This window comes from Bombina bombina, chromosome 4 (assembly GCF_027579735.1).
Source record: "Bombina bombina isolate aBomBom1 chromosome 4, aBomBom1.pri, whole genome shotgun sequence".
Taxonomy (NCBI): Eukaryota; Metazoa; Chordata; class Amphibia; order Anura; family Bombinatoridae; genus Bombina; species Bombina bombina.
Window position 1 is genome coordinate 823,980,753 of NC_069502.1, and position 124,316 is coordinate 824,105,068.

The 124,316-nt window shown below is 38.0% G+C and overlaps 1 protein-coding gene across 1 annotated transcript; it reads left to right on the forward strand.

The window, feature by feature from the left end:
- The first annotated feature begins 43,032 nt into the window (after nucleotides 1-43,032).
- LOC128657916 (oocyte zinc finger protein XlCOF7.1-like) lies at nucleotides 43,033-115,877 on the forward strand. Its single transcript, XM_053712343.1, has 8 exons — nucleotides 43,033-43,067; nucleotides 46,833-46,938; nucleotides 52,866-52,970; nucleotides 98,829-98,976; nucleotides 99,210-99,290; nucleotides 108,620-108,843; nucleotides 109,671-109,839; nucleotides 115,861-115,877. The coding sequence occupies exons 2-8, from the start codon at nucleotides 46,870-46,872 to the stop codon at nucleotides 115,875-115,877; spliced, it is 813 nt and encodes a 270-aa protein (XP_053568318.1). The 5' UTR covers nucleotides 43,033-43,067; nucleotides 46,833-46,869.
- The last annotated feature ends 8,439 nt before the right edge of the window (nucleotides 115,878-124,316 follow it).

A 124,316-nucleotide genomic window follows, 5' to 3' on the forward strand; every position in this document is an offset into this window, starting at 1 on the left:
ACGGGCACTCATTTCTCAAACTTTACATTCACTTTAAGTGGAAATGTTGGAAAATTACTATTTTTGGAATTTGAGTAATATTAGAAACTCAAAATGTAAAATATTCTACAGTAAAATGTCTACATAATGTGTGATACTATACGGGGCCAGAGTGTGAGATATGTGCAGTGTAAATATATGCTGTATTAGTAGAATGATAAAAATAATTTTATCTTTATGCAGAATTATATTAAAATGTCAATTCATTGGTACTGAGATTTTACTAATTTATTACAAAAATGCTTACGCTTTGTTCAGTATTTTTTTAATGTAAAAAATAAATGCAACACAGTTAAAACATTTCTTATTAGCACAAATGTATGGTACAGCTGTCTTAATAAAGTGCAGAAAACTCCAGTCACCTACAGATATTTATAGAGGTTCCCTCTGCCTCACACACACACACTTTCTCTGTGTTTTTTTTATTGGTTTTTATTTTCTTTTTGGCCTGTATGACCCCTAGCACCCTCCCTTAACTTTTTTTGCAGACCAATATAACACTAATTTATCTTTCCCCCCAGCTGACTTAAAGTATACTCACAATAAGTCTAAGGAACATTCACAGACCCACATTTGCAGCTGAAACTGCTCTCTGCATCAGGTAGTTACAGGTAGGTAGCATCTGGTAATGACTCAACTTGTTAATTGCTGACATGATACAAGCCCCAGTGATGATCTGAGCAGCTACATTATTTAAAATGTGGGTGCAGTGACAATATCTAGCTATGCTTTACATGCACGTGCAGAGAGAAATGTTAACACAAACACAGTGATAACTTTTACTAGAAGCATTTTTGCTAATACATGTATATTGCTAATATCTTTCTATTCAAAGATATAATTAATCGATGTGCATTTAAATTTTGACTGGAATGTCCCTTTAAGTGTATATCCTGTTATAATATTCTCCATCTCATCATGGTCACATTCTGAGCACTTGTGTAAAACTTAGCTGGTGAGTTTAGCATGACAGTAAACTACACAATGTGACTGTTAAACACCATCCTAGTTAAAGGAACATTACACATTCATGATTCAGATAGAACATGCAGTTTTAAACAAACTATCTAATTTGCTTCATTCCCTTGGTAACCATTGCTGAAATGCAGTATAGTGAACTAGGTGCTGATTGGTGGCTGCACATATGCTTCTTGTCATAGGCTCAACTGATGTGTTAAGCTACCTGGGTATAGAAAGAATGAAGCAAATATAATACTAAAAGTAAATTGAAAAGTTATTTAAATGTGTCTGCTTTATCTGAATCACAAAATAAAAATTTTGGGTTTCGTGTCCTTTTAAAGGGTCAGGAAACCCCAACATTTTCTTTCATGATTCTAATAGAACATACAATTTGCTTCATTATCTTGTTAAAGGAATAGCATTGCACTACTAGAAGCTTGCTGAACACATCTAGCTAACCAATCACAGGAGTTAAATGTGTGCAAACATTAATCAGCCGTTACCGCCCTCTAGTGTAGGATAAGTGCATAGCTTCACCAATAATAAATTATATGATCTAATTAGTTAGAGAATGTAATCTTTTTCAATTGTATATCTGTATAGTATATCACAGCAATTAAGCCCTTTGTGGGTGTTAAACACAGACTTAAATATCACTAATAATAATTAATATGATCTAATTAGTTAGAGAATGTCATTTCATTAGAAAGGCCCTTTAAAAGGGACTTTAAACACTTTTAGATGGCAATACAAAATGATCAATTGTAAATATAAAAAAAGTCTGCAATATATCTTCATTATTTATTTTGTCCCCCTTTCCTGTAGTACTATTCTGAATTTGTGAGCTTTCAAGTTCCCTTTAGAAATGGAAGTGCAGAACACTGTTATATTCCACACAGCCATTGGCTGAAACTCGTGACCTATTTATGACTGTCTCTAATTGGCTATAGTAGAGAAGGTAACCTAAGTTACAATATGGCAGCTCCCATTGTTTTATGGACACTAGAACTTTTCACTTATTTTTTTCAATATTTAAACAACAAATTACACTTTAAAAAATAGGGGGGGGGCGGAGCCAGCCACAGAAGAGACAAGACATACAGTTCATGAGCTCCTGATAAATTAATTGATTTAGGGTTATATTTCCCAGATCTAAGCAAAGCTCCTGATCTACACTTACAAATAGGGAAAGCAGCCTGTTTAAAGACCCAGTTGGCAAATCTTTGGATAGTTGCTAAGGCAATTTCCTAGACCTTAATCGATTGGATTGACCACGAGGTAGCAGTGACTGTAGGCCTCAGAGACGCAGACTGATGTGAATGGAACTCTCTTTCATATAACCAAACATGGAAAAATTTTACTTACAGGTACAAACACTGCTTAATGATTTCAAGGAGAAGATGTATCACAGTTTAGATAACCTACTGCCTACAACTAAGGTTCACTCTATAAAAGAGGTCCACCTAATCTCTGGAATGGTGGAGGGTGCAGAACTGATAGCATACCGCAAGAGTTCTCAGCTAAATGTGAGGGGATCCACGTCGGAGCAGGAGCCTGACCACTTCAAGCAAGTCCCCTATGAGAGCAAGATATACAGCCCGCAAACTTTCTGCCTAGATGAGGGAGATATGGATATTTCTATGGGCTGGAGTATGAGCACCTTACAGTATCCTATGGAGCCTCCCTTACACGATATACATGTGAGAACATCCAAGCGACTCACAACAGAGAGGGACTTAGCTTCTCCGGATCTGCTAGGGGACAGTCTGGGCGCCGGTGGTGATCCTCGGCAGTCCGCTGGTGTCCTGACAATCCCTGATGGATTGCACTCTAGCACAAGTATTCCGGCGATTAATTCTGGCATAATTCCCGCAGGTGATAAACAAGCATGGCTGCACTTGCAGTGTGCTCAGTGCTCATACTACTGTTTCCTTAACGCAGTCAGTGTTGGCTAAAGCAGCAGGGCTTCCTACAGTAAGAGAAGATAAGTTCTCTGTATACTTAAGACTCTCTTCTACTGACTGCTAATCTATAAGACACTCATTGATATTAAAACATTTATTTTGGCACAGAAGGTCAATGTTGTTGTCAGATGGACTTGCTATGGTTTATCCTCTTACTCTTTGCATATTTTTTTTTTTTGTGCCTTCAATATGTTAAAACAGCCTACACACTGAGAGACACTGACGAAATTTTGTGATGTGTTTAGTTTGTGCAGACCTTGATATTTGTTTTATTACAGGTTTTTGGTTTGCTTACTTGTCATTTTTTTTTCTCTCACTGTTTCCTTTCCACAGGAATTACGTGCTATATAATGACTGTAGTGCCGGATCCACCAGAAGAGCTTAGTAATATGGATAGATATATATCCCCATAGTTTGCTGAATAGGTCAGCTGTCATCTAATAGCAATACATTGTTGGGGTAATTAGCGAATCTTTTAGCTTAGATCATCTTCCCAGCATAATAGGCATTAAAACTTTGTATGTTGCATCATGTAATGGGGGCACTGTGCTCTGTGGGCTAGATGTCTATATGTCAGATATTTATTAAGCTATTTAGACCTATATCTCGTGAGCTCTTTACATAAAAACAAGGCACACAGCAGAATGTGGCTTTAAAATAATATTCACGGAAGGAAGATGCAATTGCCACTTTGCGCCACTAGAGAGGAGTCATGGTTTGTGTATAACTTGTATATATCGCAAATTACTGTGCTCAATTACTTTATTACTTTTGCCTCCCCTAAGACTCCTAGCCCTGTATTTATAGAGATGTTAACCCCAGGCTTACTACATATCTTTATACATATATACATGAGCTATGATCAGGTAGTAATATGTGTTCTCCAATGTGTCTCACTTTCTAAGGATTCTGGTCGATTCACTACCAAGTGGTGGAAAGTTTCTGCTCCCCCAGGGGACTGCAATGTTCCTTCACTTGAATTATTTGTTTCACAGATGGGGCATAGCATAGCTAATATTCACTTATCTACTTGTATGCATTACTTTGCAATATAATGTAAGGGGATACATAAGTATCTGCTGCGTTTGCTTACAATACAGTGCAAATAGCCTAATTTGAGTGTTAAAGGTTATTTGTTAAAAAATATTTTTTGGTTAAGATGTAGGGCTGGGGACCCTAGACACATATTGAGCTATTTTAATCGTTAACCTGGATATTGGTTGACATCTTCATTGATAAGGGAAGGATTTCGATTCACCTTCTCTGTACCTCACATAAAGTAAGTTATAGGACGGCATTCCTATGTTTATCCCACTAATGTTGAGCCACATATCATAGTAATATATTTATGAAGCGCTCCTCAATTTTATTATGCTCAATTACTCCCTAGATTGGATCAAGTTAGTTAGCCCAGGGAACTATTGTTATTGCTATTGCAGAAAATACTCTCTACTCCGCAAGTGATACCTACAACCACGAATCCCCTTCCTGATTTTAATATCCTATGCAATTCTAGTATTTTTATTTTTCAAGCACCTTTAACACTGCGGTTTCAATGAAGCATTTTTCATAAATATTATAACCTTGGTATTTGGAACTCTACTATTGGTCCCTAGCAGTACATGAGTGTGAGCATGCCATCAGAGTTTCCATTAAGTGAGTGGAGCTACTTTCCCATTATATGTTGAGAAATATGGTGATTTTGGGGTACTCCCCTCACTAGTACACGTTGTGGGGGTTGTGGGCTCCGCTGCCAGCGGCCAAGGCGGTGTGGGCCTCTATAATTATGAGTAGATTGTAGTATAACCCTGTTCCTTTCTCTTTTTTTTTTTGTTAGACGTGGAACTAAGACCTCAAGGTAAAAGCTTTAACATTAGTATGTCGCCCCCACCCTACACCTCTATAGCTAATAATTGTATATTCCAAATATACCATAAGGCTTCCAAGATTTAAAAAAAAGGTCCAAAGGAGACCAACATCCAACATCTTTCAGTAAATAGCTTTATAGCTAATCATCGCAATTTTTAACGTTTCAGAGCATAAAACCTCTTTTGTTTTCTAGTACCTGTTACCCATCGCACCTTAACCACCACCTCCCTCCCCCCACGCATAATGTGCCTCCTAGTTTAGGAGGACTACAACTGCGGCTTCTCTTGCCTATGCCGCAACTGTCACTATAGTGTTGACTCTACCTATCACCCCTAGCCCAGTAGGACTGACTAATATAACTTAACAGTTGAGTCTGCAATTTTAAAGTATTTTTAAATTGCCTTCTTCGAAGCTATTAAGTCCATGATAGGGCCCAAAAGTGACCCATTGTATCAGTTTGAAGGCTTCACTACTAATTCTATATTAAAATTAAAATTTGAGGTCTTGATATAGAGACCCGTAAGTGGTCTACTATAATTGGTTTAACCTTCAGTTGTTGTACTATATTTTTGTTGATTTTGGGCCCGAATGTGACCTCTTAAAAAGATCTGAAGGTTTAAAATGTTTGCCTTGGCATGTTGCTGAATTGTTTTTCTTTTTGCAGCAATTGTTAGCACTAATTGTTTGTGCCATATAGATCGCAACTACTGTTTATTACTAGTGCAACCATTATAAGTAACCCATAAGATGTAACTTGCAACAAGCAATTTCAAAATGTTATTGTATAATGCTGCAATTCCTTGTCTGTATGCTGAATCAATACCTCAATAAAAATATATAAAAAAACTTTAAAAAATACATCTACATGTTACTCTCAGATTGAGCTTTTCTTTGAATGAATCAATCTATCTAGCATTTATTTAGTGTTTAATGTCCCTTTAAAGTGTCAGTAAACCTCAAAAATAATGTTATAGAATTCTGCACATAGTGCAGAATTATATAACATTATATTAGCCTTATCTTTATAAAACATAATATTCCCTTTTGATTTTTTTAAAACAATGACATTTTTTCAGACCCGCTCTCTGTACTCTTCTGAGCGGGTCTGTTTTTTTCACACAGCGCATCGGGCCAGCTGTATAGTCACAGCCTGGCCCGACCGTGCCATTATACACAGTGCAGCTCGCTCCTGCTGTCTGAAAAACTCTCATTGTTTTAAAAAAATCAAAAGGAATATTATGTTTTATAAAGATAAGGCTAATATGTTATATAATTCTGCACTATGTGCAGAATTATATAATATTATTTTTGAGGTTTACTGTCCCTTTAAGTGCAGCATTACAAAAGGTCTGCACAAATAATACATGTTTTATAAATGCTAAAGGCAACCTAAAGAGCTACATATTGCTGGTCTGTGTATGGGGTTGATGGAACAAATAACAAAAGGCTGCTGTAAAATAACGGTCTCCTCTGGTAAATTTCTACAACAGAATATTCCCAGAACAAATTTACACTTTTGTATTTGCACAAACACCTTAAACACTGGATCTTTCTTTTCCTCTGAGCATCTGTCACCTCTTGTTGCTAAGCAACTAATACACATATTCACTGCAGAAGGTTACCGTGGTGTCGTTATGATGTTTTCTCACCTCTCCTGTCAGCAGGTAGAGAATCTCCAGGATGTGATTCAGGATCTGCTCAGGCAGCTTCTTCTTCATCTTGTTCGTGGTCAGTGATTTTGTGTAACACTGAGACCTGCAACAGTGGCACGTACATGACAGAAATTACAGATATGGGTATAATGGCCATACATACACCAACAAATATACATATGCATCTATCTAATCTATACACACATCTAAACTCTGCCTGTGAAATATATACGTAAATGTGAATATATATATATAATATAAATATATACAGGTAGCCCTCAGTTTACGCTGAGGTTAGGTTCCAGAAGGAATGGTTGTAAATCAAAACCCAGTTTATAATGTAAGTCAATGGGAAGTGAGGGAATTAGATTCCAGGCCCCTCTCAAAATTGACATAAGTAACACCTAATACATTATTTTTAAACCTTTGAAATGAAGACTTTAAATGCTAAACAACATTATAAACCTAATTAAATAATCACATAACAGACTGTATCATCAAACTAAGTTTAATGAACAAAACCATTTTTTTACTTGCACTACTTGCATTTTTCTGCAAACAGTTCTCTGCATTGTTAGCATGTTAGATAATATTGGGTCTGCACCTATTCTATGCATTTCAATCTGGACTGATTAAGCAGTTAGGCACCCTCACCTCAAGCAGCTGGACAGGAAGATAATAGGGAAGTGGCTGCTAAATCTTGCTGCTTTGAAAGCTGCTCTATAGCTAATGTCTGTTCTGTGTACACAGATTAACTTCAGTCTGCTAAGCTTGCTTAACTTTGCTGCAACACAAGCGGACAGCTCCACCTACTTGCTATTTTAATTAGTGCACTGCTTTTCAATAGCAGTCACATGACTGGGGAAAAAAGGTTGTTATTCTGAAACGGCGCAAATTGAACCGGCATAAACCGAGGGCCACCTGTATGTGTATATATATATATATATATATCATAAACATATACAAACATACCTACTTATAAATCAGACACACATTCACTAAACTGATGAAAATCCCTATTTTGGTTTAATCCATAAGCAATGGAATAGGAGGTTAAGAGGGGAGCCTGAGGTTGTGTTTGAGTGAAGGAGAGGGAGTTCAGAGAGTGAGCATGGGCTGTGTGTGAAAAGGAGACTTACAGGGGAACAGTCATAGACATAAAGATATAAAAATGACTATGTTTGCAATTTGAATGACACTTTTTTTTTTTTAAATCCACAGTAAAAAGTACCCATACTTTGCTCTATTGTAGAGGGGTCATTGTGTGAGATAGCTGCAGTAAAAATGTATTGACACAATATGATTTTTTGGTTTTTAACCCTTAGTGAAGTGGTGGAAAATCACTACTTTTGCAATTTGTGTGACATTTGGGGCCCAATATTTTTAAAATTCCACAGTAAAAAGCATGCAAACTTTTTGATATTTTAGAGGGGTGATTGTGTCAGATAGTTGCAGTGAAAACTTACTCGCACAATGGGAGATTTTGTTTTTACCTTAACGTGAATGTAAAGTTTGAGGAATGAGTGCCCGGTTTTTAATAATCCTATTAAAAACAGGGGCACTTTCATTCATCAAACTTTAAATTACACTGCTTTTGTTAAAATACTTACCTTTTCTTTCTGCAAGCCAATCCAGCGCTTCCTCCGCAAGCCTCTGACGACGTCAGAAATGATGATTCCGGCCTTCCACCAATCACGGCGTTGCTTTGGGCAATGATTCCCTGGGGGGGAAGCCGTGATTGGAGGATGCCGGAATCGTCATTCCTGACGTAAGAAGAGGCTTGCGACGGGGTGGAGAAGTGCTGGAGCGGCTTGCAGAAAGAAAAGGTAAGTATTTTAACAAAAGCAGTGTAATTTAAAGTTTGATGAATGAAAGTGCCCAGGGATAGGCAAGGTGTCCGTACACGGACACTGGTGTCCATGACTAGCCCTTGCAGTGTCCGCCACAACCTTAGTATATCTTTTCTTTCTGATTAAATAATAGGAATAAAAAAAATATGTAGTGTGAATAAAGTTAGTGGCTTGTCAAGAGACTGCTAGTGATATTGGGTGATAAGTTATGGAATAAATAAAGCCTGAGTGAAATACTGGATGTGTATCTGTATAATAACACCCAGTAGTGACACAGGCACATGGGTATAGCCAGAGGAGGGCTGGTTATAGAATCAGTGGTATCTGCATCAGTATAATAACACCCAGCACTAAATAATGACATAGTAGTGACACTGGCACATGGGTATAGCAAGAGGAAGGCTGGTTATAGGATCAGTGGTATATGCATCAGTATAATAACACTCAGCGCTATATAATGACACAGTAGTGACACTGGCACATGGGTATAGCAAGAGGAAGGCTGGTTATAGGATCAGTGGTATCTGCATCAGTATAATAACACCCAGCACTATATAATGACACAGTAGTGACACTGGCACATGGGTATAGCCAGAGGAGGGCTGGTTATAGGATCAGTGGTATCTGCATTAGTATAATAACTCTGAGCACTATATAATGACACAGTAGTGACACTGGCTCATGGGTATAGCCAGAGGAGGGCTGGTTATAGTTTCAGTGGTATCTGCATCAGTATAATAACACCCAGCACTATACAAAGACACAGTAGTGACACTGGCTCATGGGTATAGCCAGAGGAGGGCTGGTTATAGGATCAGTGGTATTTGCATCTGTATAATAACACCAAGCACTATACAAAGACACAGTAGTGACACTGGCTCATGGGTATAGCCAGAGGAGGGCTGGTTATAGGATCAGTGGTATCTGCATCAGTATAATAACACCCAGCACTAAATAATGACACAGTAGTGACACTGGCACATGGGTATAGCAAGAGGAAGGCTGGTTATAGGATCAGTGGTATCTGCATCAGTATAATAACACCCAGCACTATAAAATAATGTTTTTAATTTCAAAATGTGCCTTGGTGTCCTTCACTAAGGTCTGTACTTTGGAAAAGGTCCTCCATAGCCTTTGTCTGTGCCTATCCCTGAAAGTGTCCCTGTTTTTAATAGGATTTAAAAAAAAACGGGCACTCATTTCTCAAACTTTACATTCACTTTAAGTGGAAATGTTGGAAAATTACTATTTTTGGAATTTGAGTAATATTAGAAACTCAAAATGTAAAATATTCTACAGTAAAACGTCTACATAATGTGTGATACTATACGGGGCCAGAGTGTGAGATATGTGCAGTGTAAATATATGCTGTATTAGTAGAATGATAAAAATAATTTTATCTTTATGCAGAATTATATTAAAATGTCAATTCATTGGTACTGAGATTTTACTAATTTATTACAAAAATGCTTACGCTTTGTTCAGTATTTTTTTAATGTAAAAAATAAATGCAACACAGTTAAAACATTTCTTATTAGCACAAATGTATGGTACAGCTGTCTTAATAAAGTGCAGAAAACTCCAGTCACCTACAGATATTTATAGAGGTTCCCTCTGCCTCACACACACACACTTTCTCTGTGTTTTTTTTATTGGTTTTTATTTTCTTTTTGGCCTGTATGACCCCTAGCACCCTCCCTTAACTTTTTTTGCAGACCAATATAACACTAATTTATCTTTCCCCCCAGCTGACTTAAAGTATACTCACAACAAGTCTAAGGAACATTCACAGACCCACATTTGCAGCTGAAACTGCTCTCTGCATCAGGTAGTTACAGGTAGGTAGCATCTGGTAATGACTCAACTTGTTAATTGCTGACATGATACAAGCCCCAGTGATGATCTGAGCAGCTACATTATTTAAAATGTGGGTGCAGTGACAATATCTAGCTATGCTTTACATGCACGTGCAGAGAGAAATGTTAACACAAACACAGTGATAACTTTTACTAGAAGCATTTTTGCTAATACATGTATATTGCTAATATCTTTCTATTCAAAGATATAATTAATCGATGTGCATTTAAATTTTGACTGGAATGTCCCTTTAAGTGTATATCCTGTTATAATATTCTCCATCTCATCATGGTCACATTCTGAGCACTTGTGTAAAACTTAGCTGGTGAGTTTAGCATGACAGTAAACTACACAATGTGACTGTTAAACACCATCCTAGTTAAAGGAACATTAAACATTCATGACTCAGATAGAACATGCAGTTTTAAACAAACTATCTAATTTGCTTCATTCCCTTGGTAACCATTGCTGAAATGCAGTATAGTGAACTAGGTGCTGATTGGTGGCTGCACATATGCTTCTTGTCATAGGCTCAACTGATGTGTTAAGCTACCTGGGTATAGAAAGAATGAAGCAAATATAATACTAAAAGTAAATTGAAAAGTTATTTAAATGTGTCTGCTTTATCTGAATCACAAAATAAAAATTTTGGGTTTCGTGTCCTTTTAAAGGGTCAGGAAACCCCAACATTTTCTTTCATGATTCTAATAGAACATACAATTTGCTTCATTATCTTGTTAAAGGAATAGCATTGCACTACTAGAAGCTTGCTGAACACATCTAGCTAACCAATCACAGGAGTTAAATGTGTGCAAACATTAATCAGCCGTTACCGCCCTCTAGTGTAGGATAAGTGCATAGCTTCACCAATAATAAATTATATGATCTAATTAGTTAGAGAATGTAATCTTTTTCAATTGTATATCTGTATAGTATATCACAGCAATTAAGCCCTTTGTGGGTGTTAAACACAGACTTAAATATCACTAATAATAATTAATATGATCTAATTAGTTAGAGAATGTCATTTCATTAGAAAGGCCCTTTAAAAGGGACTTTAAACACTTTTAGATGGCAATACAAAATGATCAATTGTAAATATAAAAAAAGTCTGCAATATATCTTCATTATTTATTTTGTCCCCCTTTCCTGTAGTACTATTCTGAATTTGTGAGCTTTCAAGTTCCCTTTAGAAATGGAAGTGCAGAACACTGTTATATTCCACACAGCCATTGGCTGAAACTCGTGACCTATTTATGACTGTCTCTAATTGGCTATAGTAGAGAAGGTAACCTAAGTTACAATATGGCAGCTCCCATTGTTTTATGGACACTAGAACTTTTCACTTATTTTTTTCAATATTTAAACAACAAATTACACTTTAAAAAATAGGGGGGGGGCGGAGCCAGCCACAGAAGAGACAAGACATACAGTTCATGAGCTCCTGATAAATTAATTGATTTAGGGTTATATTTCCCAGATCTAAGCAAAGCTCCTGATCTACACTTACAAATAGGGAAAGCAGCCTGTTTAAAGACCCAGTTGGCAAATCTTTGGATAGTTGCTAAGGCAATTTCCTAGACCTTAATCGATTGGATTGACCACGAGGTAGCAGTGACTGTAGGCCTCAGAGACGCAGACTGATGTGAATGGAACTCTCTTTCATATAACCAAACATGGAAAAATTTTACTTACAGGTACAAACACTGCTTAATGATTTCAAGGAGAAGATGTATCACAGTTTAGATAACCTACTGCCTACAACTAAGGTTCACTCTATAAAAGAGGTCCACCTAATCTCTGGAATGGTGGAGGGTGCAGAACTGATAGCATACCGCAAGAGTTCTCAGCTAAATGTGAGGGGATCCACGTCGGAGCAGGAGCCTGACCACTTCAAGCAAGTCCCCTATGAGAGCAAGATATACAGCCCGCAAACTTTCTGCCTAGATGAGGGAGATATGGATATTTCTATGGGCTGGAGTATGAGCACCTTACAGTATCCTATGGAGCCTCCCTTACACGATATACATGTGAGAACATCCAAGCGACTCACAACAGAGAGGGACTTAGCTTCTCCGGATCTGCTAGGGGACAGTCTGGGCGCCGGTGGTGATCCTCGGCAGTCCGCTGGTGTCCTGACAATCCCTGATGGATTGCACTCTAGCACAAGTATTCCGGCGATTAATTCTGGCATAATTCCCGCAGGTGATAAACAAGCATGGCTGCACTTGCAGTGTGCTCAGTGCTCATACTACTGTTTCCTTAACGCAGTCAGTGTTGGCTAAAGCAGCAGGGCTTCCTACAGTAAGAGAAGATAAGTTCTCTGTATACTTAAGACTCTCTTCTACTGACTGCTAATCTATAAGACACTCATTGATATTAAAACATTTATTTTGGCACAGAAGGTCAATGTTGTTGTCAGATGGACTTGCTATGGTTTATCCTCTTACTCTTTGCATATTTTTTTTTTTTGTGCCTTCAATATGTTAAAACAGCCTACACACTGAGAGACACTGACGAAATTTTGTGATGTGTTTAGTTTGTGCAGACCTTGATATTTGTTTTATTACAGGTTTTTGGTTTGCTTACTTGTCATTTTTTTTTCTCTCACTGTTTCCTTTCCACAGGAATTACGTGCTATATAATGACTGTAGTGCCGAATCCACCAGAAGAGCTTAGTAATATGGATAGATATATATCCCCATAGTTTGCTGAATAGGTCAGCTGTCATCTAATAGCAATACATTGTTGGGGTAATTAGCGAATCTTTTAGCTTAGATCATCTTCCCAGCATAATAGGCATTAAAACTTTGTATGTTGCATCATGTAATGGGGGCACTGTGCTCTGTGGGCTAGATGTCTATATGTCAGATATTTATTAAGCTATTTAGACCTATATCTCGTGAGCTCTTTACATAAAAACAAGGCACACAGCAGAATGTGGCTTTAAAATAATATTCACGGAAGGAAGATGCAATTGCCACTTTGCGCCACTAGAGAGGAGTCATGGTTTGTGTATAACTTGTATATATCGCAAATTACTGTGCTCAATTACTTTATTACTTTTGCCTCCCCTAAGACTCCTAGCCCTGTATTTATAGAGATGTTAACCCCAGGCTTACTACATATCTTTATACATATATACATGAGCTATGATCAGGTAGTAATATGTGTTCTCCAATGTGTCTCACTTTCTAAGGATTCTGGTCGATTCACTACCAAGTGGTGGAAAGTTTCTGCTCCCCCAGGGGACTGCAATGTTCCTTCACTTGAATTATTTGTTTCACAGATGGGGCATAGCATAGCTAATATTCACTTATCTACTTGTATGCATTACTTTGCAATATAATGTAAGGGGATACATAAGTATCTGCTGCGTTTGCTTACAATACAGTGCAAATAGCCTAATTTGAGTGTTAAAGGTTATTTGTTAAAAAATATTTTTTGGTTAAGATGTAGGGCTGGGGACCCTAGACACATATTGAGCTATTTTAATCGTTAACCTGGATATTGGTTGACATCTTCATTGATAAGGGAAGGATTTCGATTCACCTTCTCTGTACCTCACATAAAGTAAGTTATAGGACGGCATTCCTATGTTTATCCCACTAATGTTGAGCCACATATCATAGTAATATATTTATGAAGCGCTCCTCAATTTTATTATGCTCAATTACTCCCTAGATTGGATCAAGTTAGTTAGCCCAGGGAACTATTGTTATTGCTATTGCAGAAAATACTCTCTACTCCGCAAGTGATACCTACAACCACGAATCCCCTTCCTGATTTTAATATCCTATGCAATTCTAGTATTTTTATTTTTCAAGCACCTTTAACACTGCGGTTTCAATGAAGCATTTTTCATAAATATTATAACCTTGGTATTTGGAACTCTACTATTGGTCCCTAGCAGTACATGAGTGTGAGCATGCCATCAGAGTTTCCATTAAGTGAGTGGAGCTACTTTCCCATTATATGTTGAGAAATATGGTGATTTTGGGGTACTCCCCTCACTAGTACACGTTGTGGGGGTTGTGGGCTCCGCTGCCAGCGGCCAAGGCGGTGTGGGCCTCTATAATTATGAGTAGATTGTAGTATAACCCTGTTCCTTTCTCTTTTTTTTTTTGTTAGACGTGGAACTAAGACCTCAAGGTAAAAGCTTTAACATTAGTATGTCGCCCCCACCCTACACCTCTATAGCTAATAATTGTATATTCCAAATATACCATAAGGCTTCCAAGATTTAAAAAAAAGGTCCAAAGGAGACCAACATCCAACATCTTTCAGTAAATAGCTTTATAGCTAATCATCGCAATTTTTAACGTTTCAGAGCATAAAACCTCTTTTGTTTTCTAGTACCTGTTACCCATCGCACCTTAACCACCACCTCCCTCCCCCCACGCATAATGTGCCTCCTAGTTTAGGAGGACTACAACTGCGGCTTCTCTTGCCTATGCCGCAACTGTCACTATAGTGTTGACTCTACCTATCACCCCTAGCCCAGTAGGACTGACTAATATAACTTAACAGTTGAGTCTGCAATTTTAAAGTATTTTTAAATTGCCTTCTTCGAAGCTATTAAGTCCATGATAGGGCCCAAAAGTGACCCATTGTATCAGTTTGAAGGCTTCACTACTAATTCTATATTAAAATTAAAATTTGAGGTCTTGATATAGAGACCCGTAAGTGGTCTACTATAATTGGTTTAACCTTCAGTTGTTGTACTATATTTTTGTTGATTTTGGGCCCGAATGTGACCTCTTAAAAAGATCTGAAGGTTTAAAATGTTTGCCTTGGCATGTTGCTGAATTGTTTTTCTTTTTGCAGCAATTGTTAGCACTAATTGTTTGTGCCATATAGATCGCAACTACTGTTTATTACTAGTGCAACCATTATAAGTAACCCATAAGATGTAACTTGCAACAAGCAATTTCAAAATGTTATTGTATAATGCTGCAATTCCTTGTCTGTATGCTGAATCAATACCTCAATAAAAATATATAAAAAAACTTTAAAAAATACATCTACATGTTACTCTCAGATTGAGCTTTTCTTTGAATGAATCAATCTATCTAGCATTTATTTAGTGTTTAATGTCCCTTTAAAGTGTCAGTAAACCTCAAAAATAATGTTATAGAATTCTGCACATAGTGCAGAATTATATAACATTATATTAGCCTTATCTTTATAAAACATAATATTCCCTTTTGATTTTTTTAAAACAATGACATTTTTTCAGACCCGCTCTCTGTACTCTTCTGAGCGGGTCTGTTTTTTTCACACAGCGCATCGGGCCAGCTGTATAGTCACAGCCTGGCCCGACCGTGCCATTATACACAGTGCAGCTCGCTCCTGCTGTCTGAAAAACTCTCATTGTTTTAAAAAAATCAAAAGGAATATTATGTTTTATAAAGATAAGGCTAATATGTTATATAATTCTGCACTATGTGCAGAATTATATAATATTATTTTTGAGGTTTACTGTCCCTTTAAGTGCAGCATTACAAAAGGTCTGCACAAATAATACATGTTTTATAAATGCTAAAGGCAACCTAAAGAGCTACATATTGCTGGTCTGTGTATGGGGTTGATGGAACAAATAACAAAAGGCTGCTGTAAAATAACGGTCTCCTCTGGTAAATTTCTACAACAGAATATTCCCAGAACAAATTTACACTTTTGTATTTGCACAAACACCTTAAACACTGGATCTTTCTTTTCCTCTGAGCATCTGTCACCTCTTGTTGCTAAGCAACTAATACACATATTCACTGCAGAAGGTTACCGTGGTGTCGTTATGATGTTTTCTCACCTCTCCTGTCAGCAGGTAGAGAATCTCCAGGATGTGATTCAGGATCTGCTCAGGCAGCTTCTTCTTCATCTTGTTCGTGGTCAGTGATTTTGTGTAACACTGAGACCTGCAACAGTGGCACGTACATGACAGAAATTACAGATATGGGTATAATGGCCATACATACACCAACAAATATACATATGCATCTATCTAATCTATACACACATCTAAACTCTGCCTGTGAAATATATACGTAAATGTGAATATATATATATAATATAAATATATACAGGTAGCCCTCAGTTTACGCTGAGGTTAGGTTCCAGAAGGAATGGTTGTAAATCAAAACCCAGTTTATAATGTAAGTCAATGGGAAGTGAGGGAATTAGATTCCAGGCCCCTCTCAAAATTGACATAAGTAACACCTAATACATTATTTTTAAACCTTTGAAATGAAGACTTTAAATGCTAAACAACATTATAAACCTAATTAAATAATCACATAACAGACTGTATCATCAAACTAAGTTTAATGAACAAAACCATTTTTTTACTTGCACTACTTGCATTTTTCTGCAAACAGTTCTCTGCATTGTTAGCATGTTAGATAATATTGGGTCTGCACCTATTCTATGCATTTCAATCTGGACTGATTAAGCAGTTAGGCACCCTCACCTCAAGCAGCTGGACAGGAAGATAATAGGGAAGTGGCTGCTAAATCTTGCTGCTTTGAAAGCTGCTCTATAGCTAATGTCTGTTCTGTGTACACAGATTAACTTCAGTCTGCTAAGCTTGCTTAACTTTGCTGCAACACAAGCGGACAGCTCCACCTACTTGCTATTTTAATTAGTGCACTGCTTTTCAATAGCAGTCACATGACTGGGGAAAAAAGGTTGTTATTCTGAAACGGCGCAAATTGAACCGGCATAAACCGAGGGCCACCTGTATGTGTATATATATATATATATATATCATAAACATATACAAACATACCTACTTATAAATCAGACACACATTCACTAAACTGATGAAAATCCCTATTTTGGTTTAATCCATAAGCAATGGAATAGGAGGTTAAGAGGGGAGCCTGAGGTTGTGTTTGAGTGAAGGAGAGGGAGTTCAGAGAGTGAGCATGGGCTGTGTGTGAAAAGGAGACTTACAGGGGAACAGTCATAGACATAAAGATATAAAAATGACTATGTTTGCAATTTGAATGACACTTTTTTTTTTTTAAATCCACAGTAAAAAGTACCCATACTTTGCTCTATTGTAGAGGGGTCATTGTGTGAGATAGCTGCAGTAAAAATGTATTGACACAATATGATTTTTTGGTTTTTAACCCTTAGTGAAGTGGTGGAAAATCACTACTTTTGCAATTTGTGTGACATTTGGGGCCCAATATTTTTAAAATTCCACAGTAAAAAGCATGCAAACTTTTTGATATTTTAGAGGGGTGATTGTGTCAGATAGTTGCAGTGAAAACTTACTCGCACAATGGGAGATTTTGTTTTTACCTTAACGTGAATGTAAAGTTTGAGGAATGAGTGCCCGGTTTTTAATAATCCTATTAAAAACAGGGGCACTTTCATTCATCAAACTTTAAATTACACTGCTTTTGTTAAAATACTTACCTTTTCTTTCTGCAAGCCAATCCAGCGCTTCCTCCGCAAGCCTCTGACGACGTCAGAAATGATGATTCCGGCCTTCCACCAATCACGGCGTTGCTTTGGGCAATGATTCCCTGGGGGGGAAGCCGTGATTGGAGGATGCCGGAATCGTCATTCCTGACGTAAGAAGAGGCTTGCGACGGGGTGGAGAAGTGCTGGAGCGGCTTGCAGAAAGAAAAGGTAAGTATTTTAACAAAAGCAGTGTAATTTAAAGTTTGATGAATGAAAGTGCCCAGGGATAGGCAAGGTGTCCGTACACGGACACTGGTGTCCATGACTAGCCCTTGCAGTGTCCGCCACAACCTTAGTATATCTTTTCTTTCTGATTAAATAATAGGAATAAAAAAAATATGTAGTGTGAATAAAGTTAGTGGCTTGTCAAGAGACTGCTAGTGATATTGGGTGATAAGTTATGGAATAAATAAAGCCTGAGTGAAATACTGGATGTGTATCTGTATAATAACACCCAGTAGTGACACAGGCACATGGGTATAGCCAGAGGAGGGCTGGTTATAGAATCAGTGGTATCTGCATCAGTATAATAACACCCAGCACTAAATAATGACATAGTAGTGACACTGGCACATGGGTATAGCAAGAGGAAGGCTGGTTATAGGATCAGTGGTATATGCATCAGTATAATAACACTCAGCGCTATATAATGACACAGTAGTGACACTGGCACATGGGTATAGCAAGAGGAAGGCTGGTTATAGGATCAGTGGTATCTGCATCAGTATAATAACACCCAGCACTATATAATGACACAGTAGTGACACTGGCACATGGGTATAGCCAGAGGAGGGCTGGTTATAGGATCAGTGGTATCTGCATTAGTATAATAACTCTGAGCACTATATAATGACACAGTAGTGACACTGGCTCATGGGTATAGCCAGAGGAGGGCTGGTTATAGTTTCAGTGGTATCTGCATCAGTATAATAACACCCAGCACTATACAAAGACACAGTAGTGACACTGGCTCATGGGTATAGCCAGAGGAGGGCTGGTTATAGGATCAGTGGTATTTGCATCTGTATAATAACACCAAGCACTATACAAAGACACAGTAGTGACACTGGCTCATGGGTATAGCCAGAGGAGGGCTGGTTATAGGATCAGTGGTATCTGCATCAGTATAATAACACCCAGCACTAAATAATGACACAGTAGTGACACTGGCACATGGGTATAGCAAGAGGAAGGCTGGTTATAGGATCAGTGGTATCTGCATCAGTATAATAACACCCAGCACTATAAAATAATGTTTTTAATTTCAAAATGTGCCTTGGTGTCCTTCACTAAGGTCTGTACTTTGGAAAAGGTCCTCCATAGCCTTTGTCTGTGCCTATCCCTGAAAGTGTCCCTGTTTTTAATAGGATTTAAAAAAAAACGGGCACTCATTTCTCAAACTTTACATTCACTTTAAGTGGAAATGTTGGAAAATTACTATTTTTGGAATTTGAGTAATATTAGAAACTCAAAATGTAAAATATTCTACAGTAAAACGTCTACATAATGTGTGATACTATACGGGGCCAGAGTGTGAGATATGTGCAGTGTAAATATATGCTGTATTAGTAGAATGATAAAAATAATTTTATCTTTATGCAGAATTATATTAAAATGTCAATTCATTGGTACTGAGATTTTACTAATTTATTACAAAAATGCTTACGCTTTGTTCAGTATTTTTTTAATGTAAAAAATAAATGCAACACAGTTAAAACATTTCTTATTAGCACAAATGTATGGTACAGCTGTCTTAATAAAGTGCAGAAAACTCCAGTCACCTACAGATATTTATAGAGGTTCCCTCTGCCTCACACACACACACTTTCTCTGTGTTTTTTTTATTGGTTTTTATTTTCTTTTTGGCCTGTATGACCCCTAGCACCCTCCCTTAACTTTTTTTGCAGACCAATATAACACTAATTTATCTTTCCCCCCAGCTGACTTAAAGTATACTCACAACAAGTCTAAGGAACATTCACAGACCCACATTTGCAGCTGAAACTGCTCTCTGCATCAGGTAGTTACAGGTAGGTAGCATCTGGTAATGACTCAACTTGTTAATTGCTGACATGATACAAGCCCCAGTGATGATCTGAGCAGCTACATTATTTAAAATGTGGGTGCAGTGACAATATCTAGCTATGCTTTACATGCACGTGCAGAGAGAAATGTTAACACAAACACAGTGATAACTTTTACTAGAAGCATTTTTGCTAATACATGTATATTGCTAATATCTTTCTATTCAAAGATATAATTAATCGATGTGCATTTAAATTTTGACTGGAATGTCCCTTTAAGTGTATATCCTGTTATAATATTCTCCATCTCATCATGGTCACATTCTGAGCACTTGTGTAAAACTTAGCTGGTGAGTTTAGCATGACAGTAAACTACACAATGTGACTGTTAAACACCATCCTAGTTAAAGGAACATTAAACATTCATGACTCAGATAGAACATGCAGTTTTAAACAAACTATCTAATTTGCTTCATTCCCTTGGTAACCATTGCTGAAATGCAGTATAGTGAACTAGGTGCTGATTGGTGGCTGCACATATGCTTCTTGTCATAGGCTCAACTGATGTGTTAAGCTACCTGGGTATAGAAAGAATGAAGCAAATATAATACTAAAAGTAAATTGAAAAGTTATTTAAATGTGTCTGCTTTATCTGAATCACAAAATAAAAATTTTGGGTTTCGTGTCCTTTTAAAGGGTCAGGAAACCCCAACATTTTCTTTCATGATTCTAATAGAACATACAATTTGCTTCATTATCTTGTTAAAGGAATAGCATTGCACTACTAGAAGCTTGCTGAACACATCTAGCTAACCAATCACAGGAGTTAAATGTGTGCAAACATTAATCAGCCGTTACCGCCCTCTAGTGTAGGATAAGTGCATAGCTTCACCAATAATAAATTATATGATCTAATTAGTTAGAGAATGTAATCTTTTTCAATTGTATATCTGTATAGTATATCACAGCAATTAAGCCCTTTGTGGGTGTTAAACACAGACTTAAATATCACTAATAATAATTAATATGATCTAATTAGTTAGAGAATGTCATTTCATTAGAAAGGCCCTTTAAAAGGGACTTTAAACACTTTTAGATGGCAATACAAAATGATCAATTGTAAATATAAAAAAAGTCTGCAATATATCTTCATTATTTATTTTGTCCCCCTTTCCTGTAGTACTATTCTGAATTTGTGAGCTTTCAAGTTCCCTTTAGAAATGGAAGTGCAGAACACTGTTATATTCCACACAGCCATTGGCTGAAACTCGTGACCTATTTATGACTGTCTCTAATTGGCTATAGTAGAGAAGGTAACCTAAGTTACAATATGGCAGCTCCCATTGTTTTATGGACACTAGAACTTTTCACTTATTTTTTTCAATATTTAAACAACAAATTACACTTTAAAAAATAGGGGGGGGGCGGAGCCAGCCACAGAAGAGACAAGACATACAGTTCATGAGCTCCTGATAAATTAATTGATTTAGGGTTATATTTCCCAGATCTAAGCAAAGCTCCTGATCTACACTTACAAATAGGGAAAGCAGCCTGTTTAAAGACCCAGTTGGCAAATCTTTGGATAGTTGCTAAGGCAATTTCCTAGACCTTAATCGATTGGATTGACCACGAGGTAGCAGTGACTGTAGGCCTCAGAGACGCAGACTGATGTGAATGGAACTCTCTTTCATATAACCAAACATGGAAAAATTTTACTTACAGGTACAAACACTGCTTAATGATTTCAAGGAGAAGATGTATCACAGTTTAGATAACCTACTGCCTACAACTAAGGTTCACTCTATAAAAGAGGTCCACCTAATCTCTGGAATGGTGGAGGGTGCAGAACTGATAGCATACCGCAAGAGTTCTCAGCTAAATGTGAGGGGATCCACGTCGGAGCAGGAGCCTGACCACTTCAAGCAAGTCCCCTATGAGAGCAAGATATACAGCCCGCAAACTTTCTGCCTAGATGAGGGAGATATGGATATTTCTATGGGCTGGAGTATGAGCACCTTACAGTATCCTATGGAGCCTCCCTTACACGATATACATGTGAGAACATCCAAGCGACTCACAACAGAGAGGGACTTAGCTTCTCCGGATCTGCTAGGGGACAGTCTGGGCGCCGGTGGTGATCCTCGGCAGTCCGCTGGTGTCCTGACAATCCCTGATGGATTGCACTCTAGCACAAGTATTCCGGCGATTAATTCTGGCATAATTCCCGCAGGTGATAAACAAGCATGGCTGCACTTGCAGTGTGCTCAGTGCTCATACTACTGTTTCCTTAACGCAGTCAGTGTTGGCTAAAGCAGCAGGGCTTCCTACAGTAAGAGAAGATAAGTTCTCTGTATACTTAAGACTCTCTTCTACTGACTGCTAATCTATAAGACACTCATTGATATTAAAACATTTATTTTGGCACAGAAGGTCAATGTTGTTGTCAGATGGACTTGCTATGGTTTATCCTCTTACTCTTTGCATATTTTTTTTTTTTGTGCCTTCAATATGTTAAAACAGCCTACACACTGAGAGACACTGACGAAATTTTGTGATGTGTTTAGTTTGTGCAGACCTTGATATTTGTTTTATTACAGGTTTTTGGTTTGCTTACTTGTCATTTTTTTTTCTCTCACTGTTTCCTTTCCACAGGAATTACGTGCTATATAATGACTGTAGTGCCGAATCCACCAGAAGAGCTTAGTAATATGGATAGATATATATCCCCATAGTTTGCTGAATAGGTCAGCTGTCATCTAATAGCAATACATTGTTGGGGTAATTAGCGAATCTTTTAGCTTAGATCATCTTCCCAGCATAATAGGCATTAAAACTTTGTATGTTGCATCATGTAATGGGGGCACTGTGCTCTGTGGGCTAGATGTCTATATGTCAGATATTTATTAAGCTATTTAGACCTATATCTCGTGAGCTCTTTACATAAAAACAAGGCACACAGCAGAATGTGGCTTTAAAATAATATTCACGGAAGGAAGATGCAATTGCCACTTTGCGCCACTAGAGAGGAGTCATGGTTTGTGTATAACTTGTATATATCGCAAATTACTGTGCTCAATTACTTTATTACTTTTGCCTCCCCTAAGACTCCTAGCCCTGTATTTATAGAGATGTTAACCCCAGGCTTACTACATATCTTTATACATATATACATGAGCTATGATCAGGTAGTAATATGTGTTCTCCAATGTGTCTCACTTTCTAAGGATTCTGGTCGATTCACTACCAAGTGGTGGAAAGTTTCTGCTCCCCCAGGGGACTGCAATGTTCCTTCACTTGAATTATTTGTTTCACAGATGGGGCATAGCATAGCTAATATTCACTTATCTACTTGTATGCATTACTTTGCAATATAATGTAAGGGGATACATAAGTATCTGCTGCGTTTGCTTACAATACAGTGCAAATAGCCTAATTTGAGTGTTAAAGGTTATTTGTTAAAAAATATTTTTTGGTTAAGATGTAGGGCTGGGGACCCTAGACACATATTGAGCTATTTTAATCGTTAACCTGGATATTGGTTGACATCTTCATTGATAAGGGAAGGATTTCGATTCACCTTCTCTGTACCTCACATAAAGTAAGTTATAGGACGGCATTCCTATGTTTATCCCACTAATGTTGAGCCACATATCATAGTAATATATTTATGAAGCGCTCCTCAATTTTATTATGCTCAATTACTCCCTAGATTGGATCAAGTTAGTTAGCCCAGGGAACTATTGTTATTGCTATTGCAGAAAATACTCTCTACTCCGCAAGTGATACCTACAACCACGAATCCCCTTCCTGATTTTAATATCCTATGCAATTCTAGTATTTTTATTTTTCAAGCACCTTTAACACTGCGGTTTCAATGAAGCATTTTTCATAAATATTATAACCTTGGTATTTGGAACTCTACTATTGGTCCCTAGCAGTACATGAGTGTGAGCATGCCATCAGAGTTTCCATTAAGTGAGTGGAGCTACTTTCCCATTATATGTTGAGAAATATGGTGATTTTGGGGTACTCCCCTCACTAGTACACGTTGTGGGGGTTGTGGGCTCCGCTGCCAGCGGCCAAGGCGGTGTGGGCCTCTATAATTATGAGTAGATTGTAGTATAACCCTGTTCCTTTCTCTTTTTTTTTTTGTTAGACGTGGAACTAAGACCTCAAGGTAAAAGCTTTAACATTAGTATGTCGCCCCCACCCTACACCTCTATAGCTAATAATTGTATATTCCAAATATACCATAAGGCTTCCAAGATTTAAAAAAAAGGTCCAAAGGAGACCAACATCCAACATCTTTCAGTAAATAGCTTTATAGCTAATCATCGCAATTTTTAACGTTTCAGAGCATAAAACCTCTTTTGTTTTCTAGTACCTGTTACCCATCGCACCTTAACCACCACCTCCCTCCCCCCACGCATAATGTGCCTCCTAGTTTAGGAGGACTACAACTGCGGCTTCTCTTGCCTATGCCGCAACTGTCACTATAGTGTTGACTCTACCTATCACCCCTAGCCCAGTAGGACTGACTAATATAACTTAACAGTTGAGTCTGCAATTTTAAAGTATTTTTAAATTGCCTTCTTCGAAGCTATTAAGTCCATGATAGGGCCCAAAAGTGACCCATTGTATCAGTTTGAAGGCTTCACTACTAATTCTATATTAAAATTAAAATTTGAGGTCTTGATATAGAGACCCGTAAGTGGTCTACTATAATTGGTTTAACCTTCAGTTGTTGTACTATATTTTTGTTGATTTTGGGCCCGAATGTGACCTCTTAAAAAGATCTGAAGGTTTAAAATGTTTGCCTTGGCATGTTGCTGAATTGTTTTTCTTTTTGCAGCAATTGTTAGCACTAATTGTTTGTGCCATATAGATCGCAACTACTGTTTATTACTAGTGCAACCATTATAAGTAACCCATAAGATGTAACTTGCAACAAGCAATTTCAAAATGTTATTGTATAATGCTGCAATTCCTTGTCTGTATGCTGAATCAATACCTCAATAAAAATATATAAAAAAACTTTAAAAAATACATCTACATGTTACTCTCAGATTGAGCTTTTCTTTGAATGAATCAATCTATCTAGCATTTATTTAGTGTTTAATGTCCCTTTAAAGTGTCAGTAAACCTCAAAAATAATGTTATAGAATTCTGCACATAGTGCAGAATTATATAACATTATATTAGCCTTATCTTTATAAAACATAATATTCCCTTTTGATTTTTTTAAAACAATGACATTTTTTCAGACCCGCTCTCTGTACTCTTCTGAGCGGGTCTGTTTTTTTCACACAGCGCATCGGGCCAGCTGTATAGTCACAGCCTGGCCCGACCGTGCCATTATACACAGTGCAGCTCGCTCCTGCTGTCTGAAAAACTCTCATTGTTTTAAAAAAATCAAAAGGAATATTATGTTTTATAAAGATAAGGCTAATATGTTATATAATTCTGCACTATGTGCAGAATTATATAATATTATTTTTGAGGTTTACTGTCCCTTTAAGTGCAGCATTACAAAAGGTCTGCACAAATAATACATGTTTTATAAATGCTAAAGGCAACCTAAAGAGCTACATATTGCTGGTCTGTGTATGGGATTGATGGAACAAATAACAAAAGGCTGCTGTAAAATAACGGTCTCCTCTGGTAAATTTCTACAACAGAATATTCCCAGAACAAATTTACACTTTTGTATTTGCACAAACACCTTAAACACTGGATCTTTCTTTTCCTCTGAGCATCTGTCACCTCTTGTTGCTAAGCAACTAATACACATATTCACTGCAGAAGGTTACCGTGGTGTCGTTATGATGTTTTCTCACCTCTCCTGTCAGCAGGTAGAGAATCTCCAGGATGTGATTCAGGATCTGCTCAGGCAGCTTCTTCTTCATCTTGTTCGTGGTCAGTGATTTTGTGTAACACTGAGACCTGCAACAGTGGCACGTACATGACAGAAATTACAGATATGGGTATAATGGCCATACATACACCAACAAATATACATATGCATCTATCTAATCTATACACACATCTAAACTCTGCCTGTGAAATATATACGTAAATGTGAATATATATATATAATATAAATATATACAGGTAGCCCTCAGTTTACGCTGAGGTTAGGTTCCAGAAGGAATGGTTGTAAATCAAAACCCAGTTTATAATGTAAGTCAATGGGAAGTGAGGGAATTAGATTCCAGGCCCCTCTCAAAATTGACATAAGTAACACCTAATACATTATTTTTAAACCTTTGAAATGAAGACTTTAAATGCTAAACAACATTATAAACCTAATTAAATAATCACATAACAGACTGTATCATCAAACTAAGTTTAATGAACAAAACCATTTTTTTACTTGCACTACTTGCATTTTTCTGCAAACAGTTCTCTGCATTGTTAGCATGTTAGATAATATTGGGTCTGCACCTATTCTATGCATTTCAATCTGGACTGATTAAGCAGTTAGGCACCCTCACCTCAAGCAGCTGGACAGGAAGATAATAGGGAAGTGGCTGCTAAATCTTGCTGCTTTGAAAGCTGCTCTATAGCTAATGTCTGTTCTGTGTACACAGATTAACTTCAGTCTGCTAAGCTTGCTTAACTTTGCTGCAACACAAGCGGACAGCTCCACCTACTTGCTATTTTAATTAGTGCACTGCTTTTCAATAGCAGTCACATGACTGGGGAAAAAAGGTTGTTATTCTGAAACGGCGCAAATTGAACCGGCATAAACCGAGGGCCACCTGTATGTGTATATATATATATATATATATCATAAACATATACAAACATACCTACTTATAAATCAGACACACATTCACTAAACTGATGAAAATCCCTATTTTGGTTTAATCCATAAGCAATGGAATAGGAGGTTAAGAGGGGAGCCTGAGGTTGTGTTTGAGTGAAGGAGAGGGAGTTCAGAGAGTGAGCATGGGCTGTGTGTGAAAAGGAGACTTACAGGGGAACAGTCATAGACATAAAGATATAAAAATGACTATGTTTGCAATTTGAATGACACTTTTTTTTTTTTAAAATCCACAGTAAAAAGTACCCATACTTTGCTCTATTGTAGAGGGGTCATTGTGTGAGATAGCTGCAGTAAAAATGTATTGACACAATATGATTTTTTGGTTTTTAACCCTTAGTGAAGTGGTGGAAAATCACTACTTTTGCAATTTGTGTGACATTTGGGGCCCAATATTTTTAAAATTCCACAGTAAAAAGCATGCAAACTTTTTGATATTTTAGAGGGGTGATTGTGTCAGATAGTTGCAGTGAAAACTTACTCGCACAATGGGAGATTTTGTTTTTACCTTAACGTGAATGTAAAGTTTGAGGAATGAGTGCCCGGTTTTTAATAATCCTATTAAAAACAGGGGCACTTTCATTCATCAAACTTTAAATTACACTGCTTTTGTTAAAATACTTACCTTTTCTTTCTGCAAGCCAATCCAGCGCTTCCTCCGCAAGCCTCTGACGACGTCAGAAATGATGATTCCGGCCTTCCACCAATCACGGCGTTGCTTTGGGCAATGATTCCCTGGGGGGGAAGCCGTGATTGGAGGATGCCGGAATCGTCATTCCTGACGTAAGAAGAGGCTTGCGACGGGGTGGAGAAGTGCTGGAGCGGCTTGCAGAAAGAAAAGGTAAGTATTTTAACAAAAGCAGTGTAATTTAAAGTTTGATGAATGAAAGTGCCCAGGGATAGGCAAGGTGTCCGTACACGGACACTGGTGTCCATGACTAGCCCTTGCAGTGTCCGCCACAACCTTAGTATATCTTTTCTTTCTGATTAAATAATAGGAATAAAAAAAATATGTAGTGTGAATAAAGTTAGTGGCTTGTCAAGAGACTGCTAGTGATATTGGGTGATAAGTTATGGAATAAATAAAGCCTGAGTGAAATACTGGATGTGTATCTGTATAATAACACCCAGTAGTGACACAGGCACATGGGTATAGCCAGAGGAGGGCTGGTTATAGAATCAGTGGTATCTGCATCAGTATAATAACACCCAGCACTAAATAATGACATAGTAGTGACACTGGCACATGGGTATAGCAAGAGGAAGGCTGGTTATAGGATCAGTGGTATATGCATCAGTATAATAACACTCAGCGCTATATAATGACACAGTAGTGACACTGGCACATGGGTATAGCAAGAGGAAGGCTGGTTATAGGATCAGTGGTATCTGCATCAGTATAATAACACCCAGCACTATATAATGACACAGTAGTGACACTGGCACATGGGTATAGCCAGAGGAGGGCTGGTTATAGGATCAGTGGTATCTGCATTAGTATAATAACTCTGAGCACTATATAATGACACAGTAGTGACACTGGCTCATGGGTATAGCCAGAGGAGGGCTGGTTATAGTTTCAGTGGTATCTGCATCAGTATAATAACACCCAGCACTATACAAAGACACAGTAGTGACACTGGCTCATGGGTATAGCCAGAGGAGGGCTGGTTATAGGATCAGTGGTATTTGCATCTGTATAATAACACCAAGCACTATACAAAGACACAGTAGTGACACTGGCTCATGGGTATAGCCAGAGGAGGGCTGGTTATAGGATCAGTGGTATCTGCATCAGTATAATAACACCCAGCACTAAATAATGACACAGTAGTGACACTGGCACATGGGTATAGCAAGAGGAAGGCTGGTTATAGGATCAGTGGTATCTGCATCAGTATAATAACACCCAGCACTATAAAATAATGTTTTTAATTTCAAAATGTGCCTTGGTGTCCTTCACTAAGGTCTGTACTTTGGAAAAGGTCCTCCATAGCCTTTGTCTGTGCCTATCCCTGAAAGTGTCCCTGTTTTTAATAGGATTTAAAAAAAAACGGGCACTCATTTCTCAAACTTTACATTCACTTTAAGTGGAAATGTTGGAAAATTACTATTTTTGGAATTTGAGTAATATTAGAAACTCAAAATGTAAAATATTCTACAGTAAAACGTCTACATAATGTGTGATACTATACGGGGCCAGAGTGTGAGATATGTGCAGTGTAAATATATGCTGTATTAGTAGAATGATAAAAATAATTTTATCTTTATGCAGAATTATATTAAAATGTCAATTCATTGGTACTGAGATTTTACTAATTTATTACAAAAATGCTTACGCTTTGTTCAGTATTTTTTTAATGTAAAAAATAAATGCAACACAGTTAAAACATTTCTTATTAGCACAAATGTATGGTACAGCTGTCTTAATAAAGTGCAGAAAACTCCAGTCACCTACAGATATTTATAGAGGTTCCCTCTGCCTCACACACACACACTTTCTCTGTGTTTTTTTTATTGGTTTTTATTTTCTTTTTGGCCTGTATGACCCCTAGCACCCTCCCTTAACTTTTTTTGCAGACCAATATAACACTAATTTATCTTTCCCCCCAGCTGACTTAAAGTATACTCACAACAAGTCTAAGGAACATTCACAGACCCACATTTGCAGCTGAAACTGCTCTCTGCATCAGGTAGTTACAGGTAGGTAGCATCTGGTAATGACTCAACTTGTTAATTGCTGACATGATACAAGCCCCAGTGATGATCTGAGCAGCTACATTATTTAAAATGTGGGTGCAGTGACAATATCTAGCTATGCTTTACATGCACGTGCAGAGAGAAATGTTAACACAAACACAGTGATAACTTTTACTAGAAGCATTTTTGCTAATACATGTATATTGCTAATATCTTTCTATTCAAAGATATAATTAATCGATGTGCATTTAAATTTTGACTGGAATGTCCCTTTAAGTGTATATCCTGTTATAATATTCTCCATCTCATCATGGTCACATTCTGAGCACTTGTGTAAAACTTAGCTGGTGAGTTTAGCATGACAGTAAACTACACAATGTGACTGTTAAACACCATCCTAGTTAAAGGAACATTAAACATTCATGACTCAGATAGAACATGCAGTTTTAAACAAACTATCTAATTTGCTTCATTCCCTTGGTAACCATTGCTGAAATGCAGTATAGTGAACTAGGTGCTGATTGGTGGCTGCACATATGCTTCTTGTCATAGGCTCAACTGATGTGTTAAGCTACCTGGGTATAGAAAGAATGAAGCAAATATAATACTAAAAGTAAATTGAAAAGTTATTTAAATGTGTCTGCTTTATCTGAATCACAAAATAAAAATTTTGGGTTTCGTGTCCTTTTAAAGGGTCAGGAAACCCCAACATTTTCTTTCATGATTCTAATAGAACATACAATTTGCTTCATTATCTTGTTAAAGGAATAGCATTGCACTACTAGAAGCTTGCTGAACACATCTAGCTAACCAATCACAGGAGTTAAATGTGTGCAAACATTAATCAGCCGTTACCGCCCTCTAGTGTAGGATAAGTGCATAGCTTCACCAATAATAAATTATATGATCTAATTAGTTAGAGAATGTAATCTTTTTCAATTGTATATCTGTATAGTATATCACAGCAATTAAGCCCTTTGTGGGTGTTAAACACAGACTTAAATATCACTAATAATAATTAATATGATCTAATTAGTTAGAGAATGTCATTTCATTAGAAAGGCCCTTTAAAAGGGACTTTAAACACTTTTAGATGGCAATACAAAATGATCAATTGTAAATATAAAAAAAGTCTGCAATATATCTTCATTATTTATTTTGTCCCCCTTTCCTGTAGTACTATTCTGAATTTGTGAGCTTTCAAGTTCCCTTTAGAAATGGAAGTGCAGAACACTGTTATATTCCACACAGCCATTGGCTGAAACTCGTGACCTATTTATGACTGTCTCTAATTGGCTATAGTAGAGAAGGTAACCTAAGTTACAATATGGCAGCTCCCATTGTTTTATGGACACTAGAACTTTTCACTTATTTTTTTCAATATTTAAACAACAAATTACACTTTAAAAAATAGGGGGGGGGCGGAGCCAGCCACAGAAGAGACAAGACATACAGTTCATGAGCTCCTGATAAATTAATTGATTTAGGGTTATATTTCCCAGATCTAAGCAAAGCTCCTGATCTACACTTACAAATAGGGAAAGCAGCCTGTTTAAAGACCCAGTTGGCAAATCTTTGGATAGTTGCTAAGGCAATTTCCTAGACCTTAATCGATTGGATTGACCACGAGGTAGCAGTGACTGTAGGCCTCAGAGACGCAGACTGATGTGAATGGAACTCTCTTTCATATAACCAAACATGGAAAAATTTTACTTACAGGTACAAACACTGCTTAATGATTTCAAGGAGAAGATGTATCACAGTTTAGATAACCTACTGCCTACAACTAAGGTTCACTCTATAAAAGAGGTCCACCTAATCTCTGGAATGGTGGAGGGTGCAGAACTGATAGCATACCGCAAGAGTTCTCAGCTAAATGTGAGGGGATCCACGTCGGAGCAGGAGCCTGACCACTTCAAGCAAGTCCCCTATGAGAGCAAGATATACAGCCCGCAAACTTTCTGCCTAGATGAGGGAGATATGGATATTTCTATGGGCTGGAGTATGAGCACCTTACAGTATCCTATGGAGCCTCCCTTACACGATATACATGTGAGAACATCCAAGCGACTCACAACAGAGAGGGACTTAGCTTCTCCGGATCTGCTAGGGGACAGTCTGGGCGCCGGTGGTGATCCTCGGCAGTCCGCTGGTGTCCTGACAATCCCTGATGGATTGCACTCTAGCACAAGTATTCCGGCGATTAATTCTGGCATAATTCCCGCAGGTGATAAACAAGCATGGCTGCACTTGCAGTGTGCTCAGTGCTCATACTACTGTTTCCTTAACGCAGTCAGTGTTGGCTAAAGCAGCAGGGCTTCCTACAGTAAGAGAAGATAAGTTCTCTGTATACTTAAGACTCTCTTCTACTGACTGCTAATCTATAAGACACTCATTGATATTAAAACATTTATTTTGGCACAGAAGGTCAATGTTGTTGTCAGATGGACTTGCTATGGTTTATCCTCTTACTCTTTGCATATTTTTTTTTTTTGTGCCTTCAATATGTTAAAACAGCCTACACACTGAGAGACACTGACGAAATTTTGTGATGTGTTTAGTTTGTGCAGACCTTGATATTTGTTTTATTACAGGTTTTTGGTTTGCTTACTTGTCATTTTTTTTTCTCTCACTGTTTCCTTTCCACAGGAATTACGTGCTATATAATGACTGTAGTGCCGGATCCACCAGAAGAGCTTAGTAATATGGATAGATATATATCCCCATAGTTTGCTGAATAGGTCAGCTGTCATCTAATAGCAATACATTGTTGGGGTAATTAGCGAATCTTTTAGCTTAGATCATCTTCCCAGCATAATAGGCATTAAAACTTTGTATGTTGCATCATGTAATGGGGGCACTGTGCTCTGTGGGCTAGATGTCTATATGTCAGATATTTATTAAGCTATTTAGACCTATATCTCGTGAGCTCTTTACATAAAAACAAGGCACACAGCAGAATGTGGCTTTAAAATAATATTCACGGAAGGAAGATGCAATTGCCACTTTGCGCCACTAGAGAGGAGTCATGGTTTGTGTATAACTTGTATATATCGCAAATTACTGTGCTCAATTACTTTATTACTTTTGCCTCCCCTAAGACTCCTAGCCCTGTATTTATAGAGATGTTAACCCCAGGCTTACTACATATCTTTATACATATATACATGAGCTATGATCAGGTAGTAATATGTGTTCTCCAATGTGTCTCACTTTCTAAGGATTCTGGTCGATTCACTACCAAGTGGTGGAAAGTTTCTGCTCCCCCAGGGGACTGCAATGTTCCTTCACTTGAATTATTTGTTTCACAGATGGGGCATAGCATAGCTAATATTCACTTATCTACTTGTATGCATTACTTTGCAATATAATGTAAGGGGATACATAAGTATCTGCTGCGTTTGCTTACAATACAGTGCAAATAGCCTAATTTGAGTGTTAAAGGTTATTTGTTAAAAAATATTTTTTGGTTAAGATGTAGGGCTGGGGACCCTAGACACATATTGAGCTATTTTAATCGTTAACCTGGATATTGGTTGACATCTTCATTGATAAGGGAAGGATTTCGATTCACCTTCTCTGTACCTCACATAAAGTAAGTTATAGGACGGCATTCCTATGTTTATCCCACTAATGTTGAGCCACATATCATAGTAATATATTTATGAAGCGCTCCTCAATTTTATTATGCTCAATTACTCCCTAGATTGGATCAAGTTAGTTAGCCCAGGGAACTATTGTTATTGCTATTGCAGAAAATACTCTCTACTCCGCAAGTGATACCTACAACCACGAATCCCCTTCCTGATTTTAATATCCTATGCAATTCTAGTATTTTTATTTTTCAAGCACCTTTAACACTGCGGTTTCAATGAAGCATTTTTCATAAATATTATAACCTTGGTATTTGGAACTCTACTATTGGTCCCTAGCAGTACATGAGTGTGAGCATGCCATCAGAGTTTCCATTAAGTGAGTGGAGCTACTTTCCCATTATATGTTGAGAAATATGGTGATTTTGGGGTACTCCCCTCACTAGTACACGTTGTGGGGGTTGTGGGCTCCGCTGCCAGCGGCCAAGGCGGTGTGGGCCTCTATAATTATGAGTAGATTGTAGTATAACCCTGTTCCTTTCTCTTTTTTTTTTTGTTAGACGTGGAACTAAGACCTCAAGGTAAAAGCTTTAACATTAGTATGTCGCCCCCACCCTACACCTCTATAGCTAATAATTGTATATTCCAAATATACCATAAGGCTTCCAAGATTTAAAAAAAAGGTCCAAAGGAGACCAACATCCAACATCTTTCAGTAAATAGCTTTATAGCTAATCATCGCAATTTTTAACGTTTCAGAGCATAAAACCTCTTTTGTTTTCTAGTACCTGTTACCCATCGCACCTTAACCACCACCTCCCTCCCCCCACGCATAATGTGCCTCCTAGTTTAGGAGGACTACAACTGCGGCTTCTCTTGCCTATGCCGCAACTGTCACTATAGTGTTGACTCTACCTATCACCCCTAGCCCAGTAGGACTGACTAATATAACTTAACAGTTGAGTCTGCAATTTTAAAGTATTTTTAAATTGCCTTCTTCGAAGCTATTAAGTCCATGATAGGGCCCAAAAGTGACCCATTGTATCAGTTTGAAGGCTTCACTACTAATTCTATATTAAAATTAAAATTTGAGGTCTTGATATAGAGACCCGTAAGTGGTCTACTATAATTGGTTTAACCTTCAGTTGTTGTACTATATTTTTGTTGATTTTGGGCCCGAATGTGACCTCTTAAAAAGATCTGAAGGTTTAAAATGTTTGCCTTGGCATGTTGCTGAATTGTTTTTCTTTTTGCAGCAATTGTTAGCACTAATTGTTTGTGCCATATAGATCGCAACTACTGTTTATTACTAGTGCAACCATTATAAGTAACCCATAAGATGTAACTTGCAACAAGCAATTTCAAAATGTTATTGTATAATGCTGCAATTCCTTGTCTGTATGCTGAATCAATACCTCAATAAAAATATATAAAAAAACTTTAAAAAATACATCTACATGTTACTCTCAGATTGAGCTTTTCTTTGAATGAATCAATCTATCTAGCATTTATTTAGTGTTTAATGTCCCTTTAAAGTGTCAGTAAACCTCAAAAATAATGTTATAGAATTCTGCACATAGTGCAGAATTATATAACATTATATTAGCCTTATCTTTATAAAACATAATATTCCCTTTTGATTTTTTTAAAACAATGACATTTTTTCAGACCCGCTCTCTGTACTCTTCTGAGCGGGTCTGTTTTTTTCACACAGCGCATCGGGCCAGCTGTATAGTCACAGCCTGGCCCGACCGTGCCATTATACACAGTGCAGCTCGCTCCTGCTGTCTGAAAAACTCTCATTGTTTTAAAAAAATCAAAAGGAATATTATGTTTTATAAAGATAAGGCTAATATGTTATATAATTCTGCACTATGTGCAGAATTATATAATATTATTTTTGAGGTTTACTGTCCCTTTAAGTGCAGCATTACAAAAGGTCTGCACAAATAATACATGTTTTATAAATGCTAAAGGCAACCTAAAGAGCTACATATTGCTGGTCTGTGTATGGGGTTGATGGAACAAATAACAAAAGGCTGCTGTAAAATAACGGTCTCCTCTGGTAAATTTCTACAACAGAATATTCCCAGAACAAATTTACACTTTTGTATTTGCACAAACACCTTAAACACTGGATCTTTCTTTTCCTCTGAGCATCTGTCACCTCTTGTTGCTAAGCAACTAATACACATATTCACTGCAGAAGGTTACCGTGGTGTCGTTATGATGTTTTCTCACCTCTCCTGTCAGCAGGTAGAGAATCTCCAGGATGTGATTCAGGATCTGCTCAGGCAGCTTCTTCTTCATCTTGTTCGTGGTCAGTGATTTTGTGTAACACTGAGACCTGCAACAGTGGCACGTACATGACAGAAATTACAGATATGGGTATAATGGCCATACATACACCAACAAATATACATATGCATCTATCTAATCTATACACACATCTAAACTCTGCCTGTGAAATATATACGTAAATGTGAATATATATATATAATATAAATATATACAGGTAGCCCTCAGTTTACGCTGAGGTTAGGTTCCAGAAGGAATGGTTGTAAATCAAAACCCAGTTTATAATGTAAGTCAATGGGAAGTGAGGGAATTAGATTCAAGGCCCCTCTCAAAATTGACATAAGTAACACCTAATACATTATTTTTAAACCTTTGAAATGAAGACTTTAAATGCTAAACAACATTATAAACCTAATTAAATAATCACATAACAGACTGTATCATCAAACTAAGTTTAATGAACAAAACCATTTTTTTACTTGCACTACTTGCATTTTTCTGCAAACAGTTCTCTGCATTGTTAGCATGTTAGATAATATTGGGTCTGCACCTATTCTATGCATTTCAATCTGGACTGATTAAGCAGTTAGGCACCCTCACCTCAAGCAGCTGGACAGGAAGATAATAGGGAAGTGGCTGCTAAATCTTGCTGCTTTGAAAGCTGCTCTATAGCTAATGTCTGTTCTGTGTACACAGATTAACTTCAGTCTGCTAAGCTTGCTTAACTTTGCTGCAACACAAGCGGACAGCTCCACCTACTTGCTATTTTAATTAGTGCACTGCTTTTCAATAGCAGTCACATGACTGGGGAAAAAAGGTTGTTATTCTGAAACGGCGCAAATTGAACCGGCATAAACCGAGGGCCACCTGTATGTGTATATATATATATATATATATCATAAACATATACAAACATACCTACTTATAAATCAGACACACATTCACTAAACTGATGAAAATCCCTATTTTGGTTTAATCCATAAGCAATGGAATAGGAGGTTAAGAGGGGAGCCTGAGGTTGTGTTTGAGTGAAGGAGAGGGAGTTCAGAGAGTGAGCATGGGCTGTGTGTGAAAAGGAGACTTACAGGGGAACAGTCATAGACATAAAGATATAAAAATGACTATGTTTGCAATTTGAATGACACTTTTTTTTTTTTAAAATCCACAGTAAAAAGTACCCATACTTTGCTCTATTGTAGAGGGGTCATTGTGTGAGATAGCTGCAGTAAAAATGTATTGACACAATATGATTTTTTGGTTTTTAACCCTTAGTGAAGTGGTGGAAAATCACTACTTTTGCAATTTGTGTGACATTTGGGGCCCAATATTTTTAAAATTCCACAGTAAAAAGCATGCAAACTTTTTGATATTTTAGAGGGGTGATTGTGTCAGATAGTTGCAGTGAAAACTTACTCGCACAATGGGAGATTTTGTTTTTACCTTAACGTGAATGTAAAGTTTGAGGAATGAGTGCCCGGTTTTTAATAATCCTATTAAAAACAGGGGCACTTTCATTCATCAAACTTTAAATTACACTGCTTTTGTTAAAATACTTACCTTTTCTTTCTGCAAGCCAATCCAGCGCTTCCTCCGCAAGCCTCTGACGACGTCAGAAATGATGATTCCGGCCTTCCACCAATCACGGCGTTGCTTTGGGCAATGATTCCCTGGGGGGGAAGCCGTGATTGGAGGATGCCGGAATCGTCATTCCTGACGTAAGAAGAGGCTTGCGACGGGGTGGAGAAGTGCTGGAGCGGCTTGCAGAAAGAAAAGGTAAGTATTTTAACAAAAGCAGTGTAATTTAAAGTTTGATGAATGAAAGTGCCCAGGGATAGGCAAGGTGTCCGTACACGGACACTGGTGTCCATGACTAGCCCTTGCAGTGTCCGCCACAACCTTAGTATATCTTTTCTTTCTGATTAAATAATAGGAATAAAAAAAATATGTAGTGTGAATAAAGTTAGTGGCTTGTCAAGAGACTGCTAGTGATATTGGGTGATAAGTTATGGAATAAATAAAGCCTGAGTGAAATACTGGATGTGTATCTGTATAATAACACCCAGTAGTGACACAGGCACATGGGTATAGCCAGAGGAGGGCTGGTTATAGAATCAGTGGTATCTGCATCAGTATAATAACACCCAGCACTAAATAATGACATAGTAGTGACACTGGCACATGGGTATAGCAAGAGGAAGGCTGGTTATAGGATCAGTGGTATATGCATCAGTATAATAACACTCAGCGCTATATAATGACACAGTAGTGACACTGGCACATGGGTATAGCAAGAGGAAGGCTGGTTATAGGATCAGTGGTATCTGCATCAGTATAATAACACCCAGCACTATATAATGACACAGTAGTGACACTGGCACATGGGTATAGCCAGAGGAGGGCTGGTTATAGGATCAGTGGTATCTGCATTAGTATAATAACTCTGAGCGCTATATAATGACACAGTAGTGACACTGGCTCATGGGTATAGCCAGAGGAGGGCTGGTTATAGTTTCAGTGGTATCTGCATCAGTATAATAACACCCAGCACTATACAAAGACACAGTAGTGACACTGGCTCATGGGTATAGCCAGAGGAGGGCTGGTTATAGGATCAGTGGTATTTGCATCTGTATAATAACACCAAGCACTATACAAAGACACAGTAGTGACACTGGCACATGGGTATAGCCAGAGGAGGGCTGGTTATAGGATCAGTGGTATCTGCATCAGTATAATAACACCCAGCACTAAATAATGACACAGTAGTGACACTGGCACATGGGTATAGCAAGAGGAAGGCTGGTTATAGGATCAGTGGTATCTGCATCAGTATAATAACACCCAGCACTATAAAATAATGTTTTTAATTTCAAAATGTGCCTTGGTGTCCTTCACTAAGGTCTGTACTTTGGAAAAGGTCCTCCATAGCCTTTGTCTGTGCCTATCCCTGAAAGTGTCCCTGTTTTTAATAGGATTTAAAAAAAAACGGGCACTCATTTCTCAAACTTTACATTCACTTTAAGTGGAAATGTTGGAAAATTACTATTTTTGGAATTTGAGTAATATTAGAAACTCAAAATGTAAAATATTCTACAGTAAAACGTCTACATAATGTGTGATACTATACGGGGCCAGAGTGTGAGATATGTGCAGTGTAAATATATGCTGTATTAGTAGAATGATAAAAATAATTTTATCTTTATGCAGAATTATATTAAAATGTCAATTCATTGGTACTGAGATTTTACTAATTTATTACAAAAATGCTTACGCTTTGTTCAGTATTTTTTTAATGTAAAAAATAAATGCAACACAGTTAAAACATTTCTTATTAGCACAAATGTATGGTACAGCTGTCTTAATAAAGTGCAGAAAACTCCAGTCACCTACAGATATTTATAGAGGTTCCCTCTGCCTCACACACACACACTTTCTCTGTGTTTTTTTTATTGGTTTTTATTTTCTTTTTGGCCTGTATGACCCCTAGCACCCTCCCTTAACTTTTTTTGCAGACCAATATAACACTAATTTATCTTTCCCCCCAGCTGACTTAAAGTATACTCACAACAAGTCTAAGGAACATTCACAGACCCACATTTGCAGCTGAAACTGCTCTCTGCATCAGGTAGTTACAGGAAGATAGTTACCCTCCCACCCTACCCCTCACCCCACCCACCCCAGGTTCATTCCCCAATTTATAGATAGTCTCCCACACACCTTTCATTCTCCCAAACTGACAGCTGCAAACACTAATCAGCTCATCCTTCCATTCACTTAACCCTTTAGAATACATACCCTCTCTCCCTACAAATAGCTATATATCCCACACCAATAGTGTGTGAATATATATGTGTATGTGTGTGTATGTATACATATATCTATTTATTTTTTATATTGTACTATTCTTGATTTATTTTCACCTACACATCTCATAGCACTAACATGTATAAAAATATGACCATACTGATATTCGTGACAACTATTTTCTCACTCCAATTTTGTTCACTTCATTACCGCCATAATCACCCACCTCAAACTGGAAAACAAATTATCATACACCATGGCCTGCTCTGTTGCTTTAACTTATCTGCTGAGTGCTGGTGGAGAGTTATAAAAAATAGCCCTCCTACTCCCACCACACAAAATTATAAAGTATGCCATTCACTATATAGCCAAACAAAAACTATGTCCAAATTCCTATTCCTTATGCTACTTGCCCTTGCAAATGATGTAGAGTCTAACCCTGGTCCCCCAGCAAATTCCATTCCTAGCCTTCCAGCTAAAAAAGGCCTCTCCTTTGTGCACTGTAATATACGCAGCTTATTTCCAAAAATCGATGCACTGCAAGCTTGGTGTTTACAATACAAGCCAAAAATCATTGTTATCTCTGAATCATGGCTAACTGCAAAAATACCTGACTCTGCCATTGCAATACCTGGGTATTCATGCCATAGAATTGACAGAGCAAAGAGAGGAGGCGGCATTGTAATTTATGTTGACAACTCCACAAAGTTCACCCCCATACAAAAATCTAGCTCTCCTGCCACCTTTGATTTCCTTTCTGGCAAAATTGAGATCCCGTGCAGTAAATTAATCATTGTTGCAGGAATCTACCGCCCACCAAGCTCCCCTGTGCATTCCATTTCGGACATAGCACAGCTCCTTAGTGAATCCATAACTCAAAACCCAAAAAGTGAAATTTTGGTTTTTGGAGATTTTAACATCGATTGGCTGAATCCAAAAAATAACAGTTGTCGCTCGCTGTTTAAATCTTTGCAGCTAACACAATTAATCTCCTCCCCAACTCGCATAAACATCAAAAGCCATAATCATACCCTGCTCGACTGGATTCTCTCCACTTCTCCCGACCGAATCCAGGAGGCAGGTGTTCTCCCTAACAATTTCAGTGACCACTGCTTAGTGTACTGCGTGCGCAAAATAAAGGCAACTAAATCCTCTCCCAAGGTTAAAATCACCAGGTCCTTCAAAAAATTTAATCTTCAATCATTTCTAAATGACATCAAGAACCTCCCCTGGCACAGATTAAACCTAATCCCAGATCTAGACTCTGCAGTTGAATTCTTTCAGTCTGAACTCCTACAAGTTTGGAATTTACATGCGCCGCTGCGTAAGGTGAGAGTAAAAGGAGCACACTTGAATTGGATCACAGCTGACCTCATTCAAATGTACCAATTTCGGGATTCATTGTGGTCAAAGTTCAAGCATACTGGCTCTATGAATGATCACTGTGTATATAGAAATTGGCGAAATATATGTACTAAACAAACAAAATTGGCTAAGGCGCAATATTTCTGTGAAAATCTGAACAATAATATATGTAACCCTAGAAAGTTTTGGAAACTCATAAATAACTTACAAAATCCACCAATCCACTCCCAACCCTCCACTGTCAATGTGGATAACCAAAACCTGCAACTCCCCTTAGAAGTAGCAAATGCCTTTAACAATTATTTTGTAGGATGCTCCACCACCCTGATTGACAAACTAATAAATGGCACACATCCTGAAGCTACAAATGTGGATCAGGCCCCACTAAAACAGCAAAGACCCAATATAGAAAAGTTCAATTTTAGACCTGTACCCTTCAATGTCATTAAGAAACACCTCGATAATCTAAAAATGAAAAACCAGTCAGGACCTGATCAAATCCCAGCAATGCTGTTGAAGCTCAGTGCGCCGGCAATTGCTAAGCCTGTTGCAACCCTAATTAACGAATCCTTGGTGTCTGGATACATACCCAAACTCTGGAAAACTGCAAGAGTAGTGCCTATTCATAAAAGTGGGGAGTTAACCTTGGTTTCTAACTATCGTCCTATATCACTGCTCCCTGTATTGTCAAAAATCCTAGAAAAATGCGTCCATACGCAATTATGCGAGTATTATCAACTTTCTAACTATCTGACCCCTGATCAATCAGGTTTCAGACCAAATCACTCCACTACAACTGCCCTCCTAAAAGTTTGCAACGACATCCAAACTGCCATGGAACAAGGAGACCTAACTGGAGCAATTTTCCTTGATTTTGCAAAGGCTTTTGACACAGTGGACCATGACCTACTACTTCTCAAACTAAAAAACTCTGGTATTGCTGATCACCCATTAACCTGGTTTAAATCATATGTATCGGATCGATCACAATATGTCTCTGTCTCTAACAGTGACTCCCTCCCTCTCCCAGTCACGTGTGGTGTTCCCCAAGGTTCCATTCTCGGCCCCCTACTATTCACATTATTTATAAATGATTTGCCTAATGTCTGCAAATCCTCAACTGTACACATGTACGCAGACGACACGGTAATCTATGCAAACAAATCTGATCTGCTGCAGCTTGAAACAGTGCTCCAAGACCAGTTCACAGAGGTAGAAAAGTGGATCTCAAAAAACAAACTCTTCCTAAACACTGACAAAACGGTCACAATGATCTTTGGAACGGGACCTAAAATACATAAATTACAAAATTCCCATCTTCGCATCAAAACAAAATCGAATTGCACGCTGACCGCAGTCCACTCTTTTAAATACTTAGGTATGTTGTTAGACCCCAATCTATCTTTTGGACTCCACATAGAAAAAATTGCCTCTAAACTTTACCCAAAACTAGGTGCCCTGTACAGAAACAAATCTTGCCTCAGCCCTACAGTAAAGGAAAAGATTGTACAGCAAATGCTGATGCCTATCTTGGATTATGGGGACATAGTATATGCACCTGCTCCGCAAACTCACCTTAATAAACTAAATACGTTATATAACTCGCTCTGCCGCTTTGTGCTACAATGTAACTACAGGACCCACCATTGTGACATGCTAAAAGAACTAAACTGGCTGTCGCTGGAATCCAGACGCACCCTCCATCTTTCCTGCCTTGTCTTTAAGAGCCTTTCTGGGAAGCTCCCACCCTACCTGAGCAGAATGCTCTCCCCTGCTATTCCCACCTGCTATAACCTCCAATCCAATAACAGCACATTATTTAGCTTGCCTCAATACAAAAAAAAAGCAGCTCGATCCTCCTTTTCCTACAGAGCGCCACAATTATGGAATGACCTCCCTCACACTTTAAAAACTTCCCCAAGCCTAAAATCCTTTAAGAGATCCCTCTATACATATCTCAAAACAGAATGCTCCTGTCATGGTTAAATATTTCATACCTGCTCTATGTTAAATGTTTGCATATAATGTGTATTTTTATTATTGTTTTTGTATTTTATTGTACCCTATTGTATCAATGCAATGTTTTGTGATCCCAGGACATACTTGAAAACGAGAGAAATCTCAATGTATCCTTCCTGGTAAAATATTTTATAAATAAATAAATATCCCCCATCCCAGTACCTTATATACAGATATATATTTTAAAGAGAGGTTCCCTCTGCCTCACACACACATATCCCCCATCCCAGTACCTTATATACAGATATATATTTTAAAGAGAGGTTCCCTCTGCCTCACACCCACATACCCCCCATCCCAGTACCTTATATACAGATATATACTTTAAAGAGAGGTTCCCTCTGCCTCACACACACATATCCCCCATCCCAGTACCTTATATACAGATATATATTTTAAAGAGAGGTTCCCTCTGCCTCACACACACATATCCCCCATCCCAGTACCTTATACAGAGATCGTTACTATTAAAGAGAGGCTCATTGTGACACACACATCTCCTAGTACTTTATACACCAACAAGAAAGTTACTTACATGAAACCATCGTATTGAGTATCCCGAACAACAATAACTAGTAACTACATAACCGCAGCGATTAAACAGCAACAAAAAACAGCTACAGGAAGCTGCATTATTCTTTCCTGTCCAATTACTTACACTGTAGTTCTAGCTACCTTGTGGTCCCATCAGCCATGTGACTTGTGACGTCACAGGTCCTTCTGCTGGAAGGGAACTAGCGTCTACACTGTGCACACAACAAGGTAGATTCACAGGTAAATGACCAGATTACCATACAAAGACCCCGCTGTATATACCCGCATATGACATACTAAAGAAAGTGTGTGTGTCTATGACTTAATTGTGTATTTGTGAGGTAGAGGGAGCCTATTTGTAGTAGTATATATCGTGTATAAGGTAAGGCAGAGTGTACCTTTATATAATATCATATATCTATGTATAATGTGCTAGGATGGAGTTGATTGTGTATTTGTGAGGCAGTGGGAATCTCTCTATAATTATATATATCTTTATATAAGTTGCTGGGAGGGAGCTGATTGTGTGTGAGGCAGAGGAAACCTCTGTAATATTATATATCTCCATATAGAGTACTGGGAGGGAGCTGATAGTGTGTTTGTGAGGCAGAGGGAACCTCTATAATATATATCTGTGTATATAATACTAGGGGGTGTATGTGTGAGGCAAAGGGAATCTCTCTATAATTTTATATATCTTTATATATGTGAGGTTGAGGGAACCTCTCTATAGTGTTATACATCTTTGTATAAGGTACTGGGTTGGGGGCTGTATGTGTGTTACATATCACTGGAGTCAAGCTATCAGACAGTTGACAAATCCAAGTCAAGCTATCAGTTATAAAACAGTAGTCAAGCTATCAGCTATCAGACACTTATTTGTTAGCACTTTCTTAAACAACAAGGAAGTTGGTTTCTTATTCAAGCTGTTTCTTATTCGTGAAATTCTGTTTCTTATTCATGGAAGTTGGTTTCACAGCACCAATTTTAGTGTTGGCATCAATTTCTGTGCCCAAAACACCATTGGGCCAGGCTAAAAACAATTGCATGTCATGGAGGGGGGTCTACCCTGTTTATATTCATAGTGAAATCAGTGGCCCAATAATTATTAACCCTTTGAAAATATCTGTTACTTATTCAAAAATGAGAATTAGAGCAACTATGCCAGTGTTGGCATCGATTTCTGTGCCCAAAACACCATTGGGCCAGACTAAAAACAATTGCATGTCATGGAGGGAGATCTAACCTGTATATATTTATAGTGAAATCAGTGGCCCAATGGTTATTAACCCTTTGAAAATATCTGTTACTTATTCAAAAATGAGAATTATGTCACCTATGCCTGGGTTGGCATCAATTTCTGTGTCCAAAACACCATTGGGTCAGGCTAAAAACAATTGCATGGCATGGAGGGGGATCTACCCTGTATATATTTATAGTGAATTCAGTGGCCCAATGGTTATTAACCCTTTGAAAATATCTGTTACTTATTCAAAAATGAGAATTATGTCACCTATGCCAGGGTTGGCATCAATTTCTGTGCCCAAAACACCATTGGGTCAGGCTAAAAACAATTGCATGGCATGGAGGGGGATCTAACCTGTATATATTTATAGTGAAATCAGTGGCCCAATGGTTATTAACCCTTTGAAAATATCTGTTACTTATTCAAAAATGAGAATTATGTCACCTATGCCAGGGTTGGCATCAATTTCTGTGCCCAAAACACCATTGGGTCAGGCTAAAAACAATTGCATGGCATGGAGGGGGATCTACCCTGTATATATTCATAGTGAGATCAGTGGCCCAATGATTATTAACCCTTTGAAAATATCTGTTACTTATTAAAAAATGAGGATTAGAGCACCTATGCCAGTGTTGGCATCAATTTCTGTGTCCAAAACACCATTGGGCCAGGCTAAAAACAATTGCATGGTATGGAGGGGGATCTACCCTGTATATATTTATAGTGAAATCAGTGGCCCAATGGTTATTAACCCTTTGAAAATATCTGTTACTTATTCAAAAATGAGAATTATGTGACCTATGCCAGGGTTGGCATCAATTTCTGTGCCCAAAAAACAATTGGGCCAGGCTAAAAACAATTGCATGGCATGGAGGGGGTTCTACCCTGTATATATTCATAGTGAAATCAGTGGCCCAATAGTTATTAACCCTTTAAAAATATCTGTTACTTATTCAAAATACTAATATTTGTATTGGTGCCAACGTATGCCCTTTTTTCCAGTTTGTATATCCAATTGTTGTATAAAAGGTTTCACCTCTGTGTAACTACATTATATGAATCATATTATTATTTAAATAAAACCTATATTTTTATTTTAAAGTCAATCTAAAGCAGTCTGACAAAAAAAAAAATGAATAAGAAACCAACTTCCATGAATAAGAAACAGAATTTCACGAATAAGAAACCAACTTCCTTGTCGTCTTAAGTACAGTATATAGAAGTATATACCACTATAGAATTATGTATTGCTCATATTTACCTTTATGAAACCGCCATATTGATACTTTTCATTATAGCAACTCGGTCCCTTCGAGCTGAAGGACCTGTGACGTCACAAGACTGCTGTGACCACATAGGAGAGAGGACTGCAGGAAGTTTAAATGCAGCTTCCGGTAGCTCTTAGTGCATTTAGATCGCTGCACACATCACATGTAGTTATTGTTGTATGGAAAAAGCTGTTACCGTCTCAGCACTCAGTTTCATGTAGGTAACTGTGTATGTCAGAATGAAGACCTTTTCTATCTCTTTAAAATGTACTGCCAGCGATTTTGTATGTGAAGCAGAGATAACTTCCATATACAATTATATATCTGTATTTAAGGTACTGCGTGTGTGTGTGGAAGAGGGAACATGTGTATAATATTGTATAACTGTATATAAGGTACTGGGGAGGGGACTGTGTGTGTGTGAAACAGGGATAACCTCCTACACAATTGTATATCTGTATATAATGTATAGAGAGGAGGGGCCTGTGTGTGTGCGCGAAACAGAGATAACTTCCTACACAACTGTATATCTGTATATAATGTACAGAGATGAGGGGGCTGTGTGTGTGTGGGGAACCTCTCTATAATATTTTATAACTGTATATAAGTTGCTGGGGATGGGGCTGTGTGTGTGAAGAAAAGGGAACCTCTATAATATTGTAAAACAGTATACAAGGTACTGGGGAGGTGGCTTGTGAGAGACAGAGGAAACTTATGTAATATTATATGTTTGTATATAATGTACTGGGGAGGGGTCTCTCTATAACATTATACATCTTTATGGGGGCTCTGTGTGTGAGGTAGATCGAACCTTTCAATAATATTATATATTTTTATATGACATACTGGGGGGGCTGTGTGTGAGACAGAGGGAACCTTTCTAGAAATATTTTATATCTGTATATAAGATACTGATGAGGTGGCTTTGTTTAAAGCAGAGGAAACCTTTATATAATAATTTGTATCTGTATATAAGGTACTATTGAGGTGTATGTGTGTGAAAGAGAATCAGGGAGCCTCACTATATTATTATAGCTTTGTAAAAAGGTATAGTGGTGGGATATGTTTGTGTGTGTGCGTCAGAGGGATCCTCTCTAATATTTTATATCTGTATATAAAATACTGGGGAGGGGATTAAGTGAATGTGTGAACTACAGAGGTAGACTCTTTATAATATGAACTAGCTCTGTATAAGGCACTTGTGGTTTACTATTACATATGTATTGTATAGTACACCCTTTAAGCTCCCTTCTCTTTTACTCAAACACAAAACAACCTTTATTAACAGTTATGAGTGTGTGTATATGCATGTATACATTAATGTGATGCATATATATGTAGGTATAAGTAACCTGGGTATTTGTGAGTTGGTGTATATATATTTGGGATATACATGTAAACAGATATATTTCAGGTGTGTGTCTATAGTATGTGTGTATGGCCAGTAATCCCTTATCTGTAATTTCTGTAATGTACGTGCCACTGTTGCAGGTCTTAGTGCTACACAATATCACTGACCACAAACAAGATGAAGATGAAGCTGCCTGAGCGGATCCTGAATCACATCCTGGAGATTCTCTACCTGCTGACGGGAGAGGTGAGAAAATATCATAACAACACCACGTTAACCTCCTGCAGTGAATATGTGTATTAGTTGCTTAGCAACAAGAGGTGACAGATGCTCAGAGATAAAGAAAGAGCCAGTGTTTTAAAGTGTCAGTAAACCTCAAAAATAATGTTATATAATTCTGCACATAGTGCAGAATTATATAACATTATATTAGCGCAAACTTTTTAAAACATAATATTCCCTTTAAATTTTTTAAAACAACGGCTGTTTTTCAGACCCGCTCTCTGTGCTCTTCTGAGCGGGTCTGTTTTTTTCACACAGCGCATCGGGCCAGCTGTATAGTCACAGCCCGGCCCGACCGCGCCATAACACTAAGTGCAGCTCGCTCCTGCTGTCAGACAGAGAAGGAGCAAGCTGCACTTAGTATTATGGCGCGGTCGGGCCGGGCTGTGACTATACAGCTGGCCCGATGCGCTGTGTGAAAAAAACAGACCCGCTCAGAAGAGCACAGAGAGCGGGTCTGAAAAACAGCCGTTGTTTTAAAAAATTTAAAGGGAATATTATGTTTTAAAAAGTTTGCGCTAATATAATGTTATATAATTCTGCACTATGTGCAGAATTATATAACATTATTTTTGAGGTTTACTGTCCCTTTAAGGTGTTTATGCAAATACAAAAGTGTAAATTCACCTGAGGAGACCGTTACTACCCAGCAGCCTTTTGTTATTTGTTCTATCATACCCATACACAGGTCAGCAATAGGCAGCTTATGAAGCAATGACAGGTTTAGGTTAAAAATAATAAACTGGTCTTTATATAGTATAGACCATTGTTTCTCAAACACAGTCCTCAAGTACCCCCAACATGCGAGGTTTTCATTATAGCTGAACTAGTGCACAGGTGAAATAATCAGCTGATTGGTAAGAGAAGGTTAGTAACAATAGTGTTACTGATCAGCGGATTACTTCACTTGTGCACTGCTTCAGCTAATGAAAACCTGGCCTGTTGAGGGTACTTGAGTACTGCCGTTGAGAAACACGGGTATAGACAAGTAGTAATTTGTGCAGAAGAGGAAGTGCTATTGTATAGAGTGGGCATACACATGCGTACATTTGCCATATATAGATAATAAGACGAAAAAGGCAGCACACATAGTATCCAAATAAAAAAACAGAACTTTATTACGGCATTGCAAAAAATACAAACACGAGGAAAAGGCTATGACTAAGTGCTGCATGGCTATGACTAAGTGCCGCATGGCACGAAACGCGTAAGGACACGTCCCCCTTTTCCTTGTGTTTGTGTGTTTGTATTTTTTGCAATGCCGGAATAAAGTTCTGTTTTTTATTTGGATACCGTGTGTGCTGCCTTTCTCGTCTTGTTGCATATATTCGGGACACGCTCTGTCCTCCATTTGGCCTGCACCTCGAGTCTTCAATTGTGAAGATTACGGAACTGCTGTTCTATGCCGTCTGTGACCAAAGGCTGTTGCTGATCTACAGAGGTATTCCTGGAGCCACGCTACCCCCCCTTCCCATATATAAATAATACCTGCACGTACATTTGCTAGCTGGTTAGTCTGCTCACATCCTGGTAATTTCATTGTGCATGTTACCTGGATTTCCCGTAATTTATCTATATATGTTGTTTTTTTTGTTTTTTTTAAACTGCATGCAAAGATACTGGAATGTATCTTACAGGAGCCAGAAATTGACCTTGCAATATATAACACAGTGATTGCTTGATCAGTGAATGAGCTTAGTTATATTTTTCCTTAATTGCCCATTCCAAAGGGGATATTCAAAAAGATTCTTAAGGCTTTTGCCCCTGGACTGCAAATAAATGTGAATGTTGCAAACAAAATGACCATTTAAATGCTTATAAAATGTATTTTGCATGCAGACCTTTTTCCAATGCAGCTCTTAATTGCTGAGACATACTGTGCATATGTAAAACCTTTATTGTGTAGACAGATATTTTGCAAGGAATGTTAACGCCTTAAGGAACAAACAGTAAATACTTGCTAGACATCATGATGTATTTAAAGCAAAGATTGGTCTTGTAAATAATATGTAGATTGTATTTTTACAATTATATTATTTGTTTAAATATTGAAAATATATGTCCAAAGTTTTCATTTCTATAAATTACTTTAGTTTCTATAAAGTGATGTTGAACTAGTTTTCTATTTATCTCTGTTTATGTGATTAAAGTCAGTGTTCTCCCCAGGACCTTTTTAGTGGGTGCACAACCCTGCTGAGTTTAGTGACCACCCTGCTAAAATGTTAGCCAATATTACGTTAAATTATTGCACAAATTATCATGAAATACATTTATGTTAAATTATGCAGAAAATTATATAATATTAGAAAATATTACACTGCCCCCACACTGCTTCATAATAACACCCGGCTGTGAAATTCCTTCTTTTATAACCTGTTTTATATCTGTATCTAATTGTCTTCAGCAGGGGAAACAGATAAGGGGCAACTTAAGCCCAAACTTGGCAGCACCCATACGTTATAGAAACTTAGTGGAATTTAAAAAAACCAAAAAATGTCAGCGTTAAATTACAGGAAAAGGAAACAAAATAAATAATGAAATTATACTGTAGTCTTTTTATCTACATATATTTAAACATCTTATATTATAATTTCACACTGTTGTTGTACCTGTTAATATCCTTTTAATTCCTGATATATACTATATGTATGTGTGTGTGTGTGTGTGTGTGTATATATATATATATATATATATATATATATATATATATAATGGTAGCAAAAACTTGCACTCACTGGTCTTTTCAAACACCAAACATTTATTGTAAACGTTTATTGTAACGTTTCGGAGACAGAGGGGATACTCTGTCTCCGAAACGTTACAATAAATGTTTGGTGTTTGAAAAAACCAGTGAGTGCAAGTTTTTGCTACCATTATCTACTATCCACTAGCACCCTGGCAGCTGAATTTGGAAGTGAGAGTGCTTTACTGGACTTGATACAGGTGAAATAAAAAGTGATTTATTCCATATAAACAAGTGACGTTTTGGGGTGTTCACCCCTCATAAGACCAACAATTGTACAGAGGGAATCGAACATTTTTATACCTATTGAAACTCCACCCACTGTGCAAAAAACACCAAACTGTTGTCATGACAACCATAGAAAAACCAAATACATTGTGAATGGTCATAGTTACTAATCCTGTGTTAATATTATACAGTGCAATAATAAACATATAGTGGGACCATTTGCAGAACATCACTGAGTATAGTCAATCCTTTTTAGTGATAAAAATAAATTCTCTATTTAATATTATCACAAACCTCAGTTGTTATTCCTTCACTGAGAAAATGACATCATAAGCCCCGCCCTCAAACTTTGTGTAACAACAATACGGGGATGTATCAATGTATACTATCCAAATCAGTGTTTGAATGTGTATAAAGATACAAATGCCTAGTGTAATCACTTTCAACTCCTATAGGCGTGTCTATAGTTCTATATTGGACTTAGCAATAGAGATAACAAATCTATATACCAGCTATTGTCTAAGATATCGCTCCAAATGTATCCTCAGAATTACCTACATGTAGACAAACTGATCAAAATATTTTCAAAAAATAAAACATATCCTTATATAACTGCTTAGTTTATTTTCCTCATGATGTAAATGAAATGAGACTTTGACATTTAAAAATATATATATATATGGACCATACACATAGTGAAAATTTACGTATGCTCCCTGATGCTAACTTTATCTATGTGTTTAATTCTATATGTTTAACTTGACTTTTTGATTGCATTTTTATGTTTTGAAATATTTTGATCAGTTTGTCTACATGTAGGTAATTCTGAGGATACATTTGGAGTGATATCTTAGACAATAGCTGGTTTATAGATTTGTTATCTCTATTGCTAGGTCCAATATAGTTGTATGTGGTATAGAGGCGCAGGTATTCCCTTATTCGATGTTCCAGAATTGCCTGAGAATGAAAGGACTTTATTTCTATGTGTGTAGATCAACACCACATAATTGATGCAGTATACTTACTCTGAAAAAGTTCAGAGTCCGGCTCCCTCTTGTTAGTTAATCTGTGTGATGTGTTGAGAATAAGAATTTCTCAAATCCTGTGTAGTTCGATAAAATCGGAATCCGGCTCCTTATGCAGCGCACCCGCTGATATGGTGAAAAGAGTCCAAAGGACAGCAAGCAAAAGTTTGTATATAAAATACAAATTTATTTTAAAACATGTCACTATGGACAAGAAGATAAAAGCTCAAATAAAAAGCTCTACGCGTTTCAACAATATTTCGTCTTTCTCAAGAGCAGTAAAAAATTATGAGATGCTGCCTTTGGGTTTACATAGGTGCTTTTGCTGAGAAATGAAAATTTTGTACTCTGAACTTTTTCAGAGTAAGTATACTGCATCAATTATGTGGTGTTGATCTACACACATAGAAATAAAGTCCTTTCATTCTCAGGCAATTCTGGAACATCGAATAAGGGAATACCTGCGCCTCTATACCACATACAACTACAATTTTAAGCAGTCTCATTTGGCAGAGACTGATAGAAGGCTGCGGTACACACAGAGGGGAGTATTTTAACCATTTGTGCATGAATATTGTTGGTAACATCTAGCATATTGTGTATAATTGTTTTGTGTTAAAATTGTTAGGTCCAATATAGGACTATAGATACATAAATAAAAAGAGAGAAGCGCTCAACCTGGGAATGAACAAAAGCATAATAGCTTGTTCTATGGCTAGTTACCACCCAAGAAGCAGCCTCTTTTTGCTCAACATGTGCCTTTCACAGAGAATAACTTCCCTGAAGCATATCAGTCTGATCCTGACTTCACAGTACAGTCCAGCCCCAAATACCAGGCAATCCCTCTCTGAACAAGAGAAACAGCAAAACCCCAGACGTACGTTTCGGCCTATTGTGGGCCTTGTCAGTGAGGTGCAGCCATATCCCTCTAGGCACACTGAGCAACGGGTCCACATCTGGATTCCCGCATCACACTTAGGGAGACTTCCCTAAGTGTCATAATTTGCATAAATAAAAAGAGAGAAGCGCTCAACCTGGGAACGAACAAAAGCATAAAAGTTTGTTCTATGGCTAGTTACCACCCAAGAAGCAGTCTCTTTTTGCTCAACATGTGCCTTTCACAGATAATAACTTTCCTGAGGCATATCAGTCTGATCCTGACTTCACAGTACAGTCCAGCCCCGAAATACCAGGCAATCCCTCTCTGAACGAGAGAAACGGCAAAACTCCAGACGTACGTAGAGCGATATGGCTGCACCTCACTGACGAGACTCACAATAGGCCAAAACGTACGTCTGAAGTTTTATTGTTTCTCTCGTTTAGAAAGGGATTGCCTGGTATTTCAGGGCTGGACTGTACTGTTAAGTCAGGATCAGACTGATATGCTTCAGGAGAGTTCTTCTCTGTGAAGGCACATGTTGAGCAGAAAGAGGCTGCTTCCTGGGTGGTAACTAGCCATAGAACAAGCTATTATGCTATTGTTCGTTCCGGTTGAGCGCTTCTCTCTTTTTTTTTTGTATCTTTAAACACATTCATACACTGATTTGGATACCGTTGCACCAGCTGGAACGATCTCTGTTTCTTTGGATACCGTTATGTCAAATAGTTTTTGATTTATGTTATACATTCATCCATCTCTGTGTTGTTGTTGCACAAAGTTTGAGGGCGGGGCTTATTATGTCATTTTCTCAGTGCAGGAATAACAACTGAGGGTTGTCCTATATTTTGCAATGCAACACTTAATTCCTGATATTTACTGTGCATATACTGTGCATATATGCAATATTTATTGTGTGTGCAGATATTTTGCAATGCCTAGCCTTGTGACCGTGATGAGATGGGGAATATGATAACAGGATACATACATGTGATGTTTTTATGTTTTACTCTTGCAGCGTGTGACTAACTCACTGACAGCGAGTCACATGACTGGGGACAAGACGACAACAGAGAGGATACTGACCCACACCCTGCAGATCATGTACCTGCTGACAGGAGAGGTGATGGAATATGTCATAATAACAGCTGCATGTCCCTGTCTGTATTTGTTTATTTACACATAATAACATGGTTTGTAATGATTACGATATGCTGATTGCAGCCTGACATGCCCTCGCTTATTCTGTACTTGGGGTATATAACCTTTTCACACTAAGGGCCAAATATATGTATTTTTTTTTTGTATATACTTTAAAAAGCAGGTTTAACCTGAAAAACAAAACATCTACAAATATATTATTATATTATAATAGACCACAAATATTCAAACATTTACAGAACATGTTTATCATTTCTTATTACTGAGGATGGCCACAAAGCTGCCACATTTCAAAGATATTTGTTTATGCAAAGAAAAGTTACCAGAACCTGTAAAACAGAGTTAAATGGTTTAGGGGTTAATGCCTGTTAGGGGTTTAGTGATTTTGGGGAACTATTATAGTGGGGGCCTGTCAATTTATAGGTTAAATGCTTTGAGGGCAGTTTATGTGTTTATTGTGGACGATCAAGGAGCCTATAATGCCTGTGGGTACTGCCCACTGTAACAGTTTACAGCTTTTAAAAAGTGGTATTAAAAGTTTATATTTGTATGCATTGTGTACGTGATAATCATCTGGTAATATCATGATAACTTTGGCTCTCATTATAAGCATGTGATTTACTAATTACGTTTTGTTAAATATTTTAACTGGTGACTTCAAATACCAACAATTATGGGAAGTCTGGTAAGCACCTAGTAATTGTATATTAACTAGTATGCAAAGCTCACAGGTAGAAGACACAAAGCCATACATATTAATATCCACCAGGATCGTCCTGTCTGTTATGCCCCACAACAGAGTTTGTCAGTTCTAGTAAACTAATATGTCACATCTATTTACTCACCCTTGTGTGGCTTCTAGTATCAATGTAGACAAACAATCCCAATGCATGCGGGCACGCTATCAATCTAACAGCGCATGGAGCTTTCCTCTTCTAACTCCAACTAGTCAGCGGGTAAATCACATGACTGTTTAATCCAATGCCGCTCAACATGGACAACGTAGCTGCAGAATCAAGCTCAAACCAGAAAATTTGTACAAAAAACAATGAATCGAACTTGTGCTATATAATGAAAACTCTAAACTTTATTTAGCGAACTTATCCATCTTAAAAACGAACATCAAATAATTAAAGACATCATGCAAATCCAAGACTGGCATTTATTTGCTACCATGCCGTATTTATAGCCCTAAAAACACACTAATAAAATTACTCTGATATAAGACTATCGTGTGTCTCATTGATGAAAAGATTTCATGATGTCACTACTTAATTTAAAGCAATATCCAAATACATAAATACGTAATATCCAAATATTCAATCCACAAAGTGGGGTACCAAATCCGATGGACCATCCCATATCAAAATCAGATCATCAATAAATCATTTACTTTGGACAAATTAACCTCTTTAGGTAATTCAATTTTATAAACAATTTATTGTTCATCTGATTTTGATATGGGATGGTACCTGACTTTGTGGATTAATTAAACACTAATGTAGTGGGATTCACACTTTACCTATCAGTATCAGAAACATCAAATTGAATATTTGGATATTACTTTGAAAGTTACAAAAAAACAGCCTTATTCAAACTGTATAGAAAACCCATATCAGGCAACTCCTTAGTACATGGTAATGGTTGCCATCCCAAACAAGTTCTTTATGGGGTTTCAAAAGGCCAATTTATTAGATTGAAATGGATTTGCATTAATCAAGACTATTTTGAACGACAAGCAGAAGCTCTTTCTGAACGATTGCTAGAGAGGGGATGTATGTGATTAATAAGTCCTACAATGAGGTAGCTAATATGGATAGACGATCTTTATTGGGTGGTAAATAAAATATCTGTATGATACATTAAGTAACATTCATTAAATATTATTTAGAACAATATTATAAAGTGTGTAATATCATCCACAGACATTGTAAATTGTTGGCAGCAGATAAGAAGTTGGAAAATGAGGTACAAAAAGATTGCAGGTTTGCTACAGATGAAATCATACACTTGCCAAAATAATAGTCCCTTCCTGTCTCCCTAAAGTTGCTTCTCCGAATAATTCCTGGTTAAGATTTAAAGGTGTGTACAGGTGTGGGAATACAGATTGTAAAGCCTGTGAACATGTAGCCATAGTACACATTTTTGTTCCATGGTTATAAATGAACAAATTGAGGAAAGGTTTAACTGCACTACCACAGTTGTAGTTTATTTAATTACTGGCACAAAATGTAAGTTGCAATATACAGGGTTAGCCACCAGGGATGTTCGTTGGAGAATTCGTGAACAAGTTAGAAGTCCAAAAAGAGGTGGAAATAAATTGTTGGAGTAGCAAGAAATGTATTGGATTTTAAAAACTTAGAACTATAATACCAGAAGGGCTCAACTCAGAATATATGACCTTTTTGGCAATGAGTCTGAGTCGTCAGTAGTTTGAATTGATATGGAGTAACAACTTTACTCTGACTTTTTCTATCAGATAGTTGCTATATCTGTTGTATATTACCCATTAATTCGTATATAGAATATGATTACATTTTTAAATAATATTTTGTATTGATGGTTCATATGTAAATGTGCTTTTTAGTAATAATGATATATTTATGTATTTGGATATCTGTTTAAATGAAGTAAATGATAAAGCATGAATAAGGGGCTGTGACCCCAAAACATTGTTTTTCTATGTGAATAAACTGTCTATATTGAAATATTGAGTGCTGAGGACTATCTTTATCATTAACTATTCGTTTAGGGACCTGTCAGTGTCCTGAGGTTTTTCGTGCACTCCTCCATAATTGTGCTGTTCTCATTTTTTCTTTGTTTAAATTAAGTAGTGACATCATGAAATCTTATCACCAATGAGACACAAGGTAGGATTATATCAGAGTGATTTTATCAGTGTGTTTTTAGGGCTATGATTATAGCATTGAAGCTGAAACGTGTCAGCCTTGGATTTGTGTTCAGATATTTTGCAATCCAACACTTAATTCCATATTTACAGTATACTGTGCATACTGTGACAGAAAGTCTGGTTTGGTGATAGAGGGAGTATATATTAGACCAAGTTTAATGCATTTCACTTCACCATTTTGCTATGAAACCCCAGGGAAGTGATTAGTGTTTTTTTAGTTGTGAATACCGTACAGCTGTTAAAGACTATTGAACTCAGGCGTGGCTCATGATTACTGCTCCTAGGGTTTAAAAGGGAAGCATTCTCTAGCTAAGTAGATTACAGCCAGACAGGAGGCCTGATATGATGTGTTGTGAAAAACATTATGTACTAAACATCTTGCTGGATTTCTGTTTGCTGTTTCATTCTGTAAAGGACATTTGTGTTGCTGCAGACAGAGATTTGCTGTTTTAGAAGCGTGTGCAGAGAAGCTTGTCCTTTTGCCTTACCTGTGAACAAACTGTATGCTGCTGTTAAAGTCACCTTGCTATTTTGGAAGAAAATATAGTTTAGAAAACTTTAACTGGATTGTCCTCTATTGCATTTAAACCCTAGAAGACAGTGGTTGCCAAAGCTTCTTGTTACATACCACACTTTATGTCTGTGGGTTTTATAATTTGCAAGCAACATGGAGGAAGTTATTAAACCATTGATTCAGTTTACCACTGTGCAACAGGAGGCCAATAGTAAAACTGCTGAAAACAGTGCAGCTCTGCAGCAGTTGGTGTTGGCACAGGCGGAGAACGCTATGATTATGGCAAAAACACAGAAGGAGAGTACTGAAGTGCTGGTGCACCAAATGGTTACAATTCAAGCAGAAACATTCAGGAAGGTTTGTGAGGAACAGCAGAACACGCCACATGCACCTTGCGGCAATAGATTCAAGCTATATCTAAGAGACTGAACTCTGATCCTGCTAGTGGCTGTCAAGGCTCTAAAGTTATACAAGCTAGTCACTATATTCAAAAAATGTCTGCAGCGGACGATGTTGAAGTGTATCTTCTTGCCTTTGAGAGAACAGCAGAAAGAGAAGGATGGCCAGCAGATGAGTGGGCGAGCATACTTGCACCTTTTTTTAAGTGGAGAACCTCAAAAGGCTACTTTTGACCTTGAGCCGGAGCAAGCCAGTGACTATGACAAGCTGAAGGCTGAGATCCTGGCACGCCTAGGAGTGCCTAATGCAGTACGTGCTCAAAGATTCCACTCTTGGAGATATGCATCTGATAAAGCTGCAAGATCACAGATGTTTGACCTCATTCACTTTGCCATGAAATGGCTGCAACCAGAGGTTAACTCCACTAATAAGATTGTGGAGTTAATGGTGATGGATTGCTTTCAACAAGGATTACCTGTTTCCCTGCGTCGGTCAGGATGACCCTCAAACTGCAGACCAACTGATTGCTTTAGTGGAAAGGTATATTGTGGCAGGAGAAGTTTTGCATCTACCTCCAGCAGATTTACCCTCCTCTCCTATTTGCCAGAACCCTACAAGAACTGGTTAGACTGGTCAAGGGGGAAGGGGGGGGGTGAGAGACCAGCAGTTATATTTACAAGATACAAGGGACACTCCTCTGGGAGATAGAGGAACATTTAAATATAAATATACTATAGAATGGGGAGAGAAATAAACAATGGAAAATTCAATAATATTGATGTGGTGCAGACCCTGAAGGACACATTTTTTTAACTTGTTTAGAAGGAAGAAAGGAAAAGGATACATTTATATATCCTCTTAAAAAGACAGGGATTTCAGCACTCAATAAATATACACAATAATAACGGTATGACACCAAATGAGTTCAAAATATTAGTAATTTATTTTGGCTTGTGTCCACTTAAGTGCATAGATTCAGCAGACAACTCCCCGAACAGATGCATCCATTATAATATATTTATTAATCCATAAATATATTAATAGCACATATGTTATGTATAATACAATAAGTTAAAAAAGCATGGCCAGCTTATAACCAATAGACATGGGTAGATATGCAAGTATTTAAACGCTAGATGCAACACCTCAACCAGAGGGTAGCCCTTTACTACAACATGAATCTGCTACCTTAGTAAATCAATGAGGATCCATGCAAATCCGTTGTTACATAAATAAGTCAACACCTCTCTCAGAGGATGACCCAGTTTTTGTTAACTGGAAAAGTGTCAACATGAGAAAATACCCGAGGATCTATGCCAGAATGTAAAATAGCATGTAGATAATAACATGACTTGTAACAAAAGCATATATCAGTAGTGCTTACTAGATGAACAACACCCAAACCAGAGGATAGCACCACTCTTTAAAAAAAGGACCAGGCTATCATGGTAATAAATAGGGATCTATGTTCGTCCTCCAGTACATACAAATTTGAAAGCATACAGTATAACCGCAATGCCTTAAACCATATAAGTATACATAGTATTCAAGTGCTAGATACACATAGACTCAAACGTGGTGCTGTTAGATTTGTCAGTTCAGTGGTAGTCAGTACGTATTATCAGATATGGTGTATCCACTTTTTGTAATTTATATATACATCATCGTCTTAAAGTAACCTTGTATTGAGTAGCAACAAAGTTATTCCATGGATAAGTTACTGTAAACATCCAGTGAGTCGAGCTTGGACCGGCTTTTCAGTTCACATGGATTACAAGCGTGCAGTTTGCTGACGAATAAGTCTCTTCTTTGCTTTTTTGATTACCAGATTGGAGGACTCACTGGATGTTTACAGTAACGTATCCATGAAATAACTTTGTTGCTACTCAATAAAAGGTTACTTTGAGACGATGAGGTATACATAAATTACAAAAAGTGGATACACCATATCCGACAATAAGTGCTGACTACCACTGAACTGACAAATCTAACAGCACCACGTTTGAGTCTATGTGTATCTAGCACTTGAATATATTACAAGTGATAATACAGGGCCACACTCATTTTTGTCTAACTGTATTCATCCTGATAATAGTGATGTCTCTCACATATGTTTGGTGACCGTAAATGTTAAAATGTGTAAAGCATTACTTGATTCAGGTAGTATGGTTACATTAGTGGCAAAATTTATAGTACCTGATGTGACTATAGATCTAATGCATAAAATGGGTATTCTTTGTGTTCATGGTGATAAACGTGAATATGCTACAGCTGATGTAAATTTCGAAACACAATGTGGTTCTTTAAAACATCTGGTAGGTGTAGTACCCAAATTAGCTCATGAGGTGGTGATAGGAAAAGATTTTCCTACGTTTTTAGAATTATGGGCTTTATTAGTAAATTCAGCTAAGGAGTCCAAAGAGAATGAAACAATTTAGGATTTTTGTTTCCTTTTTCTGAAATTGATTTGGAAGAAATCAGTAAAAGTCAAACTTATTGTACTATGCCTTTATTGATAGGAGACCAGCCTATCTAGAATAATAAGCCAGGTGTTAGTACAGAAAGCAATGATGATTTAATAGATTTGGAGGTTAATTGTGGTAATTTTAAAAGTGCCCAATGGGAGGATCCCACTTTGACTGAAGCAGGAAATTATACACGCATTGTAAATTGTTATTTCACAGCCAGGAAATCCATTACCTTATCCTCACTTTGAAGTAAATAATAACCTGCTATGCAGAGTAGACAAAAAGGGCACAGGTATTGTTAAACTGTTGTTGGTACCTCAAGTTTTTCGTAATACAATGTTAAATCTTGAATATAATCACATACTAGGGGGGCACCTAGGAATGGATAAGACTAAAGAAAGGATCCTAAGAAGGTTTTACTGGCCAGGTGTGTTTAAGGATGTTAATAATTATTGCTCTTCATGTCCCAAGTGCCAGCTAGCTGCTCCCACTAAGGATTTTCTTAGTCCATTAGTGCCTTTACCAATCATTTATGTGCCATTCGAAAGAATTGCTATGGACTTGATAGGTCCACTGGTGAAGTCAGCCAGAGGACACTAGTATATACTGGTTGTCCTGGATTATGCAACACGCTACCATGAGGCAGTATCTCTATGTAATAGTTCTGCAAAATTTATAGCAAAGGAACTTATGTTTAGTAAATATACCCAAAGAAATTTTGACCGATCAAGAGACTCCTTTTATGTCTAAGGTTACAAAAGAATTGTGTAAACTGCTCCATATTAAGCATCTGAAAACTTCAGTATTTCACCCTCAAACTGCAATAAGACCCTAAAGAGTATGTTACGGAAGGCAATTGATGTGGATGGAAAAAAATGGGACCTTTTATTGCCTTATTTAATGTTTTCTATCAGGGAAGTTCCTCAGGCCTCCACAGGGTTTTGACCTTTTTGAACTTTTGTATGGTCGACATCCACGGGGGTTAGTTGATATTGTTAAAGAGACATGGGAACACCCTATAGAAGTGTTATTGAGCATATATCTCAAATGCAGGATCGAATGGAGGCTGTCATGCCCATAGTTATGGAACATATGGGAAAAGCCCAAGAAGCACAAAAACACAGTTATAATCATAATTATAGGGTTAGAGTGTTTCAGCCTGGTGACAGGGTACTAGTTTTAGTCTCTACAGTAGAAAATAAATTTTTGGCTACTTGGCACGGTCTATATGAGATAATTGAAAAGGTGGGTGATGTAAACTATAAGGTGAGTCAGCCATGGAGAAGAAAACATGAGCAGATATATCACATTAATTTACTGAAGCCCTGGAAGGATAGGGAGGTTTTGTGTGTGGTAAATACAACAGAGATACCTGTTACTGAGCCAGAGGTAAATATTTCTGAAACCTATCTGTGCATCAAAACCAAGAGGTCAAGGACTTTATTAGAAGGAACAGAGAGTTTTTTCCGTGATGCCAGGGAGAACTAACATAATTAAACATGACATAGTTACAGAACCAGGGGAAAAAGTTTCCCTTAAACCCTATAGTTTGTGAAGCCCGTAGGGAGGCTATTTAATTTGGAGATGGAAAAAATGTTAAAACTTGGGGTGATTGAAGAATCACTCAGTGATTGGAGCAGTCCAACTGTGTTAGTTCCTAAACCGGATGGTACTTTACGATTTTGTAACAATTATCGTAAATTAAATTGTATTGAAAAATGTGATACCTACCCAATGCCTAGGGTTGATGAGTTAATAGAAAGACTAGGAAAAGCATGTTATTTAACAACAATCAATTTAACAAAAGGCTATTGGCAGGTACCCCTCACTGATCAGGCAAAGGAGAAAACTGCTTTTTTGCCTCCAGATGGGTTGTTTCAGTATACAGTTTTGCCTTTTGGGTTACATGATGCTCCTGCAACATTTCAGTGATGATGGATAGAATTCTAAAGCCCCATTTTCATTATGCTGCAGCTTACCTTGATGATGTAATCATTTATATTACAGATTGGGAGTCACATCTTCCAAAATGTTCAGGCAGTTCTTAACTCCATTTTCTCTGCTGGCTTAACTGTGAATCCTTCAAAATCTACCATTGGTTTAGAGGAAGCGAAGTACTTTGGATATACAATTGTGAGAGGATTAGTTAAGCCACAGACAACTAAAATAGAAGCCATACAAAACTGTCCCCAGCCCCTAACTAAGAAACAAGTTAGAGCTTTTTTTGGGTTTGACTGGATATTATAGAAGGTTTTTTCAAGATTTTGCTACAATAGCTGCTCCTTTAACTGATCTAACAAAGGCAAAATCACCAGTGATGGTTAAATGGTCTACAGAAGCAGACAAGGCTTTTAAGCATTTGAAAGATGCCATTTGTGCCTATTCAGGTTAGGTAACTCCAGATTTTTGTAAAAATTTTATAGTGCAGACTGATGCTTCTGATGTTGGTGTGGGGGCTGTTCTTTCTCAAGTGTATCAAGTGGAGGAGTATCCTGTATTTCTTTTTTTTTTTTTTTTTTAAATATCATTTTTATTTTTATTTCAATAGTGCCAACAAACAAAACAAAGAAAAAAAGAAAGAGAGAGAAAATACAGCAGTACAGCAGTAATTTGGTACATCAACAATAGGCAAGTCGGTAGACAGTACAATCATGTCTTATGACATAGTCTGTTGTTTATACTAACACAAATTTATTTTAAAGCAACAGAACTTATTCAACCAAAAGAAATTCTTTGTTAAATATTGGGGGACTCATTGACAACTTTAGTTTTCCAACAGATCAAAAATAAGCCTTCCTTTTACATTGCTCAATAACACCTTGAAACCACAAAGCAGTGGACAACGAAATAGAGTTAATGTTGTCTGACCTTCTTTATAATGTTGATGTCTACACAGTCTAGTGGATGCCTCACTGCCCTTAAAGCTAGCCAAATTATACCTTTTTAGAGGAAATAGTTTTTTCCTTTACTGAAGAGAAAGGGGAAAAAAAAAAATATAGATTTAATACCCTCCTTACTTTAACTTTCCTCCCCCCCCCCGCGCCAGCCCCACTCTACCAAATGCCCAAGAGAACTATTTCCGAATTTTGAAATGGGCTTATCGTATCCTCTATTTCGGTTGACGAAAAGATTTTAATAAACTTTGACCATTTGCTGAAGAATGCTACAATTTCGCCCTCTAGGTTTAGATCTGTGGCAAGTTGTTCTACCCTGTATTGTTTTTTGAGATAATTTTTTACCTCGTTCACTGTAGGTATAAATCTAGTTTTCCATTTTTTAAAAATTAAGTTTCTTGCGGCCAGAACTACTAGATTTAATATTTTGGCGTCTCTGAAATCCTCCTTATTGTTTGACAAAAAGATTATATTTGAAAAATCAAGATTAAGGGGGTTTATTTTACCACTCTTACTAACCAGTATTCTAGTTTATTCCAGAATTGTTTTATTTTCGGACATAGCCATACCATATGCAATAAGTCTGCTGCCAATAAGCTACATTTTGGGCATTTCTTGAAATCGGCATTATTCCATCTAAAAGCCTTGTCTGGCGTGTAATATGTCTGATATATGAGCTTTGTGTGGGACTCCCTCCATGTTTCGGCCATCGTGGTATTGCGTAATAATGAGAAGGATCTCAAAATATGTGTTTCCTTATCAATGGTCCTAGATAATTGCTCCGACCACTTTTGGGCTAATTTTTCAACATTGCTGTTGCCTTTCTGAGAGTTCAGGAGAGTATACCATGGGGAGATAGAGCAGCGACCAGCCTTTATCAGGGCCGGCCACTGCTCCAACCTCCCCCAGGTCCATCTCCAGTTGTATTGAGTATGCAGTTGAGTGGTGTAATGCCTGGCTTGAAGATAGGCAAAGAAATCTTGATTAATTAGATTAAATTCTGTTTTCAGTTCCTGGAAAGATTTGATAATTCCTGACTCTGAATGATAAAGCTGTGCAGCAAATCTAAGCCCCTTCTCTTGCTACTCTTTCAAATGTGGGGCTTGAGATCCTTCCTGGAATTCTATATTGCCTATAAAGGTTTGATACCTGGGAATATTAGTATTTATTCCCAGCAATGTACCTATCTGCTTCCAAGCCAGGATTATTGCGTATATAGACTTGAGATTTTTCACTTGTTTAGGTATTAGATGGGTCGGTGTATGTAGGAGCGATACAGTCTTTAAAGGGAAGATTAAACTGTTCTCTAACTCATTATCCGTAAAATAGTCAGCTTCTGCCACCCAATCTGCCGCAGTGCGGCCCAAAAAGACTAGATTATACAAGTACAAGTTTGGGAGGGCCAGCCCGGCGAATTGCCTTGCTAGGTATAACCTTTGCAAAGCAATTCTCGGTTTCCTTGACTGCCATATAAATTTACGAAGAGCCGTATTAAATTTCTTAATGTCTTGGGTTTTTATGAGAAGCGGGAGGTTTTAGAGAATGTATGATATTTTTGGCAAAATTACCATTTTATATAGAGTAATACGCCCCGAGAGGGAAAGAGGTAAATTCTGCCAGTCTCTCATAAGTGAAGTGGCACGTGCCAAGGATGGAATAATATTTAAAGAGTACCATTCTTGAGGATCTGCCGAAACAAGTATTCCCAGATATCTGAATGCTTTCATAACTGTCTTAAATGGATTATTTAAGTACGAGGTATCGGTCTTCCTTAACCAGAGTAGTTCTGTTTTTTGTTTGTTCATTTTATACCCTGCAAACTGGCCGAATTGTTCAATTATGTTAAGAATTATTGGGATATTCCGAGTGGTGTTAGAGACATAAACCAGCAGATCGTCTGCATACAAGGACACCTTTAGCTCCTTTTTGTTAATCCTAATACCTTCGCTCTGGTTTCTGATTTTTATAGCAAGGGATTCAATCGCTAAATCAAAAAGTAAAGGAGAAAGCGTGCATCCCTGCCTTGTGCCCTGTTCCAGTCGAATGACCTGTGATTCCTGCCCGTGCATGACTAATTTTGATGTTGCCTGACTACATAAGTTGTTCACTAAATTCAAAAACTTGCCTTGGAAACCAAATTGTTTTAATGTAGTTAAAATATGATCATGACTGACTCGATCAAACGCCTTCTCGGCGTCGATTGCTATAATCGCCGCATCAGAGAGATTTTCTGATGTATTCTTTTCAATATTCTTAAAATGATCAATGGATAGAAGCAGTTGTCTAATTTTAGATGAGGAGCTCCTTTCTCTTGTTAAGTGTGTTCAGTCCACGGGCCATCCATTACTTATGGGATATATTCTCCTTCCCAACAGGAAGTTGCAAGAGGATCACCCAAGCAGAGCTGCTATATAGCTCCACCCCTCACATGTCATATCCAGTCATTCTCTTGCAAGTCTCAACAAAGGAGGTTGTGAGAGGAGATAGGAGTAACATTCTTCAATCAAAAGTTTATTATTTTAAAATAGCACCGGAGTGTGCTGTTTGTTCTCTCAGGCAGTATTTAGAAGAAGAATCTGCCTGCGTTTTTTCTATGATCTTAGCAGACGTAACTAAGATCCACTGGCTGTTCTCGCACATTCTGAGGAGTGGGGTATCTTCGGAGAAGGGAATAGCATGCGGGGTCCCCCGCAAATGAGGTATGTGCAGTAAAATATTTTCTAGGAATGGAATGGACTATGAAAACACTGCTGTTACCCATATGACGTAAGTACAGCCTTTAATGCAGTAGTAGCGACTGGTATCAGGCTGATAAATGTATGCGCAGTTGAGTTATTTTCTAGGGACTAGAATTTAACTTTAAATACTGTTAGTACTGAAATAAATGTATGAGCCTTAACTGCAGTAGAAGCGACTGGTAGCAGGCTTAGTGATAACTTTGCATAACACTGGAAAGTTGTTTTTTAAAAACGTTTACTGGCATTTTATTCGTTTTGTGAGGTACTTTGGTGATAAATCTTTTTGGGCATGATTTTTTTCCACATGGCTAACGTATATTTCTGCATAGACACCGTTATATCAGGTCTCCCACTGTTGTGATATGAGTGGGAGGGACCTTTTTTTTTAGCGCCTTGTTGCGCAGTTAAAATTCTAGCACAGTCTTCCTGCTTCTTCCTCTTTGATCCAGGACGTCTCCAGAGAGCTCAGGGGTCTTCAAAATTCATTTTTGAGGGAGGTAATCAGTCACAGCAGACCTGTGACAGTGTGTTTGACTGTGAGAAAAGCGTTAAATCTTAAATTGATTATCCGTTTTGGGTATTGAGGGGTTAATCATTCTTTTGCTAATGGGTGCAATCCTCTGCTAATTTCATACATTTACTGTTTAAAATTGGTTGCTATAACCGTATTAGTTCGTTGTTATTTCAACTGTGACAGTTTTTTTGTGTTTTTAAAAGCGCTGCAGCGTATTTTATATTGCTTGTAAACTTATTGAAAGAAATTTCCAAGCTTTATAGCTTCATTGCTAGTCTGTTTAAACATGTCTGACACAGATGAATCTGCTTGCTCATTATGTTTAAAGGCCAATGTGGAGCCCAATAGAAATATGTGTACCAATTGTATTGATGTTACTTTAAATAAAAGTCTGTCTTTACCGGTAAAGAAATTATCACCAGACAACGAGGGGGAAGTTATGCCGCCTAACTCTCCTCACGTGTCAGTACCTTTGCCTCCCGCTCAGGAGGTGCGTGAGATTGTGGCGCCAAGCACATCAAGGCACTTACAAATCACTTTACAAGATATGGCTAATGTTATGAAAGAAGTATTATCTCATTTGCCTGAGTTAAGAGGCAAGCGCGATAGCTCTGGGTTAAGGACAGAGCGCGCTGATGATATGAGGGCCATGTCTGACACTGCGTCACAATTTGCAGAACATGAGGACGGAGAGCTTCATTCTGTGGGTGACGGATCTGATCCAGGGAGACCGGATTCAGAAATATCAAATTTTAAATTTAAGCTTGAGAACCTCCGTGTATTACTAGGGGAGGTATTAGCGGCTTTGAATGATTGCGACACGGTTGCAATCCCAGAGAAATTATGTAGGCTGGATAAATACTATGCGGTACCAGTGTGTACTGACGTTTTTCCTATACCTAAAAGGCTTACAGAGATTATTAACAAGGAGTGGGATAAACCCGGTGTGCCTTTTTCCCCTCCTCCGATATTTAGAAAAATGTTCCCAATAGACGCCACCACACGAGACTTATGGCAGACGGTCCCTAAGGTGGAGGGAGCAGTTTCTACTTTAGCCAAGCGTACCACTATTCCGGTGGAGGATAGTTGTGCTTTCTCAGATCCAATGGATAAAAAATTAGGTTACCTTAAGAAAATGTTTGTTCAACAAGGTTTTATATTACAGCCCCTTGCATGCATTGCGCCCGTCACTGCTGCAGCGGCTTTCTGGTTTGAGTCTCTGGAAGAGGCTATTCGCACAGCACCATTGGATGAGACTTTGAACAAGCTTAAAGCCCTTAAGCTAGCTAATGCATTTGTTTCGGATGCCATTGTGCATTTAACCAAACTAACGGCTAAGAACTCCGGATTCGCCATTCAGGCGCGCAGAGCGCTATGGCTTAAATCCTGGTCAGCAGATGTAACTTCTAAATCTAAATTGCTTAATATTCCTTTCAAAGGGCAAACCTTATTCGGGCCCGGCTTGAAGGAGATTATTGCTGACATTACTGGAGGTAAGGGTCACACCCTTCCTCAGGACAGGGCCAAATCAAAGGCCAAACAGTCTAATTTTCGTGCCTTTCGTAATTTCAAGGCAGGAGCAGCATCAACTTCCTCCGCTCCAAAACAGGAAGGAACTGCTGCTCGTGACAGACAGGGTTGGAAAAGCAACCAGTCCTGGAACAAGGGCAAGCAGGCCAGAAAGCCTACTTCTGCCCCTTAGACAGCATGAAGAGAGGGCCCCCTATCCGGAAACGGATCTAGTGGGGGGCAGACTTTCTCTCTTCGCCCAGGCTTGGGCAAGAGATGTCCAGGATCCCTGGGCGTTGGAGATTATATCTCAGGGATACCTTCTGGACTTCAAAGCTTCTCCTCCACAAGGGAGATTTCATCTTTCAAGGTTATCAGCAAACCAAATAAAGAAAGAGGCTTTTCTTCACTGTGTACAAGACCTCCTAGTAATGGTGGTGATCCACCCAGTTCCGCGGACGGAACAAGGGCAAGGATTTTACGCAAATCTGTTTGTGGTTCCCAAGAAAGAGGGAACCTTCAGACCAATCTTGGACCTAAAAATCTTAAACAAATTCCTAAGAGTTCCATCATTCAAAATGGAGACTATTCGAACCATCCTACCGATGATCCAAGAGGGTCAGTATATGACCACAGTGTACTTAAAGGATGCCTACCTTCACATACCGATTCACAAAGATCATTATCGGTACCTAAGGTTTGCCTTTCTAGACAGGCATTACCAGTTTGTAGCTCTTCCCTTCGGGTTAGCTACGGCCCGAGAATTTTTACAAAGGTTCTGGGCTCGCTTCTGGCGGTACTAAGACCGCGAGGCATAGCGGTGGCTCCGTACTTAGACGACATTCTGATACAAGCGTCAAATTTTCAAAATGCAAAGTCTCATACAGAGATAGTTCTAGCATTTCTGAGGTCGCATGGGTGGAAAGTGAACATGGAAAAGAGTTCTCTGTTACCACTCACAAGGGTTCCCTTTCTAGGGACTCTTATAGATTCTGTAGAGATGAAGATTTACCTGACTGAGTCCAGGTTATCAAAAATCCTAAATGCTTGCCGTGTCCTTCATTCCATTCCAAGCCCATCAGTAGCTCAGTGCATGGAAGTAATCGGCTTAATGATCGCGGCAATGGACATAGTGCCATTTGCGCGCCTGCATCTCAGACCGCTGCAATTATGCATGCTGAGTCAGTGGAATGGGGATTACTCAGATCTGTCCCCTTTACTAAATCTGGACCAGGAGACCAGAGATTCTCTTCTCTGGTGGTTGTCTCGGATTCATCTGTCCAAGGGAATGACTTTTCGCAGACCAGATAGGACGATTGTAACAACAGATGCCAGCCTTCTAGGCTGGGGCGCAGTCTGGAATTCCCTGAAGGCTCAGGGATCATGGACTCAGGAGGAGAAACTCCTTCCAATAAACATTCTGGAATTAAGAGCGATATTCAATGCTCTTCTAGCTTGGCCTCAGTTAGCAACACTGAGGTTCATCAGATTTCAGTCGGACAACATCATGACTGTGGCTTACATCAATCATCAAGGGGGAACCAGGAGTTCCCTAGCGATGTTAGAAGTCTCAAAGATAATTCGCTGGGCAGAGTCTCACTCTTGCCATCTGTCAGCGATCTACATCCCAAGCGTGGAGAACTGGGAGGCGGACTTTCTAAGCCGCCAGACCTTTCACCCGGGGGAGTGGGAACTTCACCCGGAGGTATTTGCTCAACTGATTCTTCGTTGGGGCGAACCAGGACTGGATCTCATGGCATCTCGCCAGAACGCCAAGCTTCCTTGTTACGGATCCAGGTCCAGGGACCCGGGAGCGGTGCTGGTAGATGCACTAGCAGCCCCTTGGGTTTTCAACATGGCTTATGTGTTCCCACCGTTTCCGTTGCTGCCTCGTCTGATTGCCAGGATCAAACAGGAGAGAGCATCGGTGATTCTGATAGCGCCTGCGTGGCCACGCAGGACCTGGTATGCAGACCTAGTGGACATGTCGTCCTGTCCACCATGGTCTCTGCCTCTGAGGCAGGACCTTCTACTTCAGGGTCCTTTCAACCATCCAAGCCTAATTTCTCTGAGGCTGACTGCATGGAGATTGAACGCTTGATTCTATCAAAGCGTGGTTTCTCGGAGTCGGTTATTGATACATTGATACAGGCTCGGAAACCGGTTACCAGAAAAATTTACCATAAGATATGGCGTAAATATTTACATTGGTGTGAATCCAAGAGTTACTCATGGAGTAAGGTTAGGATTCCTAGGATATTGTCTTTTCTACAAGAGGGTTTAGAAAAGGGTTTATCCGCTAGTTCGTTAAATTGACAGATTTCTGCTCTGTCTATTCTTTTTCACAAACGTCTGGCAGAGAACCCAGACGTCCAGACTTTTTGTCAGGCTTTGGCTAGGATTAAGCCTGTGTTTAAAACTGTTGCTCCCCCGTGGAGCTTAAACTTGGTTCTTAAAGTTCTTCAGGGTGTTCCGTTTGAACCCCTTCATTCCATTGATATTAAGCTTTTATCTTGGAAAGTTCTGTTTTTGATGGCTATTTCCTCGGCTCGGAGAGTCTCTGAGTTATCTGCCTTACATTGTGACTCTCCTTATCTGATTTTTCATTCAGACAAGGTAGTTTTGCGTACTAAACCTGGGTTTTTACCTAAGGTTGTTTCTAATAGGAATATCAATCAGGAGATTGTTGTTCCATCATTATGTCCTAACCCTTCTTCAAAGAAGGAACGTCTTTTGCATAATCTGGACGTAGTCCGTGCCCTGAAGTTCTACTTACAGGCAACTAAGGATTTTCGTCAAACTTCTTCCTTGTTTGTCGTTTATTCTGGACAGAGGAGAGGTCAAAAGGCTTCGGCCACCTCTCTCTCTTTTTGGCTTCGTAGCATAATACGTTTAGCCTATGAGACTGCTGGACAGCAGCCCCCTGAAAGAATTACAGCTCATTCCAGTAGAGCTGTGGCTTCCACCTGGGCCTTTAAGAATGAGGCCTCTGTTGAACAGATTTGCAAGGCTGCAACTTGGTCTTCACTTCATACCTTTTCAAAATTTTACAAATTTGACACTTTTGCTTCTTCGGAGGCTGTTTTTGGGAGAAAGGTTCTACAGGCAGTGGTTCCTTCTGTTTAAAGTTCCTGCCTTGTCCCTCCCATCATCCGTGTACTTTAGCTTTGGTATTGGTATCCCATAAGTAATGGATGACCCGTGGACTGAACACACTTAACAAGAGAAAACATAATTTATGCTTACCTGATAAATTTATTTCTCTTGTAGTGTGTTCAGTCCACGGCCCGCCCTGTCTTTTTTTGAGGCAGTTCTAAATTTTAATTAAAACTCCAGTCACCACTGCACCCTATATTTTCTCCTTTCTCGTCTTGTTTCGGTCGAATGACTGGATATGACATGTGAGGGGTGGAGCTATATAGCAGCTCTGCTTGAGTGATCCTCTTGCAACTTCCTGTTGGGAAGGAGAATATATCCCATAAGTAATGGATGACCCGTGGACTGAACACACTACAAGAGAAATAAATTTATCAGGTAAGCATAAATTATGTTTTTTACAAGAAACCCCACCTGATCTTTATGTATAACTTCTCCTAAGTTTTTTTGCATTCTCTTAGCCATAATTGAAGCAAATATTTTATAATCTGCGTTTAACAACGCGATGGGTCTATATGACTCCCTGCATTGTGGATCTTTATCTGCTTTTGGTATTAGTATGGTATGTGATACTAGAAAGCTGGGAGGTATTTGATTATTCTGTCGAAACAGAAAATTAAAAAGAATAGTCAGATGCGGAGTGATTGTTTTATCTAGAATTTTATAGAATTTGTTGGGCAGTGAATCGGGCCCCGGCGCTTTCTCGCTTTTCAAGCTTTGAATTGCTTGAGTAACTTCCAGCTCTGTTATTGGAGCATTCAGCTCCAGGTTGAATTCAGGAGATATTTTTGTAGGGATAATGTCTTCCCAGAATTTCTCCCTTGCCGATACATTTACTGGATTTGCCGCATAGATTGCTTTATAATATAGGAAAAAAGATTCAGCTATTTCCTTAGGTGAGGTGAGAAGTGAATCATTGACTCGAATGGCTTCCACTGATTTTGAGGCTCTCAAATTCTTTACCAATTTAGCCAATAGTTTGCCTGATTTGTTACCAAATTTGTAAAAGTTAGATTGATATTTTAGGTCTGCTTGTGTGGAGTTAAGAAGTAGAAAAGTGTCTCTGTCTTCTTTAACTTTGGTATATTTTCTCCAATTCTCGTCAGAGGAGTTATTTAAATACCTGTTATAAGCATTAATTACTGTATTGATTACTTGTCTTTCTCTCCGGCGGGCTTCTCTTTTGAGGTTTGCCATAAATGCGATCATATCCCCCCTCAATACCGCATTTGCTGTTTCCCATAATATCAGTGGACTTGCCACTGAGTCTTTATTATTTCGGTAGTAATCCTCCCACCTTTTCCTAAGCCAATCTCTAAATTTTGTATTTTTGTTGAGGAATTTTGGATACAAAAAACTTTGTTTTTTAAGACCGGGTTTCAAGTCTGGAATATTTAAGGTAATTGGTGCGTGGTCAGAGAATAAGATTTCTGATATCTGTGCTTTAACCCCCTTGTGATATAAGCTATCGTTAATTAGCATGAGATCAATTCTTGATAGAGATTTAGTCGTTTTAGAACAACATGTAAATTTTCTACTGTCGGGGTTCTGAACCCTCCAAATATCTCTGACTGCTAAGTTTCGCATAATAGATTTGAATAACTTGTTTTCCAGTTTATCCTTCTTGTTTATCCTCTGTTTCAACCCGTGTCTCAATCTGTCTATTGGGGATCGTGGGGACATATTAAAGTCCCCTGCAATAATAATGTGGCCTTCCGCAAATTGCAGAATTTTTGCTTTTAGAGAGTCCCAAAACCCATACTCAATTATATTTGGTGCATACAAATTACATATGGTATAAATTAAATTTGAGATTTTCAGCTTCAAAATTATGAATCTGCTATCCGAATCAATCAGTGTATCTAATTTTTCATAGCTTAGTTTTTTCCCAATCAGAATTGCAACTCCCTTACTCCTATTAACTGAAGGTGAGAAAATACATTCCGCCACCCATGATGATTTCAGCTTTAATGATTCTTCTGCGTTTAGATGTGTCTCTTGAAGTAATGCTATGAGGGTTTTAGTTTTCTGCAAGTATGCCAATACTGTTTTTCGTTTGATTGGGGACGTAATCCCACCTATATTCCATGAGGTGATTTTGATATCTTTATTCATGGGGTTGTCCAATGAATTCTAAAAGGGAGCCAGTTCCAAAAAAGTTAATCCAGAGCTGCGTGGGGTACGCGAGGGGGGGTAGGGAGGAACGGGGAAGCAATAAAAAAGGAGAGAGAGAGAAAAAAAAAAATATATATATATATATAATTCTCTCTGTATACAACACAGCATAGAAAATAAAAAGTAACAGTGAAAGTATCCTTCCTACTAGTTTTTTTTCTGCCTCTGCTGCTGTATCGAAGAAAAAAGTTTGTCCTTCCAAAAACAATTTAATTCTAGCCGGGTAAATAACTGTGGCCTGCCACCCTGCTCTAAGCATTCTGCCACAGACTGGGGAGAGTTCCCTCCTCTTCCTGGAGGTCTCAATAGAGAAGTCCTGGAATAGGAGAATTTTTTTGCCTTCATAGAAAATGGGTTGATTTTTGCGATAATATTGTAGATAAGTAATTTTATCCTGGAAATTCAAGAATTTTGCAATTCAGGTCTTCTGGGAGTTTTAACAAAAGGGGTATGGTATGGGTCATGACCTTCATGAGGTCTTCCTGTTTAGAAGGATCTGGAAAGCCAATGACTCTTAGATTGTTCCTTCTTGACCTATTTTCTAGGTCGTCTATCTTTGCCTGTAGTTTGAAGATCTCACTCTGGTTACTCTCTATTCTGGGTATATAGGAGTTTGTGGTGTCTTCTAGCTCTGAGATACGTTCTTCTGCTTCCTGTAATCTTTTGGAATATTGTCTGATCTCTATTGTTAATGAGGTGATTTCTTGCTTAATTTCATTCTTCAAGCTGTCAAATTTGGGAGATATGGCTTCTAAAATACTGTTTAAAAGAGCTTGGTTATCTTGTGGGGTCGTAGACTTTAGAGGTTTTGATGGGGTAGTTTCCTCAATACTTTCAACTGGAGCTTCGGAAGGATTCTTATTTCTGCTTTCCCTATTTTTCGACGCCATGCCTGGATTGTGCTTCGAGGTGAATAAGGGGGAGGTGACAAGGTAGCGTGGGTGACGTCAACACGCAACGTAGTTGCGCTCCTGGTGTGAGAGAGTGGAGACGGGACAACGGCTAACAAGCCGCGTTTGCCACTGAGATCCAGGGAGAAACACCACAGCCGGAGTAAGGTCATTTGGTGCGGCAGATCCAACATGCCGCCATGGCGGATCCGGCGGTGAGAAACTGAAGCGCAAAAGAGTGGCTCCTCATTTGCCACAGGTTGCAGCCTCGCACAAAAGATGGGCCTAGGGGAGCACACAGATACCCCGACCAGTAAGCAGGGTCCAGGAGTTTAAGATCTGAACTGGCTCTGCGGACGTGTCTCACAGGTTGAGACCTTCACCCCCGAATATAGAAGCAACACGGAGGTTCTTGAAAGGGCGTGGGAGAGAGGTAGGAGGCCTTGATAGGCTTACAATCTTTTTTTTCCTGCTATCATATGTAATCAAATGAGAATTGAAAACAACAACATAGATAAGTGAGGAATAACTAATATCCCAACCTCTCTCCACAATAAAAAAAAAAAATATATAAACTTGAAGATAAGAAGAACACTAATTAGTAGCCCCAGGAGGAGCTTATTAGTAGTCATACAAATTAAATAAGAAATCTACTGAACCTTAATTTTTCGCTCTATTCTTTTTCTTACTGTGAGGTGGTATCTAGAAATTAAAACTGCTGGCCTAAAAGAAAGCACAGGAAGGGTGCTATCTGCTGATGCAGAGGACATCTTTAACTTAAAACCTTCATATTAATGGATCTATCCAGAAGTTAAGGAGATTATCTTTAACTAGAGAGTTACAACAATCCTATAATATCCTAGGAATAAAAAACCTAGCGATTGAAGGCCAGGCAGAATATGCACACAGGAAATAATTTGTACCTAAGCTGATGGATAAGTATCTTTTACAGCCAAAAATGTCTCCAAAACTGAAAAGTTCAGAGAAAAAGACGAATAAGTCTTGGACTTCGCCTAACAAACCAGCTACAGAGGATAAGGCATTGGAATCAGTGGATGCTGTGGACATTGCCTCTCAGGTCTCAGCACTAATTATTCCAAAAATAGAAGAGATTCATCTACGATTGGATATCATTATGGAGCAATTTAAAATCCAGCAAGAAAGGATAACTGAATTAGAGCAAAGGCTCTCTGACAAGGAGGATAATCAAAACATAATGAATGCAAATCTTGAGATGGTAATGAAACAAAATAAAATACTCACAAACAAAATAGAAGAGATTGAAAACAGAGCAAGGCGGAATAATTTACGCTTGATTGGCCTACCAGAATCCCTGAAAGCTCAGGACCTGAAGAGATTTGCAGAAGAAACCCTTCCCTCCCTTTTGGGGATACAACAAGAAAAATCTCTCTTCCTTGTGGAAAGAATACATAGGCTGGGCAAAGAACAAGATGCTGCTGCACAAAACTTAAAGAAACCGCGGCCAGTTATTGCTAAATTTTTAAATTATCAGGGGAAGATGGAGATAATGCAAGCTTTTAGGAAACAACAAACTCTTCAATTCAATGATAATAGGATTCTGATTTTCCAGGACTTTTCTGTAGAGACTTCTACCAAGAGGAGGCAATTTTCCCCTTTATGTTCACGACTAGTACACGAAAAAATATATTTTTCATTATTGTATCCTGCGAAGCTCAGAATTAAATCTGGACTAAATTTCTTTATCTTTGAAACCCCGGAAGCAGCCCAAAACTTTCTTGATAATGAATCTAAATAACAATATTTATAATATAATGAGAGATCTCGATTCATTAAATAACATATTTTTTATTTTTTTTTGTAGTATTAATTTTTGGAGGAAATATATATTTTTTTTTTTATATATACACATATTTTTAATATTGTGTGCATATATAAAAAAAAAATTTAATTTTTTTTTTTCACCTCTTCTCATAAACATAGTGGAGATGTGTAAATATATCATACGGATGACTAATTTTTATGTTTTTTGCACTTTGCATCTCACTGTTTTTGGTTATTCACTAGTTAACCATTTATGTCTAATGCTGTGCAGATATGCAATCACCTTTTACAAATTTATATGGACTTACTTAATTTTGACACAAGATTTATTTATGGAAGAGAGACGTTTATTGTTCTTTAAAGACTCTGGGAAGAGGCTCTCTCCCTTTGAACACTTGTTTGTTATATTAGAAAATATTCACAAATGTTTTACACTAGATGCACTTAAAGGATATAATTATGGTGAAATTGCACAATTCTGTTATAGGGAATGTCTATATAGGAAAGCTATACTGAACAGATTTAAATATTTATTTAGTATTAAGTTTAAAGAGAATTAGATTTATTTTTATTTTTTTTATTTTATTTTTTTGCTCCTTTTTTCATAAACACAGTGGAGATGTGTAAATATATTATATGGATGACTAATTTTTATGTTTTTTGTACTTTGCATCTTACTGTTTTTGCTTATTCACTAGTTAACTATTTATGTCGAATGTTGTGTAGATATGCAATCACTTTTTACAAGTCTATATGGACTTGCATAATTTTGACACAAGATTTATTTATAGAAGAGAGATGTTTATTGTGTTTTAAAGACTCTGGGAAGAGGTTCTCTCTTTTTGAACACTCGTGGGTCTCATTAGAAAATATCTATAAATGTTTTACACTTAAATGTTATAACTATTGTGGAATTACACAATCCTGTCACAGGGAATGTCTATATAGGAATGCTATATTGAATAGATTGAAATATTTATTTTAGTATTAAGTTTAAAGAGAATTATCTATTTTTTTTTGTTTTTTTGTTCTCTCTTTCTCTTTTTCTTCCCTCTTCTTCTTCTCCTTCCTCTCCGGCCCCACCCTCCACACATAAAGTCCCAATAGAATATTTAGACAATTAGGATACTTACATGGAACGTAGGAGGTATACATTCTCCAATTAAAAGAAAGGCTGTAGCAAACTTTCTGAATAAACGGGCTATGGATATAATATGTCTTCAAGAAACGCACCTATCTGATCATGAACATACTAAATTTAAAGTCCAGGGCTATGTGGAAACTTTCTTCTCTTCCTATAAAAAGGCGACTAGAGGAGTTATGACTTTAATTCATAAAAATTTTCAACACAAGGTACTTAAAGTAATAAAAGATAAAGAAGCAAGATACTTGCTCCTTAGAATTAAGGTTCAACAACAAAACTATCTAATATTAAACTTGTATGGTCCTAACAACCCAAATGAAACATTTTGGAAGCATTTAGTGAAGATTTTACTTAAATATGCACAAGATAATTTAATAATTACTGGTGACTTTAATGTCACACCGAATTAATTTCTAGACAGAAATAAAATAAGAGAACAGACATCAAATCCTAAGTATACTAAATATCATCTTAAATTCGAGAAAAAAATATTCAAATTGCTTTCGGAGACATTAAATGTGGTTGATATCTGGAGGAACTTAAACCCCAATTCTAGGGAATTTACTTGCTATTCCAAAACCCATAACACCTTCTCCAGATTAGATATATTCTTAATATCTGAAACATTAGTATCTAGAGTTATTAAAACACTTATCTTGGAACCCACTTTGTCAGATCATGCTCCAGTAACCCTAACAATTCAGTTAAAAAAGACAAGAACATCTAACTCTTTTTTTTCCCACATACTTATTGAATTCTGCTAAATTTAAAGTATTTTTAATTAAAGCATGGCAAGACTTCTGCAACTTTAATAAACATAGTAGAAATAATGTCCCTATTTTTTGGGAAACAGCTAAACTATACCTCAAAGCAGAAATGATCTCTTATATGGCAAACCTGAAAAAACAGCAAGCAAAAAGATTTAATGAGCTATCAAATAACTTAAAAAATGATTATGCATGCTATTTAAGTAAACCAAATAGAATTAATAGAAATAAATATTTCGCAAGTAAAAAAGAAAGAGATCAACATCTCCTGGTAAACGCACAAGACTCACTATATAAAAGAGCAGCAAAATTTAAGAGGTACGGAAACAAAACCGGGAAATTACTGGCCTCTATTTTTAAAAGGCAAGACCAAAAGAAATCAATAGTAGCTATTAAAAATAATATCATAACCCTGGATCAAAAACAAATAGCTAGTACTTTTCAAAACTATTATTCTGAACTTTACTCTTCACAAAATCCCCAAATAAAAGATATTGATATTTTCCTCAAAGGCACGGCTCTCCCTAAGATCTTAGATGAAGAAAGCGAGAATTTAAATGCACCTATTACGACTCAGGAAATACTTAAGGTTATTACTGCAATGTCTAAAGGTAAGGCTCCGGGTCCAGATAACTTGCCATTAGAGTTCTATTGGATATTAAAGGATGAGATTGTTCCAGTTCTAAAAGATCTTTTTAACTCTTATTTTGATGACAATGTTAAGATCACAGAAGATTTTAAAAGAGCTAACATAGTACTAATTCCTAAACCAAATAAAGATCTTTTGGAAGTAACTGCATATAGGCCTATATCGCTACTGAATCTTGATTACAAGATCTTAATGAAGATAGTGGCAGAGCGATTAAAACTAATACTACCAAAGTTAATCCACTCTGACCAAGTCGGCTTTGTAGTTGGTAGAACATCTGAGAAAAATATAAGGAAAATTCTCCAGGTAATTTCTTATTTTAAGACCAATAATTCCGCTCTGCCGGAGGCCTTCCTGCTATCCTTGGATGCAGAGAAGGCCTTCGACAGAGTGGAATGGCCTTTTCTGATCCGGGCCCTAAAGAGCTATGGATTTAGAGATAACTTTGTCAATTTTATTGACAGGATATACTCTGACTCCAGGGCATCGCTTTTAATCAATGGCGATACTACAGAATCTTTTACACTCTCAAGAGGCACCCGTCAAGGGTGTCCACTTTCCCCAATGCTCTTTAATTTAGTATTGGAACCTTTGGCCATTAGATTGAGAGACACACTTCCAGGAATAAACATAGGTAATTCGGTACTAAAAATCTCTTTATTTGCAGATGATCTTCTTCTCTTTGTCTCTAATCCAAGAGAATCTATTGATGGGGTAACAAATCTCTTAAATGTATATAGTGCTATATCAGGATATAAGACTAACTTTTCCAAATCAAAAGTTATCTGGTTAAATAAGAAGAATGTACAAACCAATTATCAATTCCTTGATTCAGAGGTGCTGGAGTACTTGGGATTGAGACTCTCTATGGATCCTGTTCATTGGTACCAAGATAATATTCTTCCAGCTCTGCAGGAATCTAAGGAAAAACTGAGGAGTTGGGCATTCCTTCCGGTTACACTCTCGGGTAAGATAAACCTGTTTAAAATGTTCATAATTCCAAAAATGTTATACCCATGTAGAATGCTTCCTCTACTAATTAAGAAGAGAGATCTGTGGAGATTTAATCAGGCTTTGAGATACTTTCTTTGGAGTGGACGAAAACCAAGAATAAAACTAGATGTATTATATCAGAAATATTCAAAGGGAGGTCTAGACTTACCAAGTCTGGAAAAATATAACTTAGCTACTATTCTTCGAACCCCAATTGACTGGTTATTTCAATCATTTAAACTGTCGGATAAAGAAATTGAGGAACATATATGTTTTCCTCATGCCCTAGGATTTACAGTCCATGCTCCAAATAAACTCTTAGGGAAAGGAGTCTCCAACCATATTTTATATAAAGATATCTTAATATCTTGGAGGAAAGTGATGAAATCCTTAGGCCAATCAACTAGTTTTTCCAAGTGGTTACCTGTTCAAGGGAACCTTTTTTTTCCGCTAGGCAACTCAGTTAATATTTATAGAAAATGATTTACAAAAATGGACTATACCAGCTGAGTAAGCCAGTTAGTCCCTAAAGAATGCTTTTTTGCACTGTGAATAGATTATGGAAATTAGTTCGGTTGATTACTGGAACTTGAAGTTGAAGAAAGTATGTAACAAGACTTAAAATATAACCTTTATTTATTTAGTTTTAAAAAGACAGCATAAAGTATGTATGTATGCTACCCTTGAAAGTGTTAAAAAGAGCCTAAAAGAGCCTGTCAATCAAAAGGTATGTTCCCATGTGGAACATGCAGTACATGTCCCAAGGTATGGAAAATCAAGGACATTGATGATAAATATGAAAACAAACATATACTACCTGATCATTTCTCTTGTACCACAATAGGTGTTGTATATGTCCTCCAGTGTCCATGTAAGCTGTTCTATGTCGGAATGACGACACGTCAAGTAAGGACAAGGATAATGGAACATAGCAGGAATATTAAAAACGCTCATAAGGACATGGAGAAAAACAAACAGATAACCAGTGTAGCTAGGCATTTTTATCATAAACATAATAGCAATGACTCCTTGCTTAAATTCTCAGTACTGCAAAAGGCAACTCTAGGCATTAGAGGAGGCAACCTAGAGCAAACACTGCTTAAAATGGAGTGTAGATGGATACACCTATTGAACAGTGTTAAACCACATGGACTCAATGACAACAACAACTATCATGTGTATCTGGAATAAACCACTTAACGTAGGTCGAAATAACATCATATTGCCTGAGATACAACATATTAAATAAGACATACTCTGAACAAGTATGATTGTTCACAACTAATGTGTCACAACAAACACAATTAAAATTTTAATTTTCACTTACACTCAATAAGTGTTTCACAGACATCACCCATCACACTGGTATCTACACATTCCCTTTCTGAGTAGTATCAAAACCCTACCCTTAGTTAATAATTTCTTTTAAGTTATAATTTGACAAAAAAACACAACACTTCAACACTATCTTATCACATTATCAAGAATCATCATTTATTTGTTGAATTTATCCCTACCCAACCCCTTATGGCTTTTAAATGATAACAATTCCCACCTTAGCCCTTTTTGCGATTTAATTCACAGTAATAGTTTAATGTCTTTAGACGTTTTTATTTTCTTCTAATCACACCTTATGCGAAACACTATTTTTGTTTATAAGCTTTGTCTTGGTGTCACTTCTCACTTTTTAATCACTTAAGAACTCAATATATGTACCGTGGACATTTTAAACCTCGATGAGTATTGAATAAATTTACACATCAATCGAGTCACATTTAAGATACGGTCTCTCACTTCCCCATGGTAACAACTAGTACACACGCCTGCAAAAAAAAGGCAAATGGCAATCTGGTTAAAAAGTACAAGTGCGTGTCAAACATCGACATGTTCATTCTTCACAACCTAATAACATTTTCTTTGTTATTCAGTAACCATGGTGGTCACACGCTGTCTCCATAGTAACCTGCGTGACATCACTTATCCTAAGACTGACACGAGCTCTACCAACCGCAACAGTAGTCCCTGACCAATCAGACCTTAGAGGTGGGACATATGAATACTATAAATTTCCGGAAGTATGCCGGCCCGGGTAACCCCTCTGAGGATGCGTTAGTGAAACGCTGCGTCAGGGGTCCTCGCTATTTTTAACTGCCTCTCTTGTTGTAAAAACTAATAGGAATACTTTAGCTTAAAAAAACTTACTTTAATTAATTCAGTACTTAGCAATCTGTGGCTTTTTACAGGCTTAAGCAGCAGTAATGATTATTTATCCTAGCGTAAAAATTGTTAACCGGTGCACTTTCATAGCATAATTTTGACACGCTGTGTTAACTTATACTAGAGGGATAAAGATTATAGACAATATTGTCACAGCAATACTGAATACTATCACAGAGTGGGATAGAGCAAAAACGTACTACTAACCTCATATCCTGTATCATCAGTATAATATAATACTAGATATATTGTGTCAACTATCACAAGCTGAAATTTGGTAACGCTGTAGCACCACTTAAGCACAAGTGGTGTGGCAGAGTATATAAGTTCACACTGGATAAAAGCGCAATAAACAAGATTTAATCTAAGCATATACTTGATACAGTTTTAGACAGGTTGGGAAATCTCAAAATTTATTATGATGCTATAACGATAATTATTTTGACACCACTAGGCGTAGCACTATTGAGTGCAGACTATCTTTAATTACAACTAGCACAAGTCTGTGATAACTCCTCTATGTAGCTGTATATGAACAACCACACAGAATCTAATTAATATCTGTCTGAGTTACAAAACTAACAAAATAATTAAGCATAAGCCTTGCATTGCAGCAACTGACATAGAGGTAATTTCCAAAACCTGGAGTAACAAACATATATATATATTTGCAAGTTTGCATATTAGTATTTGATTACTGTGTTTTGGTGATATAGCTGTACACTGCTGCTCAAATGCCCTAAGTGCACACTTACCAATAAAGACTACAGAACTTATGTATAACAGGTATACAGGTATAACAGGGGTAATCTGAAGGATTGGCCACCTATAAGGCGATACAGCCCTCTGTTAGATCAATATACAGATATACCTAGAATATAATCTTGGTCTCATAACAGGATTACTTAGTACTTCACATACCTTGTATTGTATAAGCTAAGCATCGTACAATCAACAGAGAGTGTGTTTTTAACACTTTCAAGGGTAGCATACATACATACTTTATGCTGTCTTTTTAAAACTAAATAAATAAAGGTTATATTTTAAGTCTTGTTACATACTTTCTTCAACTTCAAGTTCCAGTAATCAACCGAACTAATTTCCATAATCTATTCACAGTGCAAAAAAGCATTCTTTAGGGACTAACTGGCTTACTCAGCTGGTATAGTCCATTTTTGTAAATCAAGTTTTTCATATGCTTACGCACTGCTCCTTAAGTGTTCAGGTATAAATCTTAAATTGCATTACTTAAAGCAAAAAATCAAAATTAAGTAACAAAACACTTAGGCAGACAACTATTTAAGCTTTAAAGAACAAAGGTTCAAAATTTCCCCCTAAACATATTTATAGAAAATGGTCTCCATTTAAAGATCTTACTCTTAATGATTTTTTTGTCCCCAATTCAAAGAGATTATACAATTTTTTCGAATTTCAGCAAAAGAATCCAGTGGTTCAAAATAAACATGGATTCTATTTTCTTCAAGTTAAAAATTATGCCTATAGAACTCTAAAACTGGCTCCACATAGCTTTTTGGAACATCCTTTATTAGATTTTATTAAACCAGAAAAACCATCACTTTCTAATATTTACAAAATATTGAAAACAACGGAGAGAAAAGATAAAATATTTCAGGTAGTCCTTCACTGGAAGGAGATTCTAAATATTACGGATCCCTTTGACGAATTTTCTTGGAGCTTAAAAAGAGTGCAATCATTAACACAATCAATTTATCTAAGGGAAACCCAGTTTAGGTTATTTAATAAAGATTACCTAACACCACAACGGGTGGCCAAATGGAACCCCAAAGTGAAGAATCAGTGTGTTAAATGTTCTTATATTGACCCAAACCTAGCCCATTTACTATGGGACTGTCCCAAGGTGAACCAGTTTTGGCTAAAAGTAGCCCATTATCTGTCTCTTGTGGTTGGATTTAGAGTAACTTTTTCGATTAAATCTATAATTCTTTTACTAGGTAATAAGGAATGGGGAAATAAGGAAAAATCTATCCTAACGGCTATATTAGTGCTTAGGAAACTTCTGTTTAATAATTGGATTACTCCCAAAATACCTTCTATTAAGGAAGTAATAAACTTGCTAAAAAATGAGGTAACTCTAGCAGCCTATGACTATAGAATGGAAAATAAGAAGAATAATTTTATAAAAACATGGAAAGACTTCATTCTTTACCAAGATATCAGTTTTGTAGAATATATACAAAAAATTAAATAAACAGATAGGGTTACCTGTATTGAGATTGATCACAGCCACAGGCCTTGGTGCAGGTAAAAAAGACTTCTTTATTCAAGTAGAATTCAACATTTACAGGGTGAACAGACTCAGGGGTACATAGAGCACAAACGTCCGACGCGTTTCCTGCCCGGAGGCACTTCGTCAGGGACTTACAAAGTCAAAATACAAACAGCTTAAAAGGGCTTACTTGCTTACGTAACAAAATTAGCACCTGCTCATTATGGCTGAAAGTGCAAATGCTGCCGTCTATGGGAATTTGCTACCGCTGGATCCTAAAGAACCAATTTGAACTGATCGGCGAAAGCAACAATGTGTCCATAGTGCCATATGTATATATATCTTGTATCTATATTGGTGAATTGCACAAAAGACACATTGCAAATGTCGTAAACCAGTAACTTATTATGATAACGTTTTCCCAAAGGTGGCAGCCAAACACAACAGAAATTGCACTAAACACTATTCGTATGAGCAGGTGTCAAGAAAAACATAATTATTTTCAAGCTACAAATTCTAAAAAGAATAACAATGTTATTCATGCAATGTACTTCGGACTCACAGAGGATTCAAACTGAGACGTTTTCACAAGTCTCTTGTATAAATTTAAGATGTTAAAAACAAGTTTTTAGGATTTGAACGGTCTTTGCAAAGGATATTAAATGTTACACATTTAGAAAAAAGTTTAAGAACTTATAAAGAAATCAGTTCTTTTCCTTGGCTTGCTTTGTTAGTTACAGTGTAAGTGTGAGCTAGCTGAACTCTTAGTGAAAAAACATACATTTTATTAAAGTGATGTGTGCAAGTGTGATTGAGAACTAAGACTTAAAATAAAGGAATGAATGTGTGAAGTTGAAAAGAATGTAAGTGATTGGGAAGAAAATTAGATGTGTGACCCCTCTGAGCGAAAGATTTTCTTAAAGTAAAATGTCCTATAATGGATCATATCTGCCATTAGCCGGTGTTTATGTAAACTCAAAAATAGTGAATAAACTATGTGGCCCATAGAATTAATAATATGTCTTAAAAGGGATCAAATCTAATATTAATCCGCGTCTATATAAACAGTGAAATGGTGTATAAACTGTGTAAATATTAAGATTAATGTGATATTTAATAAACAAATGGAGCCAAGATTTAAAAGTAATAAAACTAAATGTGCTGTAATTGAGACCAAGGAGCTCTGAGGGGAAAATACTTTAACAGGTATGCTTCTTGATTTCTCATGTGTATGTTTATAACTTATTGTAGACTATTTAGACTATTTGTATCATTGATGTGGATAGTCTAGTCTATAAAGTATCTAAGATCTGTTATCTTATTGATGCCATTTGGAGTACCGGTCATTAAATTAAATATCCAAAAGGCCTCTTTTTTATTCAGCTTGGCCGTTCTATCTCCACCTCTAATATCATAGGGGGCGTGGTCTATGCCTTGAAAGCTGAACATGGTACTAAGATTGTGATCATTAACTGGAATACCCAGAGAAATGAAGTGTTCAGCAAAGTGCTTGGCTACTGGGGTAGAGGGAGGGTCGTGTTTAATGGAGAGCAAATGCTCCCTGACCCTGTCCTTGAGTAATCTAGTAGTCCTGCCTACATATTGTTTGCAGCAGATCTTGCAATTGATTAAGTAAACCACAAATCTAGAATTACAGTTGAGTCTAAATCTAATATCAAAACATTTGCCAGTGATTTTGGATTTAAATTCTTTGCCAGGGAGCGCAAATACACAACTCTTGCAAGGAGTCTTTTTACATCTGAAGAAGCCCTTTTCTGGTTGTAACCAAGAATTATTATTTTTAGTTGAAAAATCTCTGTTCAGATGATTTCCAATAGTTCTTGCTTTTCTACTGACTACCCTTATGCCCTGACTTTGTAATGAATCTTGTAATAGGGCATCTCTATCTAATACAGGAATATATTTCTTTATGATGTTATTGATGCTGTTAAACTGTCTACTGTAGCAAGTAGAAAAGGTTATAGGTGGATTCTGACTTTTCCAGTTGCTACTGTTTTCGTTATGTGATCTGGTTTTTAGGGTGTCCTGAAGGAGCTTATCTCTGTTCATGTTTTCAACCTCTTTGCTAACTTTTTCTAAGGTGCAAATGTCGTAACCTCTAATATGAAGTCGTTGAGTGAGAGAATGTGCTTGTTCTGTATAGGTATGAATATTACTACAATTCCGTCTAAGGCGCATGTATTCTCCTTTTGGGATAGCCATTTTAAGGTGAGCTGGATGGTGTGAATCTGCTCTTAGAATTGTGTTTCCTGATGTCACTTTTCTGAATGTGGAGGTAATAATTGAATGTGAAAAAATGTCTAACTTTAATGTGATGTCTAGGAACGGTATGTCTTCTTTTGATGCTGTGTATGTAAATCCCAAATTGAAATTATTATCATTTAGATATTTTACAAATGTGGGTATTGTATTAATGTTACCCTTCCATAATATAACCAAGTCATCGATGTATCTTCTGTAAAACTTTATCTGTGACTTAAAAGGGTTATTATCATGAAATATTTTTTGAAATTCAAAGTGTGTTAGATATAGATTTGCATATGACGGTGCAAACTTCGCACCCATGGCGGTTCCCTGATTTTGTACATAGTGGGTACCTTCAAACGTAAAATTGTTATGGTTCAAAAGGAATTTTGCACCGTCACATACAAATCTAATAAACCTATCTTCATATGTAGTGTACATTTTGAGCATAGACTGCAAAGCTTCGATGCCCTTATTGTGTGGTATGCATGAATATAATGAATTGACATCTATGGTGAGTAAAGTGTCAGCTTCATCTACATGCACGGAGTTTAGCAGTCTTAACAGATGTTTAGTGTCACGGAGATATGCTGGAGTTATTTGTACAATAGGTTGTAAGACTGTGTCAATAAAAGACCCAAGTTTTTCCCCTAAGGATCCTACACCAGAAATGATGGGACGTCCAGGGGGGCATTCCCTGTTCTTATGTATTTTGGGTAAATGCTTGAACACTGGTGTGTTGGGAAATTGATTCTTAAGAGAGTCAGCCTTTAACTTGGTGATGACACCTTCCTGTACATAGTTGTCTAAAAAATCATTAAGTTCCATGACAAATTTCCTGGTCGGGTTAAATGTCAATTTATGATAGGTGGTGTCATCACCAAGCTGTCTGAGAGCCTCGTTAGTATACTGAGCCCTATCCTGTACTACTATACAACCACCCTTATCAGAGTTTTGAATAATGAGATCATTATTTTCTTGTAATTTCTTTAAGATGTTTCTCTCCTTCTTGGATAAGTTATTACTTATCCCATATTTAAATCTAGTACTGGAGTTGGTTTCTTTGGCTAATGCATAAAGGTCCCTCTCAACTAAACTTTGAAAGACCTCTATAAAGTCCCCCCTCATTTGTATGGGATAAAAATGCTTATTCGCATTGGTAGTAATAGTAGGGATACTTAGATTTTGTGTATTGGATCGTGCACTCTCACTTTCAAGTGATAGTAAGTTGACAATTTCACATTGATCGTCAAAGTTGAAGCCATCAATATCTATACTGTTAATCATAAGACTTTGATTTATGTTGTTTGTTGCTTCTCCATCAGTGTTGTTTGTCATGGGTAAGTCATTGACTAATTCTTGTGCAGAATTTCTATCTGCTAAGGCAAAGTGCCTCTTCAACGTGAGCTTTCTAGTAAATCTGTTTAAGTCCACTAGTGTCCCAAAGAGGTTGAAATCTTTACTTGGGGCGAATCCTAGGCCCTTAGAAAGAACAGTCACTTCTTCTATATTTAGTTGTATACTTGAGAGGTTTACCACATTAAGATCTTCGTGATGGTTATCCTGTTGATACTGATTCTTACTTCTATTTATTATTTCCTTGATCCCCGACCTCTTCCTCTTACAGGTCTCCTGCTTGGGTACCTCGCCGGGGTCGTCATGCCGACCTCGATAGGTGAATCGTTTTTTGCAGAGACATTGGTCGAACCACTGATGTAATTGGTCGATATAATCCCTTCTAGGGATCTATGAGAGGATCCTTTCTTAGGTTTAACAGTAGGTTCACTGGTGCGGATCTGATCTTTATTTTCAATGGGAGTAGAAGCTCGTGGACTCTCATCACTAATATCTGTTTCAAAGCTAGAGAACGTAACTTTTTTATCAGCAGCTTTTCTCTTTTGATTGCTGTTATTCCTTCTGCTTTGTCTGCTTGTGGTCCAGTTGTAAACAGTATTAAGATCATAATCTTTGCAGTCTCTGTGGTATTTCTTTAGTTTGTTTTCTGTTAATTCATCGTCGAGTTTCTTCAGAGTTGTCTCTAATTGAGATGAGTAATCTTTGTACTTTGGATCATTAGTAAAAGATTCACAGGTAGATTTGATGTCAGTTAATTCTTGACTGGTTTTCGTGTATTCTTGTTCCTTATCTTTAAGTAACTGTTTCATTAAAGTGAGTGAGCACTGACTCAAAGTGTTGTTCCATTCAGTCATGAAATCTAAACGCTGTGATGCATAGGCTGGATATTTCTTCATCCTCAGGCCTCTGAGTATTTTACCCTCATCAATGTATAATTTTAAGAATTCTATGTCCCACCAAAGTTTGAGCTCCTTGATTTCTTTTTTCTCCCTTGTTACAAAGACAGAACAAATGTCCTCTGGAGTCTCGCTGCCTGAGCTGGCACCCTGTAATAATGAGTTAAATTTGGCCCTGCGGCTGGAGTAAATGGCTTCCGCCATCTTGGTCTTGCAATTCAACTGGGAGTTAATTGAGACACCCTGTCTCAATATGAGCAAAATGATACACAAAGTTCATAAGAACTGCACGTTGTGATTCAACCACTGACTTTCTAAGTATACATAATAGTTTTGCATATGCAGTAATGAAATGGCATGTTGCTTTAATCTTTTGGCAAGTGTAGTACAACAAAAACTTCCCAAGTACAACTTGTTGGTCAGTGGAAAGTGACCGACCTATGTGTTAGGCTAAAAAGATAAAGTGCTATTGGCGGCAAATTATGGCAGTATTTTTAAGTTCAAACTTGCGATAGTTCTTTAGTGAGAACAGCAGATGTATGAGTAAAATAAGACAGGTATAATCTCACCGCTATTGCCGCTCTACGTCACACCTCTCTAGCCGTCCCAATACCAGGTATGGATTCACTCCTCCGGTATCCAAACATACGATTAAATAAACAGATAGGGTTACCTGTATTGAGATTGATCACAGCCACAGGCCTTGGTGCAGGTAAAAAAGACTTCTTTATTCAAGTAGAATTCAACATTTACAGGGTGAACAGACTCAGGGGTACATAGAGCACAAACGTCCGACGCGTTTCCTGCCCGGAGGCACTTCGTCAGGGACTTACAAAGTCAAAATACAAACAGCTTAAAAGGGCTTACTTGCTTACGTAACAAAATTAGCACCTGCTCATTATGGCTGAAAGTGCAAATGCTGCCGTCTATGGGAATTTGCTACCGCTGGATCCTAAAGAACCAATTTGAACTGATCGGCGAAAGCAACAATGTGTCCATAGTGCCATATGTATATATATCTTGTATCTATATTGGTGAATTGCACAAAAGACACATTGCAAATGTCGTAAACCAGTAACTTATTATGATAACGTTTTCCCAAAGGTGGCAGCCAAACACAACAGAAATTGCACTAAACACTATTCGTATGAGCAGGTGTCAAGAAAAACATAATTATTTTCAAGCTACAAATTCTAAAAAGAATAACAATGTTATTCATGCAATGTACTTCGGACTCACAGAGGATTCAAACTGAGACGTTTTCACAAGTCTCTTGTATAAATTTAAGATGTTAAAAACAAGTTTTTAGGATTTGAACGGTCTTTGCAAAGGATATTTAATGTTACACATTTAGAAAAAAGTTTAAGAACTTATAAAGAAATCAGTTCTTTTCCTTGGCTTGCTTTGTTAGTTACAGTGTAAGTGGTTCGACCAATGTCTCTGCAAAAAACGATTCACCTATCGAGGTCGGCATGACGACCCCGGCGAGGTACCCAAGCAGGAGACATCAGTGGTTCGACCAATGTCTCTGCAAAAAACGATTCACCTATCGAGGTCGGCATGACGACCCCGGCGAGGTACCCAAGCAGGAGACATCAGTGGTTCGACCAATGTCTCTGCAAAAAACGATTCACCTATCGAGGTCGGCATGACGACCCCGGCGAGGTACCCAAGCAGGAGACCTGTAAGAGGAAGAGGTCGGGGATCAAGGAAATAATAAATAGAAGTAAGAATCAGTATCAACGGGATAACCATCACGAAGATCTTAATGTGGTAAACCTCTCAAGTATACAACTAAATATAGAAGAAGTGACTGTTCTTTCTAAGGGCCTAGGATTCGCCCCAAGTAAAGATTTCAACCTCTTTGGGACACTAGTGGACTTAAACAGATTTACTAGAAAGCTCACGTTGAAGAGGCACTTTGCCTTAGCAGATAGAAATTCTGCACAAGAATTAGTCAATGACTTACCCATGACAAACAACACTGATGGAGAAGCAACAAACAACATAAATCAAAGTCTTATGATTAACAGTATAGATATTGATGGCTTCAACTTTGACGATCAATGTGAAATTGTCAACTTACTATCACTTGAAAGTGAGAGTGCACGATCCAATACACAAAATCTAAGTATCCCTACTATTACTACCAATGCGAATAAGCATTTTTATCCCATACAAATGAGGGGGGACTTTATAGAGGTCTTTCAAAGTTTAGTTGAGAGGGACCTTTATGCATTAGCCAAAGAAACCAACTCCAGTACTAGATTTAAATATGGGATAAGTAATAACTTATCCAAGAAGGAGAGAAACATCTTAAAGAAATTACAAGAAAATAATGATCTCATTATTCAAAACTCTGATAAGGGTGGTTGTATAGTAGTACAGGATAGGGCTCAGTATACTAACGAGGCTCTCAGACAGCTTGGTGATGACACCACCTATCATAAATTGACATTTAACCCGACCAGGAAATTTGTCATGGAACTTAATGATTTTTTAGACAACTATGTACAGGAAGGTGTCATCACCAAGTTAAAGGCTGACTCTCTTAAGAATCAATTTCCCAACACACCAGTGTTCAAGCATTTACCCAAAATACATAAGAACAGGGAATGCCCCCCTGGACGTCCCATCATTTCTGGTGTAGGATCCTTAGGGGAAAAACTTGGGTCTTTTATTGACACAGTCTTACAACCTATTGTACAAATAACTCCAGCATATCTCCGTGACACTAAACATCTGTTAAGACTGCTAAACTCCGTGCATGTAGATGAAGCTGACACTTTACTCACCATAGATGTCAATTCATTATATTCATGCATACCACACAATAAGGGCATCGAAGCTTTGCAGTCTATGCTCAAAATGTACACTACATATGAAGATAGGTTTATTAGATTTGTATGTGACGGTGCAAAATTCCTTTTGAACCATAACAATTTTACGTTTGAAGGTACCCGCTATGTACAAAATCAGGGAACCGCCATGGGTGCAAAGTTTGCACCGTCATATGCAAATCTATATCTAACACACTTTGAATTTCAAAAAATATTTCATGATAATAACCCTTTTAAGTCACAGATAAAGTTTTACAGAAGATACATCGATGACTTGGTTATATTATGGAAGGGTAACATTAATACAATACCCACATTTGTAAAATATCTAAATGATAATAATTTCAATTTGGGATTTACATACACAGCATCAAAAGAAGACATACCGTTCCTAGACATCACATTAAAGTTAGACATTTTTTCACATTCAATTATTACCTCCACATTCAGAAAAGTGACATCAGGAAACACAATTCTAAGAGCAGATTCACACCATCCAGCTCACCTTAAAATGGCTATCCCAAAAGGAGAATACATGCGCCTTAGACGGAATTGTAGTAATATTCATACCTATACAGAACAAGCACATTCTCTCACTCAACGACTTTATATTAGAGGTTACGACATTTGCACCTTAGAAAAAGTTAGCAAAGAGGTTGAAAACATGAACAGAGATAAGCTCCTTCAGGACACCCTAAAAACCAGATCACATAACGAAAACAGTAGCAACTGGAAAAGTCAGAATCCACCTATAACCTTTTCTACTTGCTACAGTAGACAGTTTAACAGCATCAATAACATCATAAAGAAATATATTCCTGTATTAGATAGAGATGCCCTATTACAAGATTCATTACAAAGTCAGGGCATAAGGGTAGTCAGTAGAAAAGCAAGAACTATTGGAAATCATCTGAACAGAGATTTTTCAACTAAAAATAATAATTCTTGGTTACAACCAGAAAAGGGCTTCTTCAGATGTAAAAAGACTCCTTGCAAGAGTTGTGTATTTGCGCTCCCTGGCAAAGAATTTAAATCCAAAATCACTGGCAAATGTTTTGATATTAGATTTAGACTCAACTGTAATTCTAGATTTGTGGTTTACTTAATCAATTGCAAGATCTGCTGCAAACAATATGTAGGCAGGACTACTAGATTACTCAAGGACAGGGTCAGGGAGCATTTGCTCTCCATTAAACACGACCCTCCCTCTACCCCAGTAGCCAAGCACTTTGCTGAACACTTCATTTCTCTGGGTATTCCAGTTAATGATCACAATCTTAGTACCATGTTCAGCTTTCAAGGCATAGACCACGCCCCCTATGATATTAGAGGTGGAGATAGAACGGCCAAGCTGAATAAAAAAGAGGCCTTTTGGATATTTAATTTAATGACCGGTACTCCAAATGGCATCAATAAGATAACAGATCTTAGATACTTTATAGACTAGACTATCCACATCAATGATACAAATAGTCTAAATAGTCTACAATAAGTTATAAACATACACATGAGAAATCAAGAAGCATACCTGTTAAAGTATTTTCCCCTCAGAGCTCCTTGGTCTCAATTACAGCACATTTAGTTTTATTACTTTTAAATCTTGGCTCCATTTGTTTATTAAATATCACATTAATCTTAATATTTACACAGTTTATACACCATTTCACTGTTTATATAGACGCGGATTAATATTAGATTTGATCCCTTTTAAGACATATTATTAATTCTATGGGCCACATAGTTTATTCACTATTTTTGAGTTTACATAAACACCGGCTAATGGCAGATATGATCCATTATAGGACATTTTACTTTAAGAAAATCTTTCGCTCAGAGGGGTCACACATCTAATTTTCTTCCCAATCACTTACATTCTTTTCAACTTCACACATTCATTCCTTTATTTTAAGTCTTAGTTCTCAATCACACTTGCACACATCACTTTAATAAAATTTATGTTTTTTCACTAAGAGTTCAGCTAGCTCACACTTACACTGTAACTAACAAAGCAAGCCAAGGAAAAGAACTGATTTCTTTATAAGTTCTTAAACTTTTTTCTAAATGTGTAACATTTAATATCCTTTGCAAAGACCGTTCAAATCCTAAAAACTTGTTTTTAACATCTTAAATTTATACAAGAGACTTGTGAAAACGTCTCAGTTTGAATCCTCTGTGAGTCCGAAGTACATTGCATGAATAACATTGTTATTCTTTTTAGAATTTGTAGCTTGAAAATAATTATGTTTTTCTTGACACCTGCTCATACGAATAGTGTTTAGTGCAATTTCTGTTGTGTTTGGCTGCCACCTTTGGGAAAACGTTATCATAATAAGTTACTGGTTTACGACATTTGCAATGTGTCTTTTGTGCAATTCACCAATATAGATACAAGATATATATACATATGGCACTATGGACACATTGTTGCTTTCGCCGATCAGTTCAAATTGGTTCTTTAGGATCCAGCAGTAGCAAATTCCCATAGACGGCAGCATTTGCACTTTCAGCCATAATGAGCAGGTGCTAATTTTGTTACGTAAGCAAGTAAGCCCTTTTAAGCTGTTTGTATTTTGACTTTGTAAGTCCCTGACGAAGTGCCTCCGGGCAGGAAACGCGTCGGACGTTTGTGCTCTATGTACCCCTGAGTCTGTTCACCCTGTAAATGTTGAATTCTACTTGAATAAAGAAGTCTTTTTTACCTGCACCAAGGCCTGTGGCTGTGATCAATCTCAATACAGGTAACCCTATCTGTTTATTTAATCGTATGTTTGGATACCGGAGGAGTGAATCCATACCTGGTATTGGGACGGCTAGAGAGGTGTGACGTAGAGCGGCAATAGCGGTGAGATTATACCTGTCTTATTTTACTCATACATCTGCTGTTCTCACTAAAGAACTATCGCAAGTTTGAACTTAAAAATACTGCCATAATTTGCCGCCAATAGCACTTTATCTTTTTAGCCTAACACATAGGTCGGTCACTTTCCACTGACCAACAAGTTGTACTTGGGAAGTTTTTGTTGTACTACACTTGCCAAAAGATTAAAGCAACATGCCATTTCATTACTGCATATGCAAAACTAGTATGTATACTTAGAAAGTCAGTGGTTGAATCACAACGTGCAGTTCTTATGAACTTTGTGTATCATTATACAAAAAATTAGTTGCGTAAAAATGTGAGGGGGGGGAGGCGGAGAGGGGGGACTTCCTTTTCTCTTTTTTTTTTTTTTTTTTCCTCCATTAAGCTGAATTGATCTTGGCACTTGTGCCCTTTTTAAATTAAATTAACCTTGGTGTTAAAGACTCAGAAGAAAAATATAGATCCTTAGTTACCTTAGTGACAACACTTTATGTAATGTTTTTCTTTTTCTTTCTTTGTTGAAACTTATTATTCACTGTTGTAATCATGTTTTTCTACATTAATAAAATAAAAAAAAATAAAAAAGGGGGAGGTGACAAATTTATCCATAAAAGAGAAAAAAAAGTGATCATGTAGTAGTGATATGTCGAGGGATTCTCGAGTGAGGAGAAAAAAAAAAAAGTGTTGCCGTGCTGTTCTTTAAAGATTGGGAAGTGATATGTGAGGTATGTGTCACTGTTCTATGAAAAGTGAGGGAAAAAAAAAAAAAAAGGAAGTGCTAGAAAGACCAGGAGATGGCGACGATTTAAGGGTGGTTAATACCGTTGCAGAAATGCCTATCCTATAGATGTTTGCTCATCTACTTGTAGTGGAAAAATTTAGAGTATGTTGTTTTTATATGTTATCCCTAACCAATGTGTCTATTTATGTATCTGTGATATTTACACTTAAGCTTTATAAGAAAGTCTTATTTCTGCCAGACCCCGACTGAATATTAACACTTAAGATTATTTTATGTCTGCGATCGTGTATAGAAAATGTGAGGGTGCCAGATTAGTTCTCCAAATCACAAGAATGTTATTAATTTATAACAATCTTTGTAACAAAACAATTCTTCAGTGCATTAGTTACTGATCTCTGGGAATTTTTACCTTGTGTCTATATCTAGTCTCTAGTACCAAAAAGAAAAGATCAGAATTAATATTATAAGAAACAAACACCTGGTTATTCAATTTTTTAGCACTGAATTGAATTGTAAATTTCTATGAAGATAATGGTCTGCTTCCCAAGTGGCCACAATCTCATCAGTTATAACAAACTCTAGATATCGTTTATTCTTACTGAGTTATAAACTTTACCCATTAATTCCTCTTGGAGTGAACCTGTGGGTCTATTTATTCAGTATATAGATTCCAGAGAGTTTTAGTTTATGTGGAGATAATAAATGTTTCAACTCTGTCACCACTTAGTTGCAGTATCATAAAAAACTTACAGACTGCACAATCCTTTCACTATAACCACCTCAGAAGAGAAGGTACATCCCTTCCAAATCTTTCTGTGGTCAAACCCCTAACTTTCCTTAAGTATAGCTATTTGGTTTATACTTTGTCTTTAAACCTGTACCTTAAGGACTTAACCGCTTCCCTTACTTTACTTAAATAAAGAGACCTCTTTAAACCTAAGGGGGTTGCCAGTATTGTTAATACCCAGGTATTCTTGTAAAACACAGTTATCATATGCGAATAATTATAACTAGCATATATACAATGAAAAAAAAAGGAAAAATCAGTTAGTTTCAGAGCTCCAAATTCAAAGAAGGAGGAATATGTAACATATAAGGCAACCAATTCATGAGTTTGAAGCACTCTCACGAAATACATGTAGTTCTTGTTTGTTTTTGTTTTTCCTCCTATATATTTGAATCTATGTCTCTTCAGAGGTTATTACTTGGTGAATAATACTCCACCTCTAAGTAGGGTATTAATTGTGGCTTTTTTGTTCCCCTTTTCTTCCTCCTCTTTCCCTCTTTTTAATAATATAAGCTTTGTAGATCCCAGCAGCCAGCCTTCACTTATACAGGTTCAAGTGGTTAGTAGCTTTGGTAACTCCCTTTCTTTTTATCAGTTCAGCAGAAAAAAGAAGAAAAAGAAAAAAAAGTCCAGTTTTACCCTGCGCTCACCCTCCAACGGCAGTAGGTCTCTGTTGCGATGAGAGTCGGTGCGGTGCCTCTTCCGTGTGGAGCTTCTCTGATCCTGTATTATTTCTTAGTAGAAAATTAAACCATTAAGAGAAAAATTACTCTATTGTTGAAAAAGAATGTTTAGCTATAAAGTGGGCTTTGGAGTCTCTTCGGTACTATTTGTTGGGGAGGAAATTCAGGTTGATTACAGATTATGCTCCTCTCAAATGGATGAGTCAGAATAAGGAGAGGAATGCAAGAGTGACTAGATGGTTTCTTAGTCTACAGCCTTTTCATTTCATTGTTCAGCACAGAGCAGGTCTTTTGCAGGGCAATGCGGATGGTCTTTTAAGGGTACACTCTTTAATGTCTATGGTCGCTCACTCCACCAAGTGTGAGCTGGGGGGAGGAAGTGTGACAGAAAACATGGTTTGGTGATAGAGGCAGTATATATTAGACCAAGTTTAATACATTTCACTTCGCCATTTTGCTAAGAAACCCCAGGGAAGTGATTAGTGTTTCTTAGTTGTGAATACCTTACAGCTGTTAAAGACAATTATACTCAGGTGTGGCTCATGATTACTGCTCCTATGGTTTAACCCCTTAATGACCGGACCATTTTTCAATTTTCTTACCCTTAATGACAATGGCTATTTTTACATTTCTGCAGTGTTTGTGTTTAGCTGTAATTTCCCTCTTACTCATTTACTGTACCCACACATATTATATACCTTTTTTCTCGCCATTAAATGGACTTTCGAAAGATACTATTATTTTCATCATATCTTATAATTTACTAAAAAAAAAAATAATAAAATATGAGGAAAAAATGGAAAAAAACACACTTTTTCTAACTTTGACCCCCAAAATATGTTACACATCTACAATCACCAAAAAACACCCATGCTAAATAGTTTCTAAATTTTGTCCTGAGTTTAGAAATACCCAATGTTTACACGTTCTTTGCTTTTTTTGCAATTTATGGGGCAATAAATACAAGTAGCACTTTGCTATTTCCAAACCACTTTTTTTCAAAATTAGCGCTAGTTACATTGGAACCCTGATATCTGTCAGGAATACCTGAATATCCCTTGACATGTGTATATTTTTTTTTAGAAGACAACCCAAAGTATTGATCTAGGCCTATTTTGGTATATTTCATGCCACCATTTCACCGCCAAATGTGATTAAAAAAAAAAAAGTTCACTTTTTCACAAAATTTGTCACAAACTTTAGGTTTCCCACTGAAATTATTTACAAACAGCTTCTGCAATTATGGCACAAATGGTTGTAAATGCTTCTCTGGGATCCCCTTTTTTCAGAAATAGCAGACTTATATGGCTTTGGGGTTGCTTTTTGGTAATTAGAAGGCCGCTAAATGCCGCTGCGCACCACACGTGTTTTATGCCCAGGAGTGAAGGGGTTAATTAGGGAGCTTGTAGGGTTAATTTTAGCTTTAGTGTAGTGTAGTAGACAACCCCAAGTATTGATCTAGGCCCATTTTGGTATATTTTATGCCACCATTTCACCGCCAAATGCGAGCAAATAAAAAAAAAAACTTTACATTTTTCACAATTTTAGGTTTCTCACTGAAATTATTTACAAACAGCTTGTGCTATTATGGCAGAAATTGTTGTAAAAGCTTCTCTGGGATCCCCTTTGTTCAGAAATAGCAGACTTATATGGCTTTGGCGTTGCTTTTTGGTAATTAGAAGGCCGCTAAATGCTGTTGCGCACCACACGTTAATTATGCCCAGCAGTGAAGGGGTTAAATTAGGTAGCTTGTAGGGAGCTTGCAGGGTTAATTTTAGAGATCAGCCTCCCACCTGACACATCCCACCCCCTGATCCCTCCCAAACAGCTCTCTTCCCTCCCCCACCCCACAATTGTTCCCGCCATCTTAAGTACTGGCAGAAAGTCTGCCAGTACTAAATAAAAGAGTTTTTTTTTTTTTAAATAAAAATAATAAAATATTTTAGCTGTGATGGACCCCTGCCTTAGCCCCAACCTCCCTGATCCCCCCTCCAGCTCTCTAACCCTCTCCCCTACCTAATTACCGCCATCTTGGGTACTGGCAGCTGTCTGCCAGTACCCAGTTTGGCCCCAAAAACCCCCCAAAAAGTATTTTTATTTTATTTTTTACTTAAAAACTATTTCTGTAGTGTAGCAGCCCCCCACAATACCCCCACCCCCACCCCCTCCCAGATCCTTTTATATTTAAAAAAAAAAAATTCCCTTTTTTTTTCCCCTTTCTGCCCTCATTCATTGGTGTCAGTGCACGCTCACGTGCACACTCACCCATTGTGCACGCACGCGCATCGTGCACGCACGCGCGCGCACCCTCACACCCGGCGGACACTGGCACCATCGCTACCGGTGCAGAGAGGGCCACAGAGTGGCTCTCTCTGCATCGGAAGCTTGGAAAGTGGTATTGCAGGATGCCTCCATATCGAGGCATCACTGCAATACCCTCAGAGCTGCTGGAAGCATTTGTGATCGCTTCCAGCACTCTGTTAGACAACTGATGTACCAGGTACGTCCATTGTCATTAACTAGGGGTTAAATGGGAATCATTTCTCTAGCTAAGTAGATTACAGCCAGGCAGGAGGCCTGATCTGATGTGTTGTGAAAAATATGTACTAAATGTTTTGATGGATTTCTGTTTGCTGTTACATTCTGTGAAGGACATTTGTGTTGCTGCAGACAATGCAGACAGAGATTTCCTGTTTTGGAAGCTTGTACAGAGAAGCTTGTCCTTTTGCCTTACCTGTGAACAAACTGCTGCTGTTAAAGTCACCTTGCTATTTTGAAAGAAAATAAAGTTTTGAAAACGTTAACTGGATTGTCCTCTTTTGCATTTAAACCCTAGAAGACAGTGGTTGCCAAAGCTTCTTGTTACAATACATACAATATTTACTGTGTGTGCAGATTTTGTGCTTAGTGGTCTGATGTTCGTTTTTACGATGGATAAGTTCCTGAAATAAAGTCTGGAGTTTTTATTTTATATAGCAAAAGTTCTCTTTGTTTTTTCTTTTTTTCTACTTCTAATACCCAGTCAAGAAATACTGATTACCTGTAGCACAGACTAATGTATCTCTTGACTAATCTAGAGCGTAATATTTAGTTTGGATAAGTGGGGGCATATATATGACTTTAAAGGTCACATTCCAGCCCTTGGTCTTATGGTTAGAAAATTTGAATTGCTGGAGAATGTGCAATTCTGGAGAATGGTGTGAGCACTGCTAGGGAATGTGACATTATACCAGTGTCAGGGCTCAGTAATTCTTCTTATTGACCCATCTGGCCCTGTGTGTATTTCCTACCTGCTGTCTGTGCCTCTGTATGTTCTCAGTAACATTATCCTGGCTCTGTCAGTAAAAGTGTGTGACAGAACCAGTCCCTGTGTCAGCGCTGAATGAGTTGTGTGTGTTTCAGGTGCCTATAAAGTGTGATGATGTTGCTGTGTATTTCTCTATGGAGGAGTGGGAGTATATAGAGGGACACAAGGAGCTTTACAAGGACGTCATGATGGAGACTCACCAAGCACTAAGGACTATGGAGATCCCAGGAAACAAGAGCTCAGGTAACGCTGTGTAGTAATAAATATCTCACTCAGGAAATGCACATGCACTACAGAAGTAACTGAAAGAGTGTAAATCTACAGTGAATCAGTTATGTGTGATCTAATGAGCTCTCTGATTCTAAACAAGTTTTATACCCAACATAAATATTAACACTTTTTTGTACAGGGAAAATTAGAATACATTGTACATTGTTGCATGATTAGCAAAGGAAACTAATTTTATTCTCTTTTAGAACTAACAGGTCACAGTGATAAACATCTAGACACAGGAACATATGCAGTACAGAATATTCAGCCATCAGATGTCTCTGCAGGTGAGTGATCTATGGTATAAGCTTCACAGTTAGAAAACTCAGATTCTGAAATGAGCCTCAATACAGACAGATGGCAATAATACAATTGGTTTGGTTCATAAACATACCTTGTGTTCCTTTCTGTCTCATCTTCTGCTTCATGCAAATACCATGCACACACTTGCCCTCTCTTCTCTCTCACCCTCTGTTTCATGTGAATAGTACACACACATGCCCTCTCTTCTCTCTCACCCTCTGTTTCATGTGAATAGTACACACACATGCCCTCTCTTCTCTCTCACCCTCTGTTTCATGTGAATAGTACACATACATGCCCTCTCTTCTCTCTCACCCTCTGTTTCATGTGAATAGTACACACACATGCCCTCTCTTCACTCTCACCCTCTGCTTCATGTGAATAGTACACACACATGCCCTCTCTTCACTCTCACCCTCTGCTTCATGTGAATAGTACACACACATGCCCTCTATTCACTCTCACCCTCTGCTTCATGTGAATAGTACACACACATGCCCTCTCTTCACTCTCACCCTCTGATTTATGTAAATAGAACACACACATGCCCTCTCTTCTCTCTCACCCTCTGTTTCATGTGAATAGTACACACACATGCCCTCTCTTCTCTCTCACCCTCTGTTTCATGTGAATAGTACACACACATGCCCTCTCTTCACTTCACTCTCACCCTCTGATTTATGTATATAGAAAACAGATGCCATCTCTTCCTTTCTCTCTCATCATATGCTTCATATAAATGGCACACACACATCCTCTGTCTCCTCTATCTCACCCCCTGCTTCATGTGAATAGTACACACACATGCCCTCTCTTCACTCTCACCCTCTGATTTATGTAAATAGAACACACACATGCCCTCTCTTCTCTTCACTCTCACCCTCTGATTTATGTAAATAGAACACATGCCCTCTCTTCTCTTCACTCTCACCCTCTGATTTATGTATATAGAAAACAGATGCCATCTCTTCCTTTCTCTCTCATCATATGCTTCATATAAATGGCACACACACATCCTCTGTCTCCTTCTCTCTCACCCTCTGCTTTTAGTGAAATAACACATGCGCGTGCCCTCTCTTCCCTTTTTTTTCACTCTCTGCTTAATCTAAAGGACACACACATGCCTTCCCTTCTCTCTCACCCTCTGCTTCATGTAAATGGTACACACACTTGTGCCCTCCCTATTCCTTCTGCTCACCCTCTAGTTCATCAAATTGTATTCTGAAAACTCTGATTTGTTGTGAATTAAGTTATTTTTGCCTTTAATAAATATGACTTAATATAGGGATAAAATGGCAACTGGTACTTTGCAATATAATTATTATTTTAATCTATGACTGTAGTGGAACATTATCTAATCTACAGATTATTATATGTACGTTTAAGCTCTGAAATTAACTGAATCTATCTCGCCCCCGCTACCAGACCAGAGCGGGAGCGAGCTACATTCAGTTCAATGGCGCGATTGGGAGTGCTGTGATTAGACAGCACGCCCGCGAAGTGCTTTTTAAAACCAAGACCTGATCAGAAGAGCCTGGAGAGAAGACAAGGTAAGTGCAACTTTGAGAGCTAAAATATCTCAAAGCTTTTGATTTTGAAAGCTGCCATTAAGATAATGTTATATAATTCCGCACTATGTGCAGAATTATATCACATTATTTTTTAAGTTTACTGTCCCTTTTTTTATTTTTTTATTTTTATTTTTATTGAGGACAAAGAGTATACATCATACAAAAGAAAAGATAAGCAAATCATAAAATATTCACATCATACTTGATCAAAAATGTTTACAATTTTTCCCTTTTCAACAAATTAATAGGTCACTCTTGGACCGAGTAATATATTCTTATCAATGAGTTGTCAAACATCTTAATACAAGGTTTAAGGCTTAAATACAGCATTGTAAATGCAAATATTAAATTAACAATTGTATAAGAGGAAACAAATTGGATAATACTATTCAAAACTAACAATCTGCATTACGTGTTAATGAAATATCTATACTAATCTTTCTAGATTACAGGTTATATTTTAGTCATTTTGGGATCAGTCCTTTATCCCCAGGACTTTGGTTGAAGAAATGAACGGACTTCTATTTTAACTTAAGACTCTCGAGGCAAATATGCTCCATCACATATTGGATGCAAAGGGGATTGTATATTATTTACCTCTAGAGTTTCTCTGAAGATGGCCTCATTTCGTATTTTACCATACAGGTTATGGGTATGTTCCGCAGATTGGATAGCCTGTCTTGCCTCTGTCAAAGTTGCTGATGCAGTTGAAGGGTCTCTGTCTTGCAAAACCTGTCTTCTGGGGGTCCACCACCAACCCCTTTAAAGATGTGGTATGTGACAGAGATCCTCTCTTCTTTAAAGGACCGTTCTGTGTTGCAGGAAGGTCGTGTATTGATGTCTTTGGTGTTGGAGAATCTGTGTCTGCTATGGCCTCTCTTGGCGGGTTGTTTGATGACTCAAGCAATTTTGAACTGCATAGCTGTCTGTGCTCCATAGGTAAAGTGATCTCGGTGTGTCTAGGCCCCTTTTGCCGATTTATCTGGAACAGGAGAAACTCTCTCTGTTGTTTCATGTGGTGTTCTTTTCTTTGCAGTCTCAATTGTGCAGCGGGTCATTAAATAATCTATCGGAGCACGATCCATTAAATGCTGTAATAATGCTTCTAGCTTTAGCCAATGCATACTGGCGACGCCACATGGTCCTGCTGCTATTATTATGTCTATTGTGTTTTGCTGAAAAAGTGTTTGTTGTCCTCTTTCTTTAATCAGCCCTCTTCGTGTATCGTCCAAGTTGTTGTTATTGCTCACAGTGGTAGATCAGTGTGCTCATTTGAGGCAAAATGCCTCGGCCTGCTGAGGGGGGTATGGTTGCCTGCTGTGTCCTGCCAGGCCCTTAACGTCTGATGCCAAGCTCCAGATTCACTAATACAGCCCAATGCAAGATATGTTTGGCACGGCTATATGCTATGATATTGCAGTGGATATATTCGACTATTCTGCTGTAATTGAACTCCTTTAACTGACGGATTATGGAGATTCGCCTGGAGTCTAGGAATATGCAACTGTTTCAGGTCACAGTTTAGACACGCCCCCCCTAGTTTACTGTCCCTTTAATACTGGCATAGTTGTGAAAACAGAAGATCAGAGTGTAACTTGTCAGCTGGAATCTCCAATGCAGGAAACGTGTTACAGCGGCAGTGCAGATAGGTGCAAGTGTGTGACATGTCTTCTGTTTGAGGTGTTGCCTGGGTTTTGTAGTGTGAAAGTACTGTACATTATATCACTGGTCAGGGTGTCACCTCAATCATACACTGAGTGTCACAGTGCAATATAGCCTTATACTCACCAACTGTTGTCACATTTCTAGTGTTCAGTTATATCAGCCCATATCATATAATAATACCAAGCAGGAAGGCCCTATACAGCTGCTGACATTTATAGGGGAGCACACGGAGGAGCAGACTCTACTCGTTAGAGAAAAAGTTTTTTTTTTTTTTTGTTTGTTTTTTAATTCTGTTTATTGAAACAAATATAAAATGGAGTATCCTCAGACAGAGTACAAACACACAGGGCAAGTCTTACGTGTTTTGCACAACCTAGTGGTGCTTAATCATAGACTAGTTAGGTATAGCAGAGGAAGCCCATTTATACTCAAGGCACAAATTGATTAACCCCTGCCAACCCATAATTTGGGAAGCAGGTTGTATTTTTCAGAATTAAGTTGCACTGACCAGTAGTTTGACAGTGTTCCGTATACCCCTCTTGCCTGCCTGCTGACATTTATATCTACCACAGTATAATCATTACTATTGTCATATGATCAGCTGCGAATACACTTTGTAGGAGCATAAAATAAATCCCACAGCACTATGTTATTTTAAATTTGCCCATCTTTATGTCCTGTCTGTATATTGTGAGTTAAAGTAAAGTTACCACAGCATTAAATACAGCATCAACCAAGCAGATGCAGAAAGCAAAATACACATGTGCAAAATGGCAATATTAGTGATAATCGCCCAGATGAGAAGTGGCAACAATGATTACCATACAAATTGAATAAAGTGTGCAATAGTGTACCCAGTCGAATTGCATATTCTATTCAGCTGTTCACATTTAGTAAGAAAGACAATGGACCTCTCTGTAATATTGTATATGTTTGTATAAAGTAATCAGGATTTGACTCTATGGGTGTGTGTGTGTAGAAGCTTATGTAATGTGTCTGTGCATGTTTACAGGGGTTGTTGGAATACTGGTGCTGTATTGTTCCTATTTCAGGTATAGGTGCGGTTGAAATACTAGTGCTGTATTGTCCCCATGTCAGGTATAAGGCCTGTTGGAATACTAGTGCTCTATTGTCCCTATGTCAGGTGTAGGAACTGTTGGAATACTAGTGCTGTATTGTCCCAATGTCAGGTAAAGGGGTTGTTGGAATTTTTGTGCTGTATTGTCCCCATATCAAGTATAGTGGCTGTTGGAATACTATTGCTGTATTATCCTCATGTCAGGTATAGGTGCTCCGTTTTCTCCACACAAAAAAATTGCCAGCAGGTGGCATTATGAAGTAGCCAGGTGGGGGTAGTGTAGTGTAATATTTTCTAATATTATATTATTTTCTGGTATTCAAAATACAAGTTAATTCCATAATTTAACATACATGTATTTAAAGGGACAGTTTACTCAAAAAAATTCTCCCCTTTTATTTGTTCCCAATAATCAACTTTACCTGCTAGAGTGTATAAAATTGTTTACAAGTATTTCCATTACCCTTATATTGGCATTTGAAATAGTTGATTTAGACTTTGGTATCCCCACCCATCCTGAAAGTTTTTGGCCTCAAGGCCAAGCTGTGTAAACACAGCCAGTAGAAAAAATTAAACTCCTAGTGGGTTATAGAAGATATAAGGTAATAAAATGTTAATTTTCTATTGTTCTTTCCAAGTATCGGTGATTGGTTTATGGACAGATATAAGATAAAGAATCAGGTATATGAACACAATGTGATAAAGTAATGAGATCTGATTATACCTTCAAGCTCAACCCATTTTATTAGGTTGTGGCTTCAAAACACAAAATCAGCTAATTCATATACACAAATAAACCTTAAAAAAAGCAAATCTCATACATTTTATACTCTGCAGCTGGTAAAATAAAAGTAATTGGATACACATCAAGGGAAAAACAATTTTATAGTATACTGTCCCTTTAATGATAATTTGTGCAATAAAAATTGAACATGTTTAATATTATCTAATTTTAGCTTAAATGGATACTAAACCCAAATGTTTACTTTCATGATTCAGATAGAGTATGTACTTTTTGCAACTTTCTAATTTGCTCCTATTATCAATTTTTCTTCATTCTCTTGCTATCTTTAGTTGAAAAAGCAGGAATGTAAGCTTAAGAGCCGGCCCATTTTTGGTTCAGCACCTAAGTAGCGGTAGCTGATTGGTGGGTAAATGTAGCCACCAATCAGCAAGTGCTACCCAGGTGCTTAATCAAAAATGGGCCTGCTCCTAAGCTTACATTTCTGCTTTTTCAAATAAAGATAGCAAGAGAACAAAGACAATTTGATAATAGGATAAAATTAGAAAGTTTATTAAAATTGCATGCTCTATCTGAATGATGAAAGAAAACATGTGGGTTTAGTATCCCTTTAAAGGACCAATAAATACAGTAGGATTAAATAATTAACAAGTGCGTTAACCAGTAGATTTATTTTTTCTGACAAATGTATTTTTTCCCTATTTGCCTGCTCCCTGTATTATGTGACAGCAATCAGCCAATCACAGACTAAAAATATGTATACCCTATGAACTTGTGTGCATGCTCAGTAGGAGTCGGAAAGTGTGTATATAAAAAGATTGTGCAAAATTTGTTAAAAGAAGTAAATTGGAAAATCTCTTAAAATTGCATACTCTATTTGAATCATGAAATTTTAGCCTTGTGGTCAGTAAAATCATCCGGGGGGTGCACCCGCTAAAAAGGTCTGGGGAGAACATTGAGTGATGTTGGAATGCTACTACTGTATTGTCCCCATGTCAGTCAAGGGGCTGGTTGGAATATTAGTGCTGGATTGTCCCTATGTCAGGTATAGGGTCTGTTGAAATACTAGTGCAGTATTGTCCCCATGTCAGGTATAGGGGCTGTTGAAATATTAGTGCAGTATTGTCCCCATGTCAGGTATAGGGGCTGTTGAAATATTAGTGCAGTATTGTCCTCATGCCTGGTATAGGGGTTGTTGGAATACTAATGCTGTATTGACCCCATGTCAGGTATAGGGGTTGTTGGAATACTAGTGCAGTATTGTCTTCATGTCAGGTATAGGGGTTGTTGGAATACTAGTGCAATATTCTCCTTATATCCGGTATTAGGGCAGTTTAGAATAATAGTTCTGGTTTGTCCCCATGTCAGGTATAGGGGCTGTTTAAATACTAGTGCTGGTTTGTTCCCAAGTCAGGTATAGGGGCTGTTGGAATAATAGTGCTGTATTGGACTAATGTCAAGTATTGGGGCTGTTTGAACACTAGTACTATATTGCCCCCATGTCACCTATAGGGTCTGTTTTAATACTAGTGATATACTGTCCCCATCAAGTATAGGGGATGTTTAAGTACTAGTGCTGGATTCTCCATATGTCAGGTGTAGGGGCTGTTGGTTTAATAGTTCTGTATTGTTCCCATGTCAGGAATAATGCCTGTTTTAATACAAGTGCTGTATTGTCTCCATATCAGGTATAGGGGCTGTTGAAATAAAAGTGTTGTATTGTCCCCATGTTAGGTATAGGGACTGTTGGAATACAAGCGCTGTATTGTCTCCATGTCATGTATTGGGCCTGTTGAAAAACTAGTGCTGTATTGTCTCCATGTCAGGTAAAGGGTTGTTGGAAAACTACTGCTGTATTGTCCCCATTTCAGATATTGGGGGTTTTGGAATACTAATGCTGTTTTGTCCTAATGTCAGGTATAAGGGATGTTACTGTGATGTGAGTATATGCAAGGTTTTAATGAAAACAATTAGAATGGATTCTATTTTAAAAACGCCAAAAAAACCTGTTTAGCAAAATTAGAGAAATATGGATTTTTAAAAAGGCAATTTAAACATAGATCACAATATTAAGTTTTATTGGTAATCTAGTATAAAAATCAGAGCCCAACTTTATTAGGAGGTTCTCTACAAAACTAGAACCCCCACATTTGATTGCAAATAGAGACTCACCTAGACTAGACATTCTCTATAACTTACACGGGGACCCCCACACCATCTCCCCTCCTCCCATTTCTTCACACCTTCTCACCACTACTAATAATTTCCAGACTCTCTCTCGCCCTATCACCCCCTTATTTTTTAGATTCAGAAAAGTGTTTGGGTAACCTATAGAAAAGACACTTCCCTCATATCTTAATCTCTTAATGAAATATGCTTTTCTTGAAATTGACCAGTTAAGTAGTTATATTTTGGTTATATTATAATATTGTGCAAAAGTTCATTTATTTCACTAATGCAACTTAAAAGGTGAAACTAATATATGAGAGACTCATTACATGCAAAGCAAGATAGTTCAAGCCATGATTTGTCATAATTGTGATGATTATGGCTTACAGCTCATGAAAACCCCAAATCCACAATCTCAGAAAATTAGAATATTGTGAAAAGGTGCAATATTCTAGGCTCAAAGTGTCCCACTCTAATCAGCTAATTAAGCCATAACACCTGCAAAGGGTTGCTGAGCCTTTAAATGGTCTCTCAGTCTGGTTCAGTAGGAATCCCAATCATGGGAAAGACTGCTGACCTGACAGTTGTGCAGAAAACCATCATTGACACCCTCTATAAGGAGGGAAAGCCTCAAAAAGGTAATTGCAAAAGAAGTTGGATGTTCCCAAAGTGCTGTATCAAAGCTGTATCAAAGAAAGTTATGTGGAAGGGAAAAGTGTGGAAGAAAAAGGTGCACAAGCAGCAGGGATGACCGCAGCCTGGAGAGGATTGTCAGGAAAAGGTCATTCAAAAGTGTTGGGGACTTTCACAAGGAGTGGACTGAGTCTGGAGTCAGTTCATCAAGAGCCACCACACACAGACGGATCCTGGACATGGGCTTCAAATATCATGTTGCTCTTTTCAAGCCACTCCTGAACAACAAACAATGTCAGAAGCATCTTACCTGGGCTAAAGAAAAACAGACCTGGTCTGTTGCTCAGTGGTCCAAAATTCTCTTTTCTGATGAGAGCAAATTTTGCTTCTCATTTGGAAACCAAGGACCCAGAGTATGGAGGAAGAATGGAGAGGCACACACTGCAAGATGCTTGAAGTCCAGTGTGAAGTTTCCACAGTCTGTGTTGATTTGGGGAGCCATGCCACGCCGCCTTCAGGCAGTAATTGCTGCAAAAGGGGCCCAAACCAAGTACTGAGTACATACAGTATGCATGCTTATACTTTTCAGAGGTCCGATATTGTTCTATGTACAATCCTTGTTTTATTGATTGCATGTAATATTCTAATTTTCTGAGATTGTGGATTTGGGGTTTTCATGAGCTGTAAACCATAATCATCACAATTATGACAACTCACAGCTTGAACTATCTTGCTTTGCATGTAATGAGTCTATCTCATATATTAGTTTCACCTTTTAAGTTGCATTAGTGAAATAAATGAACGTTTGCACGATATTCTAATTTTTCGAGTTCTACCTGTAGTTAACAATGACCGTGTCAAACGTGATAAGACATATTGTGCACACATAGCTATGTTTTGTACAACTTTACTTTTTTAATATAGCTGATTACAAAAAAACTAAACAAAAAAAAACTGTAATACACAAAACATGGGAATTCTGGTTGGCTACTGTGGGGTGTATTTGCAAAAGTCACTAAAACTCAGCTATGTTGTTACTACATGGAATTTCTTCCAGATGTGACTGCTAGTGATCTAGACTCAGGTTTAATTCAATTAAATTACACAATTCTTGTTTACATTTTATTTTCATCTTAAGTTTTTAAAAGAGACCATTGACACTGTAAATAGTGATTCTTTAGATTGTGTGTGTTTTTTTATTATTAATTCAATTGAAAATGATACTAAGATTTCATTGAACATGGAACAAACAGAAGATAATTGGCTAATAAATATACCAGAAGCTGCAGAGCAGGAAATATGTGACAATATAGGTACAGGCGATTGTACGTGTGTGATATGTCTGAGGGACACGGCACAGGTGAGTGTATGTGTGTGACATGGCTGTGGGAAACAGGGCAACAGGATGCACACAGATATTGTTCAGAAATTTTTTTTGTCCTTTTTTGCTTATAGGTCTTTCAGCTGAACCAGTGGACGCTTACTTCAGGATGGCTACTAGAAGCAGAAGAATGCCTAAGAAGTATCTGGATGGCGAGAATTTGTGGACGGGCAGCGCAGTGCGAGAGGAGAAGAAGGCCAAGAAGAGAAAAAGGAACACTGTAGGAGTTAGAGGCATGGAGTCACAGGGAACTGTCTTTCCTGAAAGGCTAGGGAGTGCTGTGCAGGCTGTCACAGAGGTAAGTGTTGGGCCCTTTCATTCCCTTCCTGCCCCCCCCCCCTTTATCTTCCTTTAGTCCTCATTCTTATGCTGGGTCTTCCGGATCTAACTCTGTCCAATCCCTAGCTCCCCCTCCTATTCACTGGGTTGTTTCTAAGCAGGACTTGTCTTCACCAGATATTCCCCCAGGTCAGGGTGGCCCTGTGTCATCGGTGTCATAGGGCCAGAGCTTGTAAGTGTTTTTTTTTTTTTTTTTGGCCGATCCTGGAACAGCCCCAGCCCCCTTGTAGGGAGGCGTGGTCAGCTTCACATAGACCAGCGTTGGGTCCGTATGTGATCAAGGAGGGCATCCATTCCTCCGGGGGTATGTTTAGGCTGGGCGGAAGGGAGTTCCTATAAAGAGTATCAAATCCGTACCTATGTGGAAAACGGGGGGGTTGTCAGATGAGCGGTCGAGCTAGGATAGGGACAGGGGAACCAGAAGGGGCCCTCAGATTGTAGGTCCCTATACGATAGTTGATCACACTGCCCCGCCCTATAATGATAAAAATCTATGTTGTGGGCGAGGTGATGTCATATCGTTATGCCTCAGATAGGAGTTCCGCTATCCCAAATAGTTTTTCAGGGCATCAGGGTAGGCATTGCCACAGAGATAGTGCGGGTAGGGGATATGTTCATGAGGCCAATAATATACACCAGCAGTCCTTTGTCCAAATAACAAACACTCAAAGGAATGCTACATTTTTAAAGGTCAGCGACGGGCAGTTATATATGAGAGTTAATGATTCATCTAATAATGTGCCGTTAAATGCTGGTAACCATATGAGTAACATATATTATCCACAGGCTGGAAAGGAGGTTTCATTTGGAATCACGGCTGGGGAAGGGCGAAGGGAGCAGCCAACTAAGGAGCAACGAGATCAAGGAACAGAGAGCCAGCAGGAGCAACCCGGTCCGAGCAAAGTGAGGCCTAGGGAGGAACTTTCAATTCGTGGAGCGGGGGTACATAAGAAAGGTAAGAAATGTAGTATTGTTATCTCATCCGATAGTTCCAGTTGCAGGTATGATTCTGATGTTGTTATATTCCCAAATATGAAAAAAAAAGTAGGGGCACGGTGGGGGTCAAAAGGCCTCTGATTCAGAGATAAGTGAGGGGGATAATGTTATGGATAACGAAACAAATGGTGTTAAATCAGTACCACTCTCTTCACATTTAAAAGGAAAAATAGCGCAGAAAGCTCAGAAAGGAAAGTTCCTTGACTTTTTTTTAGTATTACTAGGGATGCTGTTGCCACTAAGTCAAGAGCAAAGAATGCAGCAGCACCACCAATTCTTCTTAAAGGTTTATTGGACCAAAGACATATTTATTTGTTTTAATAAACCTTTAACAAGAATTGGAGGTGCTGCTGCATCGTTTGCTCATGGATATTTGTTTGGGGAATTTGGTGTATACCCTAACAGCTTGCACACCTTATATACCTGCTTGAGTGCTGAACAGAGTTTGAATTGCCACTAAGTCAACAGGAGAAGGCGCTAAGGCTAGGAAAAAGATTTCATTTGTGGACTGGGTTAAAGGGTTTGCAGTATACTCTGAATGTTTTCTGGATGTTTTTTGGATGCTCATCTAAAGCAAATAAAAGGTATGATGCAGTATTTGCATTTAATTGCGGATTGTTTCACAAGCTATGGGGGAATTCAAGAGAGGTAGTGTGGCCACGGGTGTAAAGGGCAGAAAGGATTTTTGGGTAAAAATCATTGACATATGGTCATGCTTAGTTCAATTAGCAGAAGAGCAGGAATCCGTTTATTGTTAAGAGAAATAAATATGAGGTGAAGGAATGTTGGGCGTTTAACGGCAAGCTCTGTGACAGGGGATTATCTTGTAAGTACAAACATATTCGTAAACACTGCACAGGTAATCACCCCAGTTTGGATTGTAGAAGAAAAGAAGGGGGTAAGAATAATTCCTTTCAGGGCTCAGGTAGATTTCAAGGGGGTGGGGCAGGGGTTGGCCAGAATCCCATTGAAAGTAACTAAGATTTTGAAGGTATTGGAAGGATATCATATTGTCAAGGACAGGGGGATGTTAAAGGAAGGTTTTGAATTTGGTTTTAAGGTGCCTATTCAGTAGGGGTGCGCAACTTCACTGGTCTCACGATTCGATTACGATTATCATGTCAACGATTCGATTCTACGATGCATCATGATGCATCACAATGCATCACAATTAGTTCCCTAATTATGCCAATGATTTAAAGTTTTCAGCAAAAAAATTCAAGCAGTCAAAAGAACTTTTTTTTATTTTTTTATTTTATTAGATCAAAAAAGGACACTCTTTCTCATGTGGCAAAGTCTGAACACAGCAGACAAAAACAGTATTTAAACTGCTCTCGTTTGCAGCACATGCGACAAGATCTGCCAGTCTTTGCTAACGTAATGTGCAGTTACTGTAACATAAGACTCCGTCGTGACTGAAGTCCATGAATCACACGTTATTGCGACTGGCTTGGCTCATTTATGCAATTACCTGAGCTTTGGTTTCGTGGTAGAGTGCAGGTATAATGTTTTCTGTAAAGTGACTGCGTGACGGGAGCTTATAACGTGGCTCTAGTATCTTCAACAGGTTGCGAAACCCAAGGTTTTCCACAACAGAGTAAGGCCGTAGGTCCTTCGCTATGAAAGTTGCCACAGCTTTGGTTATTCTCTTCCCTTTTTCAGAGTTGGGCGGCAAAGTTGACAGCATCGCATCAATTCTTGGCTGAGCTAGGCTTGTTATTTCCTTGGCACTGGCGGCAGGTGTTAGCATCTCAGAGTGAAAACGGCTAACTTGATTTCTCAAGTTAGTAGTATTCCCTAGGTATTTAATTTTTGTGTGACAGGCTTTACAAACCGCGTGTGTCTTGTCCAATTTGTGCTTTCCAGTATGTTCATAAAATCCAAAATGTGCCCAGATGTTTGCTTTTAAAATGCTAGGTGCATTTTTTATCTCTCTTTTTGGTCTCCTTCTGTCATTTTAGCATGACATGTACATAATATGTGACGGATGATGTCAACGTCGAACTCTGTCAGTGTTAAAAAACAAAACAAAACACTAAGTTGTCAAAATGTCAAGCCGCAAATGTAAAATCAACAAGAATATTTAAATTTAGTACATTACATTTGAAAACAAATTGCAGGGGACACTTGGCATTTGGCATGGGGGGCTTGGTTAGGTACTGGACTGGTAGGTATTGTAACGGTATAGGTGTCTGGACACCACAACATAATAAAAAAAACACTACAATTGTGTTGATGCAGTTAGTCTACTGCAAATTCTTTGTATCCGCATTATTATCCAATATCCATTCATTAGTAGTCACTCAGGGGCCTATCTATCAAGCTCCAAAAGTCTTCAGACTCGCCAGAAACAGCAGTTATGAAGCAGCAGTCACAAAGACCGCTGCTCCATAACCTGTATGCCTGCTCTGAGCAGGCCGACAGACATCGCCGCAGTTCAACCCGATCGAGTATGATCGGGTTGATTGACACCCCCCTGCTGGCGGCCGATTGGCCGCAATTCTGCAGGGGGCGGCGTTGCACCAGCAGCTCTTGTGAGCTGCTGGTGCAATGCTGAATACGGAGAGCGTATTGCTCTCCGTATTTAGCGAGGTCTGGCGGACCTGATCCGCACTGTAGGATCAGGTCCGCCAGACTTTGATAAATGGGGGCCTCAGTCTCAAATCAATGCAGGAAAAAAAATACAGGATAAACTGCTGTTCCTTTAGGGGCTACTTTTACAAGTAGACTACTAGAAAGAAAATGTTTGGGTTTTGTGTCCCTTTAAGTGTGTAATCATGTATTACTGTGTCCTTGTAGTACTACTAATAGTAGTAGACACTGTAATATTACACACTTAAAGGGACATGAAACCCAAATTTTTTTTTTCATGATTCAGATAGAGAATACAGTTTTAAACAACATTACTTCTATTGTTTAATTTGCTTCATACTTCAGATATTGTTTGTTGATAAGATAGCAATTCACAAGAGGCATTTCAACAAAGGATAAGTAAATTAGATAATAGAAGTAAATTGGAAAGTTGTTTAAAATTGCATGCACTTTCTTTTGCATCACAAATGGGGTTTTATGGCCTTTAGTATGTTTAAAAAAAAATGCAGCCTTAGCCTTGTTATAAATAACACAGGGATTGGGTTCGGATTGGCACCTTTTATACTCCCTAACAGAGCACATGAATTGCATATAGTATTATTTAAGTATAGTGTATATTTTCAATATTTGCAGATGTGGTCAAAACTTTGTAGGAAAATTTGTAATCATGCAGTAGTATGTGACTGACTAATGTGTGTCACACAGTCTGTGTGTGTGTGTGACCGACCTGACCAATCATTTCATGACCAATCCATGTGATATGGAGTTTCATAAATAAATACAAATGAAAATAAAGCACAATACTCTTCATGAGCATTTTGATTTCACTGATATGCGATAATGAGGGGTTTTCTAGTAGAAATTAAGATAAGTGGTGCTCACAGGCAAAATGTATTCTGCTTTACTAAGTTTCTCACCATAGGACTCCGTCTCCCACAAAATAAAAATAAACCCGCCGTGTGTACTCGGAGTCGTCACCATCACTCAGGCAGTCACGGCACCAGTCCTGCTACTGCGTGCGGCACTTCCAGAGACCGCCCATTAGAAGCCCCGTTGCTTTATTGGCGACGTGACGTCAAACGCTTTCTCTATACTTGTCCTGGAGGCGGGGTCACGTGATGATACATGAATCGATTCGCGCCCTTCACTGCATCAATGCAGAATCGTTTCATGCTGCATCGCGATGCATCGCCCATACGATTATTTTCAGCACCCCTACTATTCAGGGAGAGGTATATGGGGCAAAAAAGGCAAATCATTTAAAATCTGCATACGCATTACCAGAGGTATTGAGGGAGAAATTAAAAAAGGTAGTTGATTTAGGGAGGATAGGAGGCCTTTTTAAGTAGAAGCCATTGGAAAGGCTGGTAGTGTCACTGTTGGGGGTGGTTCCGAAAAAAGAGGTTGGTAAATTTAGAATGATTCAACACTTGTTTTATCCTAGAGGTCAATAAATGTCTGCCCATGGGATGCGCAATTACGTGCACATATTTTCAGATGTTCAGTACCTTTTTGCATTGGTTGGTACAGAGGACGACAGGTAGCAGGTCAATAATCCATTATTTAGATGACTTTATGGTTGTTGGGGAGCGTGATACAGGCGAATGTGATAGGATTCTAGGGAAGCTGTTAAAAATTGTCATAGAGCTGTGGGTTCCTGTAGCACAGGAGAAATCAGAGGGACCTTGTACTAGTTTGTCATTTTTAGGCATAGAAAATGATTCAGTGAATAAACAATGTAGATTGCCAAAGGATAGGGTAGCTAAGATGATAGCAGCTATAAAACAAGTGATAGGTAAGAAAAAAGTAACACTTAGGAAGATGCAAAAACTGTTAGGGCTGCTACATTTTGCATGCAGAGTAATACCCTTAGGAAGAATTTTTAAAAGAAGACTGGAAATCAATACAGGGGGCGCGGTGTTGTCCAGCCATAGAATTAGATTGAACAAACAGTTAAAGGGGGGAGTTGCAAATTTGGGACAGTTTTTAAAGGGATATGGATTTGGGAGGAACAGGTATTGGCAAATGAGATACAATTATACAGATGCTGCAGGCAGAGTAAGTTTTGAAGCATTTTTTAATGGCTAGTGGTGTTTGGGAAAATGGCCTCATGTATGGGAGGATAAAGGTTAGACAAAGAATCTAGTGTTGTTGGAATTATTCCTAATTGTTACCGCAGTAGAGCAATGGGTAAGGAATTAGCTAATAAAAGCATTTTGTTTTGGTCTGATAATAGAGGAGTCGTAGATGTAATGAACATATTGTCAGCATCCTCTCCCCAGGTCATTGCATACGTGCAGCATTTCGTTCTAAAGTCTTTATATAAGTTTTAGGGCTAAGCACATTCCGGGCGTTAAAAATGTTATTGCTGATTCTTTGTCAAGATTTAAATGGGATATGTTCAGAAAATTGGTACCTAATGCAGAGCAGAAAGATGAGGACTGCCCCATTTATCTTTGGCTGATTGGGAGCAAGTAGAGATGATCAGGAATTTGATAAAGGTCAGTGGCTCTGCGGACGTGGGTGGCTTATAATAAACATTGGAAGGATTGGGAGCAATTTGTAGAGAATAAAGAAGAAAATAAAGATAAGCTCTTTTTAGAATACTTAGTAAGACTTAAGCAACTAGGGATTAAAAAAAGGGAAGCTAGGCAACATATTGGCAGGTATTTTATATTTTGCACAGCTATTAGAGGATAAGGATGTTAAAAACAGATTTATAGTTAAGAAAGTGTTAAGAGGCTGGTCAGTGGGGGAAGAGAAAAATAAAGATAAAAGGGAGCCCATTACATCAGAGAGACTCCAAGTCCTGATAGACTCATTAAAGAATGTCTGTGTAGATGTCTTTGAGGTGAAGTTATTCTCAGCAGCTTTTGTTTTGTTTTTTTCATCGGCTTTGCGCATAAGCGAGTTAGTGGCTTCAAGTAAAGGATCAATTTGAAGCGGTTTGAAATTAGAAGATGTCGGGTTGTCTGACAAAGTGGTTTTAATATTCATTTAAAAAGTCTAAAATATATAGGGAAGGAAGAGGGTCATGGATAGCAGCTAGGGAAACAGGAAATTGAATCTGTCCAGTAGCACGTGTGAGGAGCTACTTGGAGGCAGGTCCCGCAGCAGGCATTATGTTTTTCAGACCTACACATGGTGGTCCTTTAACCAAACTTCACTTCAAAAACTAGGTTGGGAAGTCAATCATTTGGCTCCACACTCCTTTAGCATAGGAGCAGCTACGAATGCAGCCTCACTAGGAGTGCCTACAGACCAGATAAAGAGGTTGGGCAGGTTGAAATCAAATGCTTATAAGAAATAATTTTGGCCTCTGTCTAATATATATAATTTCTCTTTCAGTTTTTGTGTAAAGTTGATGTGTGAATTGTTTCTATTACAGAAAGTGCCTTAAAGTGAATGTAAACTTACTCTCTCTTCTATGTAAAAATCGATATAGTATTAAAATTGAATATGATGTTCATTCATGGTTTTTTCGAATTTTATTTAGTACCTTTGTTTTCTTGGATAATTTGCTGCGATTTCGCTTGGCAAAAAAACAACCCGTCTCTTTTTTTTTTTATAAACAACGATCACGTTGTTTATATAGCCAATTGATTTTCTGGCCGTTAGGCGGCCGTCAATTGACGTCACAAGCTGATGCTTGATTGTGCGCATGCGCGAGTGATTATATCTCCTCCTTGAAAGCGAGCGTGTCCTCGTTTTGCGTATGCGCATTAGGAGTTTCAATTGTTTTCCAAACACCCACCGCATCGGATCGCATACTGTAACAAGTTTGTTACATTTCTATCGATCCATTTTTTACTCGCAGCTCTTTGATTTCAGTCTCGGTAAGTGTATGACATACTTTTACATCCCCATAATCGCAAACATTATATTTTAATAAAAAAAAAACGATCTGATTGGTTTGATTCATTCGGAATCTGTCTTTAATCTATGTTATTTATTTTTCTAATATATCTGAAATCTTCTAATATCTTTACTATGAATACATCTCGCAAACATGGAAAAAAATATATCTTAAAATTTAAATATAATTATTATTTATTTTTATAGTTTTAAATACATAAAAAGTACAAGTCCTTACATAGATATATTAAAATATATGATCGTTATTACCCGCTATATGCATAACAGAGCATTCACTCACTATGCTTATATTCTACTGCTGATTTGTATAAATAAATAAAATGACCATTATTGATGAATTAAATTTTATCAAATAAAATAACATTTGTATAAATAACAGAGTTACTTCATATAAATATTCAATCGGCCTTTATTCAAATACTTACAATCTGTCTAGCAATTGCGGAAGGAACGAACAAGCAATATTCACACTTTCGATAGTGTCGCTTCACAAATATAGTATTGAATGAGTCTCGCAACTCATTCAATACTATGTTGCTGATTTGGGACGCATGCGCTGCAGAGGACTTCGTTGACCGCGATTAACGCATGCGCTTTTGCGAGCGAACATTTTTGTGTGCATGCGCGGTAAGCAGAGAATAGATGTGCACGACTGTAGTTCTGACGTATAGAGCGGGTGGGACCGCTCTATACGTCTATGTATTGAAAACACGGAACTGCTGGATGGGAGGGGATTACGATCGTAAGGCACATTAAAATAAATGTTAGTAAATATGGTTAAATAAAAGTTTTTTTAAAAAATAAACCTAGCGACTACCTTGTAAGTTAGAAAAGGAAAATAAAGAGATATTAGTATTAGAATAACTTTACCTTCACTTTAAGAGTTTGGATATTGGGGCACTCCTATGTGCATTGGGCTGCAATACATGCTGCAACTACCAAGCAAGGAGTGAATTTAGGATTCAGCTCTAGAATAGTAGGAATTAGATGGATAGGACAGAGAGGGATGAAATGGAGGCAGCTGATCGAAGTGGCGGAGGTATCTAGGAGAAAGTGGAGCATGTACTGAGAGCCCGATGTAGTGATCATCCATTTTTACGAGGCAAAGATATAGGTTTAGAAGCTTTTATTAGAGTTGCAGAACAAGTGAAAAAGACCTGGTCCTAATTGGCATGGCCAGAAACTAACTTGGTATGGTCAAGTATTATCTCTAGGATGTTTTGGAGGGACTGTATCCCACAAAATGGAGGATATCAGTGCAAAAAAAAGTGAACCAGGCAGGAAGGAAAGTGATAGAAGAAATATGAGGCAATGTGCTAGATAATCGGGGTTAGAAATTTAGTAGTTGTACAAAGCTGATGGTGTTCACTAGACAAGCAAGGGCAACAACATATTCAAAGAGGACATCAGGAGTATGATGCAATCTTTTGTGGAGGTAAGAAAAGGTCACAATGGGAATTAAGGGTGGCAGGATCCTCTTTTGTTGGTAGGAAATATGGCGGCCTGGCACGTGGGTATGGCGGTAATAGGGGGAGGTATGTAGGGTACAGGGACATTGAGTGGTGGTTTGTCGGTCAAACTCAAATGCCCTCCTAGTCTGCAGACCTTTCAGCCTGTTATCTGCCAAGTTACACCTCTGAGTTGCACGTGGTTACGCTGGGCCGCCCATTTTCTTTACAATCTCCAATAGGGCTAATATCCAGCACAAATGTCCCAAGGTGTGTGCACACGCTGTGTAGGGTTAACTGCCAACCCCCAGAGATAATGCCAAATATCAAGAACACAGCAGCACCTCTTGTAATTTCGAAACCTTCTTTTATTCCATATCACATGGACAGCAAAAAGTAGTTAAAACAGAACAACGTTTTGGGTCAAGCACCCTTATTTATGTTCAAACAGTGTATGTACCCATTAACCAACTTAAGTACCTGTAGGCAGGTGAGACCACAACTCTTTAATTAACACTTTAAATATGCCTTTATGGTTTTCATTTGTATACACTGACCCCTAGTGGTCTACACCTATATATACTATTTTTCAATAAAAAAAATATTTATATAATTTAAAACACATCTAAACAGACATGGAAAGCAGCAGATCTACCATACAGATTTGTGTATGAAAATAAACTTTTCCTACTATGTGGCGCCACCTGGTGGCGCTACATAGATGATATCTTTGGCATTTGGTGGGGCGACATTGGTACCCTCCAGCGTTTTATGCTGGAATTGAATTCTGCAACAAGGAGCATGAAATTCACATTATCCTGGAGTGAGGAGTCTATAAACATTTTGGACACTAAGGTATAAGGATGGGGGTGTGCTAAAAACTGATTTGTATAGAAAGGATACAGATAAGAATAGTCTCCTTCACTATACTAGTGCACATGCCCCAGCTCTAATTAAGTCACTTCCTTTTAGCCAAATGTTAAGGGTGAGAAGAATTGTGAGAAATTATGCCTTAGCCCTGGTTGGACTAAAGGAGATGGGAGATAGATTTTTGGAGAGAGGTTATACACATAACATGATAGAGGATGTCATAAAAAAAGGTACTGGAATTACCGAAAGGAAGGGTCAATAAGGAGAATAGCCTAAATAAGAAATACCCTGACAAGTTGGTATTTATTTCTGAATATAATGCCTATGCCTTTAGCCCAAGAATTCCAAGAATATTACGAAAACATTGGCGCATTTTCAGTGAGTGTAACCCTGAAGTGAAAGCCTTTAAACAGCCGCCTATGCCAGCATACACTAGGCTCCCCAGCCTAAGAGATAAGATAATCTGGGCTGATGTGGGGAGCAAAAAGAAGAGTAGACAGGGCTTTATAACCGCAAAGAATAATGGCTGTTTCCCTTGCCTTAATTGTTCAAATTGTAACAATATGAATAAAGGAGATAGTTTCACTCACCCCTTAATGGGTCAGAATTTTAGGATTAAAGGGTACTATAATTGTAATTTTGAAAAAAAGGCCATACTATCTCACAATTAAGATTTCAAATTATTGATTATGTACACATTCCTAGAAGAGGAGGCAATAGGGAATTACTCCTTAAGAGGCGTGAAGCCTTTTGGATAAATAAATTAGTCATTAATCCCCAAAGGTATGAATAGGGAACTTGATTTGAGTGTATTTATATAAAGGCTGATTTCAGGGTTTATTTATACAAGTTATGTGATAGATTTTGCATTGTCTATGACTTAATCTGTTTGGTAGAACTGCTGCTTTCCATGTCTGTTTAGATGTGTTTTAAATTATAAAAATATTTTTTTATTGAAAAAATAGTATACAGTATATAGGTGTAGACCACTAGGGGGTCAGTATATAAAATTAAAACCATAAAGGTATATTTAAAGTGTTAATTAAAGAGGTGTGGTCTAACCTGCCTACAGGTACTTAAGTTGGTTAATGGGTACATACACTGTATGAACATAAATAAGGGTGCTTGACCCAAAACGTTGTTCTGTTTTAACTACTTTTTGCTGCCCATATGATATGGAATAAAAGAAGGTTTGGAAATTACAAGTGCTGCTGCTATGTTCTTGATATTTGGCACTTTTTTTACAATGCCGGCGCATTGAATTGTGTTACAATTTCTAGTGACTTATGGGATATACATTCCTACCAGGAGGGGGCAAAGTTTCCCAAACCTCAAAATGCCTATAAATTGTGACAATAGGTTATTACTCTGTAAAGATAAGTAATAGAATTGTTGAACCACAACTGCTGAGTTAAATAATATGTTTGTGTAGCAAGGATTAAACCGGATAGTAACAATAATTACTTTAAGAAAGTAATGTTTTAACCCAGGTATAATCACAGCAATTGATAGGAGGTAATACAAGAGCAAGGAGTTTCTATAGCTGAAAGCTGTAACAAGGAAATACATGCAGCAAGAAATCCTTGTCTATATACCACTGAAAGGTAAAACAGAGCAAAGACTGAGATAAGCAAGTTAACTGAATTCAGTGACAATTGAGAGGATAATAAAACTCTAGGTATAAGGCAGAGACAAGCTTAATACTGCTGTAAGGAAAAGGTACCTGAAAAGAGGATTTATATGAGCGCTTAGGGAGAGCGGTCAGTTAGGTGCAAGCTGGATGGCAGTTCAGAGCGGCAGCGCTAGCCGAAGTTGGCGTGTGACGTCACCGCAAGCGGAAGCTGGAGGAGCGGAACAGCTGTTCAGCCTAGATGGGCGTAGCAGGAGCGGAGTCAGCTGTAGGCAAGTGGAAATCTGCATCAGGCAGAGATTTAGATGCTTAGGAGCAAGGAGATCCAAAGTTAGAGCAGGCTGAAACACATTAGGGGAATGTGAATCAATATCAAGCAAGGAAAGGATATGGGAGGAGGCTTTTATAGGAGAGAGGAAATTGGTCATTTGATTTAAAGGAACAGATATGGCACTTATGAATGAAGCATAAAGGGGAGAATAAGCATAACATGACAGGATGCCCTCCCCAGTGAGCCGCTCAGTGGCTCATGGATGTGGACGGTCCGGGTTCCTCTGGTGGAAGCGAGAAATAAGCCTGGGGGCAGATATGTTGACAGCTGGTTCCCAAGAGTTATGTTCCTCAGAATAACCCTTCCATCGTACGAGGTACTGTAAATGTCCACGGAAGAATCTGGAATCTAAGATAGATTGGACCTCATATTCAATATTGGGGTCGATGCTCACCGGGCAAATCTGTTGGTTAGGAGAGAGGTCCCGTACAGTCCGATAAGGTTTAAGCAAAGAGACATGAAATGTCGGGTGTATTTTGAGAGTACTTGGTAATTGTAAGCGAACATCGTTCTCATTGATGATTTTGGTTATTGGATATGGACCAATGTATAGAGGTGAGATATTTTTACTAGGAGTGTTTAAACGAAGATTCTTGGTTGAGAACCATACTAAGTCACCAAGTGAATAATGCGGTGGGGGACACCTTCTTAGGTCATAATAATGTTTTTGTTTGTTTTGGCTTGATATTCTGTGACAATAGGTTATTACTCTGTAAAGATAAGTAATAGAATTGTTGAACCACAACTGCTGAGTTAAATAATATGTTTGTGTAGCAAGGATTAAACCGGATAGTAACAATAATTACTTTAAGAAAGTAATGTTTCTCCTGTTAAGTGTGGTCAGTCCACGGGTCATCATTACTTGTGGGATATTAACTCCTCCCCAACAGGAAGTGCAAGAGGATTCACCCAGCAGAGCTGCTATATAGCTCCTCCCCTCTACGTCACCCCCAGTCATTCTCTTGCACCCAACGACTAGATAGGATGTGTGAGAGGACTGTGGTGATTATACTTAGTTTTATACCTTCAATCAAAAGTTTGTTATTTTATAATAGCACCGGAGTGTGTTATTCCTTCTCTGGTAGAATTTGAAGAAGAATCTACCTGAGTTTTTTTCTATGATTTTTAGCCGTAGTTAAGATCATATTGCTGTTTCTCGGCCATCTGAGGAGAGGTAAACTTCAGATCAGGGGACAGCGGGCAGATTAATCTGCAAGAGGTATGTAGCAGCTTATTTTTTTCTGACAATGGAATTGATGAGAAAATTCTGCCATACCGATATAATGTAAACTCAGCCTTAAATGCAGTAGCAGCAACTGGTATCAGGCTGTCATGTATGTATATTTTACACTTCAGTATTCTGGGGAATGGCACTTCACTGGAATTATACTGTATGCATAAGACTTTAGCCTAATTTGCAGGGACTAGCAACAGGCTTTTAATAACACTTAATTTATTTATGTTAAACGTTTTTTGCTGGCATGTAAAATCGTTTATTTTCTGAGGTACAGGGTGAAAAAATGTTTTGGGCACTATTTTTTCCACTTGGCAGTTGTTTTTATTTAATTTATGACAGTTTACTGATCTCTCTCACTGTAGTGTATGAGGGGGAGGGGCCTTTTTTGGCGCTTTTGCTACGCATCAAAAAATTCAGTCAGAAGTTTATTGTCTTCCCTGCATGATCCGGTTCATCTCTACAGAACTCAGGGGTCTTCAAAACTTGTTTTGAGGGAGGTAATCACTCACAGCAGAGCTGTGAGATTGTAGTTGACTGTGATAAAAAACGTTTATTTCTGTATTTTTTCTCTGCTATCAGGGTTAATTATCCTTTGCTAATGGGAGCAATCCTTTGCTAAAAGTGTGTTTTTTACAAAGATTTGATGCTATAACTTTTCAGTTTATCAATTTTCAACTGTCATAACTTTTTCTGTGCATATTATAGTAAATTACTTGAAAAGTATTTCCAAGTTGCTAGTTTTTTTGCTAGTGTGTTAAACATGTCTGACTCAGAGGAATATCTCTGTGCTATATGTGCTAAAGCCAAAATGGAGCCCAATAGAAATTTATGTACTAACTGCATTGATGCTACTTTAAATAAAAGTCAATCTGTACAAATTGAACATATTTCACCAAACAACGAGGGGAGAGTTATGCCGACTAACTCGCCTCACGTGTCAGTACCTGCATCTCCCACTCGGGAGGTGCGTGATATTGTAGCGCCGAGTACATCTGGGCGGCCATTACAAATCACATTACAGGATATGGCTACTGTTATGACTGAAGTTTTGGCTAAATTACCAGAACTAAGAGGTAAGCGTGATCACTCTGGGGTGAGAACAGAGTGCGCTGATAATATTAGGGCCATGTCAGATACTGCGTCACAATTTGCAGAACATGAGGACGGAGAGCTTCATTCTGAGGGTGACGGTTCTGATCCAAACAGACTGGATTCAGATATTTCAAATTTTAAATTTAAGCTGGAAAACCTCCGTGTATTGCTAGGGGAGGTGTTAGCGGCTCTGAATGATTGTAACACAGTTGCAATACCAGAGAAATTGTGTAGGTTGGATAAATATTTTGCGGTACCGTCGAGTACTGACGTTTTTCCTATACCTAAGAGACTTATTGAAATTGTTACTAAGGAGTGGGATAGACCCGGTGTGCCGTTCTCACCCCCTCCAATATTTAGGAAGATGTTTCCAATAGACGCCACCACACGGGACTTATGGCAAACGGTCCCTAAGGTGGAGGGAGCAGTTTCTACTTTAGCTAAGCGTACAACTATACCGGTGGAGGATAGCTGTGCCTTTTCAGATCCAATGGATAAAAAGTTAGAGGGTTACCTTAAGAAAATGTTTGTTCAACAAGGTTTTATATTGCAACCTCTTGCATGCATTGCGCCTGTCACGGCTGCAGCAGCTTTTTGGTTTGAGTCTCTGGAAGAGACACTTGAATCAGCTCCATTAGATGAGATTCATTCCATTCAACACCCGTCAGTAGCTCAATGCATGGAGGTGATCGGCTTAATGGTAGCGGCAATGGACATAGTACCCTTTGCACGCCTACATCTCAGACCGCTGCAATTGTGCATGCTAAGTCAGTGGAATGGGGATTACTCAGACTTGTCCCCTACTCTGAATCTGGATCAAGAGACCAGAAATTCTCTTCTATGGTGGCTTTCTCGGCCACATCTGTCCAGGGGGATGCCATTCAGCAGGCCGGACTGGACAATTGTAACAACAGACGCCAGCCTACTAGGTTGGGGCGCTGTCTGGAATTCTCTGAAGACTCAGGGACAATGGAATCAGGAGGAGAGTCTCCTACCAATAAACATTCTGGAATTGAGAGCAGTTCTCAATGCCCTTCTGGCTTGGCCCCAGTTAACAACTCGGGGGTTCATCAGGTTTCAGTCGGACAACATCACGACTGTAGCTTACATCAACCATCAGGGAGGGACAAGAAGCTCCCTAGCGATGATGGAAGTATCAAAGATAATTCGCTGGGCAGAGTCTCACTCTTGCCACCTATCAGCAATCCACATCCCGGGAGTGGAGAACTGGGAGGCGGATTTCCTAAGTCGTCAGACTTTTCATCCGGGGGAGTGGGAACTTCATCCGGAGGTCTTTGCCCTAATACTTTGACGTTGGGGCAAACCAGAGATAGATCTCATGGCGTCTCGACAGAACGCC

Coding starts and splice junctions, on each gene's coding strand:
- LOC128657916 (XM_053712343.1), top strand. CDS start 46,870: ATGAAGATGAAGCTGCCTGAGCGGATCCTGAATCACATCCTGGAGATT. Junction 46,939..52,865: donor TCTACCTGCTGACGGGAGAG/GTGAGAAAATAT, acceptor TTACTCTTGCAG/CGTGTGACTAACTCACTGAC. Junction 108,844..109,670: donor CTGTGCAGGCTGTCACAGAG/GTAAGTGTTGGG, acceptor TATTATCCACAG/GCTGGAAAGGAGGTTTCATT.